Source organism: Protopterus annectens, chromosome 2.part0 (genome assembly GCF_019279795.1).
Source record: "Protopterus annectens isolate FY-2018-M chromosome 2.part0, PAN1.0, whole genome shotgun sequence".
In the NCBI taxonomy this organism is placed as follows: Eukaryota; Metazoa; Chordata; order Ceratodontiformes; family Protopteridae; genus Protopterus; species Protopterus annectens.
The window spans coordinates 294,937,161-295,081,339 of record NC_056728.1 but is presented as its reverse complement, the minus strand read 5'-3'; positions in this window follow the sequence as shown (position 1 = coordinate 295,081,339).

Sequence of the window (144,179 nt, the reverse complement as noted above, 5' to 3'; positions counted from 1 at the left end):
ACACATATATATTATCTTTGGTCTTGATAGATTATTGGTGTAGCAACCAAGCAACAAGCAAAAAGCACTGTGGAAGGACCAGGCTCGACTCCAGATGTATCAACATGAAAATGAACTAAGAATAAGTGATCTAAAAACCATTTCATTGGGACTAAACCTGCAAACAAAGATGAATACATTAATTATTGAATAAGGTATACACACCTGTTTGAGGATGAAGGAAATATTTTTAGCTGGATTCCATTAACAAAATATTACAGTATGCAGGGAGCCTGATGAGTTTATGAGACCTTCAAGAAAAGTATCAAAAAAGATTCAGGGTAGAGGGGTGGGGTATGAATCATGGCAACACCAGTAGGGACTGGAGCATAAATCATGGCAACACCAGTAAGCGGTGGGGCATGAATCATGGCAACACCAGTAAGGAGTGGGTCATAATTCATGACAACACTGGTAAAATCAGGGAAGAAACATGGTTGGAAGTTTAGAAAGGAAGGAAGGATATGAAAGATGTATAATGACTTAGAAGAACTGGAAGTGAAAGTATTTTATGAAAAAGATGCGGAACAGCTGAGCTAAGAATGATAAAACTTGGAAAGATGGAAAGATGGTAGTCCACGGAACACAGAAGGTGTTATAAGAGATCTGGGAACACAGGTTGACAGCAACCTCTCTTTTGACCACCACACTGTCACTGTAGTCAGAAAGTCCTTCTATGTGGCACATCTCATTATTAAGGGTTTTGCATCCAGGAAGGAAGAGGTCATTGTCTCCCTGTGCTCTTCCCTCATTAGGCCAGTCATTGAGTACAATGCCCCATTTGGCATGTACCTCACAAGACACCTGTAACAACTGGAGAGGTCGCAGAAGTACCTCAAAAAGAGGATCCTAGGCCTTAAACACTTGGCCAATATGGACAGACTCAAAAAACTCCAACTATTCTCTATCTCATATCGCCTACTTAGAGGTGATCTTTGCTTGACTTACAAAGCCATGTCTGACCCAGCTCTGTTAGAAATGCTACAGCTAAAGAAATCCCAATCCCTCTGCACCACATGCAGCACATGCTCCAGAGACCTCAACCTCATTACCACAATCAACACAATGTGCTGGAGGGACAGGTTCATAACCCAGAGACTGCCCATGCTATGGAATAGACTTCCCATATATGTCAAACAGAGCACCTCACTGGCCCTCTTCAAGAGAAATCTTGATGAGTGGATGGGAAATAGAAAATTCACCCCGGGAATCACTCCAGTGGCTCTACTCAACAGAGGCACTGGAAACTAAGGTCGGGTGGCATGATGCTAGGGTAATCCTATGGGCTAGGCTTGTAAAGGCTCCAGGACCATTAGCCTAGTACACACCTATGAACCTATAATTATGAGATGAGAAATGGGAGGTCTTTTAGACACTGAAAGCTATAGGGACTATAACTGAGTCATAGGTTCATAGGTTGATACTAGGCTATCTGCCCTAGGGCATTTATAAGCCTAGCCAGAGTGTGTTTGGCTTTCACCACCCTTTTAGATTAGTTGAGTGTGCCTCTGTATAGTAGGTCACAGAAGGTAGCCCTTTTAAGGTTAGTTTACTGTACCTCTGTCAAGCAGGGACACAGAAGAGATCCCAGGGGTAAACTTATGATCTCCCATCCACTCGTCAAGATTTCTCTTGAAAAGGGTCAGTGAGGGGCTCTGCCTAACATGGATTGGGATTTTGTTCCAGAGTGAGGGGAGCCTCTGGGATATGAATCTGTCCCTCCAGCATGTCCTATTTATTTCTGTGCTGAGGTTCAAGTCCCTGGAGCATGTAGCTCTAAGGGATTTGAATTTCCTGAGGTGAAGCATGTCCATTAATTCTGGGTTGGACATGGCTTTATACATCAGACACAGATCGCCTCTGAGTAGGCTGTATGCAACTGAGTAGAGCTGGAGTTTCTTTAGCCGAACTGCATAGGATATCTGTTTGAGCCCCTTGATCCTCTTGGTGAGGTACTTTTGGGGTCTTTCCAGTTGCTGCAGGTGTCGGGTAAGGTACATCCCAAATGGGGCATTGTATTCAATTATAGGCCTGATAAGTGATGAGTAGAGGGGCACAATGACCTCTCTTGATCTAGATATGAACCCTTTTGTGATAAGGTGGGCTATATAGAAGGTCTTTCTAACCACTTTGGCAATGTGATTGTCAAAGGAGAGATTGCTATCTACCTGGGTCCCCAAGTCCCTAATTACTTCTTCCGTACTTAATGGATTACCACCTATATGGTAATTTGTGGGCACTTTGTTTTTCACAAAGGAGATGACTATGCACTTTTTGGCATTTAGCTTTAGGCCATGGCTCTGGCACCAGTTATCCATCTCTGTGAGACCCTTTTGGAGGATGCTTGTGTCAGCCGGAGAGTCGATTATGGCACCCAGTTTGCAGTCATCTGCGAACTTGGTCAGCCATAGTCCACCCGTGTTAGCCTGTACCTCGGAGAAATATATCCCGAACAAGAGAGGTCCCAGGACTGAGTCTTGTGGGACGCCACTTGTAACTGGTTTAGAGTCTGACATGGCACCTGCTATTCTGACCATGTGGGTTCTATCCCTGAGCCAGTTTGCAGCCCATCTTGTGACATAGGGGTCGATATTTAAGCTGGTGAGCTTATTTATGATGCCCGAGTGGGGTATTGTTTCGAAGGCTTTTGCAAGGTCCATGTAGGCTGTGTGGACTGCCTTCCCTTCATCTATGGCTTTGGTAACTGTTTCAAAGAAGTCAACCAGGTTCAAGAGGCATGATCTGCCCTGATCAAAGCTGAATTGGGTAGGATCCAATGTCTGGAGGTTCCCAATGTCTTTGTTTATGATTTCCATGATGATACGCTCCATACCGTTGCAGACCAGGCTAGTCAGGCTTATAGGGCGGTAGTTTCTGGGGTCTGTTGTGGCACCACCTTTGTGGAGTGGGGCCACTGTTGCTGTGCGCCATTCCTTGGGTACATATCCTGTAGTAAGGCTGAGATTGAACAGTGACTTTATATGAGGGTTTAGTTCCTCTTGGAACTCATGTAAGATGCAGCCCGGGACACTGTCTGGTCCCATTGATGCTGTGTTTTTTGCTTTGGAGAGGGCAGCTCTCACCTGTACATCTGTGATCTCAGGAAGGCTACACTCTGTTGAGATAGACATTTTCTCTTTTGGGGGGAAGGGGGGGGTTTGCACTGAACCTTTCTGCCAGGATGTTGGCAATGTCTGTGGGTTCAGTGTATTTTTTGTCATTTTGCACTAACTCAGAGCATATCTGGGAGTTGACTCCCAGGTTTCTGACATAACTAAAGAAGGCCTTGTGATTATCTTTAGGGTCTTGTGCAATTTTTCTTTCGAAGTTGGCCTTAGATGATTTTATGAGGGATCATAGTTTCTTGCTAGTACTGATTAGAGATGCCTTCCCTTTTTGGGATTTTGCTCTATCATGTAGTAGCTTTCCCCTTCTGTTGTATAGCTTATTTATGGTCGGGGTCCACCAGACAGGTCTCCTGCCTTTGGAGGAGTGAGTCTTGGTTTTATTTGGGATAGCATGCTCCATGCATTCCTGTAGGTGTCCATAGAATGCTTTTGTAAAGGATTCTGCATTTTGGGCCATATTTTCCACTGGCCCGGGGGCTTTGAAGGATTCCACCTCAGTTTTGAGAAGTGTGAAGTTTGCTTTAGAGAAGTTCTTCACCATGGTTTCCTTGGCTGGGGGTGGGGATGGAATATGGATGTCCAGTGAGATTTGTTTATGGTCTGATTTTACCAATGAGGGGTATACCTCTGGTGTGGAACATAGAGACCCCATGTTGGTGATGACCAGATCCAATATGTTTTCCCCACTTGTGGGAGTGGTGACCAGTTGTTCCATAGCATTTGAGTTTATAAATTCTAGGAACCGTTGGGCGAGGGTGTTTGGGATTGAGTAGTTTTCCCAATCAATGTTTGGGTAGTTGAAGTCACCCAATATAATGGTGTTTGGAGAGACCTTCATATTCTCCAGTGTTCTCAGGAAAGCCGAGTGAGGTTCCTGTGTTTGGGAGGGTGGTCTGTAGCAGGCTACAAACTGAAAGGCAGTTTTGCCCACTGTTAGTTGCACATGGATGGTCTCCAATGCTTCGTGCAGTGCCACTAACCTGGAGGTGTGGGTACCTTTGATAAATATGGATACTCCCCCTCCTTTTGTGGTTCGGTCCGAGTTTTGGGGCCGAAAAGCATGGTATGAAGTATAACCTGTTAGTGCTGGGGTGCTCTCGGGAGCCTTGAACCAGGTTTTTGTTACTGCACAGATATCGATATTCTCCATACTGAGGAGAGTCTCGAGTGCGTGCATCTTGAGGTTTAAACTTCTGGCGTTGATCAGCATTACCCTTAGTTTTTTTTTCTTTGTGTTGTCTATGGAGGTGGGTTTGTCTTTTGAGCCTTGTCTAAAAAAGGCACTATGGGGGAGGCAAGAGCCTTTGCCAGTATTCGAAAACCCAGGGGTGACAGGTGCAAGCCGTCCCTAGCGAAGCAACGTGGCTTGTCGAGCATGTTATCCCAGGCTGACAGACACTGGATCCCCTTTGAATGACACCAATACTTTAGCCAATTGTTAAAATTGATCATTTTGTCTTTATACTGTGGCATCATTCTTGGTGAAGGTAAGATGCTACTCAAGGTCAGGGTCATACCGGCCTGGGCTACATGATACTGCATAGGAGATACTGCATAGCTAATGCTGTATGTATTCAGTTAAGAGTTGAGAGGGAGTTGGAAGATCTGATTTGGATGCTTGCTGTAGCTGTTGGTAGTGCAAAGTTGATTACCAGCACATAAGGTGGGAATGTGCAAGGTAAAGTAAATATGGAATGAGCTAAGGGAGAAGTGGGAGTGGACATAGAAAAAGTTGAGAAAAAGTGGTGTTTTTTTTGTTTGTGGTCATGCATTAGGGAAAAAATAACCAAAGAAAGACAGACTGAAATGATTAAAACATGTGAGATAAACTGTGAATAATGAAGAATGGAGTGGTAGAATGAGGTCAAAATGAGTGGAATAGGTAGATAAAGAATATGGTTAGAATGGAAGGAAATGCGGATTGTGGCACATGTCCATTGGAGAGTTGAAGGTTCTGGGGAAGTGATTATGTGTTCAATGGGCAAATGCTGGATATGCGATAGGTGGATGGGGGATCGTAGGTTTGTCCCAGGGATTACTCCCGTGTCACTATTAGACAGAGGCACAGTAAACTATACCTTAAAAAGGGCACAGTATACTCAAATCAAGGGGTGGCGTAAGCCATACAGAATCAGGCTAGGCTTATAATTGCCCCAGGGCAGATAGCCTAGTATGAACCTATAAGAGAGGGAGAAGAAATTATGTGAAGGGGCAGAGAAGAAGGTGAGAAGAGGAATAAGCTTTTGAAAATACAGTAAAGGTGTCTGTACAACCAAATGAAGGCAGTGAAATGTTCAAAAGCTAAACTATGATGCCAATAGCTTGAACAATAGGAGCAACAATAACCAGATGAGATTCTCAGCAACAGGACACAGTACCAAGAATGGAAAAGTAAACAGCTATGGACAGTGTTGGGGTAAAATGGAGGGATTAACTATAAATGGATGGGATAAAATTATGTAAAAAGCAGCAGAAAATAGCTGATTGAGTAACAGAAAATATCCTTCATTTAAGAAAAGCTTACTGTTAGTGAATATTGGCTGCAGATCCATCCTGTAAAACTGGTTGGAGACTTATACGTATTGCAATGTTTCATGAAAAAAGGAGTTGTAAACTGTGACGGTGAAGGTACTTTCAGGGTTATACACAATAGCTTGCCAATATTTGTGAAGTACTGGTAGAAAATAAGGATGTAAAAATACTTGGTGTTTAGAAGTTGTCTGAAAAATATGTGAGAAATTTAGTCTACTATATCATGCTTTAGATATAGATGCCAAGTTGATGATTTTTAATGCATTTGTAAAAAAGATAATTAATTAGATTGTTCCATGAGACAAAACATTGCCAGTCATAATGTTGCGTGGTGTGATAAAGAAGGAAAAATGAGGTCAAAGATAAAATAAAACAGTATAAAGAATATACTTGAAGCAGCTATATTTTAGATTGTAAGACTTTCAGAAAAATTAAATGTGTTAAGGAAAATCTGTTAGGAAAAGAAATGGCTAGCCACTCGGTGGTCTAAGCATTGACTCTAAGTGATTTGGTCACTGTTGATGTGACTCCACGAATCCTTGTAGAAATGGGAAAAAGGTTGGGGTTAATTCCACTGCCGAATACTTGAAAAAAATAATCAAAAAGGAATGGTGCAAAACTGTGGAATGCAATAAATGTTACAGTGGATAAAATGTTTATTCTGGTATAAAACATACTAAAACTGATAATGGCAGGTTACTAACTGATTAATCCTAGAATGCAAGAGTTTAATACAGTTTTAATTAGATGGAGGTGAAGAGTTTGATTCTAATTCTTAAACTTGTTTAGGTGTAAGGTATAATTTTCATTATTGCATGAGACAGAAATGTATCAAGCTGTGAAGAGCCTCTTTGATACTAAGGATGGAGTGAACAATAAAATGTTTCAATTTGGCGCTAATTTCTTATTGGCCCATCACTCATTTATTTAGTTCGAGTATTTTACAAAAAACAAAAGTTCTTAGCTTGCACTGAAGGAATCTTTCTTCATTCCTAATAATAAAAATGGGATAGACACAATATAAGCTCATTTAATCCTATGGCAATATTGCTCAGTCTTCTGAATGTGCTCGAAAAGGTTTGGCTTATCAGATGTCTTTCTTAGAGGAAAATAAGTTGATTGCAGATTTTGAACATGGCTCTTAATGAAAAAAACAGTTACTCTCTTCTATTTGCATTGTAAATATAGTATTTCTTGCTCTTGGGGTAGCACAGTGACACACTAAGCAACACTGTCATCTCACAGCAAGAAGATCTCCAGTTTGACACTTGTTTCGGATGCCTAGTGGGTGGAATGTACATGTCCTCAGTCTGTTCACACAGGCTGTCTTGAGGTACTCCAGTTTATTCCTACCAACAAAAGACTTGCAGTTAGGAAATTTGTCAACTGAAAATTGTTTCTAGCTGCGTGTGTGTGTGTGTGTGTGTGTGTGTGTGTGTGTGTGTGTGTGTGTGTGTGTGTGTGTGTGTGTGTGTGTGTGTGTGTGTGTGTGTGTGTGTGTGTGTGTGTGTGTGTGTGTGTGTGTGTGCGCCAGACTGTGCCTGATGCACAATGCGGCCAGCCCACGCATGGTACAGTATAATGAGGTATTATTATTGCATGGATTATTTACCTTTGTTATGTCTAATTTAATCAGCTTGCCCATAGTTGTGAAATGAAAGTTATGTGTTTACCATAACAATAGATCTGTGTTGTCCTGTTTTTTATGTGGTTCAGCCTATGGGAACTCAGCATCTAGAAACCTTTTGATCCATGGTTCTAACTCCTCCTTTATGCATGATTTCCTCACCACTATCACAGAGGCTCTAGAACTCTTTTTAGGGAGAAGTGTTTTTTTTCCACTTTTCACTCTTTTTGTGTTACTAAAAATTGTTTTTCTTCCATTTACTATTCATATGTTCATAGGTAGGTACTAGGCTATTGGCCCTAGGGCCTATATAAGCCTAGCCAAATGCTACCCTGGCTTTTGCCACCCAAGAAAATTATTTTCCTGTGCCCCTGTCAAGCAGAGCCACAGAAGTGATCCCTGGGGTGAATTTTCTACCTCCCATCCAATCATCAAAATTTTTCTTGAAGAGTGCTAATGAGGAGTAGTCTGTTCCAGAGTATGGGAAGTCTCTGGGATAGGAATCTATCCCACCAGCATATTCTGTTTATTGTGGTGATAAGGTTTAGGTCCCTAGAGCATGTAGCTCAGAGGGATTGCAATTTCTTTAAGTGGAGCATGTCCAACAGCCTTGGGTTTGACATAGCTTTGTATGTTAGGCAGAGATCGCCTTGGAGTAGGCGATATGTGACAGAGTAAAGCTGGAGTTTTTTGAGACGGTCTGCATAGGTCATCTGTTTGAGGCCGGCAATCCTCTTTGTGAGGTATTTCTGCAGCCTTTCCAGTTGTTGTAGATGTCTTGTGAGGTGCATACCAAAAGGGACGTTGTACTCTATAATGGGTCTAATGAGTGACGAGTAGACGGGAACAATGACCTCTTTTTTCCTGTATGAGAAACCTTTTGTGATGAGGTGTGCCACATAGAAGGATTTCCTGACTACTGTGGCGATGTGATTATCAAAGGAGAGACTAGTGTCCACCTGTGTCCCCAGGTCTCTTATCACACTTTCGGTGTTAAGTAGACTACCGCCTATGTGGTAGTTCATAGTGTGATGACCGTGGCCTGGCCCAGCAATCAAGGAGCCTCAATCCTCACCACTAACAACAGGGAGGTCATCTCCTAGAAGAGGAAAATATAACTAATACACACAGTAAAGTACAACTTCCCTTAAGTGTACACAGAGATCACAGTCAGTCTGGGGCTGGTTGCTCCCTTGCTCACCAGGTCCCCAATAAGACCCCCCCCCCCACTGGCACAGCTATAGGGTCCAGGTCTCAGCCTAACTGGGCAAGCTAAAACCTCCAGTACCCTCTCTGTCCAACCAGTGCTTCATTTCCCTGTCAAGTAGCTGACACAACACACACACACACACACACACACACACTTTGAAATAAGTATTTATACAACTTCACAGACACTCCTGGGAAAGGCTGATACAGATTCTCTAACTGTGCCGCTTTACCCAGACTATATGGTAGTAATTACTGCCACCACCCAGTTAATAATATCAGCTACTAAAAGGCCCTTAAAAGGGTGTCCAATTATTACTGTGCAATATTTATATCCAATGGTATTATAGCTAACAGTCAAGGCTTACTTTAGAGTGGCCTATTACAATAAGCTCTATAAATATGCAATGTACTCTAGAGCTTATCTCTACACAAATCAGCCACAGGTAGAAGGTTTTAAAAATATTTAATAATAATAAATAAAACACAAGACAAAACTACTACACTACAGAGATATCTAAGAGTTCAGAGATCACACAGAAACTTAAAATAATACAGTAGGACAGGTCTGATTTCAAAGAAAAATACCTAATTAATCTTTACTAGCTTTAATTATTCCTACAAGAAATCACAGTGCTAAAACTTACATGTGAGCACAAGGCAGAGTGCTGATAAGTTAGATATCCAAAGTCAAAATGCTTACAGTCTCTTGTGAGAAATAGTATTTAAACATTACTAACAAACATGTTTGCTGGGTCCCTCCCCAAATTACATTATTTTTGACACTTAGGTTTTCCCAGGCAAACAAACTGCATCATCTTAACACCTGGTCTAAGTTCTCAGGCCACAAACTGCATTATTTAGCAATCTAAGACCTACTCAGAAACTTACAACAATACAAGGCATTTCACATATACATTCTAGAAGAAACTAGAGCAATAAAGCACCTTCCACATCTAAATTCTGGTCATAAACTTTAGCCTTAAAACAATGGGCATGAAACTTTCATCCAGCTGCACTGGAGCTGAATTGTAAAACATTAAAGAGATTCATAAGATCTTTTCAACTTAAAAAGACACATTTGAAATACTTGGCTCGGTTTTTCTTACAGCAGATGGCAATGTTGCAACAATCTTGAAGTTCATATTTTACAGTGCGTTCTTACATTTAAAACACAAGCCTGCATTTTACATTTATTTACAAATGCCAGAATTATATATCAAATTCTATTTGACTAGGCTGTCAGCCTTCGCCCATCTCTCCCCAATCGTCACACATGGGTACAGAGTTTTTACCAAAAGGGATGACAATGCACTTTTTGGCATTGAGCTTGAGGCCATGGCTTTGACACCAGGCATCTGTCTCAGTGAGGCCCTTTTGTGGGATGTCCACATCGTTAGGAGTTTTGATTATGGCTCCTAGTTTGCAGTCATCTGCGAACTTTGTTAGCCAAAGACTTTCTGTGTTAGCCTATACTTCAGAGAAGTAGATACCAAACAGGAATGGACCTATGACTGAACCATGTGGTACTCCTCTTGTCACTGGTCTGAAGTTGGATTTGAAGTCTGCTACTTTCACAGTGTGGGTTCTATCAGTGAGCCAGTTTGCAACCCATCTTGTGACATAGGGATTTATACCTAATTTGGTGAGTTTATGTATAATTCAAAGTGGGGGATGGTGTTGAAAGCCTTGGCAAGATCTAGATAGGCTGTGTGAACCACCTTACCCTCATCTACAGCTTTGGTAACAGCTTCAAAGAAGTCTATAAGGTTTAGGAGACATGATCTGCCTTTTACAAACCCGTACTGGGTAGGGTCCAGAGTTTGGAGATTACCAATGTCATTGTTTATAAGTTCCACGATGATACATTCCATAGCCTTGCAGACCAGGCTCATCAGGCTAATGGGGCAAGAGTTCCCGGGGTCCATGGTGGCTCCCCCTTTGTGGAGTGGGATAACTGTTGCTGTGTGCCATTCAGTGGTCACAAAGCCTGAGGTGAGGCTATGATTAAACATGGTACTTAGGAGGGGTGCCAGTTCGTTCTGTAGTTCATGTAGAATACAGCCTGGGATGTTCTCAGGTCCCATGGATGCTGTGTTCTTGGCTTTGGAGAGTGTGTTTTTTACAGGAACTTTGCATTCTTCCAGCATAGAGATGGGCCCTTTAGGGGGTGAGAGAGGGGTAAAGTTAGCACTGAACCTATCTGCCAGGATGTTGGCAATATCAGTTGGTTCTGTATATTTAGTGCCATTGTGCTGTAACTCAGAGCAGATCTGAGTGTTGCCATTGAGATTCTTGACATAGCTATAGAATGCTTCATGGTTGTCTTTAGAATCAGTGGCGATTTTGTTTTCGTAACTACCTTTGGAGGATTTTATGAGGGATCTCAGCTTCTTACTGAGGCTGACCACGAAGTTCCTCCAATCACGGGATTTTACTCTTTTTTTGCAACAGCTTCTTTCTTCTGTTTTATTTATATTATTTTAATTATAATTAATTTTCCTCCCCTATTGTTAATATAAAAAAATCATCCTTTAAGCTGTTCTGTTTACTATTCCTCTACTATATCTACAGAGGCCTTGGTAGTTATTTGTAGATCTATCTTTAGTTAAAGTTAGAGTAGGTACTTTTCTGCAAAATAGTGTCTGTTATTAAAGTTTTTCAAGAGTATACATTGAAAATAAAAAAAACTGCAGGTGGAGTCAGATAAAAATGGACAACATCAGATCCAGAAGCTAGCTCTTAGCCAGTGTCATTGCATGGTCTTATTCTTCAGCCATCTGCTCTAAGGGCTCTTCAGCAGCTTCTCCTCTGATACTGACTCCAGCATTTCCTCTTTGTCAATATCAATACATTAATGTAATGGCATACAAACCTATAATAGTGCATGCACAACTGGTATTCTGCTGCTTGCTGCTTGATTGTACTGCAGGTTGCCAGCTGAGCATCTAAACAGCAGACATGGGCCTTCATTAGTCTGATCTCAGGTTCTGGTATCTAAAGGACTATTTTTTTTATGCAGACAGTGAGTCCAGGAATGTCAGATCCCTAATGGCTCAGAAGGCAAGGCAATGATCAAAAGATAGGGAATTGTCAACTCACATTAAAAGAAGTCTCTACCAGCATTCTCAAGTTTAGAGGGGAATATTATAGCAATAACCCACGCCTGGGTGTGGGTAATGCGGGATTTAACAACGGTTGGCGTGGTTTGGTACCGAGGGCGAAGCCCGAAGGACCAAACAAAGACAACCATGGTTAAATCCCGCATTACCCACACCCAGAAGTGGGTTATTGCTATTATACTATGACATTATTTAAGAAAAGAAACAATTACTTTTCTTAAATAATGGCATTGTATAATGCCTCTTTGCTGCCCTTCCGCAGCTGTCTGGCATCCGCGGCAGTTCTGATGTACTGCGCATGCCTACACAGTATATCAGAGCTGTGGCCAAAAGCAACGGAGAAAGCAAGATCTCCGTTGCTTTTTTACTGTTTCGCTATGTTAAATGGGTTTAACATAGTGAGACAGCTTTAAAATAAGCAACGGAGATGTCCGTTGCTTATTTTAAAGCTGTCTCGCTATGTTAAACCCATTTAACATAGCGAAACAGTAAAAAGCAATGGAGATCTTGCTTTCTCCGTTGCTTTTTTTTTAAACATGCCTCGCTATGTTAAATTGGTTTAACATAGTGAGACAGCTTTAAAATAAGCAACAGAGATCTCCGTTGCTTATTTTAAAGCTGTCTCGCTATGTTAAACCTATTTAACATAGCGAGACAGGTTTAAAAAAAGCAACAGAGAAAGCAAGATCTTCGTTGCTTTTTAAACACTGTGTCGCTATGTTAAAGGAGTTTAACATAGCGAGACAGCTTTAAAAAAAGCAACGGAGATCTCCGTTGTTTTTTTAAACCGGTGTCGCTATGTTAAACTCTTTTAACATAGCGAGACAGTGTTTTAAAAAAAGACTTATACTAATGGAAAAAGTCCGGGCGACCGGACCTTTTTCCATTAGTATAAGTCGATTTACAACGTGCACGCTGGCCAATCAGCGTGCACGTTTTGGAATATTAATAGGGGGTCATGGTATAATGTGTATGTTGCATCTTGTGGGGTGTAGTAGTTTCATTGACTGACACTACTTTTTTTTGATCTGCTATATCTGGTTTTCTTGCATCTATTTTTTGAACTGTTGGTGTTAGGTGATTCCATGTGATATGAATTTCACCATATCTTCTCAATAATGCTCATTGGTTCACGGTTCCAGGGTTTCTCACCTTAGTATAAGCCATATTATGTGTCAGATGGTACAACAGTTTCTAATATGCTTCAGATGCCTTGCGAGAAACTCATAAATGAAAGAATGTGGTATTTCATGCAAAATGACTGATATAAAAACAGAGATCAACATGGGTAAATTACATTTTCTTTATCTGTGTTTTGGTCAGGGATTAAACTGAAAAAATATTCCACTGGTGAGGAAAACTTACTAAATTCCTACAGCCCTCCTTTTAATTTGTCAATTTTCTCCTCATCTTTCACAAAGAAATGTTTACTTCAGGAATGTGACAATGTGCTTTTGTGACTGCAAAATTTCACTGAACTTTATCTATGCTGGTTTGATGTGGGTATTTGAAAGACAAAGAGACAAACTGCATATGTGTGTTTGTGTGTGTGTGTGTGCGTGTGTGCGTGTGTGCGTGTGTGCGTGTGTGTGTGTGTGTGTGTGTGTGTGCAAGCCATTGCGTGTGTGTTTTTACTTCCCCTTTCAGCAAGAGATTAAAAAACAAACAAGGTCAAGATTTAAAAATTTTGTTCTGCTGGTATGTTTCCCAAAAGGCAGATAGCTACCTTGCAGGTTTATTTTTAACTAAAAAAGATGTTATACGGACAGATATATGTATAAAGTTTATTAAAAATGAAACTATAACTTCACTATAAATTTGCAGTCCAAACGGTCTTCACTTTTATGGAGAATAAAGTTGACTGAATGCAGGCAAGTTATAAAAGAATTCTGTCAACTAGAATACAGTGTTCCCTCTTACCTTCTAGTTATGCAAAACAGGTGAAACTAAATAGACATGTAGCTTAAAGAGAAGCTCAACACATGAATCACATAAAGCTTAGACACTCCTCACCACAGGAATCTTAAAACTCACAGTGCTTGTTTGTGCTCCAGTATAAGGAAATTCCTCTGAACTAACCTAGCATGTTCAAATATTGTACTTACCCAATATTTAGACATTTTTACCTTTTACTTGGGTGGAGCCTTTTAATAACTAGCCTGTTTCTAAACAGTTGTCATTTCATAACAGCATGACAAAGAATGCTTAAACTAAAATAGTGGGTGGAATTCTCAACTGAAGAAAATATATGAATGAGGCTTTGAATGTCAGGAAACACATCTAATTATTTCAGCTATTAAAATCTTAGTTCCCATTTATTATAATACTTTGACTGGTGAGAACCTAGAGATGTGCACTATTGTTATTCACCATTTTGAGTTGCCCAAATATGTAGAAACAGTATACGACTTCTGTTATGTGTGTGTGTGTGTGTGTGTGTGTGTGTGTGTGTGTGTGTGTGTGTGTGTGCGCGTTTGCTATGTCCCTTGAACATAACATGTAGACTTCAGCTGAACAAGAATCTGACCAAGTTTGCTAATTATTTTAAATGTTTATTTATTGGAAAACCTTATTTTTTTATATATTGTGTCTGCCCTTTTCACAATAAGGCTGTTTTATGTTCCCATGCCTGCTTTTTTTCTGTAATTTTTTGCAGTTAAAAGATCTTTCCCCACTCATGCTGGGACTGCAGTATTCTAACTCAAAGCTGCCTTACAAAGGGTAGGCTTTGATCACTAATTTGTATACTAAAGAGCAGATGTTAACTGGTTTTATTAGTTGGAGGGTCAAAGAGCAACAGGCCTAAGCTGCCATTAATTATATGATGTGACTAGAATCACACTGGTAGGATTTGAAACATGGCAAACTGTTAAGATATCATGGAACAGAAATCACCCAACCAGAAAGGCTGTACAATTGAAAGTTATAATTCCCTGAACAATACATAAAATAACAGTGCTCATAAATTACAAGAAAGAAAAGGGAAGCAGTCACCACAAGGCTCACATATCACACCACCAGACAAAAGTATCTTGTTTTGTCTGTAATGGATAAGACATCTTGGCATTACTTTCAACCGTATCATTCAGTTCCTCATTTTCAGCCTTAGAAATTTCCTGTTTCACATTCATATCGTTTCCAAGCATTCATTATTAAATATATTAATATATATTCCTGGTAAATAATATTGAATCATATTAGTAGATTTACAGAGCTAAGTATAAAGTAACACATTGTAAACATTCTTTAGATTTCCTGTTAAAGTAACTGGAAGTGTTTCACACTTTACATATTTATTCCACTTAGTCAGTGTTCCGTTTTTTGAAAGATTGAAGGTTGTCGATATAGTACGTGTTTTTACATAGTGCTCATTTGTTCCTTACAGTCAAGGTTCCTTTTTTGGGTTGATTGAAGGTTGAGAGCTATGCATCTTAAAATGTAGGTCTTTCATACTTTTGAGAAGATGACATCTCCTTGCTAGCCACTTTTCTAAATGTTTTCTGACCTATACTCTTATACAGTGGCGGATTTAGGAATCTGCAAAGGGGGGGGCACAGTCTGGTTAATTGACTACCGCGGTGGGAGTGGGAAAGTGGGACACTGGGTTTGGTCGATATGGAAAGATCACCTTAAGATGTTCTGACATTATGTGTGAAAAGACAGCAATACACATTCAGTTGCTATGATTGTGTTGTGGATGTGGTAGTAGAAATAGTTTTTTCCTGTACAGCACACAGCACATTTACAAATAGCACAAGTTTTTTCAACGCATCCTGAGAGATTGGTTGCCCATGCTAAATCACAGTCTCCTTCTATGGTATAGTTGGCATATGCACTGGTATAACCTATAAAAACGTCCCACTGAAGGTAATATTAGCCACAGTGAGTACCATAGTAAATTTAAGTCATTTTTTTGTAAGTAAAAAATGATATATGTGGAAACAGTGAAGTTCAGTTAAGTAAAAGTAACACAGCAAATCAAGAAAATAGATGTTAAGAAAACATCTCAGAAAGCAAATACTCAGTTTAGTAATTGTAGTAATCTTATGGATGAAGTTAGTAAAACAGATATTTTCATATAAATATCTTCTGACTAAATACTTCCTGAGCTTTTACTAGCAATACTGTTTTAGTTTCATCTTGGATTTGTCTCGCTGTTAAACCTAAAAACCTCAGTGTCTTCCTTTTCATCTTTTCAAGGTATTCAGGTTTACAAGTCAAGTAACAATTAATCCTGCCACTACCTGAATAATAGCATGTTCTATTTTGATTACAATTCCAGAGGTAATAAAAATGTTTAGCAACATATGTTTTAAATACACTGGACATTTTGTTAAAATAAACTATTTCACAGATCCTGTTGGCAAAGGAGAAAACCTACATGTAACAATCTGCTTAATTCTGAGGCAGTCATTTGGGACTTGGCACTCTGTATTGATAACAGACTCTTCATTGACCCCCCTTGCCTCTGTGGTGGTTAGAAATCCTTTAACCTTGAACAACATATCCTTTGTATTATTCCACCATGGTCTAATGATGTGGTAGTACCCACTTTATCCTTCCCATATTAGGGCAATCATTGAATATAATGGCCAATTCAGCATGTACCTCATTAAACACTTAACATGCTTAATATGCAGCAGTTTCCTCACTAGGCAGACTAAAATCTAAGTCCATATATTTTGTTCCACATAGACTCCGCAGGGGTGATGCTTGGTTGTAAACAGTCCAGTATTCTAGGACCTCTTTCACCCAACATCTTTCATTCTGATCAGATGTATATATACACAGCATTCTTCCTTATGTCAACCCTCAAAAGCAAGCACCCTGTATATGTCTGATGTTTAACTGTGAGAAAAGTGAAAAAAATGTACTCCAGTTTCTTTTTTCCTTCTGAACAGTATGCAACCACTAGACAAGCAATAGTCAACTTTTACAAATCTCTAATGCATAATTGTGAAGAAAGTTAAAGAAATAATGACCACACTCACCCCAGGTCTCATGTAACCTATAACAACTTAATGTGAACACCTTTGAAAAGGGTTGATTTTAGACTAGACATAGCCCAGTGAAGATGTTGAAGATGGAGACCTCTACTAGGTATGTGTGAAAAAAAAACTTTTTACAGCTGGTGGGTTGGGAGTTGAAGGGCCAAAGAAGCTCTGATGGTCTAGATGCTGTGTGTTAATTGTGTTTCTACTGCTTTCCAGAAGATTTAACCCTCAATAGTGTGTATGTCTTTAGATAAAATCAGTGATATAATTTTACACACATACTGACACTGCCCCTGGCAAGCCACATTTATCACAAGACAGTTAAACACACACACATGCACACACACACACACACGCACACATGCACACACGCACACACGCACACACACACAAGCCTCACTCTTACCTACATGGCATATTTTTATGGAGTTTGTAGAAAATGAGAGCACCTGGCTAAAACCCACAAAAAGACAGGGTGAATATGCAGGTTCCACACAGAAGTCGCAGTGAAGACCCTCACCAGAGAACCATGTGCTGTGAGATGGAAATGAGACATGCTGTGTCACTGTGCAAGTGATCAACTGCTTTCTCATACATCCTGCCTAGACTACCCAAAATACTCATTTATTGCCACAGTACTGTTTTAATGGACAAATAAATGTAAATAACTAAAAAAACAGAGATAGACACCACTCATCAGTGCAGCATTTTCCAGCACTGTGTAAACTTTCGTTTCATACCATAGAAGTACCAGAACATGTTTATATGCTAAAGTTTTTAATATATTTATTAGTAAATAACATATATTCATAATATTTCTGGAAAATAACTCCCCATTTACAATAAACACTGTTCAAACATCTCATTGTGCATACTATTTTAATTTTTACTTCTACAATGATTACATATATTTGGATTTAATATAAAACTTTTATTTTAAATTTTATAGCACAAACACTGATAGACATTTGCTAAACAAAACAATACAGTCTCACAGTGAAAACAGACATAACATTAACAGTAAACTTCTCTGGCATTAAAACTCACATTCGTTGAAACACCATTGAAAGCCACATTCAAAGAAAATATATTTGACCAGTGGCAGAAAAAGTTTACCTTTGGGCTGTTTTCAAACTATAGGTCCCTTGCACACATTTTTAGGACCATCCATACATGCATGTGCTCTTCGATTCACCTTACTGATTGTATTAAACTATATCCCCTTGTATAATGCAGCACCACTTGTTAGACTGTATTTTAAATGTGTAATTTTGAACATTTTTCCAGTAAGCAATGAAACAAAATGTAATACCCAATGATGACAAAACTGCCCATTTTAGAACCTTTCAACCCAAACTTCTGTCATTACAATCCACCAATATCATGTGCACAATCTGTGCAGAGGTAAAGGTCATCTGAATAAATTCCACATTAAAGAAATCTGTAAATAATGAAGAGGGTGCTGCTAGCAAACAACTTTATATTTCAGTGTTTCATCTACAAATTCAGTGCTTAATGCCCTTGAAAAATAAATTTCCTATGTTGCAAAAAAAAAAAAAAATTGGTAAGCTGATAATATTGCAATAGGGAATGGATGGCAAACTGACAACAGGTTCATAGTTATTAGGCAACATATCCAAAGGAAAACACACTCAGGACTGCAGCACCCCTGCCCCAGGAAAATGCATCAGCAATCCATCTACATGCTGTGGGAGTAGAACATATACCTTCCTTTATCAAAAGCAAGTATGCTGTTGTGGAACTAACATAGCTTTTACATTTTAAGCACAACAGTGATGACCATTTGCTAATCAAAGTAGTTGCACATTGAAAACAGACTTGGCAAGAGCAGCAATAAACTTCTATACCCTTGAAGCTCACAATCCCTTGAAAATGCACTGAACAAAATAAGCCTCAACATCACCACTTCCTCCATTTGTAAAATAATTACACTCCCTGTTACAACTTAAAATGAGTAACTAAAAATAACTAACATCACCACAGACATCAAGGCTTATGAAACAGCTACATTGTGCAGGTGACAGAGCCAGAGCATGGTCAAATGATGCCCAAGGCAGGGTAATGGACCCCCCCAGCCATTCTTTGCCCCATTACTTCTCCCAGTTACCATAAACATTTTTCAAACCTCTCCATGTGCATACTGCTTTCTGCTTTACTTCTACGATGCTTAGAGATATTTGGGTTTAATTTAAAACTTTTATTTCAAATTTTATAGCACAAATACTGATAGACATTTGCTAAACAAAGCAATACAGTTAACAATGAAAACAGACTTGGCATTAAAACATATCTGCCCTTGAAACTCACATTCATTTAAATGGAATTGAAACCCACAGTCAAAGAAAATGCATCTAGCCAATGGTGGAAAAAGTTTACTTTTGGCTGTTTGCAAATCATAGGCCCCTTGTACACATTTGGGTGTTCTTCGATTCACCTTTCTGACTGTATTAAATTATATTCCTTGTATAATACAGCATCACATGGTAGAACATGTTGAAAGCAATTAAACAAAATGTATGAACCAATAATGACAAAACTGCACAATTCAGAACATTTCAACCATAAAAGGCCACTGAAACTTCTATCATTACAATCCACAAGAATTAGTCAATATGCACAATTTCTGCAGAAGTAAAAGTCATCTGAATAATTCCACATTAAATATATTCTGTAACTAATGAAGAGGTTGCTGCTAGCAAACAACTTTATATTTCGTTGTTTCATCTACAAATTCAGTGCCCACTGCTCTTGAAGAATAAATTGACTACATTACATTAATAAATGGTAAGATGGTAATATTGCAATAGGAAATGGACGGAAAACTGATAACAGGTTCATAACTAGGTATCTCATCCAAAGGAGGACGTAATGAGGACTACAGCACCCACCCTCTTGATGTCCAACACAGTATCAGTAATCCATCTACATGCTTTGGGAGTAGAATCCACAGCCTTCTGCATCAAAAGCAAGGATGCTACATGTTGTTCTACTCCCAATAATTTTTAACTCTACAACACAAGAGTAATAGCATTTGCTAAGCAAAACAGTTACATATTGTAAACAGACTTAGCATGAGCGGCAATAAACTACTTTTTCCTTGAAGCTCACAATTAATTGAAAAATGCACCTGAAACACATTTCCTTGAGAAGTGCGCCTGAAACTCAGTTCCTTGAGAACTGCACCTGGCAGCTTGGTGGTTGGGGTAAAGGATTCAGGCTTTTATTTCCTGTAACTAACATGTAACTAAGGTACAGGGTATGTGTGTAAACAAATCAACCACCTGCTATCCCTAATTGGGGCATTTTACACATGTACACACACACACAAACACATACACACATAATCTCTTAGCACAATACACTAGGAAAAAGCCTGAACAATAGGGACACATTTGAAATATTGCTGTCATAAAACTTCAAAAGTTGCTAGAATAAAAGGTCTTGTGTTACCATACATTTTCTGAAGAGTATGAAGTCTGAAACTCAAATGTCTGTCATTATTTAGTGAATTCAGTCTCCACTGATTTGGCACAAAAATCCAGAAAATCACAAATTTTATGAGGAACAGACCAAAAATATAAGTTTGAAATCTGGGCCATACCTCTCAACCACTTGGCACAAAAATCTGGACAAAGCCTAACATAATGGGGGGGGGGGCAGATTTTAAATATTATTCTTATATACTTAGAAAGTTGCTAGAAAAACAGGATTTGTCTTACTATGCATTTTTCTGAAGGATATGAAGGCTGAAACTCAAATGTATGTCATTATTTAATGACTTCAATCTTCAGATTGATTTGCCATAGAATCAGAAATTTTATGAGGAATAGACAAAAAATATGAAACAAAAATCTGGACAGTTGAGAGTCCTCTCTCTCTCTTTCACACACACACACACACACACACACACACACACACACACACACACACACACACACACACACACACTCCTTACATGTCCATCTGTGTTGTCTGCAGCAGGACACACTAGTTTTGTTCTGCTATATGTGCAGCATTCAGTCATTTCCATTCATCATCATAGCTGTCTGTTGTTCTTGTGTTTTATTTTCCTCAATCCCACCCCCCCATCCCTTATGTGAGTAATGGCAAACATTGTAGTTTTCTTCTTCAGAAAAAATATGTTGATGCAAAACACGTTCTTCCATAGACTTTATAAGTGAATCTGATTAGTTTTGGAATCCATCCAACTTTGACCCTTATGTTTATTTCTGTATTTGTCTCTAATTTTGAGCAAGGATTTCAGAACTTTATTCACCAAGAAAGCAGTTTTAATTAGGTGCCATTACCGCAACTGCAATCACAAACCGTGAGTATTAGGCGATCATGTTAATTAACTTCTGACTTCTCTTCCTAGCATTAACAGAAGAATAAATCTTATTTTAATTTTCCCCTTTTAAAGTCTTAAAATTAAACAAAGCATGATTGGCACAAGGAAACTATACAGCTCTTTACATCTAAACAAGGAAACTAGGAGACTAAATGACATGAATGTACTAAGTTCGAGACCACCTTTACTCAGAATGTTTCCTTTTTCTGATGTACGGTAATCTCAGAGCTGTTATTTATAAGTTCAGTGGTGTGGGGAACTTGACAAAGATAAGTTTAACTCATTACACCCGAGTAACGTCTCCAGGCATTTCTGCAGTTACCTCCGACTGCTCTTCTAGGCGTCAGATATTACTTGTTCATACTTGCATTAATAATTCCAAAACTATGAAACATACAAGGTATCAGAATATTATATCTTGAAGCATACATGATGGCAAACACAATTGTACTGATATTTGACCTCTGTCAATGAGTATTGGTTAGAATTTAAGGTGACAACTTCATTTTTAAACGCTCAGGCCACACCTACTAGGAGTTAAAGGTGCACTCCCAAAAGACTTGTACTGGAGGGAATGAGTTAAGGAAGAAGAGCGATATCTGCTCTTCTATATTTTCGATGATTACGGAACATTTCAGTATGAAGCCAAGGCATGTTTTTCCATTATTTTTTTAAGAATTTTTGGCTCAGTGAAGTACTTACAGTTGAGTGAAAAGCTAGCTGAAAACTTTAAGAAGTGGCTGGAGGAATGTGCCTTATCAGTCCATGGATGAAGCACACACATTTACTGAAGTAGCTTGAGGAACGTCCCAGCTGTCATTGCCCTTAACTTCTTAGTAGGATTACTCTGACTTTTGGAATATGATTGGACTGTGGGAATCAGCTGACAAGGAACTAATGTTTACAGTTCAATTGCATTTCAGGAAACACCCTTACAAGGCATAAACAAAAATATTAAATGGCAAACGGCAAGGCTGAAGAGCAAAATGTATCTCCAAAAGCTGTACATTTGAGAGATTAATGGTCATAATAGGGCACGGGCAGCCACTGTGGTGCAGCAGTTAACACTGTCACCTCACAGCAAGAGGTTCTCTGGTTCGATCCTCAGCTGGGGTGCCTTCTGTGCGGAGTCTGCATGTCCTCGCTGTGGTTGTGTGGGTTTCCTCCGGGTGCTCCGGTTTCCTATCACATCCCAAAGACATGCTGTTGGTAGATTGGACACTCTAAATTGGCCCTAGGTGTGAGTGTGTGCACCTTCTGTGGAAGATTGGGCCCCGGGCTGGCAACTCGACACTGTAAAACTCCACTGCCAATCATGAGTGGACAGTTGATCTGCTGTGGTGACCCCTAACTGGGAAAAAGCCGAAAGAAGAAGAATGGTCATAATAGGGCACATTAGCACAGCTGGTAAATCTGCCATCGGTTGAAACAGAAAAATGTACACTCTTGGCTGTACATTTTCCGATTTCAACAAATAATCAGTGCGTTTCTTTTTTTTTCATGCCATGGATGTACACTACTTTAAAAAGGGGGCGGCACATGGCCCTGCACCCAGGCCTAAATCCGCCACTGCTCTAAATAATACATTTGCTTATAGGAAGCATTGCAGCTACCTGACTTACAAATATTACAGAGTGAATATTTATTGTGCGAGTGCATGCGCACACACATGCGGACATGCAAGCATGTGCGTCTATGTGTGTGTGTGTGTGTGTGTGTGTGTGTGTGTGTGTGTGTGTGTGTGTGTGTGTGTGTGTGTGTGTGTGTGTGTACTCATTTAAGTTAAAGAGACAAAGGGCATCTGAGAATTCTTACATTACTTACCCTATTAATGTCAGTTTAGAGCAAACAAAAATAAGGCAAGTTATTATAGAATATTTAGCAGAAAAAATGTACTATTTGTTTGTCACTACCTTGCTACAAAATGCACACTAAAATGAATATAATGTAAAGACTAAATTAGTTCATGCAAAATCTATTGAACAAGTTAAATGTCAGATCCAGATGCTAGCTCTTAACAGGTGTCTTTGCACGGTCCTTTTCTGCAGCCATTTCATCTAAGAGCTCTTCAACAAGCTCCTCCTCTGATACTGACTCCAGCATTTCATAGGTTCATAGGTTGGTACCAGGCTATCGGCCCTAGGGCCTATACCTAGCCAAACAATTTCCCAGACATTTCTTCCCACAATATTTACTTCCCTGGACCCCTGTCTTGCAGGGCAACTGACATGATCTCCGGGGTGAATTTCCTATCTCCCATCCAGTCGTCAAGGTTCCTTTTGAAGAGGGCCAAGGAGGCGCTCTGCTTGACATGTATGGGCAGTCTATTCCAGAGTAATAGTTCCTCTTTCTCAATATAAGTACATTAATGTATTTGCATACAAACATGTATAATGTTGCATGCACAACAGATATTGTGCTGCTTGCTTCATGACTGTACTGCAGGGTGCCACCTGTAAATATTGCAGTACTACTATATAAACAGTGTCAGAAACCCAAGGTGTGATTCATAAACTGTTACTCACTTCATAATACTGAAACAGCAAAACAGTTCAGAACTGCTGGAATATCATGCCCTGAACAGGTTTCCATTGCACTGGCTGTATGCATATGGTCAACTTGGCATGAAAAGTGAAGCCAATGCAATAGAAAAACAGTCAGAATTGCCACCAGAACTCTTGCTAGAGACTGTACTAACCACAAGCTTCTAAATGGCCAAGAACCACTGCCTGGTGTCTGTAGACCATAAAATTAATGTTGTCTTACTGCAGTGGCAACAATTCATGCACATTATCATCCACATAACACTCCAGGCACATAGATAGACATTTCCCACCACAGATATGAACGTGACTATTAAAACCATAGACAGATTTGTATAACATCAGTGACTGGTCATGCATATCCACAGTCAGTGAATGACAAAAAACTCATGCAGCTTACCACTGCCATGATCCACAGCAGTTATACACCTGCACAAGACATGAGCGGGTCTATATTATAACATCAAAGTCTTTAAACATCGAATGTTATAATATCGAACCCATAATGTCGAACACTGAAAACAGCAGAGGTGCAGGACACCAAATTTTTTCCCAGGGAAAGAATTCGGCGGGCCGTTGCTGTGGCATCGCTGTTTTCAACATTCAATATGTTGGAACGTTACGGGTCGGGTTCAGGTAAGTGTGCGATTGTATGTAGGTTAGGGTTAAGGGGCAGGTTAGGTGAGTTAGGGTTAGGGCGCGAGTCAGGTAAGTGTGCGGTTGTGTGGACGTTAGGGTTAGGGGGCGGGTTAGGTGAGTTAGGGTTAGGGCATGTGTCAGGTAAGTGTGCGATTATGTGGATGTTCGGGATAGGGGGGCGGGTTAGGTGAGTTAGGGTTAGGGTGTGGGTCAGGTAAATGTGCGATTGTGTGTAGGTTAGGGGGCAGGTTAGGTGAGTTAGGGTTAGGGTTAGGGCGCGGGTGAGGTGAGTGTGTGATAGTGATGGACCTTAGGGTTAGGGTTGGGTTAAGGTAAGTGGATAGCTAGTAGTGTATATAAAGTTTAGTTTAGGTTTAGGTGTAGGATTTTAAGTGTATGTGTGTTGATTGCTGTTTTTTTGTGTGTGTTTGTGTTGTGTGTATGTTTCTCGGAATAGCAAATTTTTTTCCTTGGGAAAAAATTCGCTATTCTGACTGTTCAATGTTTTCAGATTTTGGTGTTTTGGATTCGATATTATAACATTCAATGTTTAAAAACTTTGATGTTATAATATAGACCCACATGAGCCATGCTTAGTACAACATGCAAGTCAGAATAGTCAGGGCACAGTTCATTGCAGGATGGTGACATTACCAACAAAGTATTTATTTATTTAACATTTGTTGACTGGGAAAGTCTGACTAGGACAGAGCCTATTTTCAGTGGAGGCCAGTGGAAAAATGTTCCAGATGCACGTCTTTGGAATGTGGGAGGAAACTGGAGTACCTGGAGGAAACCCACGCGAATTAGGGGAGGATATGCAGAATCTGCAGAAGGCACCCTAGCCAAGAATCGAACTGAAGAACCTCTTGCTGTAAGAAAACAATGTTAACCGCTGCACCACTGCACCCCCCACTAAGTATAAAAATTAAATGATATTATAAAGCTCACCTTCACATTAGACTCAGTAATAAGGTGAATATAGTGAAGTTTTTTTATTTTCCCTGAACTGTACTCTTCACCACTACAAGTTATCCTGGGTTTCAGTATGCACCAAAATAAGTTGGAAATACTAAAGTCAGACTTCTACATGTATTCACATGTATACACATGCACACACACACACACACACACACACACACACACACACACACACACACACACACACACACACACACACACACTTGCACATTTAAACCTGAGTACATGCTGCTGGAGGTAAATGTGCATCATCTGATAGGAAGAGGGTGTACTCAACAGCTTGTGTGTGTGTGTGTGTGTGTGTGTGTGTGTGTGTGTGTGTGTGTGTGTGTGTGTGTGTGTGTGTGTGTATATGTGTGTCTTTGTGTATTTGTCTTTGAGTGTCTGAGTACATGCATATACTCACTGCCACTGTAGATCCAGTCCCCCCAAAAACTGCCATGTTACATGAGTGGTCTCTATTGGTCTACAGTTCCATTATGAAGCATACATAGTGTGATAGTGGTCATCTCCCAGGTGTTCTAGAGCTACTTCTATGGCAAAATCATGACGTATCATTCAGCATTTTATTGTCAAATGAGTGCTTATGCCACTCCAGTACTCAAATGTAAATTAGTCATATTGTTTTTTTTTTATTATTTTCTTATTCTCAGATTTGTGTTGAGGGGTCAAGATGCCAAAATATGGAAATGTAGCTTCTCGTTTTGAAGGTTGCAGAGTAGGAAAAGTCCACTGCCATACTGTATTTTTCAGTTTCTATTTATTTACTTTTTATGTATTTGTTTGTACTTTTGTTTTAGTTTCTGAATCTATCATTAGTAAATTTGATGACATCAGTTTTCAGTTTCTAGTTTGATTAAAAATGTCATAAATTTGCTAGAGATCCTTTTGTGCTTACCTGCTCTTTTAGCATGTATGTTTTACCCTTTCTGTCCTAGCATAAATCATTTAGGTGGACACATAGCCCACCAATATTATGGACTCTATACCTATGCCGAAGTATTACCTGGCATGGGTTTCATTTCCATCCTGTGGTCACATATCCACCCCTTGCCGTATGTGAGAGGCTATTTCTGTTGTGTGTTAGGGTGTTGGTGCTCTGTAAATATCTGTGAGAAATGTCTGCATATCATGTACATACTGCAGCTCCTGATTAGATGCTGGGGCCCTGCCTTACCTTGGGGCACATTCATCACACATATAATGTACTATTGAGTGTTGTCATCCCCATGCATAAATGTTCATGTCCTATACCGAAAGCACACAGCATCCACATGTTGTGCACTACAAGTTTTCTCCTCCCCAAGTGACCATGCCCTGTAGTAATTGACAGTACACAGCCTGTATATGCGGTGCACCCCCTAGTTATCCCCACGTCTTGGTTTTACCTCCCTAGACAACTGAGAGCACATATCCTACAGTAGCTGTGCACTATAGAGAGCTGCTGTCCTGTATCCAGTTGCTAATGCCCTAAATAACTGAGGGCACATATCCCATAGCAGCTGTGCACTCAAGACTGTTGCTCTCCTGTACCCAGGAACTAATGCCCTAGGTAACTTAGGGAACATGTTCTATAGCAACTGTGTACTACAGAGTCTTGCTATTCTGTACCCTTGTTCTAATGCCCTAGGTAACTCAGGGCACATGTCTTAAACAATCTATGCACTACAGAGAGTTGCTATCCCTTACCTAGGTATTGATGCCCTGGATAACTGAGGGTACATAACCTGTGCAAGCTATAAAAAAAAAAAAAAAAAAAAAAAGCAGTGGTGACATTCACCAATGTAAAAACATTGCAACAAGATACCCAGATTTGTTTGACTGACCCTTGCAGTGTTGTTTCTGATCAGGTATTATAGGAGATATCTATGTATCTTGTCAGATGAATAACTCTGATTTAGGGAACACACATTGTTCATATTAAAATCATCCGTCAAAAAAATATTCATACAGGATTTCCAACCTGCTTACATGCTGATGACACATCTCAAATGCACCTTCTTCTAAGATGCTGCTTGTTTTCTTCTTCATATAGACTTTCTGCTGGCCATGGAAAACAAATCAATAAATTTGCCTTTCTCTGTCTAGTGACAGAAAGTAGCATTGTCTGTCCACCACCAAGGCTAATTGCATGCCTGTTATAGCATGACCAAGCCATTCTCCCCCTCTTTTCAAGAAGCTCACCATGAAATCTCAGTCTGGAGTACTTTGAATAACTTGGGGTTATTGATTTGTGCTAACCTGCCTTTAGTCTAACTTTGGGAGAAAATACATTTTCAAAAATTGCTCAACCACCGAAGAATGGTCTTTTGCAAGAACTAGGTATTGTTGAGGACAATGTCATGTACAAGGAAAAAATATATACTGAAGTACCTGAAATAAGGTTGCAAAATAAAATCTTATGATATTAGTAAATTCTGCCAGCTTAAGCTTGCTTCTTTCTAGCATAGTATGCCTTTATGGCAGTTCCAAACTGCTTAGAGAGCTGTAACACTTCTCAACTCTTGGGACCACATTATGGCTGAAAGAGGTCCTTTGCAATAATTCACTTATTGAGTTAATAAAGTCAAAATTTTAAAGAAGTAACAAAACTGCAATTAAGTCAAATGCTGTCAGTGTATGTGCTTGGTGTGTGTGTGTGTGTGTGTGTGTGTGTGTGTGTGTGTGTGTGTGTGTGTGTGTGTGTGTGTGTGTGTGTGTGCACGTGAGCACATATTCCTGTGCTGTTATATCATGACCCTGTGTTACTGAACAACATTGTGGAAGAGTATATCGCTAGTTATAATATCTTGTGGCTGAAGGGGGTTACCTGGTCTCTCTGAGATGGGACGCACTGCCGGTTGTTTGTTGTTTAATCTGCACTTTAGAGCTGCTTTTGCTGTGCTATTACATTCACAGATTCCAGGGGCAGAAATCCTGTGGCAAAAGGTGTTTACCTGGTCTCTCTGAATTAGGAAGCTCTACAGGAAGCTCAACATGTGGTTATTTATTGGTCAATGTGCATAGGAGTCAGTTTTCAAGCTTTTTTTCTATATAGAGCTGCCATCGGGCCACAGTGGTTAGCAGTGCCCTGTATAGTAGCAAATGCCTAGACACTAAAATTTACCTATAAAAATGATCTATAAAATTAGGATTATATCCAAAACCTGTTAACAATGTGGTATTTGCAGAAGTAAGCTTAGAACAGCAAGATTGTGCATTGAATAGCATTACTATATCCTAGCCCTTAACCTCAGAAACTACTGTAGGAGATACCTGTTAAAACCCAGTCCTTAATCCTAACAGCCAACCCTATTACAGGACCAGCCAACATGGATATGCAATTTCCAAAGGTCCCTGTGGCCAGTTTGGTAGATTTGGGCATTCTAAAGCAATATAGCAATTTTCCAATACTCTCAGACAACCAGTTAAGCATTAAAGAAAATAACATGGTATGCAAGAGATGTAAATACACAACTTCCTTGGAGGCAAAAAATGAGGTTGTCAGGCATACCCACACTACATCCTTCACACATACCATTCACCACATGCAGGTATTGTTTTATGCTTCCCAAATCTCAAAGACCTCCAAAGCCAGCTATTGGCAGCAGTGCTCCTCAGAAATCACTAAAACATACACCAAATGCAACACCAAATATCTCAGCCTACACCTAATAGTCTGCCAAGTGCAAAGCCCATAAGGCAAGCATGCACTTCACCTAATACTCTTATATTTGGGGAATTCATTGTGTGACACATAGATGCCTCACTCACCAGGTTGGACAAGGAGAGGAAAAAGGTTAGTTGCCTCCCTGGAGACAGGATCCACAATATCACACATGAACTCAGATTTCTGCACCCCACATACCAATATGATTCTATCATAGTCCATGTAGGTGTAAATGACCTGAGACATACCTAACTGGAGTGTATGAAAAGAGACATAATACCTCTCTCTCTCTCTGAATATGTGACACAGATAAGTATGAGCCTTGCATTGCAGCAGTCTACCTTCACCAAGGATGATTTCATAGCATGAACATAAAAGGACTGATTTTACTAATTGGCTTATTTTATGGTATAACTCCAGGTGATCCAGTATGTGACTGCATGGAAGAACATGGTCAAAATGCCACATTGCTTTGCCAAGGATGCGTTGCATATGCACCCCCCCACCACCAGGCGTTTGGATATTGGCTAAAACTTTATCCATACTCAGAGCATTTTTAGACTATGGCAAAAAGAAAAAACTACCAACACAGTGAAAATGTCTCTATGCAAACTTAAGGTACTGCTGCTCAATGCTCAGAGCCTAAACAAAAAACACTTCACCCTTCAAGCCCTCCTCACTCTGGAGAATGTATGCATATGTGCCATGACCAAGACTTGGTTTAAAGCAGCCACAGAAAGTACTCTAGAAGTAAAAGGCTACAGTACCTTCTACACATTTAGATCAACAACAGCACAGACTTGAGCCAAAGATGGAGGTGTTTCAATCTGTTAGCAGCAAACATACCTCCATGTTGGTTAAACAGGTTTATACCATGGAGCTCATCAATGTGCAAGTCACCATAGGTAAGGTCCCCTACTATATCATGGCTAGATGGAGGTCACCATCTATGCACCTAGGGTCTTACGACTCTTACCTAAACCTACTAGAGGCACTCACCATCCAACCAAACACCTATCCATGGATGACCTCAACTACCCCTCTATAGACTGAGAAATGTACACTGCTTCAAACTCACAGGCACAACACTTCCTCAACTTTATTAACACAAACACCTTCAAACAGAGGATCAAATATACTACATCTGGTATTCACCAACATGGGACACTGCTGCACCCCCAACCCCCCCCCCCCCCATGTCACATCCTCAATAGTGAAGTCGGATCAGAAAGCTATCTCATTTGAAGTAAAAATCAACCTGGAAAATCCAGCTAAACCAGTAACAGTTAACTATTCAAAGGCAAACCATATCCTAATAAGTGACAATTTGTCAAAATTCAAGGCTCCCCCAAACCTTGGGACAACATCTACCTATGCAGAATTATTCACAGAGTAACTGCGCAAACATGTGAATGGCTGCACAGAGGCTGCTGTACTTACCAGAAATAAACCAAAACCAAACAATGAAAACAAATCCCACCAGTGGGGGGGGGGGGGGTCTGAGGGGTGCAACTAAGCAAGAAAGTACAAAGTCTAATTAAGTCCAACAAGGTCAACTGTGAGCTCAGGATAGCCTTGCAGGCTAAGGACAATAAGATGGCTTCTGGAGCTACATCTAGAACCTTGGAGGTAACATGCAACAGTGTGCTGAACTGGTGGTGAATTGTACCACCTTCTCTGATCAGAGTGACTTAGCTAATCGACTGTCTAATAAATTTAGCTCAAACTTCACTTCACCCCCACTCCCCTCCAGTTCCACCAGTTTAAATCATCCCCTCCAACATACTTGCCCCAGTTATCAGAAGGGACCAACACTCACTAAAGCCAAGAACACTGACCCATAGATCCCAAAAACATCTCAGGTTGTCTCCTGAACAGTCTAAAACATGAACTATCAGGTCCACTTGAGGGACTCTTCAACTACAGCCTTGAAATGGGCTAAATTCCAAGTAAATGGAGACCACAACAGTCATTCCCTTCCACAAGGATGGACCATCAACTTACCCAGGGAACTACAGACTCATCAGTCTAACAACCCTAATATGCAAATCCATGGAATGAATTACCATGGAAATGATAGAAAGGACACTGGCAACCAACAGACACTGGACCATCCCTATTTGGCTTTCTTAAGGGAAGGTCATGCCTTCTTAACCTGGTAGACTTTTTTGAGAGGGTGAGTAAAGCAATGCATACTATGTATGTTGACCTGACTACACCATTTGATGCACTACCCCACTCGGGCATCTCTGAGCTAGGTGTAAACACTTATATAACTCACTGGATTACTGGCTGGCTCACAGACAGGACCCAAGAAGTCTGGATCAGTGAGTCTACCTCCACCAAGAGGCTGATCACTAGTGGAGTACCCCAGAGCTCCATTGCTGGTATTGTTCCTGTTTGGCATGTAGTTTGTGAAAGTCAAAGCTAATGTTAAAGGCATCTGGCTCATTAAGTTTGCAGATGACTGTAAACTGGGAGCTATTATTGATTGTCCCTCAAGAAACAAACATCTTGCAAGTGGGTTTAACACTGCTAAATGACTGGTGCCAAAACTATGGCCTAAAACTCAGTGTGAAAAAATACATTACAATGCCCTTCGGGAAACTGTCATTGCAAGTTAATTACACCTTTGACAAAATGCCTCTAAGAGTCGACCTAGTAGTAAGAGATGTGGCAGCATACGTGGACAGCAATCTGGCCTTTGACCAACATGTAGCTAAGATAATAAGAAAACCATTTTATGTTGCCAAATGTATTTTATTTTATTTAACATTTGTTGACCAGGAAAGTCCGACTAGGTTTCACAGAGCCTGTTTTCAGCAGAGGCCCAGGGAGAAATGCTCCAGATGCATGTCTTTGGAATGTGGGAGGAAACCAGAGTACCCGAAGGAAACCCACTCTAACACAGGGAGAACATGCAAAGTCCACACAGAAGGCACCCCAGCTCTTGCTGTGAGGCAAGTACGTTAACCGTTGCACCACTGTGCCTCCCATTATATTTAAGGGCAATGCATCCAGGTCCAAGGAAGGTATAGTACCTCTGTATTCAACCCTTATCAGACCTATCATTGAATACAATGTCCCCTTTGGTATATATCTAACCAGACACTGTCAACATTGGAATACCCACAAAAGTTTCTCACTAGGAGAATTCAGGGCATGAATACCCTATCCAACACTGATCACCTAAAACTTTTCCCTCTGCATTCAGTCTCCTAGAGTATACTGAGAGGGCATCTTTGCCTGGCTTATAGAACTTTCTCAGACCCATCCCTGCTGGATCTATTCCACATGCACAAAACAAACAGCAACAGAAATACTAGATCCAGCAATCTGAACTTTGCTCGTGACATGAACAGAATGCACTGGAGAGACAGAACATGTACCAAAAGATTCCCATACTAAGGAATAGGTTCCCCATCCATGTAAAGCAGAGTTTATCCCTGACCCTATTCAATACAGTGATAACTGGATAGGAAATCATAAATTTACCCCCAGTCAAGCCCCCATGTTCCTCATGGATAGAGGTTATCAACAACACAAGTATTATCCTAACACCTTCCCCACAAATCCTTAGCTAACTGCCTACTGACATGTCCCCCACTCGAATGATACTTGGGAACCAAATGCTTTGGAGAGCATGGTAGGTTCATAGTTTGTTATCCTAGTAGCAACCTATGAGCCTATGAATTGTACATTTATTTATTTTTAACATCCTTGAGGTACTGAATTTTGCTAATCTGTGTCCTGCTCATAACTTCTCTTAATGCTGTTAACTCAAAGTAGGGCAAGACAAGGAATGCAGCATTCATATCCCCTTGCAGGGTGTTGTGGGGTATATGCCCAATATTTCTTTTATATAATTGTCAGTATATTCAGCATTTTGTGCAGTCTATTATCTAGTTGTTGAAAAAGTATTTAAAAAAGAAATGATAATTTGTATCATTACTCCAAAGAACAGAAACAGAAAAGGATATCTAACAAACTCCTCTCATTTTCCTCCAGTAAATGGCATGGTATACCACTCACTTTCCCAAAGTGAGCAGAGTACTACAGGGCGTTATGTTGTGTAACCAAGCAGGCAGCTCAGAATGTTTAAATCCCTATCACACTGACCTCTTATATAGTAAATCAGTAAAGACTACAGTAGTTAAATATGGCTTTCATTGCCACCAGATCAAGAAAAATATTTTTGACTTTGAGGAAGGAAGCAACAAGCCTAGTGGCAGTAGCTGATAAATACTACTTTTAATGCATAATCTATGTGTTTGGCAACTTACTTTACTAACACTGTGGTGCCCTCATTAATATTAATACCTTCTCTTGCCAAGTAAGTGTATATGTTTAATATTTTCATTATAATTTACATCTGTTCAAGGCTGTTTGCTTGCTCCTTTGCCATTAGATAATGATCTGTTCAAGGCTGTTTGCTTGCTCCTTTGCCATTAGATAAAGTATCATCTCTTCAAGCTACTATGTATCAGCTGTTTGAAGCAAATAAGAGCTGTTTGGCACTTAAAATGTGCCCTCTTTACTGCCGTTAATATAGGGGTATCCACCCTTTTTGGCAAGGAGACCACATAGCAGATTAGGCAAAGTTTAGAGGCCTTATCACAGCTGTTTAAAGTATGCTTTCTTTTTACCTACCTCATCACTTACATAAGAATATTACCTCATGGTCAAGGAGCAAGGGAGAACTTAAACTAGTGTGATGATATAAAGGGATAAAGTTTTAACTACAGCACAGGCATCTGGGGTTCGTATAGTGGCTCTGTCTGAGCTGAGGCACTTGCAGAGAGGTATAAGTGTGCCTATCCCTGGTGGGAGGTGTAGTCCATGAAAGGGAGCAGCCCTTTCATGCAAACAAGTGAACTCAAGGGGGAGGAGGACCAAGGAGTAGATCATATTTAAAAAAAAAAAATCTCGTAATAGATGCAGTCAATAAGCCCAAGATGCCTTTAGTTTCCACACTGTTCCCAGTCTTAGAATAAGTAGCCAGGGCCCTTTACAGAGAATAGTAATCCCAGTGAAGGATGGGGGCATTGGTGTATACTGGAAATGATAAAGCTGAAGGAGGAATAAATAAGGAGCATGGGAACAGGCCTGAATGGTTTCACTCCATATTACCAAATTTTGGCAGTATAAAGCCGAAACCATCACAACATCAACATTTCACAATCACGAAATCAAAACATCGAACATATGCAATACAGCACACAACACACAAACCATAACACCCACACCACAAAACAATTAAATACAACAAAACATCACACAGACAAACACCTACACTGCACAAATGCAGGGGGTAAGCTCCCTTGCACCCCCCACGTGGGGAGGCTGCACCCCCTCAGACCCCCCCTACTTATATATACTAACTCCGAGATCATACAAACATTAAAGAAAAAAATAATCGCACACAGCCAACACACACAGTCATACCTCCACCTCCCTACCCTAACCCACTCATACAAGTTAGAAAAACACTCATGCACACTCACTCACCTTAAACTGCAGACACCATCCCAGCCAAACACTTCAGCAACATAACGTACATGCATAAGTGCGAATTTGACATAGTCCTATTCGCGCTTATGCACTTTTGTCATTTTGAAGTTTCGACTTCATGGATATGAATTTCTGAAATTCGATATTTCAGCAATTCGTGTTTATGAAGTGAAACCGTCTAAACATATTCCATGAGTTTTGGGCTAAATTTCACAGTAACTAGCAATACCAGTTAATGAGAGGTTTAAATTATCTGGGAAATCTTATTTTCACAGTATTCCTGCCAATCCAGCTGAAAGTATTTGTGCAGGTGGTATAAAATTATTACAGACCTAATTAAAATTCATGAAAAAGGGGGTGGGCTAAAGTATGTGCATGATATGGCAGCTCTAATTTCTAGCTTTCTCCTCACTGGCCAATGTTTGACATGTTAGAGTAACCATTATCCCATTTCAACAGTCCAGTAACTTAATATATTAAATTGTACTTTAGTAAGATTGATTTTTTTGTAGGTAAAAAGTGGCTGTGTAAATTAAATGTTTAATATTAGAGTCAAGCTGACATGAGTACTATGTTAGCCATTTTAAACACACTGATCAGAAATACCTAAGAAACTCTCTCAGTATTAATGCATTTCACCTCCGCATATGTGCAGATAATAAAGATCATAACAGTAAAACATGAAAATCTGATGAATCAGATTCAACAGATCCTCACACAGCAGCAAAGAGTGTTGGCCGATTAACATATCATTTAAGTTCCATACATCAATAACATATGCAATATACAAAGTCATGAAATGATATGGAGAACTGACCACAAAGCAACAATTTTAAGAGTATTTTGGGATTGTGAAAGAAAGGAAGGATTTAACCAATTAAATCTCATCAGAAAGGAACTCTGCAAACCATAAAAGGGTCTATATTATATTCTCGAATGTCGACAATGTCGAATCTGACATTGTCGACACGAGAATATCGAACACTCAGAATCTCGAGCATGTAAATGGAAATCTCCAAAGGGGAGATTTCCATTTACTGCAATGTAGTGCGGTCTCGGAGTTGGTATATTTAAGTAGTGGGGGGTGTAGGGGGGCTTGCCCCCCTGCTTAAACCCGTTAGGGTACTTGTTTCTTTTCATTTTTTGTTTAAACACTCGAGATTCTGAGCATTGCATATTCTCTTGTCGACAATGTCAGATTCGACATTGTCGACATTCGAGAATATAATATAGACCCTTATAAAAGGCACCTATAATCAAGAGGATACACCATGTTATCACCAGGCACCAAAATAACCACTCTCCCAGGCACTTTATATTCAGTTGTTTGAATTATAAAGATAGAGAATAAATCAAGAAAAGTTAAAGAACAGTCCAGAAACCTAAAGCTGACATGACATTCAGATAAGACAACACCAGACTGTAACTGTTCATTTTTTAATGTAAAATAATGCCCCCGTTCTTACACTGGGTTCAGGAGCAAGTCTTGGTGTGTCACCTCAATATGTAGGTATTTTGCAACTAGTTAAAGGTATGCAGACCTTTTCTTTTTTTTACTGTCCCAGTCAAAGTATAGTGTTTCTTTTAAGGCTGAGAAGCTGTTTATAGGCACTCTTATGCAGTCATGGTCAAAAGTAATACCTCTAAATTAGAAGATAATAAATAAATCGCATGCCATACTACAACCTGGTTCACCATCCAAATCACCAACCATTCTAAAGTTGAAAGTGTTAGCACTACAAGATTCAATCAAAACCTGCAAACCAAGTGGGTGAGGCAACAAGTATTTTCATCAACAAATAGTAATAATAAGAATAGGTTTAATGTTTTGACCAAAGTTATTACTTCTAGGAATGGTGAAGAAAATGAGCTGCAGGCTTCTAGATGAGATAATATTGGAACATGGTAAGCCGAATACTGTGCTCTGGAACTGGCAGGCTGACTGAACTTGAAATTACATAATCACATAGTACTGGATTTGGAGTGATCGGTAGTGTTCTTTTATTATTATTATTTCAGGTTTATTGCCTCAGGGATTGCTGACAATCTTCCTCTTTAATTTTATCTTTGAGGCATCTGATATGTTATTGATATAGTTAGGCAGAGTATGTCAAGCCATAGAGTCATGTTGTATAGTGAATGCAATTACGAATCACTATTGTTTAATACAGTTACACTAAATGATAGGGGTAATTTGAAAGATAACCATATGTAATTCTGAGAATCAGTCATGCAAATCCCTGAACAGCAAGACTGAATTGCAGAAATTAAGGGTTTATATTAGAACACTGAAGTTTCAAAAATTTGAATGTTCGAATATCGACCCCTATTCAGTGAAAGCTGAAAAGATTGGACATACAGAACAGCAAATTTTTTCCTAGGGAAAAATGTGCTATTCCAAAACACATACACACAACACAAGCACACCAAACAAACAGCAATCCATAGACATACACCTAAAATCTTACACCTAACCCTACACTAAACTATACACACACCACTAACTATCCACTTACCTTAACCCAAACCTAACCCTAAGGTCCGTCACTATCGCACACTCACCTCACCCGCACCCTAACCCTAACTCACCTACCCCACCCTAACCCTCACATCCACACAATCACACACTTACCTGACCCATGCCCTAACCCTTACTCACCTAACCCGCCCTAACCCTCATGTCCACACAATCGCACACATACCTAACTTGCACCCTAACCCTAACTAACCTAACTCACACTCAGTCGCACACTTACCTAAACCCGACCCGTAACTTTCCACCACAGCGCTGAAAATACTGAAGCAACAGAAATGAACAACCAAATTCTTTTCCTAGGAAAAAAATTAGTTTTCTGTTGCTTCGGTATTTTCAGCTTTCGCTGAATAGGGGTCGATATTTGAACATTCGAAGTTATGAAACTCCGATGTTCTAATATAGACCCAAAATTAAGACTTGTGTATCTACTAAGTCCATGATCATTGTGTCTTGGAGTATCTCCCTCTTCCCTGACTTAGGGTTATCTCAAAGTTAGTATAAAGGATTATCATCCCTACAGTATTTATCCTACCATTAAATCCCTATATCTCCCTCCCATTTGATTAGGCTTTCCCCCGTTTCAGTTCTGTTTCTGCCTTAGGCTGCTGGCCCTGCTTGCGGTTAGTCTACAGTGTATAACCTAACCTAAGCCTCCCACCATTCCTGATTTTCCTGGCTTCCAGACAGAAAAAGAAGCTCTATGCAGGAATCCTCCACTGTTCTCTCAACTTCCTTTGCTTGTCCAATGATATCGACCTAAAGTGTATGTATCCCAGGGCAAGTCATTGTAACCAGTCTATTTTGTATTTACCCCTGCATTCCACTGCTAACAGCCTTCTGCGGACTTCTTTTTACCCCATTATTAGGCCCTTACAGTACTTATTACCTTTCCCTACTCTGCTCAAAGTGCTCTTGTCTTCTACTGTTTCTCCACTAGGTGGCAGCACATACCTATCTTGCCTAAGTATCCACCTATCCCCTAAGTTACCATATATTGAATCCTCTCCTAACGACCGATTAATTCCCTGTCACTAGCCTCCTATCTCTCTGACCCTCTCTGTTCTTACCTTACTAACAGTTACACCAAACAAGTGCTACATCCTCCTTACTTTCCTTATCTCTGATCTCACTTACCTAATCACTGATTGTTTCTTCTCAGTCTTGCCTTCTTCTTTTCTCCTTGGGTCCCTTTTTTGACTTGGTGTCCCCATTGTCTATACCCCTCCCCCCTCCTGCTTGCAGACCACTCCTCTACTTCCTTTCTATCCACCTACGTCTATCTACCTTCCTCACTTCCTGCTTTACTCCTCCCACTCTCTCCTACCTGCCTCACCTTCCACTAAATCTATTTAGGGAAACCAGTGTTTGTAGCGCCATCTTTAAATAGGCTTTCCCCCCTTTCAATCCTGTTTCTGCCTTAGGCTGCTGGCCCTGCTTGTGGGTAAGTGCTATTTTTGCATCCTTGCTAGTCAAAATAAGACATATGTACCTACGCTAGCCTTTTGCATATATATTAATTAATCCTTTTTGTGTAGCTGTACATACTATGAACAACTAATAGTGTGTCTTGCCTGGGTAATCTGTTTTACTGCATACTAAATCTGCACTGCTGCTTACGAGGTTGTATGTGCTCAACTAGTAACAATTCTTCTGCTTTAGTAGTGCTGAGTGAACTGCCTGGTAACATAAGCTTTGTGTCCGCTCTTTGAGTGGTTTGTGCCTTTGATTTTAATCTGTATAGCTTATAAAACTGTCTGTGTCTGCTCTACGAGTGGCCGTGCTCAACAAGTAACTATTCTTTTGTTTTAGTAAAGCTGAGTGAACTGCCCAGTAACACAAGCTCTGTGTCCGCTCTTTGAGCGGTTTGTGCCTTTACTTTTATTCTGAATAGCTGGTAAATCTGTGTCTGTTCTACAAGCAACCGTGCTTTTGCTGTACTTAAATTGGTCAAGTCCTAACAGGTCTTGCCTGGGTTATGGCTACAATATTCTTTAATTTCTTGCTCTGCTATTTAAAGGGTTTGTGTGAGATTAACGTGTAATTCTACATTGAAAGTGCTGTGCTTTGTGAACTGCTCGGCCATTTTACACTGTTGGAGTCCGCTCTACGAGCCGTTGAGCCTTGTCTTAAATTTGTTTTTGAGGCTTAACTGACTGCGTCCGCTCTACGAGTGGTTGTGCCTTGGCTGGTTAACTGCCCAGCCATTTCAACGCACATGGTTTTGGCACCCAGTCCGTGCACATTATCCGTGCTAAATAGCAGCTAAATGCAATCCTGCTCAAAGTACATGGTGGGAATTGGCCACTACTGAGTGCCCGCTCATGAGTTGTGGTGTTTCTCAGGCCCCAAGCCCTCCCAATACTAAAGTTTTTTATTACAATTGAGACAATTGAAACATGTGATACATTCTATCAATATTACCTTGCTAACTTAGCCAAACCTTTGAAACGCTCGTTACAAAGCTCATTCCTTACAAGGAGATTTTGCTAATGCACATGCATCTCAGATACAGTGAGTATCAGACTATTTTTTCTGTTTCGCAATTAATTTGATTGCTAACAGGCAATATTTGCCCACACATACTGCCGGATCTTAGCTACTGATTCAGTATAAGTGTCATTTAAAGGAGGCACCCTAGCTTAAACAGGAGTAATAGTAATTGCCGCCAAGTCCAACAAACTGTCTGCATATGTTAAGGGTACAACAATAGGGAAAGTACTGTTACAATGCTTACACTAATGCACAGTCTATCCTACTAAAACTGAATACTGTCTAGTCTAAGCCCAACTGCCAAGAAGTATATTAAATGTACTGGTGTTGAGTACTACCTAGCTTTTTTTTATACTAATGTGTATAATTTATTAGACTGTACATGCAATACTTTTATGTTAATATATGCCTGCAGCTCATATAGCATAATAGACTAAGATATTTTTTTCTTATTTTACTACTTTGAAAATGTCTGCTGCTAATTATTTTTCCTGCTCTGTGAATTTAACTTGTTGATTGTTTCACTCCTGTGTATCTGTTGCATAAATTATATAGTATCCTAAGCCTCCCTAGCATTCCTATGTTAGTACTCTCACTCACCCTCATCTCATTTACACATCCTAGTATCTCCCACTTACCCTCAACTCACACTGTCCTCTAGGTCAGTCCACTACCTTTTTTTAATATGGTTTCCTGAATCATTTAACATGCTACCCCCTTACAGTTATCCTGCTAACACTTTATTTTTGTCCCTTTTTCTTACAGTTAGTCTACAGTGCATAACCTAACCTAAGCTTCCCACCATTCCTGATTTTCCTGGCTTCCAGACAGAAAAAGAAGGTCTATGCAGGAATCCTCCACTGTTCTCTCAACTTCCTTTGCTTGTCCAATGATATCGACCTAAAGTGCATGTATCCCAGGGCAAGTCATTGTAACCAGTCTATGTTGTATTTACCCCTGTGTTCCACTGCTATCAGCCTTCTGCGGACTTTTTTTATCCATTATTAGGCCCTTACAGTACTTATTACCTTTGCCTACTCTGCTCTAAGTGCTCTTGTCTTCTACTGTTTCTCCACTAGGTGGCAGCACATACCTATCTTGCTTACGTATCCACCTATCCCCTAAGTTACCATATATTGAATCCTCTCCTAAGGACCCATTAATTCCTTGCCACTAGCCTCCTATCTCTCTGACCCTCTCTGTTCTTACCTTACTAACAGTTACACCAAACAAGTGCTACATCCTCCTTACTTTCCTTATCTCTGATCTCACTTACCTAATCACTGATTGTTTCTTATCAGTCTTGCCTTCTTCCTTTCTCTTTGTTTCTACCTGCTCCATTCGCTCTGCGGGCTCACTCCGCTCCTCTCCCTACCCCCAATTCCCACCCACCCCCAGGGGTCATACTCTTATACTTTCTAACCACACCCCTTCCTCTTATCATTAACCTCTACACATTTCTAATTAGCCAATTTTTCTCTTATCTTCCCATCTCTTTACCACTCCACTCCATACTCACCACACCCTCATATCTCTACACACTCTCGGCTTAAACACTTCCATCTCTAAATATATTTCTAACAAATAGCCAATCCTTCCCAATGGCTAATCCTACCATCCCCTCTCTGATTCCTCTCTGCTTTTCTCTTATATCACTACCACTTTTAACCTTTTCCTATTTACTTTCCTCATATAAACACCCTATATATCCATACACTGACTACCCCAACCAACATACTAACTCTCAACCCTTACCGTACCTACATAACCATGCAAACATAACATGCTCACCCATCTACCTACTTGTTAAATATCATAGAACACTACATATTAAATATAATTCACTACATCTCAAGAGACTGTTATTTCCATACAGCAAGCTCCCTAACCTTAGCTATCTAGGACAACTCCTCTCATTAAAGGACGGTGATATTTATCCTAACCCAGGCCCTACAGCAACCTCTACCTCTCTCCAAAAACAAAATCAATCAACTAATTACCCCCTCACTAAACCACCAAACTCCCTCCTACTAGCTCATCTAAATATACGTAGTATTAACAACAAAGTAACTCAACTCCATGCTCTCCTATAAGTATACTCCTTTGACATTATCTGCCTAACAGAAACATGGCTAAAACCTAGTATCAAGGATAATGAAATTATCCCACCTGGATATAATATGTTAAGAATTGATAGAGTAGCTAAGAAAGGTGGAGGGGGTGCTATTTTATTCAAATCTGGATTACAATTAACCACATACAACTGTAATCTACCTCTAGATTCCCATACTGAAATTCTCATCTCTAAACTTGAACTTAACAATGCCAAATCAATCTACATTATCTGTATCTATCTGCCCCCTGGAAATAACATAGCCACCATGAAAAATATCCTTTCCTGGCTATCCCAACACCTGCCTCAAGAAACCATAATCCTAGGCGATATAAACTTGGATTGGAATTCCTATTGTACTAGCCTTCCTACCTCCCACATTAACCTACATGTTTTTTCTCAAACCATTACCTCACCCACCAGAATAAATAAAGCTAACAAGAAAGCTAGCATACTAGACTGTATTCTTATAAACAATCATACTCACTACTATAATTCTGGAACCCTCCCTGATGATATAAGTGGCCACTCACTTACCTACTTCATCAGGCATAAAACCAGCACTCCTATTCTAACCTCTATCAGAAGTATTAGATCCAAAAAGAAATTTAACCATGATTTATTTTGAATGGAACTAAGAGCATGCAATTGGGTTTCCTTAAAACACCTTCATTTCGATGAAGCCGTTATTTTCTTTAATATTACCTTCCTTTCCATTCTCAGTCATCACACTCCAACCAGATCTATTAGAATTAAGGCCAACTCTGCCCCATGGCTATCCAATGAAACCAAACATAAAATTCAACTCAGAAATAAATATTGGGCCAAATGGAGAATGACCAAAAACCCTGTTGATCAACAAACCTTTAGACAACATAGAAATGACACTAAGAAGGCCATACTTAATGATAAAAAAAAAATATTACTTACAATTTCAACAACCTAATCACAACAAACCACAAAAATTCTGGGCTAGCATTAAACAGTTACTCCACCCAGGTCAATCCACTACACCTAACCCCCAAAATACAGACCAGATAAACCCTATCCATACAGCTAATACCTTCAACACCTTCTTTACAGATGTTATCCAAACATTAGCTAGTCAAGTATCACCTAATACCCTCACACTACCTTCTTACACTTCAACCCCACCCCCTCCTTTTCAGTTTCAACCAGTCCCAAGCAAACTTATTCAAAACCTTTTGAATAAACTGAAACCATGCTCTCCTTCAGCAGACGAACTGCCTTCTGAATTTCTACAGTTATCCTCCAATGCTATTGCCTACCCTATTTCCATATTGATAACTAGAATTATAAGCGAAGGTCACATCCCCACCTTATGGAAAGTCTCCCATGCTATCCCCCTGCATAAAGGAAGACATCCATTGAGCTATCAAACTATCGCCCTATTGCCCTACTCTCTCCATTAGCTAAGATTATGGAGAAATGTATCCACAGGCAATTACTCCACCACTTAATTGAAAACAATTTACTGTCCAACTGTCAACATGGTTTCAGACCCTCACACAGCACTACCACTACCCTCCTTTCCTTTACTGATTACATCAACAAACAACAAAGCCTAAATAATCTTTCTTCTGCTCTATTTATCGACCTGTCTAAAACATTTGACATGGTAAACCACCAGATTCTCATAAACATACTAAAATCTCTGTCGTTAGACCCACTTTCCATAAAATGGTTCCAATCCTACCTTGACAAATGGCAGCAAGCAGTACTATGGCATAACACTCTATCCACCCATCTATCCATTACCATAGGCATCCCCCAGGGGTCCATACTAGGACCTCTTCTCTTCTCCATATTTATAAATGACCTTCATCTAGCTATTCCCCAAGCCACTTGCATACAATATGCTGACGACTCCACACTACTATGCTCAGCTACATCCTCCCAAGACCTTCACTCTCTCACCCAGAAGGTATTCAACATAGTAGAGCAATGGTTCACTCAGCGTTGCCTTCTTCTGAACCCAAAGAAAACCAAACTCCTCCTGTTCACTCCTACTCAAAAGTCCTCTCCTCTTCACTTCTCTGTGACATCCACCAATGGTACCATAATATCTCCAGACTTTACCACTAAACTTCTAGGTGTCACCATCAACAATAATCTGAACCTCAACATCCATATCAACAATACTATAAAGACTGTCAACAAAAAAATCAGCACTCTCTATAGGATTAAATCCTTCCTTTCTCCTACTGCCAAAATTACTATAGCTTACACTCATTTGATCTCTACACTCCTTTACGCTTCTCCTATTCTTACTAATCTATCCAAGACTGTCTTCAGCAAATTGGAATCATCCTATAATAACATTGCAAGATTTGCAGCAGGAAACCCATTTAGAACACACCATTGTATAAATCTAAATCAGCTAGGATGGTTAGAACTACAACACCTGATTAAATTTCACCAACTAACCATTGCCCACAACATTCTTTACAAACCTTCTAATACTCCTAGTTTATTTAGCCTCATTACCCCCTATAAAAATCTGAAGTCTCTACGCTCCTCACACAAACTTCTTGTACACACCTCCAAATCTAATAACAGGGCCGGGGATTCTCTCTTCTCTCATATTGTAGGTAAATCCTGGAATCTTCTCCCTAATTATCTCTCCTCACTTACTTCCTTAACACTCTTCAAAAATAGACTTAAACTTTACCTCAAATCATACTGGCTATGCCCCTGTACCAAACCAGACTAGCCATCTATCTCTTTATACTTGACCTTGCTTATCTTGTGCTTACTACCCACTGTTACATCTTCCTTCTTACTATACTTCGCTCATAACTCCCTATTAGGCATCATTTCACTTCTCCTTATATACCTTTTTTTCTAATAAATGCTTGTAAAATCACTTCACAACTAACTTCCTTTCTCCACTATTGTCTTTACCTGTAATTAGTCCCTGTACCTTCTTTTTGCACTGTTTATGACTCTTGTCCTCTTTACAAACCCAGTGCTAACCTTTATGCCTTACTGCATATATTACAATTGCTTGGTTATTTTTATTATATTTTTTTTACTATTTTTGCTATTTTATTTCTTACAATTTTTTTTTTTTTTTGCTTCTTGTAGTTTGTAATTTGTTATTTGTATTTTATTCATGTCTTGGAGCTTATCTCCCTGGGCATCTACTGAAAATGGACATATATCCAGTTAGACTAGCCTGGTCAACAAATGTAAAATAAATAAATAAAATTTGTTTGTGAGATCATGTAGAACCCTTAAGAAGCTGCAGTAATTCTGTTGGACTGCCTCCTTCCAAGTCACATAGTCACTGAGACCCATTAACTTCACCACTTTTTCCTGGATATTGTATCCTCTCATACACCTACCTCACCACTTTTACTCTTAAATGCAGCATCTTCTTTCTGTTGTATTCAGGCTAGATTACTTTCTAAACTCCTCAACCCAACCCCCACACACACATTTCATGAAAAGCCATATCTAATTCTAATTGATTGCAGGTTAAAATTAAGTTATATGTGCATTGCTGAAAGTGAAACCACCTCTTCTCTTTCCCACCATCCAATATCTTTTCCATGTAACTATGTCAGCTGCAGTCAGGAAGAGGCCATATTGGGGGTGTATACCTGTCTCACTTCACCCTTTAATTTCATCTCCACTGAAGTCAGCACACTCGCTAGAACCTGAACTTGTTGTTCATGATTCAAGGCTTTTACATAGCTTCTAATTCCAAGCTCCTTACCATTTTCTCTAATATCTGAAATAGAAAGTTGCAGTCTGACTCAGAAGCACTCTTGTTATCAAAGAAGGTCACACATTCTTTTTAACTGGTTCCTACCCTAATTTTCCTCTATGAAACTGTCTAAAAGTTGTCAATTTTCCTCCACTGCTTTCTCTTAATATATCTCCGTTGTACACTGCCAACACGCCGTGGATCACTACATGCAGTTACTTAGCCAAGAATAATTGCAGGAGCTTGGCATCCATATTTTGCAAAGATATGTATATTTAATTTCCATAATCTTATTTTCTTATTTACCCTTTCGGAGGACTGTCACTGTTGTTCTACTAAAGGAAACAAGGAGTTTATCTTCCTGTTTAGAACAGTGTAAATGTTTCTGCTGGATCTCCCTATTTTCAGCCATCCCATTTTCAAAACTGTGCAAGGAGAGCATTTTTCACAGCATCTTTCACTGACTTTATATTCTTTATGGCTTTATTACAATCAGTGAGACCTTTGCACCTACAGTGTTTTTCTCAAATTCAAAGAGTGTATTTCTTTGACATATGTCCTACCTGTCATTCCACTTTCCTTCATCCGCCTGTCTGGATTTATAGAGATTGCAGCAGAAGCCCTCTATAACATCCATCAATTCCTTCTTGTTGAAAACCAGTCTTTCTTCAGTGTCTTTTAACATAATGTGAGTTGTTTTGGGTATGATCTAATTCCAAGTATGATGTCAGATATTCATCCTGAAAAAGTCTGTTGCTTACAAATCTTTTGAAGGCATTGACCATTTCTAGAGGATATTCATAGAGATTGTTATTATATGTCAAATGTACCAATTAATATGAGGGTTTCAAATGTTTATTTATATAATGAGAAAAATGTCTGTTAATACCCCATTTACATGATTAGGAATAATCATAGGGCTGCATATAATCTTTAATATGCTGCTTTAGTTTCCTATAAATCATTTTTTTAATGTTTACTTTATATGATAGAAATGTTTTCAGCACTGTACATTAGTGTTATTTTTTCTTTAATAAATACGTACGTTAGTTGGTCTACAAGGGATCTTCCTTCATATTTCTTTCGGGTTGCTAATTTAGTCTTTGTACTCATTAACTCAATTGAATTTCAGTCAATTTCAGTGCTGATAACCATCATACATTCTATTTGCTGTTTTCCGGTCAGTAATGAGTAAGTATTCCCCTATTTTATGAAAGTCTGCATTCCTGTACAAATGTAGTTTGGTTGTAGAAGGGAACACCTTCCAGACAATAACCAGTGCAATTGCACAGTGGTCTAATCTGAAGAATGGTTCAAGTGCACTGACATTACCTACAAGTTGCTGAAATTATCAAACACCAAATTAGAGAAGTGAGGCCTCTTCTTTCAGAAATTAAATTGAAAATTGTGCTAAATTACTCCACAAAATAATATCTAAGAATGCAGAAGAATATAATTAATTATTAATTTTAAATGCAAAATTAGTCCATATTTAAGTAAAGTAACCCAATAATATTGGTTGTAAATTTTAGTGTAGTAGATAAATTAGAAAAGAAGTGTGTACGTCCTTTTACATTTACCTGAGAGCTCTGTAACAAATTTTAAACCTGAAAGGTTCTGTATATTGTTCAGCTGTACAGCCAGACTTTCTTACTCATTATTATTAAATAGGTGGAACACTATCCCAGTAAACCAAGAGCCGGGTTTTCCTACCTCTATTATCTAAATTACAACAAGTGTATTTTGCATTCTTTGGGGTTTGCATACAATTGCTATTTCATACTTCTACCATTGCCATGATATTAAAGCTGTCATACATTATTAGAATATGCAGTCTGTCTGATTTCCACCTCACCTCTGATCAGTCTGCCTGCAGTAGAGTCGTAAACTGAAGGTGGACTGATTCAACAGACATATCTCTCTCCCATGCAACAATTTTCCACCTCCACTGGGAGAAGGCCTATCTGGACAACTCCTCTACTTGTTCTACTGGGTTGAAAAAAAAACACGAGTGCATAGACTTTCCACGCCTCACAGAAATAAATTCTCATCTACCCTTACTTGTTTCTGTGCCAGCACCTTCCAGGTTCTAGTATGTGATTTATTTCTCTCATACTTTATATTCACTCTGGTGGAATCATTATATTAAAAATTTCCTCCTGTATCTTCCCTCTCCACAAGCAGTGTCTCATCTTGCAACACTGAAGTGAAAATCCCTAAAAATGTTCCCACTTACATAGTTTGGGCTGTAGATATTACCTGTCTTGAATTAATACTGTATATAATTTCACATCTTCAAAGCAACACCTTCTGGCTTCTTTCCTTTTTTTCTAATAAGCCTTGAATTCAATTTTAATTATATTACCAGCTTTCTAATCCTTTCCATACTACCTCCAAAAACTTGTCATTATTTCCAGGTCAGTTTTTTTTATTTACAGTTCAGTTTTCTTACCTTTCTCCTTCAACTTAACACCATGAAGTTCCATATCAATATTCCCATTTCCCAGCTTCCTAATGACTCTCCCCTTTAGTTGTGTGGGAAACTTCACAGAATGCCACATGTCTCAGTGACCTGTATTTACTCCTACAAACTTCATTTGCTCTCTATCTCCTCCCAAGATGAGCAGATGAGTTGCCCTCTAATTTGAATATCTGTGCTCAGAACAGGGTCCTGTGTGGATTCCTCCTTGACTTCTCAGCTGAATCCCTCCCATGGTCACTAATGCTGTGTTGTTTTGTCTCTTAAACTAAAATGAAACTACCTTTTCAGCGAATTCCTACCAAACAGTCTGTGCATCTTACTATTGACTTGCTAGTAACCTATTTCCAATTAAACAGAACTAAATGTACCCTAAACCACACTTTGTCTCTGCCTGTTGCTAGCTATCTAATAACTTCATTGCCACAGAGACTACCACTGTATTTTGACTATCATAAAATCATCTTGTTAATGTGAAGACTCCAGCAGCCCCTTACAAATGTTCCTCTTCCAATGTTGCTTCAACATTTGCAGCTTCTGTAAGCTGTGTACATGTCCGTCTCCTACTGATTGATACATTTAAGCAGGGATGTCTATACACCCATTCTTTCTTTTCCTCATTGGTCCTCCCTCTTTTTTGCTTACATAATGTTCTCCCCTTGCTGTTCCCCTAGAATTACATGTGTCATTAATCCTACTGTTACCTACCACAACATTTTCACAGCTGATCATTTTCGATTACCTTCTTAGTGTCATTTCTATTCCTTTGACGAACAAGTGAGGAGGCATGGAAGAAGAATATAATCCCTTGCCCCTAAATCAACACTGCAGCTTCTTCCTTGGGAAGATTATTCCACAACACAATGGTCATCCTGCATGTTTGTTTCCTAGATATGGTTATCTTGCATATGGTCAATAAGTAATTTTGTCACTCACTGGCTGTCAGGTCAAGCTTCTCTAAAGTGACATTTTCCTGACTTTAGTTTCTGTTAAATGAACTGACTGTAAGATCACATTTTGTGTGTCTGTTGTTTTTAGTCTTGCAGGCTGTTCATTTTTTCCCATGTTTGTGTGAGTATATAGTTTGCATATTTAAGAAAGCAGGGTATGGAGGGCAAAGTACCCCACTTAGTAGGTGCAGAAAGGTTAGTTCCAGTCCAGAGAAAGTTGCCACATGTGTTTTTCTGTGTTGTTTCAGTAAGTTTTTTCCTTGATTTTGTTGGATCAGAGTTTAATTTATTAGGTTTTGAGTGAACTTTTTATAGTGGATCCATTTGACACACACATTATAATGCCACTACTAATACAGGCGGTCACTACTCTGGCCTTTCCCATTATGAGATCTATAAATATATGGATGCACTTTTGTTAGAAAAATAAAATGATTCCAAAACTGAACTTTCTGATATAGTACCCAGCCTTGGCAGGAAAGTAATCTAACTCCCTGGATTTTCTGTTGCTGAACCCCTGATACTGATATATAGAGAAAATGTGCATGCCCTATAGACATCCATGAGTATTGTGAAACTTGTAGTGGAACTTTTGAAGAGAGTGAATGGTAATGTATTTGTGCTACAACTGTCTGCCTCAAATAAAGTCTCTTACTGCCAGCATTCCTTCTTTTGGTCTGTTTCACTAAGGTCCTTTGTCCTTACTTACTGTGCCTCAAACAGCTTCAAGTAAGTCACCAAAGCACTCCACTAAAGTGAATCTTGATGGATATTTTTGTACACAAGCTGAAACTAATCTATGTAAACTAGACTGGTCACACAAACTCTTCTATATCCTCATAGTAGTACCGAATACAATTAAAGTATTACTGCAGTATAACCAGGGCCACATCTGGCTTTACAACCGCATTAAATAAAATAAAAACAAATGAGCCTAACCTTTCAAGAGATACCTATTTACTCCTCATATTCAAATCCCTTTTTTGTAGTCTTGAAAATATACGCTGTGTAGAAATATGGACTAAGAGGGAGGGAGCTTCAGTTCAACATTTTGTGTGGGGGGGGGGGGGTGGCATTGCATTCTGAAAGCTTGTGTACAATTCCAAAAATGTTGGCTATGCTTCTCTTGAGCAGTCATATTTATCAAAAACTAAAAAGAACAAATACTCCCAATGTACACAGGACTTGGCTTTAATAAAGTAAAAAAAGGAGTAAGCACTTTCGCAGACATACACTGTCTCTTCATCAGACTAAAACTTTAAAATGCATCAAATGTTTAAATAGGAATAGGTAAATCCAATTTGTTCCAATTAATTAATCAAATAATATAATTGATGGATACATTCAAATGAAACACAAATAATTTAAAATATGCACAAATTACAGGAATATAAAGCACATATTACATATACAAATATATAAATAAATACTTTTGTCTAAAAACTAATGTTTAAGCATTTTAAGTTTCAAAAAAGGTTTCACAGAAAAGGCACCATTTAGCCTTGGAGATTTTTCAGCATCCAACAACAGTATCCATTTCTGTTCAATTGCTTCAACTCTTGTTTCTATATCACCCCCTCGTAGACCAGCATTCAATAATTGAATAACAAAAAATTTAAAAATATGGGCTGGATTCACGAAGGCTTGCATGGAGTCTAAGAGTAGAGTAAGACTCCATGCAGCCAACATGTCCACCGAGTGATCCAGGAACAGCCGGCAGGGGTGTGCAACAGAGCTCCTAAAACGACTCTTACACGGACAGGGCTAGGTTATGCAAATTACCTCATTTGCTGGTGAAAGCCATGCAAATGAGGTAAATTTGCGATCCAGGAAACCCTAACCTGTACGAGTAAGAGTAGTGTTATTTGCAGAAATGTACTCCGTTGACAGCTGAGTACCGTTCTGCAAATAGCAAAACTGAGCCGTGACAGCTCCAAATAAAGGCTGCATCCAGTTGAGGAAGCATGCCAATGGCCAAATATACAGCCGTTGGCAATGTTCCCCGATGCAAAATTAAAAAAATATATTTTTTTTTTTTACCTTGATCTCCGAAGTTTAAGCATAGTGCAGTGCCAAGCAAACGCGCTGCACTCTGAAAACCAAAAAAACTGAAATTAAAAGCCACAAATAGGGATTTTATAGCAAATCATAAGTTTCAATGCAAGTGATTGGCAGGCTGAAGACAACATGGCAACCGAGTAAAGGTTGCTAAGGGGGGAAGCTCAGTCTAAGAAATGTAACCAAGCATTACTAGGCAATCCCATGCAAATGAGGGTAAGGATAGTGAATCTCAAGTTTACATAGCAAATGAGCACAGTCAGTGGAGTGTATGAGTAGGATTAGGGGAATAACAGAGTAGAAGATAGGTGACATCACGAGGGGGGTATGTATGAAAGAATGTAAGCTCATTGGAGCAGAGTGGCATATGTTTGCTGTCAGTTACTCATCACTGGAAGAGGTGTGTCAACAGGTATCCTAGCTAAAGGCAAGAAATAGAAGGTGTATGCCGTGGATAACACTAAAATTTCTTGTTGAAATGCCTGCAATGTGTTTGCGCGTGGGTGTTTGCCTGTATATCTGAGTAAGACTGTGTGTGCGCGTGTGCGCCTGTGTACGCACGTTTAAGCAGGAGGAAGTATGTGTAAGGTTGTTTAAAGTTGTGTAAGCGTGTTTGTGCCTGTGCGCACGCGTTTAAGCAGGAATTAGCAAGTGTTGGCCGTGTAGGCATGTGTGCGCGCGTGTGAGCTGGTGTGCGCTTGTTTATGCTTGCGTGCGCGGCACTGCCCCCCTGTGGAAACAGAAAGGAAAAAGGAAGCACAACAAATAGTAGGAAGTTAACCAGGGAGAACTAGCAGAGCTAGCCGGTGAAAACAATCAGAATCAGGCAATTACACAGGCAGTACACTAGCCCAGCTCAGCCCAGCACTTAAAACTCTGCAAACAACTTTCCACCATGTTTTCCTCAGAGACACTGCAACACTGCAGTAAACTAAGAGAAGTGAAAACTTAAAAAGCTTTACTGAGACAAAGAAATGTTAGGGGCTGCCATTCCTGTTATAAGGTGACATATGCAACATGCTGAGGGTGGTGACAATGTGAATGCTGCTGAGCAACCCCCAGTGAGGAGACGGAGAAGAGTGTACAGGCCCAGGGTAACCTACCAGGGGCTACATGAGCTGGAGATAGTGGAGAGCTATAGAGTGGACAGAGACCTCATGCAGCAAATTGTTGAGCTGTGCAGGCCATGCCTCACACACAGAACCAACAGAGGGGAACCCATCCCAGTGGAAACCAAGGTATGTGTCGGTCTAAGAATACTAGCAATAGGTACCTTCCATAGACCAACTGGTGATATGATGGGGATATCACAGGGATCAGCATCCAGGATACTGCACCATTTCCTGAATGCCATGTCAGCACATGTCAGTGATCATGTATATTTCCCCAATTCCCATGAGGTATTGGCCAGCAGTATGCGTCTTTTCCAGCAAATAGCGGAATACCATGAAGTAGTGGGTGCAATAGACTGCACGCACATATGCATCAAAGCACCAGCCAGTGAGCGGGGTAGGATCTACATTAACCACAAGGGCTTCCCCTCCATCAACTGCCAGGTCATGTGTGATGCCCAGGGCATAATACTGAATGTGTGTGCTGGCTGCCCTGGAAGCTACCATGATTCCCATATCTGGCATCTGACACAGCTGTACCAGACATTTGCCAATGGGGACATCCCTCATGGTCACCTAGTGGGGGTTGCTGGATATGCACTGGAGCCGTGGCTGATGACACCCATCAGAAATGCACACACACCTGAACAGGAATGCCATAATGAGGCACACGCACAAACACAAAATGTAATCGAGCGTGTGTTTGGGCTGCTCAAGTCACGGTTCTAGTGCCTGGACACATCTGGTGGAGCCTTGCAGTACTCACCAACTACATGTACCCAAATTGTCATGGTATGTGCTATGCTACATAATATGATCCTGCGAAAACAGCTGCAGCAGGAGCAGCATAGGCCTGGGCCAAACAGCCCCCCACCATTGCCAAGGCCATCAAAGGCAGAGCATGACTCGGAAGAGGAATAAACTGAATCTGCCCCAGTAGGCAGAAGGAGGTGTACCCAATATGCTTTGGCCTTGGCAAAGAGGCAATGCATAGCACATACACTGGCTCAGTAGGAACCCTGGAAATGATACCTCTGTCTGACTCGCACATATAGTAAAAGGGATGCCTAACTTGACACTGCCTGTTTTCAAACATGTATAGGGAGTGTACTATGTGCATCCGACATAGGCAGCCCTGCAGCACCACCTGAGGCATGATTGCCATGTTTTAAGCAATATAAAGCAGTGCTAAACAGCTTTTACCACTATTTAGTATATGCAAACAAAATTGCACACACTAACTAGCACAGCTTTGGGCAATGTTGAGCAATATTGGGCAATGTTCAGCAATGTTGGTTAATGTTGAGCAATGTTGGGCAAGTTTGGTCAAAGTTGGGCATAGTTGAGCAAAAGCAGGTAAACATGCTCATATCTGCTTTACTGGTCCTTAAGAAGTCTGGTCTGCCTAGTATGAAAATATAAAGCAGTGACAGGCCTCGAACCCAGGATACTGTGCACTACAGTCACAGTACAGAACCACCAAACCATGACAGTATTTCACTGGTCAGCCTGTATGAAAAAATGTTGATAAGTCTATGCAAAGAGTCTCATGGAAACCCTGCAGGCACAGCATAATCCCTGTCAAATTATAACACAAAGGTGAGCCCTGCAGTAAAAACATAACTTGATTTTCAACACACATGTAGTATAAATTTTAATATTGGGCATGTTCACACACGTTAGCAAATGTAGTGGACTTCAGACAGCAACATACTGAAAGGTTACACTGGGCATGCTCACACACTTGAATAAATGAGACAAATGTCAGGAAACAAAACACTGAAAGGCCAAACTGGGCATGCTCACACACACAGCCCATGTCTGAGTACAGCAGTGGGACACACATATCTGGCAGTTGCATGTGTTAACCCAGGAACCTGTCACTATTCACCAATCCTGCCTTGTGCACACAGTTATATGACAACAGACGCATATATAATATATTGGAACCCTGTCATAATCAAATATGTACTACAGATACCTAGGTTGTTCATAGAAAGTGAGAAAGCAAAAAAGATAAAAACCTGCAATCAGTATCATCAATAAACAATGTGCACTCCAAACATTATCATAGGTTCATAGGTTGATACTAGGCTATCTGCCCTAGGGCATTTATAAGCCTAGCCAGAGTGTGTTTGACTTTCGCCACCCTTTTAGATTAGTAGACTGTGCCTCTGAATAGTAGGTCACACAAGATAGCCCTTTTATGGTTAGTTTATTGTGCCTCTGTCTAGCAGGGACCCAGAAGAGATCCCAGGGGTAAACGTATGATCTCCCATCCACTTGTCAAGATTTCTCTTGAAGAGGGTCAGTGAGGGGCTGTGCCTAACTTGGACTGGGATTTCGTTCCAGAGTGAGGGGAGCCTCTGGGATATGAATCTGTCCCTCCAGCATGTCCTATTGACTTCTGTGCTGAGTTTTGAGTCCCTGGAGTGTGTAGCTCTAAGGGATTTGGATATCCTGAGGTTGAGCATGACCATTAATTCTTGGTTGGACATGGCTTTATACGTCAGGCACAGATCGCATCTGTGTAGGTGGTAAGCAACTGAGTAGAGCTGGAGTTTCTTTAGCCGAACTGCGTAGGACATCTGAGTCCCTTGTTCCACTTGGTGAGGTATTTTTGGGGTCATTACAGTTGCTGCAGGTGTCGGGTATGGTACATCCCAAATAGGGCATTGTATTCAAGTATGGGCCTGATGAGTAGAGGGGCACAATGACCTCTCTTGATCTAGATGTGAAACCTTTCGTGATAAGGTGGGCTATATAGGAGGTCTTTCTAACCACTTTGGCAATGTGATTGTCAAAGGAGTGAATACAATCTACTTGGGTCCCCAAATCCCTAATTACTTCTTCCGTATGTAATGGATTACCACCTATGTGGCAATTTGTGGGCACTTTGTTTTTCCCAAAGGGGATGACTATGCTTTTTATGGCATTTAGCTTTAGGCCATGGCTGTGGCACCAGTTAACCATCTCTGTGAGACCCTTTTGGAGGATGCTTGTGTCAGCCAGAGAGTCGATTATGGCACCCAGTTTGGAGTCAACTGCGAACTTGGTCAGCCATAGTCCTCCCATGTTAGCCTGTACCTCAGAGAAATATATACTGAACAAGAGAGGTCCCAGGACTGAGCCTTGTAGGGAGCCACTTGTAACTGGTGTAGAGTCTGACATGTCACTTGCAATTCCGACCATGTGGGTGCTATCCCTGATCCAGTTTTCAATCCATCTTGTGACATATGTGTTGATATCTAAGGTGGTGAGCTTATTTATGATGCTCGAGTGGGGTATTGTGTTGAAGGCTTTTGCGAGGTCCAGGTAGGTTGTGTGGACTACCTTCCCTATGTCTATGGCCCTGGTAACTGTTTCAAAGACGTCGAACAGGTTCAAGAGGAAAAATCTGCCATTAACAAAGCCGAATTGGGTAGGATCCAGTGTCTGGAGGTTCCTGATGCCTTTGTTTATGAGTTCCATGATGATAGGCTCCATAGCTTTGCAGACCAGGCTAGTCAGGCTTATAGGGCGATAGTGTCCAGGGTCCATTGTGGCACCACCTTTGTGGAGCAGGACCACTGTTGCTGTACGCCATTCCTTGGGTACATATCCTGTAGTAAGTCTGATATTGAACAGTGACTTTATGTGAGGGTTAAGTTCTTCATGAAGCTCATGTAAGATGCAGCCCGGGACACCGTCCAGTCCCATTGATGCTGTTTTATTGCTTTGGAGAGGGCAGCTGTCACCTGTTCATCTGTGATGTCAGGGAGGCTACACTCTTTTGGGATGGACATTTGATCTTTTGGGGGGGATGGGGGGGATTTGCACTGAACCTGTCTGCCAGGATGTTGGCAATGTCTGTGGGTTCAGTGTATTTTTTGTTATTATGCACTAACTAAGAGCATATCTGGGAGTTGCCACCCAGGTTCCTGACATAACTAAAGAAGGCCTTGTGAATGTCTTTAGTGTCTTGTGCAATTTTTCTTTTGAAGCTGGCCTTAGATGATTTTATGAGTGATCATAGTTTCTTGCTAGTACTGATCAGAGATGCCTTCCCTTCTTGGGATTTTGCTCTATCATGTAGTAGCCTCCTCCTTGTCATTGTGTAGCTTATTTATGGCTGGTGTCCACCAGACAGGTCCCCTGCCTTTGGAGGAGTGAGTCTTGGTTTCATTTGGGATGCACGATCCATGCATTCCTGTAGGTGTCCATAGAATGCATTTGTAAAGGATTCTGTGGTTTGAGCCGTATTTTCCACTGGCACAGGGGCTTTAAAGGATACCACCTCCGTTTTGAGAAGTGTGACGTTTGCTTTTGAGAAGTTCTTCACTGAGAATACCTTGGCTGGGGGTGGGGACGGGATATGGATGTTCAGTGAGATAAATGTATGGTCTGACCTTACCAATGAGGGGTATACCTCTGGTGTGGAACATAGAGTCCCCATGTTGGTGATGGCCAGGTCCAATATGTTTTCCCCTCTTGTGGGGGTGGTGACCAGTTGTTCCATAGCATTTGAGTTTATAAATTCTAGGAACTGTTGGCCAACGGTGTTGGGGCTTGAGTAGTATTCCCAGTCAATGTTTGGGCAGTTGAAGTCACCCAATATAATGGTGTTTGGAGAGACCTTCATAATCTCCAGTGCTCTCAGGAAAGCTGAGTGGGGTCCCTCAGTTTGTGAGGGTGGTCTGTAGCAAGCTACAAACTGAAAGGCAGTTTTACCCACTGTTAGTTGCACATGGATGGTCTCCGATGCTTTGTGCAGTGCTACTAATCTGGAGGTGTGTGTTTCTTTGATGTATATGGATACTCCCCCTCCTTTTGTGGTTTGGTCTGGGTTTTGTGGCTGAAAAGCATGGTATGAAGTATAACCTGGTAGTGCTGGGGTGCTTTCAGGAGCCTTGAACCAGGTTTCTGTTACTCCACAGATATCGATATTCTCCATACTGAAGAGAGCCTTGAGTGTGTGCATTTTAAGGTGTAGACTTCTGGCATTGAGCAGCATTACCCTTAATTTCTTTTACCTTGTATCGTCTATGGAGGTGGGTTTGTCTTTTGAGCCTTGCCTAAAAAAGGCACTATGGGGGTGGCAAGAGTCATAGCCAGTATTCGAAAGCCCAGGGGTGACAGGTGAAAGCCGTCCCTAGTGAAGCAATGTGGCTTGCCGAGCATGTCATCCCAGGCTGACAGACACTGGATCCCCTTTGAATGACACCAATACGTTAGCCAACTGTTAAAATTGATAATTTTGTCTTTATACTGTGGCATCATTCTTGGTGATGGTAAGATGCTACACAAGTTCATGGTCATACCGGCCTGGGCTACATGATCAGAGAGCTCCTCTATGTCTCTTCTCATGTAGTCCAGGGTGGAACGTCTCGGGTCATTCACACCAGCATGGACAATGACAGAGTCATATTTGTACTTACTTTGGAGTGACCGGAGTGCATGTGTTATGTGGCGGATCCTGGCACCCGACAGACAGCTTACAGTGACCTTCTCCTTGTTCAGCCTGGTGAGTGGGACGTCAGTGTGTCTGACAATCGAGTCACCTATTACAAGTGTATTAGGTGTGTTGTTTAGCCTTAAGGGCAGTGACTGTGCGGCACACTGACTTTGTGAACTATGTGATATGTATGTATTGTTGTGGGGTAGCAGTTGTTTGGGTGTCTGCTTCAGAGGTCTCTGCTGCTTAGGCAGATTTTTATTTAGAGCCTCCAAGTATGTTTTTGTGTGTTTATGTGTTTGGTTTGCTGTTGTTATAGGTCTATGTGAGACTGGATTTGTGGTGTGTGTGGTTACCTTCTCCTGATAGACTGTGCCAGTCATGGGTAGAGAGAGCTCAGCCTCCAGTTTGTACATATAGTTGCATCTCTCACATATATCTGAGTTTGTTGGGAGGAGGAGAGGGTTGTCTGTGTACATAAGGCAGTTGTAACATTGCCTGAAAACTCCCATATTTACCAGCTGCACTGGAGAGTACACACGAAACTGACCTTTGGACATGTCAGGATATTATGACGAAATACTCTTTTTACTGATCAAAAATGATCAGTAGGGTGTTCTGTGTGTAAAAGAGTATAACAGTGTTTAGTGCTTAAGTTTGTTGGTGTTTTGGAAAGATTATCTGTGGAGGATTCCAAACAGAACCATGACACTTCCTACAGCTATGTCATAAATAGCAATGTAAACTCATATATGTTCTGAGTAAGGGCCAACTGTAAATGACTGACAATGCCAACATCCTGTCAGACAGGCCCATACATACATACCCACCTCCCACTGACAAACGGCCCTATCATCATACCAGGAGATATCACATGTAGAATGGGTAAACAGCTCCTTCCAAAGCAGAAAACATGGCATCAATTGGAGTACATCGTTTCCCTATATGTGTCATAAGTGAACTGCAGAACAAACAGACCCTGCACCTGAACAGTCTGTTGACCCTCACCCTCTCTACAGGATATGAAACTGTTGAATGGGTTACAGCAACATATGGCACACTCCACAAGTGTTGGTGCACAACAGACCATGGGAAGTATAGTCTTATAAGCCTATGAAGTCTGATCTGCAATGCCATGGAGTCCATCATGTTTGAAGTCATAAACAGAGCTATTGGAAGCTGAAAAACAGACAATCCTACCAACTTTGGTTTGGTCATGGGCAGATCATGGTTCCCAAGCCTGCTAGACTGTTTGCAAGGCAGCCACCCAAAACATACATCACTGAAATGAGCTACACACATCCCACATAGACTTTGAATAGCTTTTTTCCAACATCCCAGACACATGTCGTATCCACAAAATCAACAAACTGTGCATAAATATGTATTGTCGTATGATGGATTGGCAACTGGTCCACAGATAGATCACACAAGCTAAGAATTGTGGAGTCCTGTTCAAGCTGTTAACACCTGCTGTCCCCCACGGTGCAGTCCTGGGATTGCATACAACAAAGTGTACACACATTACCATGTACAGTCTGATGATGTCAGCATCCTACAAATATAGCAGGAGAAATGAAAACAGCCAGTAAAGCATATAGCGTGTCATGTTAATGTATATCTCTCTAGTATCATAACATAGTTAGGTAGGGGTTTGAATCCTGAAATTGCTGTGTGTGTGTGTGTGTGTGTGTGTGTGTGTGTGTGTGTGTGTGTGTGTGTGTGTGTGTGTGTGTGTGTGGTGGGTGGGGGGTATATGTTTGTGTGTGACTTCCTTTGAGAGGAGTGCCCTTTTTGGAGACTAGGAAAACACATTAAAAGAGGTAGCAAGTTTGATGATGTCAGCATCCCACAAATACAGCAGTGGAAATGAAAACTCCCAGTAAAGCACATAGCACATCATGTTAATGCGTATCTCTCCAGTATCATAACATAGTTAGGTAGGGGTTTGAATCCTGCAATTGCTGAGTGTGTGTGTGTGTGACACTGTTGGTCAATGTGTTGTGGGGTTTGCTTTTACTACTGTATGACATATCAGTGAAACAACAGTATGTGCATTGCACACTTCAGGTATCTGTGTGGCAAATACATATATGTACATGTGACCTCAATTAGTTCATAGGTGTGAAGCCTGCTTTCTACATGAATACACCTGTTACCTTTGACAGATTGTGCTGCTGCTTCTCAGACCTTAGGTCACGTATGTATGTTTGTGACAAGGCCAGCCACTGTAGTGATCTGTGGTGTAGGTCATCTGTGTCTCACACACACCCATGACAGTTTCTTTAGAATAGTGTGAGTGAGGGTACATGCCTGCGGTATATTTCAGACATGTTCAAACACAACAAAGTCTGTCAATAATGGACATTCATTACAGGTGTGCAACAACTACGTGGATATGCATACAGACCCCTTATTGCTTATGTGATACACCGAGGGACTTCAGATTACCTTTGGAAATGTGAATACCAAAGAACAGATGACATAACATGTGGCTGTATGTACACATCGGTACCCCTTCTACATGTCGTGGGCTACTACCTATGTGGTACTGTCAGGATACTATGTTTAGTAAATGTGGATGACTATGATATAGTTGGCTTATAGCTTTACAGCATGGGTTGGTCAACAGGTATCTGTCTGTATGATACCCTTGTGGAGGATAAGTGTCTCATCCGGAGAATGCATTGTAGACCACTGTATGCATTACCAGATGTGGACGGACATATCTCTACTGTATTTGCTTGTACCTTAGAGGGCTACATGCCAAACAGGAGTGGTCCCAGGAATGGGTGGAGGTCAATACCACTGGTTACTGGTATAGTATTGTACCGGAAGGATCCAAATGCTACTGCGTTTCCTACATGTGTGTGTCAGTTGTCAAGACATCAACTAACGATTGGTTATAGTCAGACTGTTGAGGTTGTGTATACTACCAGACTGCAAACCAATGACCAATATTAACAGCATCACCCACAGCATAGTGTCAAACCATGTCGTATACACATGTGTACCCAAGTTAAAACATGTGTAGTAAAATGCATACTGACCAGCAATAGAAACTATGAAGTGTTAACACTGTGTAATACAGGGAATGTCACCCTTCCCATGTATCCACTATGCACATACATGCAGACAGTGCACCTCCACCATGTTCACAAATGTACACCTGCAAATCTGTACAGCACACATCACACACGTACTGTCCACTCACCAACACATGCTGCCAGAACTACACACATCAGCCAAGTGGCACATGGGTGGATAATCCATTTTTGGAATTAACACTGGTGTAAACAATACTACATTGATAATCATAGCTTTAATGCATCATGCCTGTTCAGACATACCTACAAGGATATCATTACACTTTACTGTTGACAACATGCTAACATTGCTACACTGCTATTAAGTCACCCTGTGCATCAGCACCATGTTAGCTTGTTCCTGCATCAGTGTTACAGATGACAGAAGGTGGCACAGTTTCATCATATGCACAGGGTGTGTTGTTGGTTTGCCAGATCCAAACATTGACCCATCTAATCGACATGTATGTGTGTGTGTGTGTCTGTGTGTGTGTGTGTGTGTGTGTGTGTGTGTGTGTGTGTGTGTGTGTGTGTGTGTGTGTGTGTGTGTGTGAGGGACAACAGTACAGCATGGGTCAATGCTGATGTAATGTGTGTTTGTATGTGTTAGCCCTAGGTGTTTGGTTTATGTGTGTGTGTCTGCATGCACACAGTTCCACCATGTGGCTGCCAAATACGGGAGGTTGTGGGACAGCCACAGACTGTACCTGCCAGGCTGTACAGATCACCATCTCTGGCCACAGATACAGTATCTGTGCCTGGCAGGGGTGTCACGGACAGTATCGGGTACTAAGCCAGACTGGTTACTATCATCAGAGGCAGAGGGATGTCAACTGGACCTATGTCCCTGCTGGGACTGGCCAGAGCCACGTGCATGTGGTCTTCTAGGATGGTCTAATGACAGCCCAGCCCCAACCTTGCTGGGGCTGGTACTGCCACTACGGGAGTGGCTGTGACTTGTGTGTCGTCCGCGATGACTGCCAGCTGATGATGTTGCTGGCATACGTCCACATCGACGTCTCAGCCGTCCTCCACTGTCCTGGCACATGGACATGACATTGTGGAGGACATCTAGTGTCTCCCCCAATATCTATCAATGACCTCGGTGTAATTACGGATGGCACCGGCAAGGTCACGGATACTGTCATTGATAGTGGTGTTATGGGCCGTCTGCGCCCTTACTCCCTGTCTGGTGTACCATTCCATACGTGCCTGTGCCTGCATTACAGCCTGGAATGTACCTGAGGTTGTAAGACCTGTGGGGGCACATCTGCCAAGGGCATTACGACCAGCAGTGCTCCCACAAGAACCCCTGGACATCTGCCTATGTGGTACCATTCCAGGAGTCTGGGTATGGCTGCTGTGAGGGGATGCATGTGCCATAGATACCACACTATCCTGGTCAATGCCTACTGTATGCTGTCCCTCAGCTAAGACCATTGGTGATGAGGGATGTATTGGCAGTATGAATGTGCGCATAGATGGGGTGGAAAGCTGTGTACTGTCGATTGACGGACCAACGACAGACCCTGTCAAACCTGCCTGTGCCACAACACATGTATCATCATTTCCACTATTTGTGGCAGTGACTTCAGGTTCCCTGCTGCACTCAACCAACACAACCTCAGCACCTGTGAAAGGAAGACAGGAAACACACTTTACAATCTGTACATGATGTTAGCACACATGAACACATGCACACATGCACACATGCACACATGAACACATGAACACATGCACACATGAACACATGAACACATGCACACATGCACACATGAACACATGATCACATGCACACATGCACACATACACACATGAACACGAACACATGAACACATGCACACATGCACACAAATACACTACTCAGTAAAGTTGACACACACACACACACACACACACACACACACACACACACACACACACACACACACACACACATCAACAGCAATCCAGAACATGCTTATTAGTGGTTGATGGTGGAATACAGTATCACAAGCCAAAGAATCCTATCACACGTGTCAGCATGCAGGATGTGTGCTGCTCAACAGCATGCAGTGCGAGTGTAGAGAGTCCTTGTTAATAACAGTATACATGTATTTGATGCATGTGTGTTGTTCAATGATTGGCCTCACCCTGGAACACAATGTGTACATGGACACAACATTGCTGTGCAAGTATTAAATGCTTTCCAATGTCCTGTGCATCATCACTCATAGGTATACATACCATGTCCAGATGCACACAACTGTCAGGTGTATAGCAATGAATGCTATGTGTAGTACTATAGTTACTGTAACTGGATGTAGTGTAGTACCATGAGCCATCATCAGGCAGCATCATGTCATCACTCAAGGCCACTAATGTGTGCCACGCTGGCAACTATCTTGCTGTACCTAAACTGCAGCACTTTGTCTACATTAACCATTTCATAGGCAGTTGTTACATGGGTATGTAAGGTGTTCAATAGGGAGCATTGCCTAACATGAATGTGTTGTGTGTTGAAGAGTGTCGCACTGCCCCATGATAGGCCTCTACCCCTTGGGTATAGTATGTGTGCTGTGTGGATGACATTTGGGATACTGGAGTCTGACCTTACAGCTGGTGTCTAAATAGGCCATGTGTATCATTTTAACGCTGACTGCGTATGATAATGTGGTGTATGTTGTATGCATGTGTATTGACTCTGCCTATACAATGTCCACTACAGTGTACCACATTTGGTTGGGATGCCCTGTGTATTGCATGTGTTTGAGGCAGCTGCTCATGATACTGGAATGTGCAGAGTCCCACAGAAAACATGCAGAGCATGCATTATGTGTAGGTGTTTTAGATGTGTATATGGCCTACAACTCACCTATGACATGCACATGTTATTTGCTATATTAAATGTAGAACACTCACCAGCATGGGTCTGCTGTCTTGCTGTCACACCAGAGGGACCTACAAGGATATGAGACAGTTTGTCAGTGTCAACAACTATGGCATTGCTGCTGTGAGTTTGCAACATTACAGTAGTACAACATATGGCAGTCACAGGCATACAGATTATGTTCCAAATTATCAGTATTGCACAACACCAGGCACCACATCTTCTAAATACAGAGTACACATCTGACATATACATGTTCTAACAATTGAGCTAACAGTAGTCTACAAATATGCCATGTTACCTGCACACTCTGAGTCGACTTGCTGGGTGACTCCGGCCTCCATGATGACACATGTCTGTTGTAGTGGTTGGCCAGGAGCCACCACACTGAGGAGCAGCTCTTCCACTCTGGTGAGGGGCAGGTGTGATGCTGCACCACCACCTGTGGCAAGCTGTTGTCTGCAGACATCGGAGGCATGCTGCCGGATATGTCTAATTAAATCACTGCAGTGATGGCGTACCTGCTCATAAGTACAGTTATGCATGCCTACATCATTCACCTGACGGACAACATCTTGCCACAGTGCAGTGCGCCCATGCTGGTCCTGGTGGTTCTGGAGAACAGCAGGGTGTGATGTCTAGGAGTGTTTCCTCCTCTTCAGGGGAATATGCAGGTTTGCAATTGTGAGACATGTCCCTGGAAGACAATAAAACAATAATTGTGAGCAAGTCATGTGTCACACTTAACATTCTAAAGTACAGACATCAATGAAATGCCATATATAGCAAGCTGTTGGCTGTCAGCAGATACACACTTTTAATACCACATATCAGTGCTCAGCCCACAACTGCCTGACAGTGCCTGGCACATTCTATATATTAAACCATGTTCTGCACAGCAACAAAGTGAAACCAGTATGTAAGACTATACAACAGTACATGGCACACTGTATGTGACACAATGCACCACCTAGCCACAGGAGGTATATATCAAGATAATGGATGAAGAAAAATGTCATCCATTGTAATGAATGTAAAGTACAGTAACAGTATTACCAGTATACCACAGTAGTCTTTGATGCCAAACCCCTGCCTAACATATGTGCACAGTTATTGATATATGTGGCATACTGCTGTACTAGACTATACATGTTGCTAGATACACATGTATACCCTGTAATACAGACATGATTGAGGGCATGGTACAGGCATAATTACACACACATCAGACATACATACAACACACAAATGTTTGCCAACACAGATGAACTTTACCTGTGTACCATACAGTACTGTGTGTCACTACTTACAAAACCTTATGCCTGAGGTATGTAATCTGTGAGGACTACAGGGAAGACACAAAACAGTGTTTCCAAGCAATGTGAACATACACCATACTGTACTGTTTAGGCCTACAGCTTCAGGTAGTACTACAGTTCATATGGGAGTTGGATTCCCCAGCAGTACCACTCACTAAGCATACATGTATTGCTTTAGCCTACAATGGGACACCACAGTCGACAACAAGGGACTACATCACACCGTATGCCATATTATTTTTTTCTGCCTAGCAATAGTATACACATCTTTTACTGGGATCACAGCTAGGACACAGACTACCATGACAGAAATAAATTCACACTAAGCTATCACACCTTTACAGAGCTTGCACACATTCACCAACACATTCACCATCACACTCAGTCAACCTCACATAGCAATTATTGCACTAAGTACATGTGTGTGTGCTTCGTGTCATGGGTAGGTAATATGCTATTGTCCCTAGGGCCTACAGCAGCCTAGCCATACACTACCTTGGCCTTTGATACACATGTAATTTAATTTCACTTGCCCCTGTCAACCAGAGCCACAGAGGTGATTCCCGGGGTGTATTTCCTATCTCCCAAACAATCATCAGGAGTATTTATGACAACTGCTAATGAGGAGCTTTGCTTGCTATTGATAGGTGGTTTGTTCTAGAGTATGGCATGTCTCTGAGTTAGGAGTCTATCCCTCCAGCATGTGCTGTTTAGTGAGCTGACAAGGTGGAGGGCCCTAGAGTGTGTATCTGGGAGGGATTGTAATATGTTTACGTGGAGGATGTCCAACAGCTATGGGTGTGACATAGCTCAGTATGTTAGGCAGTGGTCACCTCTGGGTAGGTGCTATGCAACACAGTGTAGCTGTGGTTTTGTGAGTCGGTCTAAATAGGGCATCTGTTTGAGGTCGGTATTACTCTTTGTGAGGTATGTATGTGGCCTTTCCAGTTGCTGTAGTTGGCATTGTACTCTCCAATGAGTTTTAAGTGTGATAAGTAGAGGGGAACACTGACCTATATTTCCCTAGATGACACACCTTTTGTGATGACATGTACCACGTAGACAGAGTACATGACCAGTGTGGCACGGTGATTATCAAAGGGGAGGCTACTGTCCACCTGTGTCCCATGTTCCCTTATCACACCTTCAGTGTTAGGTAGACTACTACCTATGTGGTAGTTAATGGGTACAGTGTTCTGGCAAGAAGGGATGGCACTGCAGTGTCAACACTGAGCTTCAGTCCATACCTTGGTCGCCAGGCACCTGTCGCAGTAACTATGCCCCATGTCTCTCTCCCTCTATCTATATATATATCTACATATCTATATATATATATATATATATATGTATATATATATATATATATATATATATATATGTCTATATATATCTATATATATATCTATATGCATATATATATATATATATATATATATATATATATATATATATATATATATATATATACACACACACACATACATACACACATACATATAAACATCCATTGCTGTACATATAGATGTACATATAGGCACATATACAGTCCACTATTCATGGTGGGAATATCACTTACGCGACAGTTGTGAGATATACAGTGATGTAATAATATTGCACAGTATTGTGCAGACTGCATTGAAGGTGTCCTCAGCCCATGTAGCTTTAGCAGGCCTCACTGGCTACAACACTGCAAAATTGACAGAGCATACCCACAGCGTTTAACCACCACATGTCATATACCAGCACTGCATGCTATTTTCTTTTCCACACAGTACAACCTACATAGAAATATGCACATAACAACCTTGAACAACGTATATATGTGCACCCTTCACAAACAGTTGCAGTATGTCCCTTGCCCTATGCACATGTACAGATACATAGATATACATACTGCTGCCACAAGTGGATGATTCACAGTATGTAGAGTACTCTTCATAAACATCTACTACATGCCAGCATATACATATGTGTTACATACCTTTCATTTGTATTGCTGTGTTCCGTTTGTTTTTAAAGGAAATGTATTTTTTATTTTTTTTTTTTCGTATCTCTGTTGCTCCTTCTTTTTCTGTGTTTCTCTGTCTGTCTGTGTCTGTGTCTCTGCCTCTGTCTCTATCTCTCTCTCTCTCGCTCTCTCTCTCTTGCTGCAATGAGATTATTGCATGTGTAGACAGCAAGTACAGCCTGCTTTTCTAGGTATCTGCACATGTGCATGTGATGGCCTCTGCACCAATTGGTGCCCACCATTTACTAATTGCATGCAGCCTGCTGTGTGGAAATTGCACTACTCATTGCCATAGCAGCCCACTGCTATAAAATGCTAGGTTAGGTAGGCGTAGCCCTTTCAGCTTTCCAAAGTGGAGCCCATGCTTGTTTGCTGCGGACACCGTTGTGTCAGTCAGAAGGTTGGTCTACTTCTTATCTCTGAAGCTAGGGTTGTAGCCAGTGATTTGCATGTTATACTCAAACCTGAATGTTGCTGCTTCTAGTACACACTTGTCAGTGTAGAACTTTACTCACCCATCCACATGCTTACACAAGATACATGGGAGTATGTACTTTCTTTTCTGATTAGACAATTAACTGATACTGTGTGGGGTTTGTAAAGTGCTACTGTAACATTATTTCCAGCTAGAATGGCTGGTTCTCATTTCACAGTCATGTCATGCAATTCCACAACAACTGCTGGTAAAGATCCACAGAACAAGAATTGTGTTATGACATTCCTATTTTCCCTTTACATTCACTCATTGTAATGCATGATATATTTATTACAGCATCAACATGTTGTAAATCTACTGTGGCCTAGTGGTATTTCATGCAGTCTAGTGTGTCCAAGGTCAGGGGTTCAAGACTGACAGAGGTGTTTTATTTTGCTGCTGAGCAGAACAAGGGCCCTGCCATGCAGAGTGACTAAGGCACTTTTAAGCAGTTGTAAGCGGGTTTGCGCAGGTGTGCATGACGCTTAGCAATGCTTAGCTAAGCGCACACATGCGCACACTCACTCAAACCTGCTAACTACTGCTTAAAAGTGCTTACTCTCACTAACCTCCACGCTAATTTCTTTGAAAGAAAAGAAAATGGGGAGATAGGAAAGTGGTGAAAAAAGGGGCACAAAGAGGGAAAGACATTAGGGAAACAAGATCGGGATGTGCAGGATGATTGTAGGGAAGGTCCATAGCTGCCCATTTCTTTACCAGCAACAGCTGTGCATATGCAATAAATTTGGAGTGAAATTTGAAACTTTCCAACCTTAAGAGAGGGGTGAGGACAACAAAGTCTGTTGCACTGCCAATTATAATTATCAGTTAACATGTCCAGCGGACATGTGTGCGAAATGGGCAGCTATGTATCGGGTATATTTTTTTTGTGGGAACAGATTGCCCTTTTTTTAATTTTATTTTAGGTGAGAGTGGAAAGTGAGATAGAGGAAGTAGGTATATTTGGGGAGGTAGGTTGGGGAGGTAAACAGACAAGACAAACAAGACGCATACATGGGCGGGGTATGACACATGGGGTGGGTGAACACAATTGACAGGGATGGATGTTTGGAAATCGCAAGCCCATGAGCCCACAGATGGTAACAGTGGAACTGAGATCCCCACCCATAGGCAGTCACCACTGCACCTTCACAGCCCCGAGGGTAGCTGTGCTGGGGGCTGCGTAGGAGGGGCAGGCTCACCCGTGGGTCCTGCCATTCTTGCCTTGAGCTGGCATACGGGATCAGCGACTGAACGCTGGCTCTCCCTACACACCACAGCCCGGACCCTTCAGAGGGTGACAGGTGGCCCTTCTCTGCCCACGCTTGCATGGGGGGTGAGCCCCATCCCCTGCAGTGCTTCCACCCAAAGGTGGCACAGGACCAATGTAGGAGGGGAGCCCGGGCTGGGCACCGAACCTTCTGGTGCCAGGTTCAATCGTCAGCTGAAGAGGGACAGGTGGGTCCGCTGGGACTGGCCTTCCCATACGTTCTGTGATTAGGTGTTTTTAATTACAACATAAACAACAACATTCCAAATTAGTTGCAACAGCATGCAGTAATATTCCCATTAACCCAACACACCAAGGTTCCAACAGTTGAACAGCAAGCATAACACATGCATATATTGAACGACAGTGGACATTCCAACAGCATGCAGGGATGATTGGTGGCAACAGGCCACCAAGATTATGGTGTTTGAACAGGGCACATGCATCAAAGTAAATGCAGATATTTATAGAACAATAGGACATATGTCCCAACACATGTTTTGAGATTAGACATACCCACTGAGGTGTGGAATTGCATTGTTTATGCACATACAGTAGGGTGTAGAAACAAACCTAAATTAACATCTTATAAGTACTTTTAGTCTACACTACATTCCTATTGACTGTAGGTGTATATCCCCTACATGTATTATTACACTTGGCACGGGAAAAGCCGAAAGACACAAACAAACATGCATTAGGTTGTGTAATGGGTTTGGCTAGTTCATTATATACCTGACCTATATCTGACATATTAACTGTCCAGGATGCAGATGGTACTGCTACATAGTTATTTATTTTATTTATATTTCTATATCTACATATCTGGATGTTTTCACGTGACATTTTCAGTTAAATTTCTACAGAACCCTACATTTCGTGTAGCACACTCACATTTCTGGGGAACACATTAACAAGCTACCCGTGTGCCAGATTTACTTATGCATGCCAGCCATTAACTGACTGTTGAGGACTGTATACATGCTTCACAGCTACTGGCACTTCCATCATCCACTTTATATGGGACTGCCCAACTGTGGGTTGACAGCACTTATTACAACAGTACTGTTTGTATAATGCAAGGGTACAACAACATTTCAAAGTAAGTGACACAGACAGACTCCAAGTATTATACCTTTATTAATTACATTACACACTTTTCTACAGGCTCTCTCCTTTATTTGATATTACAGTGCATACAGAAGACATATTCAAGACATATCATACCTTTATTAATAGGTCACAACACTCTTTTTCAGGCTCTCTGACTTATTTTATATAACAGTACATGCAGAGGAATTATTCAGGGCATTTTATGGCTGTATTGTTGGGCTACAACACTTTCTTTCAGGCTCTCTCACCTATTTTATATAACAATACATGCACAATAATTACTAACCTGCCTGGTGGTGCAGCCTCAGCAGCCTATCTGCATAGGCTTGCTGATTCGCAGCACAGACACCTGCAGCTGTGAAGTAAATTAAGGGATATTGAGACATACCTATCCATTATATAGACTAAATTAGCATGTCTTACATATTGCATTCCATGGCTACCTACTCAGTAGTGGGGCATCTTGCATCCCACGGGCCTCCTGTATCCATCGGTTCAGTAGGTCCTGCTTCTGTCTCTTCAGGTCTGCATGGTGGTGACGGACCTGCTCACCAGTCCGAGGAATGCCTGTGGCACTGGTGAGATCATGAGCTAACCGGTTCCAAGCCTCTGCCTTGTACTCCATCCCTTGGAACTGGCCCTGCAGTGGTCTTGTCTCATGACGGTGGACAAGGAGCCAAACCATGTATTTTGACTCCTCGATGCCCCAGCATTGCGCTCGAAAGCGTGTACCCTCTCCAGCAACAGCCATTCTAACTTCAGATGGGAGCTACAATCAGTTATGGTGAGTATTCCCACCTATGGGGCTTAAATATGCCACATCTCCCGCACTTTTTTGTGATTGGCCGTTTTTGAAAATTTTCGGCTGACTGCAGACCTGCTTAGCAATGGTTAATCTACCATTTATATATATGTATATGTATGTTAACAGTGGCTGTTTATCCTAAGCTGTCATGGCTTAGTGGTTCAATACTTTGATTATGGTGCATAGTGTCCCGGGTTCAAACCTTGTTATTGCTTTTTATTTTACTACTGTCCAGACAGGCTAGGGGGTGTGGCTGTGTTTAGGCAACTTTGCTCTACGTTGCTCCACATTGCCCGACGGTGCGCTGGTTGGCGTGGCGTGCACCTCCGCGCAAATCGATTGTGCTGGGTAAAGCGCTATTTAGCTATGGGAAACTATATTGCGCTGGGTAAAGAGCTGCTTAACTACGGGCACCTATATTGCGCTGGGTAAAGCGCTATTTAGCTATTGGCAAATATATGCACTGGGTAAAGCGCTATTTAGCTATGGGCAACTAGATTGCGCTGTGTAAAGCACTGCTTAACTACTGGCAATTATATGTCAGGATCCTTTATAAATATACATTTTGTTCACTGATACATAGGCCATTTCAATGCTTTTTAGTAAAATGTTATTCATATATGTCAGGAATTATTTCATATACTAATTTAAAACATAAAATAGAAAGGGGAGTGGTGGGACTCGAACCATGAACGCCTCCTCTTTGTGTGAAGGCTCTACAACTATGCTATTGTTATTTGGCTTAATTTGCATATACATTCCTTATTATGCAGCTAAGCAATGGGCACACCCGCACAAACACCCACAAATATGGGCAGCTATATTGGGAATTAGAAAATAAAATTAAAAGTTTTACTTTTTATAACTGTGTTGGGGGTTTACAATGTGAGGGAGTGTAGTGTCGGGTATGTAGACATTTGAGCGGACTCACTGATGTGTGTTGACATTTCACAATTCAGACACTTGCAGGGGCGTGGACCTTTGGACTGCTCGGCAGTCAGACACGCCCCCTGCCTTCCTGCACGGTCCGTGTTAGACTTGGAGTGGAGTCAGCATGCCCTCATGAATATGCATGGCACACTGACGTCATACCATTCAACTGCAGTTTTCGAGTAAGACTTATTTAGTCTTACACGGAGGATTCGTGAATCCTGGGGTATGTGTTTTATTAGTGGCCATAACATGATTTGCTAAAGCATTATTCAGCTTTTGATTACGGATGTCTCTATTATGTTCTAATATTCTATCTTTCAAAATTTGATTTGTTTTGCCTACATAAAAAACATGACATACCTGACAAAAGGCAAAATAAACTATATTAGATGTACGGCAGTCTGCATAATGTTTAACATTAATAGTAAATTTCCTAGTGGGGTGTATATATACATAGTTAGAATAGATATAGCGACAAGTCGAACAACTTCTACAAGGGAAGGTTCCCGTTTGAGTAGACTCATATATTCTCTTTGCATTGTTGCTATCTTTATTACACAGATGCTGTTTAAGTGACATATTGTTTCTAAAAGAGAATAAAGGCACATTATCAATTTTATTTCTCAACTCAGGGTTAGTATGTAAAATATGTCAGTTTCTTTTAATGACATCGCAATATTCATTGATGTCACTAGAAAACTGAAAAATAACTCTGAAGTGATTATTTATATGTACATCTGCCCTTTGAATGATACGTTCATCTATAACTGTATCTTTAAAGTATGGTCTGCATCTATCATTCCTAAGTCTCCATGCTTCAGTTATAGTGGTGTCTATTTCTTTTTCAGAGTAACCCCTCTGCAGAAAATCTTGTTTAAGCTTGAACAAGGCATTATGTGCCTCTGAATTGTAATTATGCAGTCTAAGTACCCTATAGACCTGTCCTTTAAGCACATTACGAGCTATATGCCTAGGATGCATACTATTTCTATGTAGTAAATCATTCTTTCTTGTTGTTTTTTTTATATATGCTACTATGGACCTGATTCAAATCAGATTTAATGAGGAGAACATCTAAAAAATCTATTTAATTTGTAGAACACTTATAGCTAAATTTAAGAAAATTGGTACTCCTATTCATGAAAGTAATCAATTCCTCAAGTTCCATAATATTACCTTTCCAAAGCATAAAGACATCGTCCACAAAATAGACATACCATGCAATATGATCACTTAAATGGTTGCTTGGAACTAAGATGGTTGTCTGTTCCCATTGGGTCAGAGTTAAGTTGGCATAGCTATTGGCATAAGCTGTGCCCATAGCCACGCCAACCTTCTGTAGAAAATAGTCTCCTTCAAAAAGGAAGATGTTGTTTTCAAGAATGACCTCCAATAAACTACATATAAGTTTTACATCATCATTCATAAGGCATCTCCGCCCATTGAGAAAATCTCTGACCATCTCAATGCCCCAGTCATTAGGGATAGAGGTGAAAAGGGACTCTATATCCAGAGTCACAAACATATAATCACTGTCCATTGTCTGAATCCTGTTGTAGAGTCATTCCAAAAAACTTTTAGTGTCTCTTAAAATAGTATAACATTCATCTAAAAAAGGGTGTAATCTATTTTCAACATAAATCGATAAAGCTTCAGTGCACCAACCACCACCAGAGACAATGGGTCTCAAGGGTAGGGGAACCCTATTCTTGTGTATTTTAGGTAGCCCATATATTTTAGGAATGACAGGATGTGGTCTATTAAAATATTTAAATAAGTTCTCATTTATTAAACCTGTCATTAAAAAATCAAACACAAGAAAGGAAACTTTCTCCATAATCCCATTAACAGTGCGTTTAGATATACAACTATATGTACTACTATCCTGCAACAATAGCTTCATTTGATTAATATAAACCTCTCTATCCAGAATAACAATCCCATTGCCTTTGTCTGCAGGTTTGATATCAATAGAATGTAGTTCTTTTAACGCATTTAAGGCATTAAGGTCACTTTGTGACATATTACAAAAACCAGGCCTAGTGCCCTTATAAAACAAAGACCTAAATTCATTTTCACATACATCAATGAATGTTTGTACAGTTGGATTAATAATGGGCACAAATGTACTAGGTCTTTTAAAGGAAGAAGCATTGTCAATATTGTCATTATTGTCAAAAATACATTTTAGAGACAGATTTCTTCCCAACAAATGCAAATCTTTTAATAGTTCTGCATGTTCAGCCCTCCTAGCTGGAATAAAGGACAAGCTTTTGTTTAAGAGCGAATTTGTTCACTAGTTAAAATAAAGGAAGATAGGTTAAAAACCAAACCTTCATTTAAAAGCGGCGTCTCTTCACTGTGGGTGTATTCTTTTCCATACTGTTCATTCTCTCGGATCTGTCCTTCCTCGTGATGCTCCTCGACCTATTTTTGATAGACAGTGGATTCATGAGCACAAAGTCTACTCTTCCTGTTCTCTCTAAAAAAGGCTCATTAGTAGAGAGAGTTAATGTATTGTTGTTCTGAGCAAGTGTCATTGTTGCAGGGATACAAGAAGTACTAGGATTTGATTCTACAGGTGTAGAATGTTCTGCACTATTCAGTGCCGATAACTCGGTGGACGAATTATTTTTGCTTGTCGTCTTTCTGTATTTCTATTTAACAAGAGGGACACATGACTGAAACAATGGATTTTGCTGTGAACTTGCCTTCTGAAGAAACTGGTAATGAACGTCTACTTCTGGTACTTGATCTATGTGAAAATCCTCTGTTGGATTTACAGTGCATTTCTGGGGTTCATATATATATATATATATATATATATATATATATATATATATATATATATATATGTGTGTGTGTGTGTGTGTGTGTGTGAAGATTATATAAGTTATAGAATGTAGTAAGAGAAGAAAAGAATAAGCTAGGAAGGTGGGAAACATAGTAAAGCCGCACAAACAAACATATAACATAATCATGACTGCAAAGATAGGTGGTGACACAATTAGGGATGTGGAAGACAACAGATAAGGTGGTATGAAACACACAGATATAGATGTCAACTAGCAGGAGATTTTTTATTTTTTTATTTTACATTTGTTGACTGGGAGAGTCCGACTGGATACATGTCCATTTTTAGCGGAGGCCCAGGGAGAAAAGCTCCAAAGACGTTATACAGGCAAAAATTGACATAGCACACACTAATGAACAGTTACAAGCAATTTAAAATCAGAGTGTAGGTTATTTAATCTGACATGCATTTCATCTGGTTAACTAAATTACAATTCAGTAGATACACTTTAACAATATACTACTAGTACCCCAGTGTTACCAAATATTTAGTCAGGCTTAGCGCAAGGGCATAGCCATTGATTCTTGAAGTACTGTTTGAGGGCTTTCTTGAACTGAGCTAGAGTAGTGTATATTGTAATGTCAGCAGGTAGCAAGTTCCAAGTTTTGCCTACAGAGCTGGCAAACCTGGAGTCCCAGCAGAATTGTTGGATTTGGTAGTATGTACTACAAGTCTATTGGATGAACAAAGTGGTCTGAGGTTGGTGTGGGGACAGATGATGATTTTCAGAGCAGGTGTATTTTCAGGTTGGTTAAGTACTTTGTGAGCCACAATAAATTGGTTATACTGAATCTGCCTACTTAGCTCTAGCCAATCTAGATTTTTTTAAGTTTATGCAGTGGTGTGTTCTATAGGGCAGACCATTGGCAAATCCAGCTATGTTATTGTAGCAGGCAGATAGTCTGTTGAGTTCAGTTTTATTTAGGTTGGCGAGTATAAGGGAAGCATAGAAGAGGGTGGAGAGCAAATGGGAGCGGGCGATGGCAGTCCTAGCAGGTGGGGTTAGGAATAGTTTTATTCTATATAGTGAGCCCAGTTTTTTATTGATGGTTTTTATCATTTTATTAATGTGAGCATCAAATTTGAGGTTGTTGTCAACAATTACCCCAAGGAGTTTTGTATGCTCATCTGGGGAGATTGTGGTGCCATCGCTAGACTTAATGGAGAAAGATATCACCGGGGATTTTTGGGTGGGGGAGAAAAGTAGTAGCTTTGTTTTGTTGGGATTTAGAATAAGACATAGGTCAGCAAGCCAATTTTCAACTAAGATGAAGGTACACTGAGTACTTAACTGCAGCTCAGCCTGGGTGGTACCAGTGCAGATCAACATAGAGTCGTCTGCATACTGAATGCAGTTAACATTTGGGATGATAGTGTGGAGATCATTAATAAATATAGAAAACAGCAGTAGTCCTAGAATAGACCCCTGGGGTACACCTAGGGTGTTGGGTAAGAGGTTGGCTAGAGTATTCTGCCATAGCACGGCTTGTTGTCTATTGTGGAGATAAGATTGGAACCACTGAATGGAGTGATGACCTAGAGACATTTTTGTCAGGATGTGGATAAGTAGATGGTGGTTAACCATATTGAAAGCTTTAGAGAGATCTAAAAAAATGGTTGAGGATAGCTTGTTATTGTTTCTGTTATGGTTTATATCATTAGTGAAGGAGAGGAGGGCTATGATGGTACTGTGATGAGGTCTAAAGCCATGCTGAGATTTGGCCAGTAGATTGTTCTGGGTTAGGAAGTACAGAAGTTGCTTGTGGATGCACTTTTCCATGATTTTCACCAGTGATGACAAAATGGCTATGGGTCTATAGTTAGATAGCTCAGTAGAGCTCCCACCTTTATGGAGAAGTATGACATGAGATATTTTCCAGATGGAGGGGACCTTGGCTTCAGATATGGATCGATTAATTAGAATGGAGATGGGGAATGCTATAGAATCTGCTGCTTTTTGTAAATATTCAGCGGAGAGAATGCCAGCGGCTAGGTGGTAGGTTTTAGTTTTTTTATCAGATTACGCATGAAAGATGTAGAGACAGGTCGGAAGATGAAGGACGACTGGGTACTGAGACTGGTATCCTGAGTGTTAGTGGAGTTTAAGGGTAGCTGGTTAGCTAGGGCTTGGATAGTTTCTGTAAAGAAACTATTAAAGGTGTTAGCAACATCCTCTGGTAGTTTATCAGTAGAGGCTGAGGGAGGTGGAGTAGTGGTTTGTCCTGGGTGTAGCAGTCTGTTTATGCCTGCCCAGATGTTTTGAGAAGTATTTTGGTTGCCTTGTTGGAGATTAAAGTAATAGTTTTTTTGTCCAGTAAGATGGATCTTTTAGTCTTGTTTCTTAATTGCAGAAATTTAATTTGATCTATATGAGTTTTTGTGGCATGCCAGGTAGCCGATGCTTTATTCCTGATTATAATTTTTGATTTGGTTTCTTTAGATAGCCATGGGGCAACTTTAGTGTTAATCCTAGTGGAGCGAGCATGTGCATAAGAGTCAAGGATGGAGAGGAATTTATTGGTAAGTAGGCAATCACTTCGGCTAGTGGCAGTTGTTTCAGGACAGATCAGTTACATGATTTAAGTTCATCCTGAAATTTTTTGAGGTTAAAGTTTCTCTTATTTCTTACGGTTCTGTAGGTGGGCTGTGGGCATTATAAGATCTGTGTTTACAGATAAAGGTGAGAAAGTGATCACTGAGATCATCAGGGATTGTTCCTGATGTGTACATTTGTGGGTGGCTGTTGACTAATATCCAGTCAAGGGTACTTTCCTTTTGATTACGTTTACCTAATCTGGTGGGGGTGGATATGACCTGTGTGAACCCATACAGGTTTAAATGGGTGGTAGGAGATTGTGAGGAGCAGGTGTTCCAGTCAATATTAACATCTCCGAGTACTATGGTTTCCTGCGGATAATTATCGGATAACCAATGGAGGGTATCCTCTAGTGAGTTAGTATTGTTCCCTGGGGGAATGTACAAACATACAATATTTATGCATTTGTTTTTGTTGATTTGGAACTTGGTGGAAAGTATTTCAGCTTTATTGATCTGGGGTGGTTGAATGAAGTCTAAGGTAACATTTAGCAGGGATTTGAATACTACAGCTACACCCCCTCCCTTCCTAGTTTTATTGTCATGTCTAAGTATGTTGTACCCAGGTGGTAAGATTTTGTTTCCAATGTTGCTGGTTTTAGACAGGTTTCAGTTAGGCACTGGATGTCAGGGGATTGAACTTGTAGGAGGGCATGTAGGTTATGTACCTTATTATTTAAGCTCCTAATGTTTAGATGGCAAACCAGGAGGGAGTTGGGGGACCTTATTGCGAATGTTTTTTTGGTAGGGTTGTTTACATTAGAGGTTATGCTATCTGAGGTAGAAAGGCCTGGGTTTGGATGAATATCTTCGTCCATGGTGAGGTTATTGTGAAGGTTTATGATTAGCTTTAGGAATTTGTATATAAGTTGTTGGTACTGTTTAGACTTTGAGCTGATGTATTTAGGCTGGATAGGTTGATGTATTGTTATAGATATAGAGTTGGGTGCAGGAGTTCCTATTGGGTGGGATGTCATATTTGGCATAACTGGGGAGGTCTGACAATTTGGGTAGTGAAGACCAAGGTAAGGCTGATTTTCATACATGGAGAGGAGATATGGAATTAACATGAGGGGTACCAGAGAGAGTAGAAACATTGTTTTGTGTAGTGACATAGTTGGCGACTAGGTAATATATTAAGTATAGTGGCCTCAAAATTATAAGGATGGATTGGGACAGAGTGCTGGGGAGAGGGCTGATGGGTTGGGTTAGAATAAGCAGTACCTTACTGATTGGGACTGATGTGAAATGGGGATGAAATGATAGGCAGTGGAGGTGGGTGAAAGAGGTGGATGCCAAAGAGGGCTGAAATCCTGATAGGTTCAGATAGGAGGGGTGTGGTTTTATGGCTACAAAGCTAGCAGTAGTGGGGGTGGTTAGAATTGGAGGCAGGGAAGGGTGTGAAGTGAGCCCGAGCACAGCAAGGGAGAGCAGAGCAGGGCTTTACCAGACTCAAGGATCTTGGAACCTGCAGTAATATGCTTGGATAATAATTGTATAGGTAAGGCTTTTTTATAATGTAGACTCTTTATTTTTTATTTGTAAGATTAAACAGTTTCGGGTGAGGCTTTTCAAGTTAGGGACATGGAGTACACTTATATTTTAGCATCCAATTTTGTTAGAATGAAATTAATATTTGCTTATTTCCTTCCAATTTCAGGTAGTGGGGAGTACTTTAGTTTGTCCAAACAGATTTAGTTTAAAGGGTTGGTTAGGCAGTATGGGATATATGGGCTAGGCAAAATGGGAGTCAAAGGGCTTTCTAATTGTGCCATAGACCCCGGCAGGCAACTGTGGTAGTCACAGAGAGAATTAGAAGGTATTAACCTTGGCAGGACATTTAGTTCAAAGGGCAGCTCAAAACAGATATGCTGTTTGTAAGATTTAGTTTTGTAGCATCCTTCTGGTTTTCAGGAAAGCTGGTGGAGGGGATGGTTCCTGGTGGGTAAGAAATAATTGAATATGTATGAGAGACTACCTTAGTAATACCTATAAAATAGCCCCAGTGTTAAGATTAAGTCAATAAATCAAGCAGCATTAATTCCTAACCAGATAACCTTGTTAGACAATACTTCACAATGGATAGCTTGCATGCTTATTTGTTAAAACAGTTTAATTTCAACATGCTGTTAATCAAACAGCCTCAATAAAATGTTTAAACTGTTGGTCACTAGCTCTGTATAGCTCCACAGTTTGCTTAGACCAGCATGCTAGGTATTCAGAACTTTTGCCACTGCTGTAATGCTTTAGCGGCAATTTCTAAGACACAGCAACCATGTAAAACAGTAAGATGTGTGCTAATAGCCTCAGTATCTAGCTTAATCACCTTTTATAGCAGCAACAACAATAAAAAATTTAAAACAATACATAATGGGTTGGGTAGAGAAAAGTATCACTATATCAACCAAAAGCTAGTACTACGTCAGCAGAGTCTGACTCCTCCAGCTGTACCATAATGTAAATGTCAGGAGTCTAGCAACCTGCTGTAACAAGCATGTGCCTTTCTACAACCCCTCTTGGACAGGAGCAAACAACCCTTCTCATTTACAGTGTGAAAGGCACTTCTTTTATAGTCTAAGCTACAGAAGCAGTAAGACAAGCAGTATCAGGAAAGCATACTGCAGTTTCTGGTTACACACTTGTAGAATTAAAGAACATGAGAACCATCAATGTCCCATCGGGATACCACCTTTGTGGTATAATCTATCATTCACAGCCATAGTTGGTATTGTTATTCATTGCAAGGAAAACAGTCAAATCCTGACAACTAGATCCTAGTATGTATATATAGATATATAGTATGTCCAAACTGCTGTGCAATGACATCAGTTCACATGTGTAGCTGTTGCCAGAGCAATACATATTTACATTTGGAACATGGTAGTCCAACTCTTAGCTATAAAATGAGCAGTGCCAATTCTCATTTGTTGTACATGGGCAATGACTGTGCTCATTTCAACTTACCTTGTACAGTATAATCAAAAGGATAAGTGATTTGGAAGCCCTATATGGGCATGTTCATAGGTTCATAGGTGTGTACTAGGCTAATGGCCTGGGAGCCTTTACAAGCCTAGCCCATAGGATTACCTTGGTATCATGCCACACGACCTTAGTTCCCAGTGCCACTGTCAAGTAGAGCCACTAGAGTGATCCCTGGGGTGAAATTTCTATTTCCCATCCACTCATCAAGATTTCTTTTGAAGAGGGCCAGTGAGGTGCTCTGTTTGATATGTAAAAGAAGTCTATTCCATAGCATGTTCAGTCTCTGGGTTATGAACCTGTCCCTCCAGCTTGTTCTGTTGATTGTGGTATTGAGGTTGAGGTCTCTGGAGCATGCGGTGTGGCGGGATTGTGATTTCTTTAGATGTAGCATTTCTAACAGAGCTGGATCAGACATAGATTTGTAAGTCAAGCAGAGATTGCCTCTAAGTAGGCAATATGAGACAGAGAATAGTTAGAGATTTTTGAGTCTGTCCATATAGGACAAGTGTTTAAAGCCTAGGATCCTCTTTGTGAGGTACTTTTGCGGCCCCTCCAGTTGCTGCAGGTGTCTTGTGAGGTACACGCCAAATGCAGCATTGTACTCAATGACTGGCCTAATGAGGGAAGAGTAGAGAGAGACAATGACCTCTTTCTTCCTGGATGCAAAACCCTTAGTAATGAGATGTGCCACATAGAAGGACTTTCTGACCACAGTGGGAATGTGGTGGTCAAATGAGAGGTTGCTGTCAACCTATGTTCCCAGATCTCTTATAACTCTTTCTGTGTTCAGTGGACTACCATGGATGTGGTAATTTATGGGAACCAGTTTTTTCACAATGGGGATGACAGCACTTTTTATGGCATTGAGCTTAAGGCCATGGTTCTGACACCAGTCATTGGTCTCAGTGAGACCTTTCTGTAGGATATCAGCATCACTTGGGGAATTAATAATAGCTCCCAACTTGCAATCATCTGTGAAATTTGTCAGCCAGAGTCCCTTCATGTTGGCCTGGACTTCAGAGAAGTAGATACAAAACAGGAGAGGACCCAGGACTGAAACCTGTGGGACTCCACTCATGACAGGTCAGCAGTCTGACTTGGAGTCAGCTACTTTCACACTTTGGGTTCTATCTGTGAGCCAGTTTGCGACCCACCTAGTGATATAGGGGTTAATGCCTAGCTTAGTGAGTTTTTCTATGATTCCTGAGTGGGGAATGGTATCAAAGGCCTTGGCCAGATCAAGGTAGGCTGTATGAACTACCTTCCCTTCATCCACAGCTCTGGTGACTGATTCAAAGAAGTTGATCAGGTTGAGCAGGCATGATCTACACTTCACAAAACCAGACTGTATGGGGTCCAGAGTTTGGAGATTTCCTATATCCTTGTTTATTAGGTCCATAATGATGTGTTCCATAGCTTTGTATATCAGACTCATCAGGCTAATGGGGGTGATAGTTCCCAGGGTCTGCAGTCACTCCTCCTTTGTGGAGAGGGATGACTGTAGCAGTGCACCATTTGGTAGGAACAAAACATGAGGTGAGGCTGTGATTGAACAGGGCACACAGGTGGGGAGTTTGCATCTTTTCTGACCAAATTAAAGTTTGGAAATTAAAGTATAGGAAAGAACTGAAGATGCAAGCAGAGGGAAGTACCAAAGGTTACTAACTGAGGAATAAGCAGGATGCAGGTGGGAAAATTGGAGTAAATTTTTTGTGGGACAGGTGCCCCTTTTGCATGCACGAAGACAAGGAAGGTTAGTGAAGGAAGTAAGGGCTGTAAGAGGAAAGTAAGAGTTCTATGTTATGAAGCAGGGGAAGGCAGACATGGCTGATAGATTGTGTGGTTATGCTATGAGAGAAGGGGATCACAGTGGGGAAGGAGACATTAGAGAAAGGGAAGGCAATGTTGAGGTAAAGACTGATCTACAAAATGGTGAGCATGGACAAAAAGAGAGGGAAACACCAGTGGGAGGATAACATAGGGGGTGCTGATACAATATCTGTTAGGTACAACCCAGATGGAGATTACTTGCAACCTGGGTATAGTCACCACTGGACCCTGTTTCACATTGTAGAGAAAATGTTTGAAAAGGACATGACTGAACAAGATGCAGGAGGAGGATCTCCATCTGGCATGTTTGGGCATCTAGTTTCTGGTCAGTAGTCTACCCCACAATGTCTGCCAGCTGTCAGTGGATGACAATGGCGCCACCTACACTGGCACTGCTGCCAGTGAGTATGACTCTCCTAACATTCAGTGTAATGCTGCCTGTAGCAAGTGATGCAGGTGACCATGGCAGTGTGGGATCCAGATGTGCTGGGTAATTCTGATGGCCTTGGTAGTGGTGGCCCTTAAGCTGCCTCCTGTGGGGGGCTGGCAGGCCTTGCCAGATGGATAGGTGCTGATTGTGATGCTGCTACATATAATGGTAAAATAAATGGAGGCAAAAAAATAATAAAGAAAAAGATGCATGTAATAGAATGGGGCAACAATAATGAGGGTAGGGGAGAGAGAAGGATAAATACAATGAAAAACTGAAGCTGTTATACATTTTGATTGTAATACAGATAAACCTAATATACTGGAAGGACTAAAAACAGTTCTCAATTTAAAAACTCTGTTAACACACACAACTGGGGGGGGGTGTACCTGAACCAATAGCCTGCATTCTGACATATAGGGGATTAACGTAATAATAGAAAGGGTTTCTAGTCCAAGGTGCAATAATGATGTCTGAGACAAATGTGCACATATAAAGAAGCCATGCTGAGACATACATTTCACTCAGAGGTTATAAGCAAGGCAAACAACCATATTGACAAAGCTCACCCATGTCCCCTTGGGTTGGAAGTTGGCATCATGGCAAAGATTTTTACCTCATCTACACAAGATACAGGGTTTGATTCTTGCCTTTAAGAGAAGGTGGCTAAGCTTAAAATGACCCACAAGGGCAGCTAGCCTAGTACTTACCTAGGAACCTATTACAGAGATAGTCATTCACCTAGAAACATTGCTCACAATTATTTCTCCTATCTAATGCTGTAGTTAATATAATGAGACAGACTCAACAGCTGAAATTTGATAACACAAATGGGAGGAATCTGAGGCCACAGGCATCCTTAAAATGAGAGAAGCATAACCTAAGCATCCTAACCTATTTGTCTGCATATATGACAGGACATGTGCACAAACACAGTAATAACATTCAATAGTAATATTACTACCTTTGTTCTATGCTAGTTGTTAAAGAACTGGCAATGATGTTTAGGAATGAATCTCTACTACTGTTAATTCTAAAAGCCGGAACTGACAGTTTGCAACTATATTTACAAGAAAGACAGAGAATTATGTAAGATTTTAATGCATGGCATCTCATTACTGTTTCATAACTAGGGCATTACTGCATTTCAGACAAGTATCACTTGAATGGAGGCTGCTGGAGGCAGTGAGCAGAAGTCGATAATTGTAATGTTTGTTGCTGGGGAACAGCTACTTTGTTTTTGACCTTCAAGGGTGTACTTTTCTTCTCTAAAGTATACAAACACTCTCACATAATAGGCGTAGTCACAGATAAATCAGTGTAATGCCAGGATTAAATACACTGCTGCCACTTAAAAAGAACATTTACTGTCCTGGCTGCTTCCCAAATCTTGAAATGAACCCAAGGCCTTTTTTAAACTAGAAAGTAGAACTGTTTGGCTGACATACCATTTCATTTTTCCCCCTTAAATCTGAGTTTATAGTGCAGTTTAGATCAAGATTTTGAATTTTGCCACTGGAACATTTAAATCTTGTTTTGCAGGTAGTATGCAAATCATGTTAGATCGTGTATATATAGTGCCTTATTAGTAATATGGTATAATCATCAGTACCAAAGGCCTTGTAGAAATCTAGAAACAACACAGCAGTCAAATGATATTTATTCTTATTGTCCAGAGTCCACAAGCTTAAATAGGGAAGCCTGAGTGCTGTATCTTGGTCTAACCATGCTAATGTTAACAAGCTATGGTCAAGGTGCTAGTTTGCAAGTTCCATACATAATATATGTTCCAATCTTTTGTCAGGAGTCTAAGGAGAGTGATTTATTTCCATATATATCATCTAGTTATTGTCTTCTAAACTATGAACTTACCACTTTTGTAATAATTCTTTATCCTTTTTTGCATATGGTTGATTAATTTCACAACACCTTCCATTCTTTCTTCCTCTGTTCATAAAAGTTTTCTTTCTGTTCATAAAAGTTTTCTTTCTTTACCACCAAACTCAAAAGAAGTGTTATTTCTTTTCCCCATTACTAAAACTTGTTGTTTGACCATGCACTCTCTCATTGTATTCTCACTGCTTTTTTTTTAATTTCCTTTTCATTTTCAAAACCTTTGTTTCCAACTGTCTATAATCAATACTTAAAATGTTCACTAATTTGACATATAGACTACCTTCTCACACTCTCTTACATATCTTATGTTACCTACCACATGCTCCTGTTTTCATTAAAATATACAAATCCACAGGGCTGCTTAATATGACCTCCATATATTTTTTATTCAAAACATATCACCTTGTATTCTATACATAATCATCCTTTTCTTGTAATTGCTTCATTTATACCAAACACTTTTTGACACCTAATTGACAAGACTACCTTGTAATCTACATACTTTTATCAGCTTCTTTTAAATGTTCCCTGTGCAGTTTTAACCACTTCTTTTAAATGCTTACGATAACACATGGAATCAATTTCCATATTAATCTCACCCACTAAGTAAATCGTCCCGATTTACCCTGCAAAACATTCATTTTCTTTAGTACTTATTTTTGGTTTTACAGCCAGCCTCATCTTTCTCTGATATCTGACATAAAATCCACTACCCACAATATACCTGAATAAATTATAGAGCCAGGACATTATTCGTAAAGCATGGATTATTGCTGGTATGTTGCATAATAATGTATCAAAGCCCCATTGCAGTTTTCTGTTAGAAGGTGAGGAAGTTAGCAGATATGCTAGAGAACATTTAGTTGTGCATTACTCTTTTATACTACGTTGTCAGCATGTTCTGACTACATCAGACTCGTCAAAATATGTTAAAATACAGTGAAATATTAAACCAAATTAATGGGAAATACTAAAAAAATGACATTGGAGTATTCAGACCTGTCAGCATCACAGTACACACTCATTAGTAGATTTACCCTGAGCTTAGGAAAGCTGAAAACTACAATATGGTCACGTAGTCATCTTTCCTATGTCAGCAACACAGCTCTGATTGTATGACAGTGGCCATATTGGATAAAGTGTAGACTGCAGTGTTTGTCCACATTGATGTTATTGATGTTTGTTTAGATAAGTAGGGAATATGATGGACCCAAAGCCTGATGTTTGAATAACTTCATTCTGTACCAAGACAGATTAAGAGGCTGCCATATAGAACTGTACGCTTTTCATAATAAATGTACAATGAGCAAGTCTGAGCTCTTTTAGATTTGACAATATGTTCTAAATACGTGGAGCATCAGATAGTTAATTCATACCTAAGACCAGGATGTCTGTGGCTCTACTTTAATTCATATTTGTGAGAACATGGCTCCAGAAATTTACTTTTTTCAAAACTATGTTAGCTGTTGAGACCTTCAGTAAAGAAAGGCGAAACATAACTTGATTGTAAGTCACTTTTTCTAATATTAGACAAGTGGGAAAAGTATGAGATTTGAAAGGCATTTACGAGCTTATCTTCTGAGTCCTTGTAGCATAACAGTGTCATTCATTCATTGACTGACAGGGTAAAAAGCGATATAATGGGAGCATTCATGGCATCCAGCACATGGCAGACTGATTTTGGAAGAATCCTCTGTCTGTATATTACAAAAAAGCTTAGGTATTTTACTGGAAGAAATTGTATTGTGAAGATAGTGGATGGTCACTTCTTTAAAGATTAATATGAGGACCTGTGGAATCAGCCATGGAGGGAACTGCGCTGATCCATCTGTTGCAAAGAATATCTATATTTGTTGTTTCCTTGGAGAGAGAGATAGTACTATTTCATTCCCTGATAGGTCAAGAGATGTCATAAGAGCATTTGTTAACGTTTAAGTGAAAGGAAGGTTTTGCTTTAGTGTGTTGAGAAGCCTAGACGCATAGTGTTATCTGTTGCTTAATAGATCCTGTACCTCCTTCTTTAGGACCAATAAGTCAATGCATTCACAATAAATAATATATGCAAACATATAAATGTATGTATGTATTTATTTATTTATATTTGCTTACTGGACTAGTGCAGTGATCAATGCTGACCAATTTCAGGCTCAGCCCAGGTGAAATACAAAACATTTCAGAAACAAAAATACAGAAATGTAAGCAATAACAAAATAGTTCAGACGAGTAACATAGAAATAAATGTATATACATTCTAGTGAACAAGTACAGTGCAATATACAATCAAGCAGAGCAGAGTATACTGTACAATACATACATTCATTTTTAAAGTTGGTCAACCTTCAGATTATCTTGAGAGAGGAGAAGAGACTCAGAAAGGAATTATGTTAGGTGAAATGTTTTGTGATGAAGCAGGAGCATTTGGCTTGGATGAAGAAGTGCTTTTTAAATTACATTCTGAATTTGGAATGCATGTTGATTTCCTTACTGTCAATAGGGAGAGCTTGCCAAAGAGTATGTACCTATAAGAAGAAAGCATGTGCGATGCTGTGCAATTTGGTTCTAGGGTTAATGAGAGTTGTTGTGAATTTTGAGTGGTGCCTAAGCTTGTACGAGGACATTTCTTCATGAAGCCTCACTGTAAGGGGAGTAAATATGTGGAGTTGGAGTACTTTGTAGAGTCTGGATCCTAAAAGTAGGTTATATCTTTGTTTTATGGCTAGCCATTTGGCTTTTTCTAGGATGATACAGTGATGCTCACAGAGAGGTGAGTTTGTAATGAATCAGCAGATGCTGTTAGAGATAGTCTGGAGTGTGGCAATGTTTTTCTTGGAGGCAGAAGCAAAAATTGGGACCCCATATTCAAGATGAGAAAGGACAACTCCTTTGGCAGTGGCTGTTCTGGCTGGCTGGGATAGAAAGGAGGAAATCTTTTTGGCTCAGAAGAGGTAGGAGTTTATTTTGGCTGTTACTTTGTCTATGCGGAAAAACTAGTTTAGTGACTGATCAATCCATAGTCCTAGGTATTTGAAGGTAGAGGTTATCACTATGGATTGGCTGTGAAAGTCAAGATAGTTGAAAGAGTCAGGTGATTGGTGAATTTTAAGTAGAGTTTGAAAAAATGTTGTCTTGATTTTGGTGAGGTTGAGAAGTAGTTTATGGTTTATGAGCGATTGGTGGAGCTTATGTAAGTCTGAGTGGAGTTGGCACTGAATGTTCGTGAGAGAGTGACCTAATTAGTAAATGACCATGACATCAGCATAGAGGATAAGTGGGAGATGAGGGAGGTCACAAGGAAGTTTGTTAATGAATATGAAGAAGAGGAGAGGGAATAATGTATCCTAGTTGTACACCTTTGTTAAAAGGTTTAGATTCTGATTGGGTGGATCCCATTTTATTTCTAAAGTGTCTGTCAGTGATGAAGTTTTTAAACCAAGGAGTGATATCTGGACTTATACCAATTTAACTTAGTTTGTTTTGTAGACGATAGTGGTCAATGAGGTCAAATGTCTTTGTCAGGTCTATAAATAGGGCACCTGTAAGAATGCCACTACCAGAGTTTTGCAGAATGTCCTCAGTTAGGGAATAAAGTGCTGCCATAGTGCTTTGTCCAGGCTAGGATCCATGTTTTTTGCAGGAGAGCAGGTGGTACTGTTGTATATGGAGGAAGAGTTCGGTGTAGACTATCTTTTTAAGAAGTTTGCCTAGAATTGGAAAGATGAATATTGGACAGAAGTGAGAGGCATCTTTCAGGTTGGTTTGCTTTGGGAGGGGTTTAATTAGAGCAGTTTTCCAAATCTGTGGCATTATGTTTTCTGTGAGACATGGATTATATATGTGAGTAAGAAGAAGATGTAGATGGTCTCTGCAGTGATATATGAACCAGGGGTTTATGTTCTCAGATCCAGGAGGGATGTCAGTGAACTATTTTCAATTAGCATACCGACTTGTTTGCGATGTATGCATTTGAAGTGAAAGAAGGGGATGACTAGTGGCAAGATGGGCAATGCATGATCTGTGAGAGGCATGGAGTTTATTGATGAGACATTATTAAATTATTTAAGGAAATCTTCTGGAGAAAGTTTGCTGTACCACTTTGAATGGTGTTTGTAGACAGGGTATCAGAAGGAGGCTTTCTTTCTGTAAATAGACTAACCCCTTTCCAAAAGTGGGAAAATATAAGTGGGCAATTTGTTTCTTTGTTTGGAGATTTCCTTTGTGCCTTCTGATGGACTTCTTGGTTAGGTTATGCAAGACTGTAAAGGAGATGGGATTGTCAGGTGTGGGGGGGGGGGGCTCTGTTCCCATTTTTGGTATGCTTCATCCCATACAGTTAAAAGATGTTTGAGTTCAGAGGATAGCCAATTAGTTTTGGTGGGTTTATAAAGCATGTGGATACGTGGGAAGAATTTGTCTTGCAGCTGGAGTAGAAAGTTGGCTAGGCTAACAACTGCCCTATTAGGATTATGTAAGGAGAGTATATGGTTCCAACTGTGGGCTGTGATGAAGGTTTTGAGTTTGTCTGTGTTTGTGCTACTCTGGTTTCTGAAGGCCTTTAGTAGTTTTGGTTGTTTTATAGGATGATTGATAATTGTAAAAGTGATTGAGCAGTGGTTGCTAAGTGATGGTGGCAGAATGTTTGCATTGACAATGGAGTTTGGCATGCTTGTAATAATCAGGTCGAGTGTGGGGTATTTGGAGGACCTGAAGTTAGATCTTGTTGGTTCTTTTATCAGTTGAAGGAGACCCATGTCTGATAGGAAAATACCCATGTTAGATAAAAGAGGGCCAAGATAATTAAGATTGAAGTCACCTAGAATAGTTATGTTATTATTTTTGGGACAGTTATTAAGGATGTTAATGATGAGTGTGTGATTTAAATTTATTTAGGGAACTAGGGGGTGGTAGATAGGTTGTAGAGATCAGTAGTGGTTTGCTTTTGTGAGCTGGAAATTTTAGGAGAATTGAATTAGGACAAGAGTCTGATGAGGAGTTTCCTCAGGCAATAACTTTTGGGTTTAGGTTATTTCTGTACAAAATTAGAGAGCCTCCACCTGATTGTTTGCCTGGCCTGGCATCACTGACATACTTCTTGGAGGTTAGAATGTTTTGGAAGTTGGGAGACTCATTTTGAACCATGATTCTGTGACTGCTGGAATGTCTGGATTGTGCTGGGAAACAAAGGCATTTATGTGGTCTAGCTTGTTTATGTTGTGATATGTATTGATGAGGGCACAGGCCAATGTATGAAGAGAGTAGTTTGGATGTTAAGGAGAGGTTGTTGCCTGGCCTGAGTTGTGTTTAAAGTTACTCTTAAGAAGGAGAAAAAAGATTATGCAAGATAGTCTGAAGGAGGTCTTCAGTGTTTTTCATCAGAGAGGAAAATGTTTCTGAGTCTTAGTAATCATATAGAAGAGTGATCCTGACAGTGGTGAGCTAGGGAATAGGTTTGGTCTGATTACTGGGGGGGGGGGGGGTTGCTGGTGAGCAAGTTATGGAAGTAGGGATTGTGACAAAGGGAGATACTGTCAGCACAGCTATCTGGAATTTTGTAAATAATGATATGGCAATTGTGAATATCAACATGATTCATATAAGATGCTTGTGACACAACTGTATTACAACTAAATGTCATGTGTATATCAAACTAGGTTTGTACAGACGTGTGTTGAAAAGATATTTTGTAAAGTACTGAGCTTAAAGATGTATCCACAGTGTGCCCTGCTGGAAAAGAACAGAAATGTCCATGCACTATTGCAACTGTTTTTAAATGTATATATTTTCACAGTAGAAACTGGAACACAGGAGGTTAACTTCAGTCTAGCAAACTTCAGAGAAAAATAGCTGAAATTAAATTAATGTATGGCAGCTAGAGACAGAATGTCTGTACAAGGGAACTTTTTGTACTGTCTTGGAAGTGTTTTATTGTTTTATGATTTCCAGCATCTGCCAAAGATTTGAGGAAAAGCCCTTGTCTATGTATTTTTACAGGGAGATGCTAAATGCTACCAGCTGCCATCAATTGTTCTTTTGGGCCTGGGAACTAGGAGTCAGATGACAAGAAACAATGTTATTCTGAAAGCTATCCTATCAGTAATATTTGAGATATTAATTTTAGACGTCTCTGAGAGAGAGAGATGAACACAGCATTCTGTATTCTGTTTTGGACCTGACAACAACTAGAAGATCCATTCACCACATCTGCCTTGCTCTTAAGTAAATTAACTAGGGTATAGTAATTTTCCTAGATTCAGTCAGGAATATAATGAAGTACAGTTTTGATGTTTTTCTTTCTTTATTTATTTAGACTATCCTGCAATGCTGTTTTAAATATTTCCTCTGATTTTTAACTCTGATGTCACTGTGAATATATACTGAGTATTTTCTTGTTCTTTTATTATTTATTATTAAATATAGTTAAACCTTTCCTTGTGGCTGATCTTGGTGAGACATATTTAAGTTTTGAGAGTACTTGCATATTTATTTGGTGACACTATGGGTCACTCCTAATTGTCGTGCTCTTGGTCAAACTACCATTTGTATTAATATTAATATTGCACAGTAAGATTGGACACCCTTTGTTAAGGGCCTTAAAGTAGCTGATAAGAAGTTGGCTGGTGGCAGTGATACCCACCTTATAATCTGGGCAAAAGGGGGCATAGCTAGTAAACCTGTACCAGCCTTCCCCATGTGTGTGTATGTGTATAAATCAAACCTCAAAGGGTGTGTGTGTCAGCTACTTGGGCAGGGACATGAAGCACTGGTTGGACAGAGGGGGTGTTGGAGGTCTTGCCTTGGCCACTCAGCTGAGATCTCAACTCTATAGCTGTGCCAGTGGGTAGTCTTATTTGGGATCTTGAGAAAGAGGGAAAAAACAGTCCTGGACTGACTGTGGTCTCTGTGTGTTCTTAAGGGAAATTGCACATGATGCAGAGAACTGCATCTGGAAATACTGTGTGTGTAATTTGCCATTCTCTCAGTGTATGTACCGCACAGTTGTGAGTAGTGAGGACTGAGGCTCCTTGATTACTGGTCCAGTGGTGGACCATCACAGAGATAATAAATAGTGATATGATGATTGGTTCTATAAGTGCTTTATAAAGATGTTTTTTATTGGTTGTAGGGGATGAAGGAGGTAAAGAGGAAAGAAGAAGGAGGTAGAACAGGCTAAGCTATGGAAAGAGGAACATTTTACTGATAGGATGTGTGTTATGTTTGTACAGGAAGTTGTAAGTGGAAGTTAAGACTTCCAGTAATAGTGTACTACTGACTATGAGGGCAGTGATGTTAGAGAGTTATATAATTTTATGGTGGTGTCTTTCTAAGAGATGTGTCTTGAGGGTGTGACAGCGGGCAGACAACAGAGCACATATAATTGGGAGTGGGGGGGAGTGAAGTGGGACACAACTCCCACTATCTTGGGAGTTAATCAGTCAAGGCTTGTGTCTAGGAGAGAGCTCAAAAATGGTAGGTACAAATGCATAGTTGTTGGAAAATCAGAGCTTGGAGAAAAGAGGCAATGTTAATAACAGGATGACAGTAAAGCAGTGTATGTTTTTCCACAACTTTAATAAATACAGCTCACATAAAAAGGGACATACATGTTTTACTCTCAAGTTAATTTTCTTTGCTGCTTTGATTAAGACTCTAGTGCTTCGCGCTTGCAGAGAATGCATTGAATGGCAGATATCAATATTATTCTTTCTAAAGCACACTGAAGAAATTAAACTATAGTTAAGAATGCAGATTTTATATAGGTCTTTTATTGAATTTTATTGAAATTAAAAAAAAATATGCGTTATGCATCGCCACTTAGCTAGGGTTAAACTATTCATGGTGTCATAAAGTCTGCTCTTCAAATTTTCCCTTAGAACTAGCCGGTTTTTTAGTTTTAGCACTTAAATCTGTTTCTTTGAGCTCAGCACTTGTTCAGAACTCATTGTATACACAAAATAAGCTACAAATTATTACATCACTCAACTTTCTTCACTTGTCTAGAGGAAAACAGTTTTTAGTACTCAATAAATGAGCACCTATCAAGGCATGTCTAAGGGTCAGCTCCCGGTGTTTTTTCCTGTCTTCCTGATGAATCTGGGCATCTTGGGGCAATGCAGCAATTGCCTCATGTACACAGACAACTCTCTCCTCCTACTAGCCAACACTACAGCCTGTGAGGGATGCACTTATATAGCCAAACTGAAAGCAAAGCTCTCTTCACCCAAGACTGGACTAGACAGTCAAGAGGAGAAGGTAAACACTTGCACCACACCACACTCATCACATAGTCCCTCAAAACCTACGCCACCAAAACACACACACAGTAACACAAAACACACACCTACATTTGCGAAGGTTCTCTGTAAAGATCTGCTCAAGCAACAGAGACTACCAAAGAAGAAACGCATGCAACCTCCACCCCCCCCCAACACAACCCAAATAACACATAGCCCACAAACTCAGTGTGCCACTCAACCACAGCCCATAAGGCATAACAACGCACCCAACACTCTAGTCATAGATGACTCGATAGTCAGGCACACTGATGTTCCACTCACCAGACTAAACAAGGAGAAAGCTACTGTCAGGTGCCAGGATCTGCCACATAATGCAAGCACTCAGGTCACTCCACAACAAGTACAAAAATGACTCTGTCATTGTCCATGTTGGTGTGAATGACCTGAGATGTACCTCCCTGGACTACATGAAAAGAGACAAGGAGGAGCTCTCCAATCTTGTAACCCAGGCAGGTATGACCCTAGCCCTGAGTAGGTTCCTGCCATCACCCAGAATTACACCACAGTACAAGGGCAAAATGATTGACATCAACAATTAGCTAAGCTTCTGGTGTCATTCTAAAAGGATCCAGTATCTGTCTGCCTGGGATGACATGATCGACAGACCACGATACATTGCCAGAGAAGGCCTGCAACTGTCACCCTTGGGATTCCTGATACTGGCTAAGGCTTTTGCCAACCCTATAGTGCCTTTTTTAGGCAAGGTTCAAATGACAAATTCACCACTGTAACAGGTACAAGCAAGCAAAATCTGAGGGCAATGCTACTCAATGCTAGAAGTCTAAACCTTAAAATGCATTCACTCGAGGCACTCCTTAAAATGGAGAACATCGACATCTGTGCAGTGACAGAGATCTGGTTCAAGGCTCCAGAGAGCACCCCTGCATTACCAGGCTATAATTCATACCACACCTTTCGGCCACCTAACCTGGACCGAAACACTAAAGGTGGAGGAGTGTCCATATTCATTAAGGATATCTACATCTCCAGGCTAGTTGCTCAGCATAATGCATCAGAGATTATCCAAGTGCAACTAACTCTGGGCAAGACCGCAATCCAAATTGTAACTTGTTACAGATCCCCCACCATGCCCCAGGATTCCCACTCCTCATTTCTTGATACACTGGAAAATATTAGGGTACGACACATCACCCTAATAATGGGTGATTTCAACTACCCCACCATTAACTGGGAAAACTACTCATGTACCAACTCTTTTGCTCAATGTTTTCTGGAATTCATAAATTCCAACGCGTTGGATCAACTTATCCACACCCCCACCAGGGGCAGCAATATCCTATACCTGGTCATTACCAACATGGGAGACCGGTGTTCCAAACCAGAGGTCAACTCCTCATTGGTCAGATCTGACCACAAGCTAATCAACCTAGATATCCACATCCCATCCCCACCCCCCGTTAGGGAAACCACTGTAAAACATTTCTCCAAAGCCAACTTCATGCTTCTTAAGACAGAAGTGGCAAACTTCACTACACCCATGCAGACAGACAATAGAGGTACAACTGCTGAATCCCACACAAATGCACTTTATAAGCACTTGCATGAGTGCATGGATTGTGCTATGCCTAACAGAACCAAGATGCTATCCTCCAAAAAAAGGAAGGCAATCTGGTGGTCCCCTGCCATAAACAAACTCTACAACAGAAGAAATAAACTGTTGCAAAAAAGAGTAAAATCCCATGACTGAAAGAATGCCCTGGTCAGCCTCAGTAAGAAGCTGAGATCCCTCATAAAATCCTCCAAAGCTAGCTATGAAAACAAAATCGCCACTGATTCCAAAGACAACCACAAAGCATTCTATAGCTATGTCAAGAATCTCAATGGCAACACTCAGATCTGCTCTGAGTTACAGCGCAATGGCACTAAATATACAGAACCAACTGATATTACCAACATCCTGGCAGATAGGTTCAGTGCTAACTTTATCCCCACCACCTCCTAAAGGGCCCGTCTCTATACCAGAAGAATGCAAAGTTCCTGTAATCATGGCTGCCCTGGTAAAAACCACACTCTCCAAAGACAAGAACACAGCATCCATGGGGCCTGACAACATACCAGGCTGCATTCTACATGAACTACAGAATGAACTGGCACCCCACCTAAGCACCATGTTCAATCACAGCCTCACCTTAGGCTTTGTGCCCACCGAATGGTGCACAGCAATGGTTATCCCACTCCACAAAGGGGGAGCCACCATGGACCCTGGGAACTACCGCCCCTTTAGCCTAATGAGCCTGGTCTGCAAGGCCATGGAACGTATCATCATGGAACTTATAATCAAAGACATTGGTAATCTCCAAACTCTGGACCCCACCCAGTTCGGTTTGTAAAAGGCAGATCATGTCTCCTAAACCTGATTGACTTCTTTGAAGCAGTCACCAAAGCCGTAGATGAGGGTAAGGTGGTTCACACAGCCTATCTAGAACTCGCCAAGGCTTTTGACACCATTCCCAACTCCAGAATTAGAGATAAACTCACTAAACTAGGTATAAATCCCTATGTCACAAGATGGGTTGCCAACTGGCTCACTGACAGAACCCACACTGTGAAAGTAGCAGTCTCCAAATCCGACTTCAGACCAGTGACAAGTGGAATACCACAGGGTTCAGTCCTGGGTCCTCTCCTGTTTGCTACCAACTTTTCTGAAGTACAGGCTAACACAGAAGGTCTTTGGCTAATGAAGTTCACAGATGACTGCAAACTAGGAGCCATAATTGAAACTTCTAACGATGTGAACATCCTACAAAAGGGCCTCACTGAAACAGATGCCTGGTGTCAAAGCCATGGCATCAAGCTCAATGCCAAAAAGTGCATTGTCATCCCCTTTGGTAAAAACTCTGTACCCATGAGCTACCGCATAGGTGGTAGTCTACATAATACTGAAGGTGTGATAAGAGACCTTGGGACACAGGTGGATAGTAGTCTCTCCTCTGATAATCACATCGCCACAGTAGTCAGGAAATCCTTCTACATGGCACACATCATCAGAAATGGTTTCTCATCCAGGAAAAAAGAAGTCATTGTTCCCCTCTTCTCGCCACTCATTAGACCCATTATAGAGTACAACGTCCCTTTTGGTATGTACCTCGCAAGACATCTACAACAACTAGAAAGGCCACAGAAATACCTCACAAAGAGGATTACCAGCCTCAAACAGATGCCCTACACAGATCATCTCAAAAAACTCCAGCTTTACTCCATCGCATATCGCCTACTCAGAGTCGGTCTCTGCCTAACATACAAAGCTATGTCAAACCTAGAGCTGTTGAACATGCTCCACTTAAAGAAATCCCAATCCCTCCGAGCTACACGCTCTAGGGACCTAAACCTTGTCACCACAATAAACAGAACATGCTGGAGAGATAGATTCCTGTCCCAGAGACTTCCCATACTCTGGAACAAACTACCTATCTATATCAAACAAAGCTCCTCATTAGCATTCTTCAAGAAAAATCTTGATGATTGGATAGGAAATAGGAAATGCTCCACAGGGATCATCTCTGTGGCTCTGCTTGACAGGGGCACAGGAAAATAATTTTCTTGGGTGGGGAAATCCAGGGTACTTTTTGTCTAGGCTTGTATAGGCCCTAGGCTGATAGCCTAGTATCTACCTATGAACCTATGAAATCAGAATACTAGGCACCACTAAAGCAAGTATTTTGGTAAAACATTATATGCATTACATTTACCCAGGCTCACTTCAAGGAAATGAAGGTGTCAGATGAAAACATACAAAACTATCTTATCATCTTAGTACTGTGATCCTTTTCTACAATGTTATTTATAGAACATTATAAGTCAGAAGCATGTCACTTGAGTTAGGACATGACATAACAAGGCAAAAATGTTAGTGTCCAGTCTGTGTGTAATTATAGGAAATTCTATATATTATGTCCACTGAAATAGATTCAACAGTGTCATAAAAAAAACTCTCAGTTACATTGCTTTTATTATGCTGCATATCTAGTGCAATACTATCTCCAGGTTGTAAACATATATATATATATATATATATATATATATATATATATATATATATATATATATATATATATATATATATATATATATATATATATATATATATATATATATATATATACACATATATATATATATATATATATATATATATATATATATATATATATATATAGATATGGGTCCCCTTCAGATGATTGAACTTTTAAAAGCTCGACTTTCCTGTAACCGAGACCATCCCAGGGATTCAGTAAGGTTCCATGCAGGAATAGCATATTCCTGCACGGAAATAACCATTTAAGAGCAGCACAGCAGCACGCCATGCATAGTTATGAAGGTACGCTGCCTCTGCACCTAAATGGACATGGAGCATGGACAAGTGCAGGGAGTGTGTCTGAGAGCAGAGCTCTCACAATATACATGCCCCTGCACTCAAGAATTGCCATTCGGCAATTACAAAGAGCGAGAATGCTCATAGGAGGTTGCATACCTCTCAGCTGTACAGATCTTTGCAGAATGACCACATTTTCCACTCGTACTTTTGACCTGTACCTCATTTGTCCTGGCAAATCACTGGAATGATCTCAGGATTGAAGTCATTACATAATGGCATATATTTGAGTTTCAGACTCCAAATCCTTCAGAAAAGCTATTTTAAAACAAATCCTGTTACTCTAGCAACTTACTCAAGTTTATAAGAGCATTATTTAAGATATGTCCCTAATTGTACCTCATTTTGTCAAGCTTTGTCCAGATATTTTGTATGAAGAGGTTGAGAGGTATGGGGGTTGCTAGGATGTCTGCCAAATGTGCAGATGCATGCAGAAATCCACAGCAATAAGTGATACGTGTCCCTTCCTAGTGAAAATAACACTAGAAAATGTTTCTTTTATCAAACAGATTATAAATTTAATAAACATAAAAAACAACCGATGTAAGAACACCGCAGACTCTATTTATTAAGCACTTTTCATCCAGCACAATTGCTGGACTTCATCAGATGAAAGAATCAACTTCATAGACACTCTTAAATATTTCAACAATCCAGTCATGGTCAGGTCATCATCCAGTCAGGATGAAGGTTTTTTATTTAGGGGGAGAATGCATTATATTGTTCTTTAGTCAGGGCTTTTAACTCTGTATTTTTAACTATGGTAGAACTTTTATCAAGTGATGTGTTAATTGAACATCGTTAAGAGGTTTAAGTGAGACATTGGTCACATGACTGGATTGTTGAAATATTTAAGAGTGTCTATTAAGTAGATTCTTTTATCTGATGAAGTCCAGACACTGTGCTGGATGAAAAGTGCTTAATAAATAGAGTTTGTGGTGTTCTTACATTGGTTGCTTTTTTATGTTTATTCAGTTTGTGAAGTATTTTTTCATTTCCAAGTTGTTGTTGTTGCTGACACGGCATCCATTGTGCTTGATAGCCAAGAAACTCAACTTACACAATGTTCCCAAGTTGATGCAGGGAACTGAACTATTCTACTGGGAATTATGACTAAACGCCTTGATGACTTGGCAAACAGAGTGGAGTCACTATCTCAATGTTCTGTACTTTCCTCACAGAACAGTCCGATGTTAAAGAATGAGAGGTCTGTAAGAGATTCCCCCCAGGTGCTTCTACCAACTGCACCACTAGTTTGGGACAAAACCTTTCTACTAATGATCAAGGTAAACATAGTTATATGTGTGCTACAAATACTTTCCAGACTGGAGGGAATACGGCAGCACCTCGATACCTTCTATGAGCCAGCAAACAACTGTACAACTCAACAACCCTCCAGAGCTTATTGGAGCACCAGACTTGACAGTGTGGTTAAAGGTCTTTCCAAAACTAACCACACAGAACTCAGAAGTTAATTTGGTGCAACCAGCTGGGAGAGGTGAGCAAAGTTTAGTTACTAACTTGAAAACTTTAGACTACAAATTATTGAAGCACAAAACGCTCCAGCTAGAAATAGCGTATTTCATAGAAAATGTTAAGATGAATATAGTTCCAAAAGGTCTGAGGTCCTGGCAGCATCCGACAAGACTGGTGTCAGGATCGCAATTCCACAAAGACCTACTGCACTTGTTTGACAAGCAGGGGAAAGAACTAATGGAGCTTATTTGTAAATATTATCAAGTTCAAGTAGACGAACTATCTAAGGAAGTGGAACAGCTAAGCAGGGATGTACTAAGCCATCATGATTTTGCACTCTATAACTATGATTACCAACGTATTTTCAACAGTATCAATCAACAGATTGAAAAACTTAAATTAAACAAAATTAAAAAACTGGAAAGGGATCGTGTAGATTATAGCAATGGTACAGCCTACCCTTGCACCCCCCCATCACAGCTGTGGTATGCAACTGACCAACACAATCAGGCATGCACTAACAACAATTTAAATGACGGGTGGAACCAGGAAACAATGTTATCTAACTCAACAGTTCAGCCAGAAGTAAGGGAAGTCAGTAATGAGAAAAATGCTCCAAATAGAAACAAACAAACACAAAATGACATTAACTTTACCCAAGGGAATCTCTCATATTCAGAAGTGGTGCAAACAAACCGGCAAAATTTTCATCAGGCCAAGAACAGACTACAGAAAAAAACATTAGTGAACCAACAGAATCCTTACAACACCAAGGGGAAGGCGAAAATAAAAAGGTAAACAAGCCTACTTTTACTAACAAATGTGACATTGTAGTAAATACAAGTGGAGACTTTAAAATCTATAAGTTCTCTGATGTCAACATTGACAACAGAACAGCTGAACTCTTTTCTAAAGGTCTTACTTATGTGCCTTCTTGTCGATCTGACTTAGCCAAAACACTACTTGATTTTAAAGTTTATATAAAGAAACTTAATTTGGCAATTTTATTTAACAGTGGTAACTGTAACTACAGGGAACTACATGTTTCAAGTACGTACAATCCATCTATGCACCCAACCATACGTGTATTTGACCAAGTATGTGAACTTGACATTAGAGCATTATTAGGTACTAGAATGAAAATACAAAGCAACTTTAGTAAAACAGAATGGGAATTGCTGAATGACTTGAGGAGAGAACCCATTAGAATGATGAAGCCAGACAAGGGAGGAGGACTGGTCCTTATGAATAATGAAGACTACAAGGCTAGGATGAATAAAGTGTGCAATACTAGCACATATAAACAAGTCCGTAAGAATGAATTATACACTGCCTACCGCAGGATAAACACTTACTTAAATGACTTGTTTTTGGAAGCGCGCATAGATATGAGTACTTTAAACTATTTAACAATGGTATACCCTAAGATACCTAAAATGTTTGGTGTGCCAAAAATACATAAGGACATACAAGATCCCCCTATGTGACTTTTGGTAGATGCACGTCAGTCTATAACTTATGCTAGCGCAAAACTTGTTGACTCCATCCTTAAAACATATGTGAAACAAGAACCACAAATTAGCTGTGATTCTTGGTCCTTTCTAGAAGAGATTAATAAAATCAAGTTCACTCAAGAGGACAACTTCTTAACAGTAGACGTTTGTGATCTTTACAGTTCAATCCCATATGAGGAGGGGATATAATTTGTTTTGGTTAGGATGCGTAGATTTGCAGCACCAGATAATGAACTTAAAATAGTTAAAGAACTGTTGGGTATTATTTTATCCAACAACTACATCGTGTTTAATGACACGATTTATTTACAACTAGTAGAGGTAGCAATGGGCTCACAATGTGGTGCGAGTTTCACCAACATGGTGATGACCCATTGGGAACACACTTATTTATTCAACGACCCCAGTATAATGAACTTGATAGAACATTATACATGCTTCTTGGATGATATTTTATAGTGCTAAGAGGTGATGAAGCTTCAGCTACTATAATCTTACAATCAATAAACAACAGTACCAATTTCTTAAAATTTACATCAAATTTTAGTAAGGAAACTATAGCATATTTAGACGTACTGTAGAAAAAAGATGTTGCACTAAATGCCTATACAGCATCTATATATGAAGGTGGTCAATACAATAGTAGTTTCACTGTAACTTTTAGTACTGACACGGTTGAAATTAAGAAAATTATCAGCAAAAACTGGAACCTGTCAAAAAATGAGATTGAATTAATTAATAAGATAGGCCACAGACCTATTGTTACTTACAGGAAGGGTAAAAACTTGAAAAACTTAATAGAAACCCCTATAGTGAAGGTTGCAAGGACCCCAGGGATGTTCAAATGTGAAAACTGTAACTACTGTGGATCGATTGCAACTGAACAACATTTAACCACAAGTATTTCATCACAGGTAGGTACAACTGTAACACTAAAATGGTGGTATACCTAACTCAGTGCGTTCTCTGTCCTGTTTTCTATATAGGGAAAACAGATAGAAAGTTAAAAGAAAGAATCTATGAACACCTGTACGCTACTAGGAGGGGGAAAACAGAGAATGCACTAGCTAGGCACATAAAAAATTCACCTAACCATAAATTCAAGTTTAAGGTTATAGACCAGATTAGTGAAAATGTACATGAAGGACCAGCGTCACTACTTTTAGAACAACTTGAGTTGTCATGGCAACTTTGATTAAATGCTAATCAGTTCCCAGGAATAAATGAAACATGCACTACTCTCCCATACTTAAAATTAAAAAGTATGTGGAGATAATTTACTTAAATTAAGTGATGAGTTTAAGAGTTAGTCCCACACCTAAAGCATTTATTTATTTACAATGGTTATATATTAACCATGGTTATTTTAACATGCTTTATATTTTTTATTTTTAATACACCAGATATAAATAAATTTACTGTTGATTGAGCAGTGAAGGATGAAGGTTTTTTATTTAGGGGGAGAATGTATTATATTGTTCTTTAGTCAGGGCTTTTAACTCTGTATTTTTAACTATGGTAGAACTTTTATCAAGTGATGTGTTAATTGAACATTGTTAACAGGTTTAATTGAGACATTGGTCACATGACTGGATTGTTGAATTATTTAAGAGTGTCTATGAAGTTGATTCTTTTATTTGATGAAGTCCAGCCACTGTGCTGGATGAAAAGCGCTTAATAAATAGAGTTTGTGGTGTTCTTACATAGGTTGCTTTTTTATGTTTATTCAATTTGTGAAGTATTTTTTCATTTCCAGATTATAAATTTAACCGTAGCTGTGCTGATTTGCCCATTGCTTAGCTATGCATACTGTAGCTTAAATAGCACCAGAAGATAAATACCAAGATACATTCAGTTGAAGCACTACTGCAATAGCGTAGTGGTCAGAGCTTTTGCTTTGCGAGCAGTCATTCTTGGTTTTTTCCTCACTGTAGTAAATTCCATCTTCCATGTAAAAGCAATTTAAGAACATTTTTTTCTGTGTAGCCTACTAAATAACATATATTTGTGAAGTAGAATACTGCATTAAGGGCAGATGTGAGGTGTCATTGTAATAATGTGGTAAAATCCACAGATAAACACAAGTGCCCCATAGAGCATATGCACACATGAATCAGGGATACTAAACAAAGTTAGAACGTGTAATGAATGATAAATCCATGCCATACAGCAAATAGTGTAAAATATGTATAAAGTGTCAAAGTCTACCACTTTCCCAAGACCCAGGTTTCATTTCTTTCTAAATTAGTGCTGGGGTAAGCGGGAATAAGCACTTTTAAGCAGTAGTAAGCAGGTTTAATCCTGTTTGCATGGGGGTAAGCAATGTGCACACAGGTTAAGCAATCTTGAAGCTAACTGTCTGTAAGCATATTTAACCAGAAGTTAGCATTGCTTACCGTCATGCAAACCTGCGTAAACCTGCTTACAACTACGTAAAAGTGCCTTAATCACCCTGTGTCCAACAGCCCCTGTTCTGCCCAGCAACAAAATAAACAGCCCTTGGAGGTCTTGAACCCAGGACCCTGTACACTATAGTCACACCAGTAAGCCATCACAGCTGTACATATAATTGAGGTATACCCAAACAGATCCACAGTATAGCAAAATCACAATTTACATGTGAAAGGAATCTATAAACAGCTTTATGTTGTATAACCTACTACATAACATATATATGTGAACTGGAGTACTGTATTAAGTCCAGATGTGAGGTGTCATTGTAATAAAGTGGTGAAATCCCCCAATAAATACAAGAACCCCATACAGTGTAAGTACACATGAATCACGGATACTAAACAAATATATAACATGTAATGAATGATAAATCAATGCCACACAGCAAATAGTGTGAAAATTTAAAAATAAGCAACACTAAGCATTGCACACCTCTGCTTACTAGGTGTAGGCAATGTGTAGCCCAGTTAAATTGATTTGCCCATTGGTATACCCCTTTAAGCAATGCCAATCTTAGGTAAGCAGGTTTGCCCATAGCTTAGCATTTTCAAAGATGTCCAATCACGGCAAAGTGTGGGAAATTGAACCTATTTAAACCCCACAGGTGGGAATACATCTCATAACTGGTTGCAGCTTCCTCCTTTAGGCACAATGGCTGGTGTAGGAGAAGGATTGGGCTTCCAAGCACAGTGCTGTGGCATCTAGGAGTTCAAGGTCATGGCAGGACTTCTGGTAAAAGACCATGAAGAGATACTGCTGCAGGGCCAGTACCAGGGTTTCCAATATAAAGCAGAAGCCTGGGACCATCTCGCCCACGACCTCACCAGTGCCACTGGCATCCCTTGAACTGGTGAGCAGGTCAGGCACCTCTATGCCAACCTGAAATGGAGGAAGAGGGAGATCTTGGATCAGTGGATCCAAGAAACTAGGCAGGGTGATGCCCCAGCAGTGTGTAAGCACTCATCTTACTACCTGTTTAATAATTGCCAGCTCATGTATATTATGGATAGGTATGGCTAAATATTCCTCTTATATCTTTGACAGTGGCAGCGGAGCAGGCTGTGAATCAGGAAGCCCATGCATGTAGGCTGCAGAGGCTGCTTCGTGAGGCAGGTTAGTAATACTCTTGCTTGTATTGTCATAAGAAATAAATCTAAAAGTAGTAGAAACTTAATTGCTAGTATAAAACCTGTATTGTGTATGGGATGTACTGAATAAACCAGACAATATGGCAGGAAGAGTCTCATATAGGTTGTATGTATATAAAAGGGTAACAGGCTAGCAATAAAGGTCTAACTCCTGGACTGCTTGTGTTTACTCTGGTATCATATGGTAATGTAGTGTTGCATTCTCTTAATAGTACTCTTGTATTAAGCACTGTAACCCACACTGTGCTACATAAATAAAATGTGTAGGAATGTCTGTATATAACTGTTATATTCACAAGGTCATATTGTATAACTGACGGAGACTTAGACAGAAAACAGTGAAAAGATACACAACAAAATCCAAAGAGCACACTCAACTTAGACGTAAACTGTTGTATTTTTAGCACACACAGCCATGGTTCAAATCCTGGGAGTTGTAGTAAGCTATATACAGAATCATATCCCTCAACTGTACAGATTTTGTCAGAAAGTTCAGATAATTGGCTTACATTTCCTGCCTGTCACCCTGTCCCCCTGGCAAATCAGTGGGATGATCCCAGAAGTTTAGACAGCAAATAATGACATACAACTGATTGTCAGACATCATAACCGTCAGAAATATATCTATAAGAACAAACCTGTCACTCTAGCAACTCACCAACATGTTATGAGAGTGATATGAAAAGTATGTCCCATCGCTACCCCCATGTTGTGAAGCTAATACCAGAGTGCGTGCAGTAATAAAGTGAGACGTATGTGCATAATAATAACGTGGAATCTGGTAATATGTGTGGCAACATTCAGGTAGTGTTAACAAACATTCCCTCCACAGGTCTGTCAGATAAGAAAACCATGCCTGGAAATAAAAGATTGAAATCCTGGACTGGTACTGTTTAGTCTGGTATTGTATGGCATTGCTACTGTTGCAGTTTTTCTGAATAATAATGTATTACTCATCACTGTCATCCACACTGTGCTACATAATAAAACTCTCTAGGAATCCCTTTATAAGAGTGTTGTAATTACAATGTCAGACTGTAAAAAGACTTATAGACAGAAATCAGTGAAGAGATACACAGCAATATCTAAATAGCACACTCAACTGTGATGTACACTGTTTTATTTTTAGCAGACACAGCCATGGTTCGAAACCTGGGAGTGGTAGTAAGCTGTAAGTAGAATCATACCCCTCAACTGTACAGATTTGTTCAGAATGTCCAGATAATCGGCCCATATCCGTTTCCTGTTACCCTGTCCCCCTGGCAAATCAGTGTGATGATCTCTAACATTTAGGCAGCATTTAATGACATATAACTGACTGTCAGACCTGTAAATATTCAGAAAATGTATATGAAAGCAAACCTGTCATTGTAGCAACTCACCAGAGATTTATGAGGGTAATTGTCAAAATATGTCCCAGTTTTACCTGCATGTTGTCAAGCCTTGCCCAGAGTGTGTGCAATAAGAGCTTGAAAGGTATGTGCATAACATCAACCTAGAATTTGGGAATATGCGTAGAAACAGTCAGGTAGCATTAACAAAGAATACCTCTACAGGTATACTAGGTAAGAGGTGTATACTGCAGGTAAAACACAGGTTACGTATATAGTTGTCTACAAACATATCACTGTCCAAACTAAGGCCATAGGGTCATGAAATAATACCTGTAAGGTACAGATTACATCACTGACTAAAAAGGTATTGAGAACTACAGGGATATACACGTTGTTAATTGACATCTCTGTCTCCCCCCACCATATCTGCAACAATAATCTAAATACACAACTCAATGGGTATGTGTAAAATTAAATTTACTGTTGGGACATATGTTCTATTGTTTGATAAATATTGAAATGTATTTCTATGCATGTGCCATGTTGAAATACTCCCACATTGCTGCCATCAATGTACCTGCATGCTGTTGTAATGGCCACTGTGGTTCCTTATATGCACGTGTTCTGTTTGCTATGCAACTGTTCCATATCTGGTGTTTGGGGTTAATGGGAATATCTATGCATGCTGTCATACCTAAACCTGGAATGTGTTGACTATTACTAACCCACATATGTTTTAAAATTGTAACACCATAGCACGTTTGGGAAGTCTGGTCCCAGCAGACCCACTTATCCCACCTCATCTGGCCATGGCACCAGGCACCAGCATGTCTGAAGCCCACTGCAGGACCTCCTTATCTGCTAGTCCTGCACCACCTTCAGGTGGAACCACCTCAGGGGATGAGGCTCACCCTCCACCTGTCACCCATCGTCAGGTCCAGGGTCTGGTGCGTAGCGAGCTCTGCAGGGAGTTTAGAGATCAGCTACGCCAGCTTGAGGGTTGTGTGGTGCATCTAGAGGGTCAGCCTATCCCTTCTACCCAGCCCCCAGCACAGCCACCTTTGGGCCTGTGAAGGTGCAGTGGTGAATGCCCATGGGTGGGGACCTCAGTCCCACTGTTTCCATTTGGGGGCTTAGGGGCTTCCAACTTCCAAACACCCATCCCCATCCAAGGTGTTTATCCCCACATGTGTCATATACCACCCCTGTATGCTATCTTGTCTGTCTTGTCTGTCATCCTGCCCAACCTACCTCCCCAAATATACCTACTATCCTTCCCCAACATCTCACTCTCACCTTAAAAAAGGGCAATCTGTTCACAAAAAAAAATCTCGCCCTATACATAGCTATCCATTTCGCACAAGTGTCCACTGGACACATGTAATCTGGTCTAATTGGCTTCACAACATATTATTGTTGTCATCACCCCTCTCTCAGGGGTTTGAGTGTCCAAATCTACCTCCAAATCAATGTATATGCACAGCTGTTGCAATAGAAGAAATGGGCAGCTATAGACCTTCTCTACACCTGTCCTGCACATCCTTAGCTATTTTCCCTACTGTCTTTACCTCTTTGTGCCCCTTTTTCACCACTTTCCTATCAACCATTTTTCTATTCTTTTAAAGAAATTAGTTCAGGGATAAGTGGGATTAAGGACTTTTAAGCAGCAGTAAGCGGGTTTAATCCTGTTTGCATGGGGGTAAGCAATGCACACACAGGTTAAGCAATTTTGAAGCAAGCTCTCTGTAAGCATATTTAACTGAAAGTTAGCATTGCTTACCATCACGCAAACCTGAGCAAACCCACTTACCACTGCTTAAAAGTGTCTTTCCCTCTTTGTGCCCCTTTTTCACCACTTAAATATCAACCCTTTTTCTTTTCTTTTAAAGAAATTAGCACAGGGTAAGCAGGAGTAAGGACTTTTAAGCAGCAGTAAGTGGGTTTAATCCAGTTTGCACAGGGGTAAGCAATGCACACCCAGGTTAAGCAATTTTGAAGCTAACTCTCTGTAAGCATATTTAACCGCAAGTAGGCATTGCTTACCGTCACGCAAACCTGCTTACAACTGCTTAAAAGTACCTTAATCACCCTATATCCAACAACCCTTGTTCTGCCCAGCAACAAAATAAACAGCCTTTGCAAGTCTCGAACCCAGGACCCTGCACACCATAGCCAAAGTGACTTACCACTAAACCAGGTTAGATATACATAACTATGATATTTTCTCAAACATATCATCCAGCACAGTCATTCAACAGTAGAGGAAATGTATTTATATATATAGATGTATGTATGTATGTATATATATATATATATATATATATATATATATATATATATATATATATATATATACGAGAACAGAACAAATACATATATGACCAAAGGCACCATTAATGGGAGTGAGGAGGCCCAATTTAAGTACCTATTGTAATTATTGATATCATCCCCTCCTCCACAGCCAAACTGATCTGCCTTGCAACACAATACCAACACTTGCAAGTCTCATACCCAGGACACTACACAACATAGCCACAAGAAGTTAACAGTAATCCATCCCACCTGTACGATGTCAGGATGGTATCAATAAGATATCATGCAGAGCAGTCTGTCTACCATAGGGAATGTACAATGTGGAAGCAGTAAACATTCCAATGACACATATACACACACATATATATGCAGATATATATATATATATATATATATATATATATATATATATACAGATATATATGTATATACACATACACACACATATACACATATTACTACGTATAGATATGTATAGGAAGATAAATATTTAGAGGGTGCACAGCATATTGAACAGCCAATATTCCTACAGTTGCCACCTTTTAAAATGGACAGTGTTTGATTCTCTCATACAAAAGACAATTATTGCATGATACATATACCCACAGAGAAGTCAAAGGATATGACACTGCACACAGGTTTGCATACATAAGAACTGTTTATTTGTGTACTATTACAGTTGTATATGCCATGTCATATAGCTGTTAGGTGTTTGAAATACATACTGAGTAATGCAACTCTCAAGCAAAACATTTTATACAGTAATCCAAAAGCATAGCATATGTTGCTATCCAGACCAAAGCCTTCAAGTAGTACAACAGTAAAGAAACACTGGCCCAGAAGATAAGAATCAATCAACAGTAAGTAATGCAGATGTAGTTCAGCAGTCTCCAATTACTCTCTGTACTCAACCCCTAGGAGGAAAAGAATTAAGTTGTCACAATGAAGATGTATCTGTTACATAAAAAGCTTAACTTAAAACATCACTATCACACTGACAAACAGAACAGTCTGTAAGACAGTAAGCACTAGCTCACCAATGTTCGTAAGGTGAAATGTATGAAAATGTACAGCCATATACCTTAAGGTGTCTTGCGACTACTGATATCCCTCACATGTAACAGCCTAGGTGATATATGATGCATACCCCTCCCTCATAGAATGACTTACAGGGGCATATAACAGTGCTGCATACACTGGCCTCTGGACTGTACAAGGGGGCACACATTTTGTCCAGCTGTAGCCCACATATATATGGAGCCTACCCCATAATATGTGCGGGGACCACAAAATCACTGGAATGATGGCAGGAATGGCAGCATGGCATAATCATAGGCCACTACTTAACAACTTCTTACTGCATGACTTATGGACAAAGCCTGGTATATAGGTAGCGTAATAGAGGCTGGAACACAGGGCCATATTTGCAATATTGTTGTTATACACTGAGAAAGGTGCTGGTGTTACAGGATTGTTTGCAACATACCCGTATTCAGGAATATGAAGTGAGAAACACAAATGGATGTACCCACGTACTGATAGCACTCAACAGACGGAATGCCAGTGATATATCTGAGACAAGACCTGTGTGGTAGATTGACAAAACATAACAGCCAATCCTCTGGCCATCATGTGGATAGGCCCACAGTTGAGAGATATGCAGACAAACTGCATTCCATGCTAAACTAGTATGTACACACAAACCATGTAACACTAGCAGTATACAATGCATATAACAACACTACTCGCACTCTCTCTAGGTCTGGAACCTTATACAAATATGTAGTTGGCGTGTGTCTACAAGTCCTCTTGTAAGAGGTATTGCTACCTACTGTCTGTAACACTGCTGCCCACACACAGGAAGGATGTCCTCAACACAGGAAAGGTAAAGGGACCACACCCACATGATTTAATAATGTATATTAGTTGGTTGCCATGACAGTGGTAATTGTAAGTACTACACAGCAGGGTGCATGCAGGTAGCAAGTGGTGGACACTGATTGGTGCAGAGGCCATCACCTGATCATGTGCATCACCTACAAAATCTATGCTGCAATCTATTCAAAGCAGCTCAATTCATGTAGTGGAGAGAGACAGAGAGAGAGAGAAACAAACAAACAAACAAACATCAAGTAAATATAAAGCTGTTCAACAACTGAACCTACAGACATCCTAAGTTAACTAAGTGGACACAGCAAACTGTAGCCAGAAGAGACGACAATCCCACAACAGGTATGTGAAGCATATATGCATGCAAGTGACTGTAGTACTTGGTCTATAATAATGGGATAGATTATGTGGAATGATTTATATGTGCCATCAGGGGTTGTTGTTGTTGTAATGATGTCCTGCTAAACAACTGCTATGGACAATAGTGTCTGTCCCTGTGGGCAGTGGGCCATACCTGTTAACTGTACACATCAGCACTGAATGACAAGATGTAAGCCATCATAGTGTGTGTTGTGTACTGCAAGACATGTATATTAGTGTGGCCAATAGCTGGTGGTAGAAGTAATACCGTTATGATGGACACGTGTTTCAGAGCCCACCACTTGCAGGACAGTCATGTTAACGTGTAATGTAGTATGCACAAATGCCATATGTGTGTAAATGACATGCCTGCAATCTGTCCCTATATATATACCCCCCCTAATGTTAGGCTGTGTCCACATATGACACTTATCTGTGTTGTAGCAAGGCAGAACAGTGCCGCTGTGCAGGAGTTAAAGAGTGTGGACCTGATGCTTGAATGCACCCCATATATATATATATATATATATATATATATATATATATATATATATATATATATGTGTGTGTGTGTGTGTGTGTGTGTGAATGTATGTATATATATATATATATATATATATATATATATATATATATGTATGTCTACAGATATACAGACAAACACACAAACACACAACACACACACACACACACACACACACACACACACAGATATGTACATAACTATATATCTATATATATATATATATATATATATATATATATATATATATATATATATATATATATATATATATATATATATATATATATATATATATATATACACACACATACATATATACACATATATGTGTGTATATATATATATATATATATATATATATATATATATATATGTGTGTGTGTGTGTGTGTGTGTGTGTATGTCTACATATATACAAACACACACACATATTTATATAAATATGTATTCTCTACTGTTGAATGACAGTGCTACACGATATGTGTGAGAGAACATCATGCATATCAATAGCCACATGTATATACAGCAGTAAATGGGTGCAAAATGGACAGTTATGTCTGGTGTGAACTTCATGTTGGGAACACATTGCCCTTGTTTGTGAGGTGGGATTGGTATTTTGGGGAAGGATAGTAGGTATATTTAGGGAGGTAGGTTGGGTTGGAAGACAGAGAAGACAGCATACAGGGGCAGTATATGACACATGTGGTAGGTAAACACCCTGGATGGGGAGTGATGTGAAGAACGCGGAACCCCATGAGCCCCCATATAGAAACAATGGGACCATGGTCCCCACCCATGGGCAGTCACAATAGTATCTTCATGGCCCTGAAGGTGCCTGGGCTGGGAGCTGTGCAGGAGGAGCGTGCAGACCCTGTGATTGTGTACTGAGTGCCTCAAGGTGCTGTAGCACATCCCCCAAGTCTCTGTGGAGCTCCTTATGCACCAGACCCTGGACCTGACTTTGGGTGACAGGATCCTGTCTGTGTGTTATCCCGGGTGGGAGGTAAACACCATCCCTTGAGGTGGCTCTACCTGAAGGTAGTGCAGGATCAGTAGATGATGAGGTTCCAGGGTGGGTCCCAGATGTGATGTGGCCTGGGAACATGGCCAGATGAGGTGGCAGAGGTGGTTCTGCTGACAACTGTTTTCCCAAACATACTATTGTGTCACTGTTATAGAACATATATGGGTAGAAATAGTTCACACATTCCAGGATTATGTCTAACAGTATGCATAGATATCCCCATTAACATAAAACAACAGATGTGCAGCAGTCACATTGCAAACAGAACACATGCATATATGGAACCATAGTGGCCCTTACAATGGCATGCAGGTGACATTGTTCGTGACAGGTCACCAATGAGTGTTTCAACATGGAACACGACTACAAACACATTGCACAAATTGTTGTACAATACGATATATGTCCCAAGGGTAGGTCTTCTGTAGACATACCCATTGAGTTGCGTGATCATATTGTTGTTGCAGATATGGTGGGGGTAATGAGAAGTGTATTAACAACTATTATATCCTTGCAGTATGATTTCCTCAGACCTGTTTCCCTCTTTATGCCTTTCAGGAAAAATGTCCAAAGAGAGACTTCCGATGTACACAGCACAGGAGAATGATGTTATCATAACATACCTGGTGCAGCACTACCACACCCTATTCGGGCGTACAGCCCATGATCTGCAGCAGAGGACCTCCCTGTGGGACTATCTTGTCCACAGGGTAAACGATATTGGCCTGCATAACTGCAGTTATGAACAAGTCTGACATCGATGCACTGATCTACTCTGCCATGCCCATTGGCATGCTGCTGCAGTTACTGGGGACCAGCTTGCAACAGGGAGGGTCATGCCATCCAGATACCCTGACACATGTTGAAGAGCTCCTCATCATCCTCGAGGCACCTGCCCGCCCGCAAACACAAGACCCAGAGGAGAACATAGTGCTGATGGGTGCTACCTACACAATGGCTGAGGAGTGTGCAGGTAAGGCCAAAGGACACATCAGTAGACCACTGTTGCATATCCATCTACATCTGTAGAGTTTAATCATGCATCTGTGAGGTGAAATATATATAGTCGGTTGCTGCGTTGTAGTAATAAACAGATGTGAATAATCTGTAGTATTGTGGGTTTGTACAGTTGATGTACTGTAATGCTGCTTCCACCCTGTACCAATGCCACAAATGTGGCTATTGATATCACATCTCTCACACAATTTTGTAGGTCCCTCTGGTATACCTCAAGGGCAACAGCCTGTAGCTGGTAAGTATGGTGTTTGTTCAGGTTTGCCAATACACCAGTCATGTTATGGCCATGGTATATTCCATGCACACATTTAACACACCTACCCATAATGCATGCTGTACATGTTCATGTATTGTTGCTGTTAACTGCACTGCATCACAGTGGTCACCCTGGTGGCGTATCTGAAGGGTATGTAAGAGTCCTGCAATATAACTAACAACCAGTCATTGCAAGATGTGTGCACAGAGATGAATATAATGGTGGGACAAAAGGCCTACAGTAGGGACATGTCTGAAACATCCCCCTTATATAGTGCTACAACAGTGTATATACCACTATTACAATGACAACTGTTACAGATCTACAACACGGCATATCACAATACTGTATTCCACAACCATTACAACCTGCAACGTGGTCCTAATGTGAGCAATGAATGTGTAATATGGAATCATATGTTAGGAAGCAAATATGGGGAATACATACCTTCACAAACACAGGAAGCATATGTGTGCATACACTCCAGATAACATATTGTAGAAACAACTTTTGAGATACTGACAGCATGCATTCTTCATGAGTATGGACCTTCCAGCAAGTACAGGTCCTCAATGTCACACCAAAAAATGGTCTGCTGTCCAAGACATTTGGCCATCAAATGTGCCCTCTTACTTGCAACAGAGGCAGCAATGGCTTGCACACATCGTACAAGCCATGGAATGGATCCCATACCCAACAGGTAGCACCCAGGAGTTGGACATGTAGCCTTACCTCACCATTGCATATACCATGGCAAACAGTGCAGACACTCATGTATGTGGTGAGGATGTATGAGACAGGATTAATGTAGAAAATAAACAGATGGCCATCCAAGACAGATGATGGCACATGTTGCAAACTGGTCATGCAGGCTGCCTAGTAACATGCCACGACACTGAGGGAGTTGCAGGAATGTCTAGTAAGTACTGGCTGTGCAGTGCCTGTGTCGGCAATTGCCTGGACTCTGCAAAAGTGTGGCCCATGGGTTAGGGTAATCAGATGGGACAGTTGTACCACAGGAAACATCAGCCAGGCCTCCCTACAGGTAGCGTATGCATAACAGCAAAAGTACTCCAAAGGCATGCATTGCAATGTGTACTGGTGTCCCAAGAGCACGTTGGAAACCTACAGACAGTATCAATTAAGATACATGTGCTGCACAACCAACACCTCACCCCACCTCAGGCCTACCATCCCCATCTGTACCTTGCTGGTGCCAGTGTACACCTGTATGTTTGCCATTTATAAGCAGGGCATAGGCTGGTAAACTTGGTGATCAGAGTTTGGGACACTGCAAAATGACACACGTGTAGGACATAGTTGTCAAGCATCTGCAAAAAGGCTGATGATGGGAAGGGTGTGTCATCCTGAAACACAACAGTGCACTGAAGCAGAGATCCAAAGCTTGCTAAGAATGGCTGTATCTGCACACAGTCAAGGTCATGAATTGTGGCAGACATAACCCTGACTCCACAGCAATAGTGACGGCACTGTGTGATCTCCAAGGGCTCTGCACATGAGTTGAGGGGACATTTGTAGGGCAGAGTGACCAAATACTGGCAAATGCAGATGGCCCATGCTAGTATACCCCTTCCAGGAATAGTGACTGCTGTAGTACACATAACAGTAGGTGCAACAAACCATCATGATAAGGGTGTGCACACATATGCACCCACAAATTGTATGCATCTCAATCAGCATCTGCACAGCTAACACATTTGTTTGATAATGCATTTGATTGCACAAGTTATATGTCACATATCAGGTTCATGTAATGTTAACATATGCAGTAATGTGGCCCCACGGCATATCAGGGAGGGTCTATATCATGAAATCGAACTTCCAAAATGTCGAACACCATAAGTTCGAATTTAGAAGATCGATTTCGGATAACATCGACACTTCAAAACAGCAATTTTTTTCCAAAAAACACACACATAACACAATCACAACAAACACCTTCAAAACCTACACTAAATCTAACATACACCACTATCTATGCACTATCCTTAACCCAGCCCTAACCCTAAAGTCCGTCACTACCACACACTTACCTGACCCGCACCCTAACCCTAAAGTCCATCACTACCGCATACTTACCTGACCCGCGCCCTAACCCTAAAATCTGTCACAATCGCACACTTACCTGACCCGCATCCTAACCCTAAAGTCCGTCACTACCCATTCATACACTTACTTTGACCCAGTCCAAAAATGCCGAAGCCGCAGAAACAGCCAACTGAATTCTTTCCTTGGAAAAGAATTTGGGTTTCCACGGCTTTGACATTCTCGACTTTCGAACTACCAAGTTCAGCCTTCCGGTATTCGGCGTTCACAACATTCGATTTCATGATATAGACCATATCAGGGAAGAGGGTGCCATATCAATAAGGGTGTGTACACTCCCCATAGCCATGGTAAGGTTTAAAGCTTGTCAGTGTAATTGTATTTTATTGGCCATACATGCACCACTGATGATGAGATCTGTAAATCAGACGTCAGGCATTCACAAATTACATCTGTCCACATATCATCCCAGGTATGTGTCAGACAAACATATAGGGGCTGTGAGCAGCAGAGGAAACATAACTGACACACATATACACATTCAGCAATAGTGTGCACACCTGTGAGGTATGGTGCACAGTACATGCCAGGGTGCCAAACAGGTGCACAGCAATACTGTGTACATGGGTGCAGTGTGTTTCAGAGGAAGGAGCATCACCTACTAACACAACCCATGCATCACAGAGATGCATAATGTTGTTAGCAGGGACTGACTATAGCTGCATTGCATGCTGTTGAGTGCCATATGGCATGCATGTTGACAGATGGGTAATGAGAGGTCTGTGTATAATATCTTTGTGCAACCTCACCTGTAAGTGTATATGTGTGTGTGTGGGGGGGTTTAATTTGTCTGTAAGTGCTATCAGGTGGAGTGGAGGGGGGATTGATGTATGTAGAATGTGTGTGTGTGTGTGTGTATGTGTGTATGTGTTTTTGTCTGTTTATGCACATGTGTGAGTGTGGGGTTGTTCATATCTCTCAACTTCCCGTAGAAATCGTGCAGTACATGGACATGGACAGACACATTAGATACCAGGAATACTTTTCTGACATGTAATCTCAGGACAGCTGATAGTATAATAAAGTCTGCAGCATAAAAGATGTATTGGGAGGGAAAACTAGACAACAGGGATACTGTTTAAAGTGCAATCTACAAAAAGGTGAAAGAATCCCCATGTATGCAACACTAAAGATGCATTGGGGAATTACTAGACAACACCAGAGAGTGTTTCCAAATATTACTGTAGTCCACATAAAAAGTTAATAGAGCAATAGATCTTGAATCTACTGAACAATAGTTAGGTATGACACTCCAATGAGTGACATTATTGAGTGACTGTAGTAGCCCATAACATATGGGGGCCATGCTCAAGACCTCTGGACAAAACTAGGGTGAAGACTGGATGACATCAGGGAGTCTTTGAAAAAATGACTCCAATCAAGTTAAAGAGTTAATAGAGTAACAGGTCATGTTTTGAGATCACTTTTCTGAGCAATTAGAAGAATGATACATTAATTATTGGTATTTTTGACTGTAATTATTCAAGACTGCTGCAGGATGGGGAAATTAAGAGAAAAAACTAAGGGGCATACTGTAAACTCAGGGACAGGTAAGTAGCATAGTGGAATGTCAGGGTGTGTGTGTGTGTGTGTGCGTGTGTGAGTGCCTGCGTGTGTGTGTGTGTGTGTGTGTGTGTGTGCGCGTGTGCGCGTGTGCGTGTGTGCGTGTGTGTGTGTGTGTGTGTGTGTGTGTACTGTTAAGCAATGATGTACAGGTCTTACAGTGCATTTCTTGTTTTCCCCTCACAGGTGGCAAGGTGGATCAGGGTCCCTTCTGTAGGCAATCTGATGTTGGTGTCCATACACACACTGAAAATGATGATAGGTGTGTTGAGGCACAGGTGAGGTTATCAGGGGCTGAAGCTGCACCATCGTTTGACTTCACACTGTTATCCACCCCATCCCCGCACACAGTCACAATGCCTATATGTACCCCATCACCAGTGGCCATAGCTGAGAGACAGTTGCCGGTCAGTGGCATGGGACAGAACAGTATGGTATCTATGGCACGTCTGTCTGGACACAACAGCCATAGCTGGATGTCCAGTGGGGTACGGCATAGGCAGATGTACAGGGGTGCTCATTGGAGGGCTGCTGGTCATCGTGCCCCTGGCAGAAGTGCTACATTTGGTATCACCAGACTCATGTTTCAGGCCATCATGGAGGTACAGGCACTTATGGAATGGTACACCAGACAGGCTCTGAGGCTGCAGAGGGCCACTCATTCAGCTATTACTGACAACATCTGTGATATTGCAGGTGCCCTCTTTATTTTTCAGAGGTCATGGATAGATGGTTGGATGAGATGGTGGGAATCCTCGACCGTGGAATGTCCATGCTCAAGCATATGGTGGGAGTGGTGCGACGGTCAAATGGATGTAGGCCAGCAAAACCAACAGCTGGTGGTCGATGTGGACATGCCAGAACACAGTGCCACTCCTGTACTGGCAGTACCAGCCCCAGCACTGTAGAGAGGCACTGTCCACACCACAGCAGGCCATATGCATGTGGCTCTGGCTAGTCCCAAGAGGGAACTGGATCCAGTGGACATATTTCATCACCGGGGAGAGTAAAATATCATGGCTTGTACCTGGTGGTGCCCGTGGAACCCCTGACAGGCACAGTTCTTGTGTCCATGGCCAGAGACGGTGAACTGCACACCCTGCCAGGTATGGTCTACAGCTGTTCAACAAACCCCTGTATAGGGCAGCCATATGGCAGAACTGTGTGCATGCATACACACACACAATACCAACACAGCTAGGTAACCCCATACCTACACACACCACATCACCACAGCCAAATTAATAATTAACCCCCCTCACTCACACACATGGTGTCAAATGTATGGCTCAGCCTAGGTCTCTGGCAAACCAGCAACACACCCTGTGCATATGATGATACCAGTGCCACATCCCTGTCATCCATGACATCGATGCAGGGGCAGGCTATTATGGTTCTGATGCACAGGGTGACTGTACTATGGTGTACCAATGTAATGCTGGGTAACATGTTGTCAGCAGTAAAATTTAATGCTTACATGTCAGGACATGTAGCTGTCCAGCCATGATGCATTATAGTTGCTATTAACACTGGGTGATTGTGGTCTCCATAATGTATTCTATTTGTCTTGTAGGTGTCCATGTGTCAGTAGAATGATGGTCTGCTGTTGTATCCTACAAGGGGTATGGCACTGTGGTGACACCGTGGCTGTGTCATATCCTGGGTACAGGTGAACACGTCACAGGTCTGTATAACAGTTATTGCATGTGCCACATGGCCGATATTTCTGAGGGTGGTGTATACAGGTGAGTACATGGTGGCTGATGCCAGCAGCCCTTCTACAGTGGACAATGGTAAGTGTACTGGGTGGTACACACCACATGTTTTTGTATAACACACACAGAAGCTTTGGTGTTGATGCAATACACAGAGAATACTGTACACATGGATGTATGTACCTGTGCAAGGAATCCATTTTAGCCTATGTAATTCCACCAAGTCAGAATAGGCACAACAACACATTGGGAAATAAGCAGTCTGCTAGTTTAATGTCATTGACAATGGTACTGGCAGGGTATATGTCCCCTTCTCCAATGAAGTGCAATCCTCAACTCGGTAAACATAGGTGTGTTGGTGTAGGTGGCACAGCCCTACCCTTTGAAGGGTGAGAGGTGCTGTAGAACCGCAGATAGTGTGATAGACAACTACTTAACCTATTAACATGAACCGTACAGTATTACAGTCAGCTAAGCAGGGGGATACACTCAACAGTAACTGCAATAATGGTGGCTGTGTCTACAAGAGCCACAACAAGCTATATATACCAACCCCAGTATTGTTGTACACCTATACAGTGGGGAAGAGGGCATTTACACATCTACGACTAGTTGTGATAGAATATGTTTCCACAGGATGATACCTGTGAAATGTTAGCATATGCCAGGCAGTTCTCAGACAGATGACCTCCTGGGACATATATATTCTCCAAACAGAAGTATATTCCTTCACATACCCACACAGTCTTACTTGGCAACACTGGGAATAGAACCCCTACCTATATATGTAGTGCTACTGATGTGTGTGGCCTTAATAGCATACACCACATAGCTGTTAGGATGAGGTGTGCTCCAGGTTACATGTTCTGTGAAGAACATCCCCAGGCCTGCACAGCATGGTAATGGGGGATGTACTGGTTGTTTATAGACAATACATAGTGTGACATACTGTCATATACACACTGACAAACACATAACAGTCATACACACATCTGTGAGACCTGGGCTTATCAGTGCTAACTACCTTGTCAGTGTGTCCATTCTGTTACAGATAAGTTGCACACAGCACATGCATAACTGGGCTGGATAGTGTGATCAGTTACCTGTATGATTGATGGTGACAGTGGTCCACATACAGTTGAACATGAGACATGTAATGGGGGTACCATGGTGTAAAGACAGTATATCCAGCACCCACATCCCACAGTGGATATTGTATGCACTTAAACCCATGATACCACTCTGACATACCTACCATCACACATTGACCAGGACTGCAATACGATCCCTTGTCTATCCCAAGAGTGCTACTACAGGGATATGCATCTAATGCACATACCACAGGGATAGTAGGGTGATGCATGTCATGGCTCTCCTATGGTCAGCAATATCACTATCCCTAATACTGTGTGGCAAGACATATTGTATTAGGAGAATGTGGCCCAGAATGCTGTATGCTACAAATATACACATATGAAAATATACACACACTTGCCAGAAATCAGAGGGTATCCCATGCCTATCAACCCATTTGTACAACAGTGTTGTACTAGTACTGCAAGCCCTTGGTAGCCCTTAGGGAGAACAGTGCAACAAGGTACATGTAATGCCTGGTACAGCAGCAGCCACATCTAACTATGGCAATGGGGGGTGTGGTGGGTGTGAAAGGCCTCAGGGTATTCTCAACTACAGATCTACAAACACACAGACACTGTTATTCTCAGTAATGCATACATACACATTTCTCAGTACTGGTGGCCATTGGTGCAGGTGTTCATAGGTGTGTACCAGGCTATTGTCCATGGAGAGATGGGAAATGGAAGGAATGTGTGTACAGTGGTATCATGTCACCTGCCATGTGCCAGGTGGCCATCTATCAACAGATACCACAGGGGTGATCCTCAGGGTGAGAGTTACATGCAACAGCCAATCATCTGGTTGCTTTTTGCAGAGGGCCAGTGAGGTGCTCCAGTTGACATGTATGCAACATGTATTACATAACATGGTCAGTGTCTGTCTTGGAGCCCTGTACCCAAGCATGGTCCGTTGACTGTGGTAGTGTAGTTGAAGTATCCATGGGATGTGGTGCATACAGGGTGTGGATTCCTAGCTGTGGCATTCATAACACAGCTGGGCAGACATGTCAGTGTCAGTTAAGCATAGATTGCCTGTAAGTAGCCAAGATGGATACCTGACATCTGCACATCTGTACAGAGGACAGACAGACATCAGCTAGCCAACTGGCTATGCATTAGGATGAATGTGTTGACAGCTAGATGTCTGACACCAATAGGTATGCCATTACTACATGACAGCAGCCCTCACTGACATGTAATACACACACAGTAGTCTACAGTTAATATCCACGTCAGATCAATATTCAGTAGGAATTATTTAATGAGACACAGCTCACACACCAAGAATATGACAGTGAGGACTCAGAGTCCATCTTTGCATGCAGGGGTGTTTGATTCCAGAACTACAATCTCCAATCTACTCTTACTTGGGAAAGCACTGTCAACAGTGGTAACCTTAATGATACATTGCATGCCAATGTAACTGCATATAACCTGAAATACTATCCATTTATGTAACACATTCAAATGGAAAAGAGTGTTGTACAAGCCATATATATTCAGGGGTCCCAGACAGTAGAATCACAACCCTTGCTACTGTAATGACAGCACATAGACGCATGTTCTGTACATGGAATTAAATACACTTATTAAAGATGTCATTACCCTGCTATTTTATCAGACCGGAATGTGAGCACAGGTTACCAGGGCTGAACGATGCTTAGCAGGTTTCAGCATTGCTGCATTATAAATGCTAAGCACATTTGCACACTGGTAAGCGAAGGCTACACGGTGTAAGCACCTGTACGTTTAACCATACATTAGCAGCGCTTACCGTCATGCAAACCTGCACAAACCCACTTAAAGCTGTTCAAAACTGCCTTAACCATTCTATATCCAACAGCCCTTGTTCTGCCCAGCAACAAAATAAACAGCCCTTGCAAGTCATGAACCCAGGACCCTGTGCACTATAGTCACAGCAGTTAACAACTAAGCCATCACAGCTGTGAAAACAGTTGTAGTCTTTCCAATATATCTGTCAGTACAAATACTGAATAGTATTGAACAACTGCTATGAATTCTACAATTGTGTAGTATGTGCTAGTGATATTACTACTGAATCATGTATGTTGTTAGATCTAAATATACACATATCAGATAAGTACGATGTGATACATCTGGGAAGGTATATACAACAGCCATGTTTACAAATAACAAGGATATGTTGTTGTTGTGTCTTTCGACTTTTCCTGGTTAGGGGTCGCCACAGCAGAACTCCAGTCCGCTAATGATTGGCAGTAGATTTTTACGTGCCGAGTTGCCGGCCCTGATGCACAAGCTTCAACGAAGGCACACCCATTCATGCATGTCTCCACACAGAAGACGCTCAAGCGGAGAATCGAACGGGACAACGTCTTACTGTGAGGCGACAATGCTACCGCAGCAGCACCACCACCGCAGTAACAAGGATATACATATATATATATATATATATATATATATATATATATATATATATATATATATAAATATACACACACACATATGTAGATATATGTGTACATGTATACACACACATATATATTCATATATATGTATTTATATACATCTGTATATTGTGTTATATATATGGTCATATATAGATCTATCTGTAAAACAAAAAAATAGCACCATTGTTGCGAGTCCACTTACTCCTTTATTGTCACCAAATAGTATAAAAAGTTAAGCGCTTTCGTCAATGAAACCTTGAATTCATCAGATGAAGTCAAGGTTTCATTGACGAAAGCGCTTAACTTTTTATACTATTTGGTGACAATAAAGGAGTAAACTAAACATTGGTGCTATTTTTTTGTTTTACTGTTATTGGAGCACTTATTTACCACCATTCATTTTGGTGTACATAGATCTATCTGTGTATATATATATATATATATATATATATATATATATATATATATATATATATATATATATATATATATATATATATATATATATATATATATATATGAGTGTGTGTGTGTATGTATATCATATATGTATATATGTCTATATATGTAGATATCTATAAATATATGTATATATATATATATATATGTGTATATGTATATATATATATATATATATATATATATATATATATGTGTGTGTGAGTGTGTATGTGTGTATGTATATATATATATATATATATATATATATATATATATATATATATACATGTATATGGATCTAGGACTGTTGAACGAAAGTTCAACAGTCCAAATCCACTATCACCGAACATACTTTAGCGAAAGCACTTTTCATTACCAAAAAAAGTGCTTTCGCTAAAGTGTGTTAAAAAAAAAGACAAAAACAGTAAATTAAAATTTTTGAAGGGGGGCAAGCCCCCTTGCACCCCCCCCCCAATGTGGGGGACTGTGCCCCCCACACCCCCATACCTTAATATTCTCACTCAGAGATTGCACTACAGTGAGGAGAAGGGAAGTTTTCCCTTTTCCGCACCATAGTAAGGTCACCACAACAGTCATTCACCCACAACACCCTCTAGCTGTAGGCATACTTCCCTGAAGGTGCTTCTTCAGTGAAAAACACTTTTGCGTAAGTATGCCCTGCCATTTTTGTTTCGGTTAAAAAATCCTTCGGGGATCAGTACGTATCCCATATATATAACAACCCCTGTAGCATGTTAATCCTGCTGTTCCCTCCCTCAAAAAAAAAAAAAATATATATATATATATATATATATATATTATTCAGCTGCTCTTACTGCAACTGTCTTAGTTGCTCTTCTGTGTGCTGCTATCTGTTCAGTCGCTCTTACCCAACACTTATTACTGCTTTTTAGTAGCCTTCTAATTTATTGCCTTCTGCACTTGTTTTTTAGTCATTTGTTAATTTAATTGCATTTATTTGAATGGTATTTGCCGTAGTGTTGCTATGCACTCAGGTATGCTGGCCTGCATTACAATTTGAATTGTATTCACTGCTGTTTTAGCTGCTTTTCTATAACAAAAAAAAAATTCTAAGCTTGTTTCCTGCCTTTCCTGTAACTAGTCAAGTCCAGATACAGACTTGCTGTATCCAATACTGTTGGTAAGCTTCTGAGCCTCCCAAGCCTTTCTGTGTTGGATGGAAGCCTTCTAGCTTATCAGTGGGAGTGGTAAGCTCTAGGTAGCCTATCTACCATGGGAAGAGTGGGTTTTGGCCCTGAAATTGTAGTTCATTAGGCATTTGGGCAGTTTTTCCATCTCCTTCTACTTTCTGGTTAAAAGCCCGTTTTGCGTTTGGTCCCTGCCTTTCCTATAACTAGTGTAGTCCAGGTACAGATTTGCTGTATCCAGGACTGTTGGTAAGCTTCTGAGCCCCCCCCAAGCCATTCTGTGTTGGAGAGAAGCCTTCTAGCTTATCAGTGGGAGTGGTAAGCACTAGGTAACCTATCTACCACAGGAGGAGTGGTTTCTGGCCCAGAAATTATAGTTTATTGGCCGTTTGGGAAGCTTTTCCATCTCTTTCAACCTTCTGATTTAAAAGTCTGTGTTTGCGCTTGTTTCCTGCCTTTCCTGTTACTAGTTTAGTCCAGATAGAGATTTGCTGTATCCAGGACTGTTTGTAAGCTTCTGAGCCTTTCCAAGCCTTTCCATGTTGGAGGGAAGCCTTCTAGCTTATCAGTGGGAGTGGTAAGCATCAGGCAGCCTATCTACCACAAGAGGAGTGGTCCCTGGCCCAAATATTGTAGCTATTAGCTGTTTGAGCCATTTTTTTCCATCTTTTTCAACTATCTGGTTTGAAAGCTGCACTTGTGCCTGTTTCCCACCTTTCCTATAACTAGCCTAGTCCGGTTACAGAGTTGCTGGATCCACGATTGTTAGTAAGCTTCTGAGCCCCCCCCCCCAAGCTTTTCTGTGTTGGAGGGAAGCCTTCTAGCTTATCAGTGGGAGTGGTAAGCACTAGGTAGTCTATCCTCCATGGGAAGAGTGAGTTTTGGCCCAGAAATTGTAGTTTATTTGGCCATTTGGGCAGTTTTCCATCTCTTTCAACTTGCTGGCTTAAAAGCCTACGTTAGTACTTGTTCCCCGCCTTTCCTGAAACTAGTCTCGTCCAGGTACATATTTGCTGTATCCAGGACTCTTTGTAAGCTTCTGAGCCTCCAAGCCTTTCTGTGTTGGAGGGAAGCCTTCTAGTTTATCAGTGGGAGTGGTAAGCATTAGGTAGCCTATCTACCACAAGAGGAGTGGTTCCTGGCCCAGAAAGTGTAGCTATTGGCCGTTTGAGAAGTTTTTTTTTTCCATCTCTTTCAATGTTCTGGTTTAAAAGCCGCACTTGTGCTTGTTTCCCACCTTTCTGTAACTAGTGTAGTCCAGATACAGAGTTGCTGTATCCAGGACTGTTGGTAAGCTTCTGAGCCCTGCAGGTCTTTCTGTGTTGGAAGAAAGCCTTCTAGCTTATCAGTGGGAGTGTTAAGCACTAGGTAGCCTGTCTACCACGAGAGGAAAGGTTCTTGGCCCAGAAATTATAGTTTATTGACCATTTGGACAGTTTGTCCATCTCTTTCAACTTTCTGGTTTAAAAGACCACATCTGCGCTTACTTCCCATCTTTCCTGTAACTAGCCTACTGGGTAGCGCTAGAAAGCCTTAAACTAATACAAGCCTTCTAGCTTAGAAGAGAGACTTTGGAGTGATTAAGTATCAGTTTTCTCTACTTTCTTGCTGGACTTAACTGTTTTCCACCTAAACGCAGATTTTCCATCATTTATTGTGATTTAAAAGCTTGTTTTTTTTCACATCTTGTACTTATTTGACTGCCTGCACTTTTAAAAAGTTGCTTTTTGTTTAAATAATTTGTTTAACTGTTGTAGGCTACTCACTAAAGTGGGATAGCCTTTTCTGATATTTTGCAGTTGTTTAAAGCTGTTTTAAGTGTATTTTTTTACTGTTTTTGCCTTATCTTTTAAAAAAAAAACAAAAAAAACCCCCAAAAAAATCCTTGTTTCCCGCCTTTCTAAGCTAGTATAGTCCAGTTTTCAGGCTAGTGCTCAATTCAGGGTTGTGATACCAGTTTCTGAGTTGCCCATACCTTACTTGGAGGAGTGGTTCCAGCCCAGAAGTTAGTAGTTTATTGGCCATTTTGGGCTAATTTCTATCTCTTTCATTTACCTACTATAAAAACTGCGTTTGCACGGTTTTGCACACCGGGCAGTGCCAGTTAGCTACAGTTAAATTATTCCTGGCTCCACTAAGTCTCCTCTTCAGTTTTTCCCTTGAAACTAGTTTAACGCTCAACCTAATCAGTCAAAAAGCATCTTACAGCCCAGCACCTGCTCAGACCTAATAGCAAGAACTAATATACCCTGACACTAATTGCCCAGCAGGGCAAAGCTCTTTATTCACCCCTCACCAACCAAACGACTAAGCAGCTCACCCTACTATTCAGGCATGACCAAAGGGCAACTTCAGGTGCACTCTCCAGTCCAGCTGGTGAATCTGGGTATCCTAAGGTATTGTTACAACTGCCTCATGTACACAGACAACCCTCTCCTCCTACCATAAAACACTAACATATGCAAGAGATGCAATTATACAGCCAAACTGGAAGCTAAGCTGTCTCCAACCAAGACTGGAACAGACAGTCAAGAGGAGAAGATTAACACTTGCACCACACTTGCAGCCACACACAGACCTACTAAAACAGCACTGGCAAAATATACACATAAATACACAAATTCTTACTCAAAAGCTCTAAATAAAAACCTGCAAAAGCAACAGAGATCTTCAAAGCAGACACCCAAACAACCTGCACTTCCCATCACAAACCAGACAACACATAAAACACAAAATCAGTGTGCCACACAATCACAGCCCTTAAGGCGAAATAACATACCTAACCCACTATTAATAGGTGACTCTATAGTCAGGCACACTGATGTCCCACTCACTAGGCTGGACAAGCAGAAGGTTACTGTTAGTTGCCTGTCAGGAGCCAGAATCCACCACATAACACAAGCACTCAGGTCACGGCAGAGCAAGTACAAATATGACTCTGTCATTGTTCATGTTGGTGTGAATGACCTGAGATGTACCTCACTGGACTACATGAAAAGAGACATGGAAGAGATCTCTGATCATGCAGCCCAGGCTGGTATGACCCTGACCCTTAGTAGCATCCTGCCCTCACCAAAAATTATACCTCAGTATAAAGAAAAAATGATCAATTTCAACAATTGGCTAAGCTTCTCGTGTCATTCAAAGGGGATCCAGTGTCTGTCAGCCTGGAACGACATGCTCAACAAGCCATGTTGCTTCGCAAGAGACGGCTTGCACCTGTCACCCCTAGGCTTTTGAATACTGGCCAAGGCTCTTGCTGTCCCCATAATGCCTTTTTTAGGCAAGGCTCAAAAGTCAAACCCACCTCCGTAAACAGCACAATTAACAAAAAACTGAGGGTTATGCTACTCAACGCCAGGAGTTTAAATCTCAAAATGCACGTGCTCGAAGCACTCCTCAGTATGGAGAACATCGACATCTGTGCAGTAACTGAAACCTGGTTTAAGGCTTCAGAGAGCACCCCAGCACTACCGGGCTACAACTCATACCACACGTTTCGGCCACAGAACACAGACCGAAACACAAAAGGAGGGGGTGTATCCATATTCATCAAGGATACCTACACCTCCAGGTTAGTGGCACAGCAAGATACCACTGAGATCATCCATGTGCAAATAAAATCAGGCAAATCTGCAATGCAAATTCCGGCCTGCTACAGATCACCCTCCATGACCCAGGACCACCACTCCACCTTTCTGGAGACACTGGAAAACATGAAGGTCCTACCGAACACCCTGATATTGGGTGATTTTAATTACCCTACCATTCACTGGGAAAACTACTCGAGTACAAATTCCCAAGCCCAGCGCTTCCTGTAATTCATCAACTCAAATGTCCTGGATCAGCTGGTAAACTCCCCTACCAGAGGTGAAAACATATTGAACCTGGTCATCACAAACATGGGCGACAGGTGTTCCACACCGGAGGTCAACCCGTCACTGGTTAGATCAGACTATAAACTAATCACTCTGGATGTCCACACCCCACCACCACTGACAACTAAGGAAACCACAGTAAAAAACTTTTCTAAAGCAAACTTCACCTTACTTAAGACAGAGGTGGTAAGTTTCACAGCCCCCACGCTAAAGGATAACACTGCCCAAGATGTGGAAACCTTTACAAATGCACTCTATGAGCACCTACAAGGATGCATGGGTCATGCCATCCCTAGCAAAACCAAGACTCACTCCTCTAAGAGAAGGAAACCAGTTTGGTGGAACCCTGCAATAAACAGGCTATACAATAGAAGGAGGGAACTAGTTCAGAAAAAAAGCAAATCCCAAGAAGGAAAGACATCCCTGATCAGTATCAGTAAGAAACTAAGGTCCCTCATGAAATCATCCAAGGCTAACTTCAAAAGAAAAATAGCCAAGTATTCAAAAGATAACCACAATGTCTTCTTTAGCTATGTTAAGAATCTAAGTGACAACTCGCAGATATGCACTGAGCTAGTGCAAAATAGCACAAAATATACTGAACCTACTGATATTGCCAACATCCTGGCAGATAGATTCAGTGCAAACTTCACCCCCTGTCTCACCTACAAAAGGGCCCACAATAATACCGGAAAAGTGTAGTGTCCCAAAAATTCCAGACGCACAGGTGAAAACAGCCCTTTCAAAAGCCAAAAACACAACGTCAATGGGACCGGATGGTGTCCCAGGCTGTGTCTTGCACAAACTACAGAATGAACTAACCCCCCACCTAAACACGCTGTTCAACCTCAGCCTCTCCACAGGCTACATGCCCATAGAATGGCGCACAACAATGGTTATTCCTCTCCACAAAGGAGGGGCCACAACTGACCCTAGTAACTATCACCCCATAAGCCTGACTAGCCTGGTCTACAAGGCTATGGAGCGCATCATCATGGAACTCATTAACAAAGACATTGGGAACCTCCAAACACTTCACCCAACCCAGTTCAGCTTTAAGGGCAGATCATGCCTACTAAATCTGGTTGACTTCTTTGAGACAGTCATTAAGGCCATAGACGAGGGAAAGGTGGTTCACACAGCCTACCTTGACCTCGCCAAGGCTTTCCACACCATTCCCCACTCGGGTATTACAGAAAAACTCACCAGCCTGAACATAAACCCCTATGTCACGAGATGGATTACCAACTGGCTTACAGACAGAACTCACACGGTAAGAATAGCGGGCTCTGGGTCCGACTCTAAACCAGTCACAAGTGGTGTCCCACAAGGCTTGGTCCTGGTACCCCTACTGTTCGGCATATACTTTTCAGAAGTACAAGCAAACACAGGAGGACTATGGCTAACCAAGTTCGCCAATGACTGCAAACTGGGAGCCATAATTGACTCTCCGGCTGACATGAACTTCCTCCAAAAGGGCCTTACTGAGATAGACACCTGGTGTCAAAGTCATGTCCTCAAGCTAAATGCCAAAAAATGCATAGACATCCCATTTGGGAAAAACAAAACACCCATGAATTACCACATAGGTGGCAGACCCCTTAATACAGAAGAGGTAATTAGAGATTTGGGGACCCAGGTAGATAGTAATCTCTCCTTTGACAATCATATTGACAAAGTAGTTAGGAAATCATTCTATGTGGCCCATCTAATTACTAAAGGGTTCGCATTTAGAAATAAAGATGTTATAGTGCCCCTCTACTCGTCACTCATTAGACCCATCATAGAGTACAATGCCCCATTTGGGATGTACTTCACAAGACACTTCCAACAACTGGAAAGACCACAAACGTACCTCACCAAGAGGATTACTGGCCTCAAACATATGTCCTATGCAGCCCGACTGAAAAAACTCTGGCTGTACTCAGTGGCATATCGCTTACTCAGAGGTGATCTCTGCCTGACTTACAAAGCCATGTCCAACTCAGAATTGATGGACATGCTCCACCTAAAGAAATTCAAGTCACTGTGAGCCATGCGCTCTAGTAAGCTAAACCTTGCCACAACAATAAATAGAACATTCTGGAGGGAAAGATTCCTGTCACAGAGACTCCCCATGCTTTGGAACAAAATTTAAAATTACATCAGGCAGAGCCCCTCACTAACACTCTTCAAGAGAAACCTTGACGAGTGGATGGGTAACAGAAAATACACCCCTGGGATCACTTCATTGGCTTTGCTTGACAGAGGATCAGTTAATTAATCAATGGGGTGTCGAAAACCGACACACTCTGGCTAGGCTTATAAATGCCCTCGGGCAGCTAGCGTAGTACCTACCTATAAACCTATATATGTGCATATATATATATATATATATATATATATATATATATATATATATATATATATATATATATATATATATATATATATATATATATATATATATATATATATATACATGTATGTTTAACATATGTCCAGAACATGTAGTGAAGTCATACCTCAGCACCAATAGTCGCAACCTCTTAGTGCAAGGGGATATCATGTAAGTATTGCAGGTATAAATGTAGACTGTTGCTACTGTAGCAGGGGTTGTCTTAACAGAAATGTTGTGTGTGGGAAGTCACATCTGATATTGACATGTACGCCATTGGTTACTGACAGACATCCTAAGATCATCATTGTACAGTACCACAGATATCACAGTAATGGTTCTGTGAAATACAGCAGAGATATAACCAATAAATGTAGACAATCTGACACACTCTGGTCAGTTCAGAGGTATACACAGAACCCCTTAGTGCAAGACACGTGGACCAAGCCTGACAAACTGGATGTTAACAGCCATGTAAATGGGCATATCACATAAATACTGTAATAGATATGCTCACACAGTTTATGCATTCACACACTCCTGTCTATCCTGACACATAATAACTGGAGGAGCAGAGGTTACAAGCTCACATACTACTCACTAGTTAGTGACATACATCTGTACAGCATCCCACTGCATTGTCAGAAATACACAACAGTTATGGTGGCCCGGCAGCAATACATCTGACAAATATCATGACATAACATCACACTGGGTAAGTACACTGAGCTGCTAGGCATGTCACAAAGCACTGTGAAAATGACAGTCAGACTGCCACAACACTGGCCTACATTTCTTATGGGGGAATACACATGTACCTGCAAATATAGCAGGTTCTACAGACATGTAACAGCATGGAGGAGCAGACACCTGTGTGAAAGCACCTACCCACAACCAGACTGAACACAGCCACAGCCACATATGATAAGCTTGCTTAATATTACAGTATATGGACTGTCTGATCAACACCATCCTCATATGTGCCACTCACACACTAACCCTACATATATTGAGCCAATACACAGTGTATTCCAATGCCTGACTGTGGTATGGGAGATGTGCAGGTTTGGCCCTACAAACATGTACGCCGATAGGGTGCCATACACTGGAGCAGCATGCAGCATCAGATAGAACAAGACCAAGAACAATGACATCTACCACAGTCTGTAGACAGGCCAAGGTACATATTCGCAATACACACTCTGTCAACAATCACCATAAGTACACAGACCTCACTACTGTACTCACTACAATAGAATGTCTAGGTTTTGTCCTCAAATATAAGCCCTACTATACATAACATGTCTAGCAATCTGATATCTCACTGGCTTGTTATCGGGTATGATGTCAGTAAATAATGGCGTACTGAACATATGCACCTCTTACTGCATGACATATGTACAAAGGTTGACAGAGTTGTGGCTGGAGGCACAAACACAGGGCCAATACTGACATGCTGCTGTGATAAACTCATACATTTACTGGTGCAACAGGGTTTGTTGTGACATATGTCTTCTGAGGGATATGAAGTCAGTAACTCTCATGGCTGCCACCATGTACTGACTGCAATTCTCAGACTGTGCTACCGCATTTCTAAAGCTAGGTCATCCATGAGTAACACAACACATGTAAAACTCCAGACACTGGCCACTCTGCAGATAGCCCTACAGGTGAGAATTTCCTCAACCACATAACACTGCCATGACAGATATTAAATCATGTAGACCAGCCATATCCACACAAATCCTGTTAAACCAACATTACTTCAAATGTAGAAGAGCAAGACTTACATTCTGTCCTCATGTCTGGAACATCCCCCTCCTGTTTGTTGGCCTGTCTCCACAGTGTATGTTGTAAGAGGTATATCCCACTACCCTCTATGATGCTGTTTGCCAAAAACTGACATGAAATCCTGCTCACAGTGAATGAAAAGGGCCAACACCCACATGATGTAAGTAGTTATAGGAGTGTGTTTCCATGTAATTGGCTATGGGAATGTTATCACAGCTGTTCCACATTCAATCAGCTAGTGGGGGACTGCAATTCATGCACAGGCCATCAGCTGATTATGAGCATCACTTACAAAACACAAGCTGCAGCCTAAGCAAAGCAGGTGTACTTTTTCACATCCACCAGACAGGGAGCGAGAAAGACAGATGGAGACAAAGTAAGAAAGGAAGGGGGTAGGAGAGTAAGAGCTAAGCATGTTTGTGTCACACACTTACAAGTATGGGGTTTCAAACCCCTGCTTGACTATGTATTGCTATTACATTTTTTGCACTTATTGCATGTGCCACAGAGTTTACATGTTGGAGAGCTGTCCAAAGGTATATCTGAAGGTGAGTGACATCAACTACAATGATAAAGGATGGATAAGGTAGGTGTAGTACATGTGAAAACAGAAAAACCAAGGGATAACGTATCCAGCAAAGATGCGATGCCACTGCAATTCACTCGCTAACAAAATACGATGTTAAATTAATTTGAAGCAACAATGGTTCAGATTTGTAGCGTTAGAACTTTTATTATAAACAAGCACTTTCGGAGAGAATCGTATCTCTCCTTCCTCAGACAAAAATGAAATTAAAACTTAAAAGGTTTTAATTTCATTTTTGTCTGAGGAAAGTGCTTGTTTATAATAAAAGTTCTAACGCTACAAATCTGAACCATTGTTGCTTCAAATTAATTTAACATCGTATTTTGTTAGCGAGTGAATTGCAGTGGCATCGCATCTTTGCTGGATACGTTATCCCTTGGTTTTTCTGTTTTCATTAGTTGGTGTGGTTTTTTGGATTAGGTGTAGTACATGTGCCTTTCCAGAAAAGCAGGTGTCAAGGATGACACAACCACACTCTCTCAGGAACTCACACACATTATCACAGTTGGCAGGGTCAGGATTAGAATTTCTAACTAGTTTGCTACACTACAGTATTACGCGGGTATCACATGCACCACAGACATTATCAGGCTGACATATGGACAAAGAGTATGTCAAGGTGACTGACATCAGAAGGCATGCTTCAGTAGGGCAATGGAAGGTGCAGTCAGTGTGAATGGCTTCCAAATCATTAATCTCCATACACACACAGACACAGATTTGCCAGTACTGACATGCATGGGTTCATTGCTTCACAGATGTGTAGTGGTTGACTGTGCCAGAAGGCTGTACAAGGCTAGGCAAAGGGTATACCTTGGCATCAGGCCACATGACAGTGGTCTGCAGTGGGGCTCAGGGGTGTAGTCCCTGGATTGGCTCACACAGGTGGGTATTGTATTCACCATCCACTCATCTGGGTTACTGTTGTGAGTGGCCAGTGCTGTGCAATGCTTGCCATGTATGTGTTCTATATTCCATAACATGCACGGTGTCTAGGATGTACACATGCCCCACATGCATGTTCTGTGACATGTGGAAGTGTACCTGGAGTGTCTGGAGTATGTTGTGTGAACACATTGTTATCATCTGATGTGGCATTCCTGACCTCATGTGGTGAGAACTGGCTATGAAACTTAGGTTGATCCTGCACCTACATTGACAGCATGATACAGGTATTCACTGGTGTTAGTGGCATCTGTCCATACAGGGCATGTCTATAGGGCATGGTATTTCCTTTTTGGGTTACATTTGCTGACTCTATAGTTGTTGCAGGCGTCCAGTGGGGAACATAGCAAAGGAGCACTGCAAGCAATTATTTTCCTTTTGTAGGGATGGAACAGGGTGCCATGTCCTCTGTAGTCCACTGCAATCACACCATGGTTACTATCTGTGGGCAATATGCAGGGAACTACCAACACAGTGGTCGTTGCCTAGCCAAGTGTGTTTGTGTATGAGACATGAGTGGAGAGTATTCTCTGGGTAATACAAGGTTTGCCTATATTGTTCCCCAATCCATAATGTCACATGTAGGGGTATGGACTGTCTATACCAGCCTGTCTGCTGTTTGACATCTGTTGTCCTTGTAAGGTGGACATTGTGACATATAATATGTCCTCCATATAAGAAATTTGCAAAACCCACCCCACAATGAGTCCTGTGATTACACAATCACAGCTACCTCCACCAAGGATACTGATGACAAACATACACACACACACTGGAGAATGCTGAGATTCAAACCCCTACCTAGCTATGTATTGCTACAATAGTGTACTGCATTTATTGCAAGCGCCACAAAGCTTAGAGGGCTACTCCTTCCCCAAAGGTGTATTTCAAGGTGAATGACATCAGCAGGCTTGCTAATGTAGGGCAATAGTAAGTGTAGTGGCTGTGAATGGACTCAAAAGCATTGATTCCTCCACAAGCAAACAAACACACACACACACACACACACACACACACACACACACACACACACACACACACACACAGTTTCACAGTTGCCATGTTTGGGATTAGAACTTCTACCTAACTAGTATATCACACTACAGCATTATGTAGTTATAGCACGAGCCACAGATCTTATAGGGCTACTCTTTCCCCAAAGGTGTATTTCAAGGTGATTGACATCAGCAGTCTTGCCAAAGTAGAACAATGGAAAGTGTAGTGACTGTGAATAGCCTCACAAGCATTGATCCCTACACAGACAAACAAACACACACAGAGTTTCACAGTTGCCATATCTGGGATTAGAACTCCTACCTAACTAGTACATCATACTACAGCATTAGGCAGTTATAGCATGAGCCATGGAGCTTATATGACTACGTCTTCCCCAAAAGTGGGTGAATGATATCAGCAGGCTTGCCAATGTAGGGCAATGGAAAGTGTAGTGACTGTGAATGGCCTCAGAAGCATTGATTCCTAAATACACACACACACACACACACACACACACACACACACACACACACACACACACACACACACACACACACACACACACACACACACACACATGAGAGTTTCACAGTTGCAACGTCTGGGATTAGAACTCCTACCTAACTAGTACATCACACAATACCATTACGCAGTTATAACCATGCGCCATGGAGGTTATAGGGCTACTCCTTCCCAAAAGGTGTATTTCAATGTGAATGACATCATCAGGCTTGCCAAAGTAGGGCAATGGAAAGTTTAGTGACTGGTTATGGCCTCAAAAGCATTGATCCCTACACAGACATAGAGTCTCACAGTTGCCATGTCTGGGATTAGAACTAATACCTAACTAGTACATCACATTATAGAATTATGCAGTTATAGCACACACCACTAAGCTTTTAGGGCTCCGCATTCCCCAAAGGTGTATTTCAAGGTGAATGACATCAGCAGGCTTGCCAAAGTAGGGTAATGGAAAGTGTAGTGACTGTGAATGGCCTCAAAATCATTGATCCCTACACACACACACACACACACACACACACACACACACAGACTTTCACAGTTGCCATGTCTGGGATTAGAACTCCTACTTAACTAGTACATCACACTATAGCATAACGCAGTTATAGGACGTGCCACAGAGCTTATAGGGCTACTTTTTCCCCAAAGGTGTATTCCAAGGTGAATGACATCAGCAGGCTTGCCAAATTAGGGCAATGGGGAGTGCAGTGTGTGTGAATTGTCCATAAACCATTCATCTGGAACCACACACACAACACTCAGTCACACACAGGTTTACATTTAACAGGAACATGTACACAACTGCTAGATGAATAATGACTTGTACAGTCATATTACACAGTTATCACAAGCACCACATACACTATAGTGCTGAGGGATACCAGAATCAAATGTCTACAGTGATTGACATTTGCACATCATGTGGTTTTGGCCAATTGGATGTGTGCTGGGTGGGACAGGCCTCAGGATGAAAAGTTCTTTGTCACTGTCTGTCACTCTCTTCCACACATCTATGTATGTGTAAGTCTGGCCTATTATAGTGTGTTGTCTTTTGATATATGTTTGTATTCCTATCCGATGTGTGTGCAAAGCATGACTGATGTGCAATGCGGAGTGTGTGCACAAACATCAGTGATACGTATAGTCCACTGTTTTTGCCAGACATGGGCTTCATTAAGTGTGGGAGCATGCCCAGTATGATCTTTCAGTATTTTGTTTTCAGACATGGGCTTTGTTTCTCTAAGTGTGGTAGCATGCCCAGTATGACCTTCTGTATTAAATGTGTGAATCCATTCCAGGTAGTTTGCACTCCAGTGCAGGCTTTTGTGTTCTACACCTACAGCTAGCAACCTGTTTCTGCAGGATATCTGTAGATCGATTGACAATATGAGGTCACAATGGGCAAAGGATAGTAGGATACTGTAACAAGTTGTGTCTGTGCTGCTTCTGCTACATGGTTTTGGTGTTAGCAGAGATATTCACACATATGTACTGTTTTACACTGTAATGTTTTATGCCATCAACTAGTGACAGGTATACATATTTGGTTGCAGTAATTTCCTGGGGAACACAAGATGAATGAAGCTGTGTCCAGTATTGTGGTCTGCAGCTTACATATTCTTGCACAATCATGCCATTCTGGAGGGGGAGCTGCAGACACTTGCTGATGGGTCTGTGTAAATGATTCAGCACCTTGGTACTGTGGTGGCTGAGGATCCCATGTTTGTACATCCATCAACGTGACAATATGGCCATATCCTGCTGTGGTCATACCTCACAGCTGTACAGATTCATACAGGTTACCCAGAGGTACGGTTCATATTTCTGGTCATTACCCCTTCACATTGTGGTTTACGATCAGGTTTGTAGCCACCCATTCCTGTGTTTGCAGGCAGGGATAATATGTGCACACATCTGAGTTTCAGACTTCACACACTCCATGGCGTCCATGCTTCTAGCCCCCCCCTTCTGTTATTCTAGTCTCTTCTGAACATTATGCAAACATTATCTGATAAGTATCCCTATAGTTATCACTTCATTCCAGCAGTATTTAGGGGGTTGGTCCACCGTTCATGCAGTGTGACATGGTGGACATGCTATTGGGATTTGTCAACATGGCCTTGCATTTGTGTTCTGTGGACTGTGTTATGTTGTTATTTGGGAGTCCATGAGATAACATACATTGGCAATATGGGTGAGACACAGGCCTTTGACAGAGGACTGTAGGACATTTGTAAGTGATGCAAGCCATCTGTAGCAGGCCGGTGCATTATGTCACTCCTACAGTCCCAGGCTGCAAGCCATAGACCCAACTGATATTGCCAATATCCTGGCAGATAGGTACAGTGCTAACTTTACCCCCCTCTCACCCCCTAAAGAGCCCATCTCTATAAGGAAGAATGCAAAGTTCCTGTAATCACGGCTGCACAGGTAAAAGCCACACTCTCCAAAGCCAAGAACACAACATCCATGGGAACAGACAACATCCCAGGCTGCGTTCTACATGAACTACAGAACGAACTGGCACCCCACCTAAGTACCATGTTCAATTATAGCCTCACCTCAGGCTTTGTGCCTGCGGAATGGCGCACAGCAATGGTTATCCCACTCCACAAGGGGGGGAGCCACCACGGACCCTGGGAACTACCGCCCCATTAGCCTGATGAGCCTGGTCTGCAAGGCCATGGAAAGTATCATCATGGAACTTATAAACAAAGACATTGGTAATCTCCAAACTCTGGACCCCACCCAGTTCGGGTTTGTAAAAGGCAGATCATGTCTCCTAAACCTGATAGACTTCTTTGAAGCAGTCACCAAAGCCATAGACAAGGGTAAGGTGGTTCACACAGCCTATCTAGATCTTGCCAAGGCTTTCCACACCATCCCCCACTCTGGAATTATAGATAAACTCACTGAACTAGGTATAAATCCCTATGTCACAAGATGGGTTGCCAACTGGCTCACTGACAGAACCCACACTGTGAAAGTAGCAGACTCCAAATCCAACTTCAGACCAGTGACAAGTGGAGTACCACAGGGTTCAGTCCTGGGTCCTCTCCTGTTTGGTATCTACTTCTCTGAAGTACAGGCTAACACAAAAGTTCTTTGGCTAACGAAGTTCGCAGATGACTGCAAAGTAGGAGCCATAATCAAAACTCCTAACAATGAGGACATCCTACAAAAGGGCCTTAATGAGACAAATGTCTGGTGTCAAAGCCATGGCCTCAAGCTCATTGCCAAAAAGTGCATTGTCATCCCCCTTGGTAAAAACTCTGTACCCATGAACTACAACATAGGCGGTAGTATACTTAACACCAAAAGTGTGATAAGAGACCTTGGGACACAGGTCGACAGTAGTCTCTCCTTTGATAATCACATCGCCACAGTAGTCAGGAAATCCTTCTATGTGGCACACCTCATCACAAAATGTTTCTCATCCAGAAAAAAAGAGGTCATTGTTCCCCTCTACTCATCACTCATTAGACCCATTATAGAGTACAACGCCCCTTTTGGTATATACCTCACAAGACATCTACAACAACTGGAAAGGCTGAAGAAATAACTCACAAAGGGGATTACCAGCCTCAAACAGATGCCCTACGCAGACCGTCTCAAAAAACTCCAGCTTTTCTCCATCGCATATCGCTTACTCAGAGGTGATCTCTGCCTAACATACAAAGCTATATCAAACCCAGAGCTGTTGGACATGCTCCACTTAAAGAAATCCCAATCCCTCCAAGCTACATGCTCTAGAGACCTAGACCTTGTCACCACAGTAAACAGAACATGCCGGAGGGATAGATTCTTGTTCCAGAGACTTCCCATACTCTGGAATAAACTACCTATCTATATCAAACAAAGCTCCTCATTAGCACTCTTCAAGAAAAATCTTGATGATTGGATGGGAAATAGGAAATTCATCCCGGGGATCACCTCTGTGGCTCTGCTCAACGGTGGCACAGGAAAATAATTTTCTTGGGTGGCAAAAGCCAGGGTACCTTTTTGGCTGGGCTTGTATAGGCCCCAGGGTCAGTAGCCTAGTACCTGCCTATGAACTATATTCCCCTGGGGTGACAGAGTAGGTGTGCAAGGTGTTAATGTCAATAGTTTCTGTCCTTATTGATCCATTGGTGTGGATGCTGGCAGGGTGCTGCTTACAGCTAGGGACACACCTGTATGGGACACCTCTTCAGCATGCTGCATTCTGTGGCTATTCCCATACAGAGGTGGGGGTCATATTGTACTCATTCCCAACAGCAGAAATAAGACCTGTGAGGTACCTCTGGCTGATGGTGGGGTGAGCTGGGTGCATGTGTGCTATCGAAGCTAGTTGCAGCTGATTCGCAGATATACATGGAGCATTCCACTTATGCTGGCTTGTACAAGGACATCAGCAGTCTCTCAGTACTTCATACTTGTGCCTTTTGTGGTCTGCCAGTGTTTGGTCAGACGACATCAGTATTCCATATTACACAGCCAACTAATGTGCTGCTGACCAGTATGTGAAAATTCCAAAGGTGTGTCCATTTAACAGTAACATTTTATACACTCTCTGTCTAGGGTACTTCCACTTGTGTACTATTTGTATGTCTGGGCCCACATTCATGACATGTCCATCGTTCAGATTGTGACAGATATTACATCTGAACAATTAGTATAAATTACTGCTGGATTGTGTCTTGCTGGGATGCATTGTGTTTGGCACTGCAGTTGTGAGAACTTGGCCCTGTCGTCAACAGTACTGGCCATTGGCCACCGGGAAACAACCCTCCATGCCTACATGCTGATCATTTTCACACAATATACAACGCAGAACAACCTAACACACAGATCCCTGCATATTTTACATGTGCTACAATTTATCCTGCTACTTTGGCCAGCTCAGGTGATCTGTGCTCCACTGTTATTATACCTACACATACATATTACTACATTTCTACATAGGATTGTGGGGGGGGCACACTTGACAACTGTAAACTTTTGCTGTTACTGTACTGGTATTTCAGGTACTCCATTTCATTCTATATTCTGACCTATCATGCAGTCTAGAGTCACATCAGTGTACTACAGTTCTTAGGCTTTATTGACCTACATTTCATTTTCAGACTTCTTACCCTTCAGAACTAACATCCCACTGCCTGACCTGTTGTAGTCTGTCTGTGTAGGTCTGGAGGGGGGCTGTTCTCCACAGTCTTCAATCAGAGGCCTTAGCACAGTCTTTCTTTGTGTTTGTCTACACCTGTCCTGCTGGCTGAGACTGTTGTTGGGTATGTGAGCCTCACTGACATGCATGTGTGTGTCCTATAGACACACATTTGGCCCACCACATGTCCTGCAGTGGGTTATGTCACCTTCTTTAATACTGTCTACTATGTTGACACCAGTATTTGTTAAGGATTTCATGTTGCCGATATAGGTTTATACAATCTGCTGACATCCCATTCAGCCACCCGATTCCCTAACATGCTCACATCCATACCATGGATACAGATAGCAGAACATACTACTACATTCAGCAATTGATAGTGAGTGTGACTTACCTTGTGGCTTGTGCCAGTATTGAGGATGGTGCTGGAGGGCTGACTATGTCGGTTACACATAGTACACTCCCTATACATGGTTAAGCACAGATTGTGTCATGTTTGGCATCCCTTTTACTGTATGTGCATGTCAGAGTGAGGTGTCATTCCCTGGGTTCCTACCATGTCAGTGTGTGTGCTATGTATTGCCTCTTTGCCAAGGCCTGGGCATACTGGGCACACCTCCTTCTGCCTACTGGGGCAGGCTCAGCTTGTTCCTCCTCTGAGTCACTCTGTGCCTGTGCCGGCCTTGGCAATGGTGGGGGGATGTGTGGCCCTACCCCATGCTGTTCCTGCTGCAGCTGTTTCCACAGGATCATATTGTGTAGCATGGCACATACAGTGACAATCTGGGTACAGGTAGCAGGTGAGTACTGCAAGGCTCCACCGGATATGTCCAGGCACCGGAACCATGACTTGAGAATCCCAATCACATGCTCTATTATGATTCTGGTCTGTTTGTGTTCTTCATTATGGAGTTCTTGTTTGGCTCTGTGTTCATTTCTGATGGGTATCATCAGCCATGGCTCCAGTGCATAACCAGCATCCCCCACTAGCTGGCCATATGGGATGTCCCCATTGGCAAATCTCTGGTACAGCTGCATCATATGCCAGATGTGGGAGTCGTGATAGCTTCCAGAGGTGCCAGCACACACATTCATTATAATGCCCTCGCCATCGCACATGACCTGGCAGTTGATGGAGGAGAAGCCCTTACAATTTATGTAGACCCTACCCCGATCTCCGGATGGTGCTTTGATGTGTATATGCATGCAGTCTATAGCACCCACTACTACAGGGTATTCTGCTATTTGGTGAAAGAGATGCATATTGCTGGTCAAAGCCTCACAGATGTTGAGGAAATATATGTGCTCACCAGCATGTGCTGACATGGCATCCAGGAACTGGTGGAGTACCCTGGATGCTGATGCCTGTGAGATCCCCATAATATCCCCAGTTGGCCTTTGGAAGGTAGCTGTGGCTAGTATTTGTAAGCCTACACATACCTTGGTATCCACAGGGATGGGTTCCCCCTGTGTTGGTTCTGTGTGTGAGGCATGGCCAGCATAGCTCAGCAATTTGCTATAGGAGGTCCTTGTCTACCCTATAGCGCTCCACTATCTCCAGCTCTTGTAGCCCCTGGTAGGTTACCCTGGGTCTGTACACTCTTCTCCTTCTCCTCACTGTGGGTTGGTCGTCAGCATTCTCATCCTCACCACCCTTAGCCTCTTCCACATATTGATTTATGAGAATGAATACAGCCCCTATCATTTTGTTGCTTTTGCTAGGTAAAATTTCCCTGTTTGTGTACACCAGTGGTGCAGAGTTTGTGGGAAAAACCAGAGGGAAAGGTGTTTGCATAGTTTATAGTAGTGTGATGGGCTGGGCTGGGCTGCTGCCTGTGTAATTGGCTGATTCTGATACATTTCACCTGCCAGCTATGCTAGTTCTCCTTGATTACCTTCCTACTGCTGTTTCCCCTTCCCATTGCCTTTCTGTTTAAGCCCCAAGGTGTGCCACACAAACCCAGTGCTCAGATTTGAATGGAGCCGCTATTTCCTGGTTTAATTATTTATTTATTTTTTTGTTTAAAATCCGGTGCCCGGCGCGCACACATATTTAGGCAATGTAAAGAGTGCCAGGCAGCTTCAGACACACCCCCTTCCTTAGCTCTGCTAAGCTATGGGCAAACCCAAGCGACAGAGCTCCAATAAGCTTACAGTATGCCTGAAACACCCCTTTATGATGTCAGCTAACTCTTAGGGTTGCATCACGGTTTTCCTGCACCTACACGGTTAGGTACAGGATAGCTATGGGGGGAAATCTGTGATTTAGTATCGTTCCCTTCATTTGCATAGAATTGCCTGCTAATGCCTAGTTACAAGTCTGACACTGAGCCTTCCCCCTTAGCAACCACTGGCCTTGTTGTCTTTTGCTTGTCTTTGACTATATTGGTAAAATTGTTATTTTGGATAAAAAAGTTTTTTCAAGGTTTTAATTTTATTTTCAGTCTGTTCCCATTTGCGCGTCACTGCCCTAAGCTTAAACATCTGAAATTAGCCAAAAGAAAATAAAAGTTATATTTTGTTATTTTGAAACTGTTTTCCATGCCAATGGCTATATATTTGGCCATTGGCATGCCTTCCACATTATATTCACCCTTTATATGGAGCTGTCATAGCTCCGTTTTGTAGTTTGCAGAAATGTACTCGGTTACTAACCGATTATATTTCTGCAGGTTACACTAATCCTGCACAGATGGCTGCCAGCTTCCTGGATTGCTAATTCACCTCATTTGCATGGTTTTCACCTGCAAATGGGGTAATTAGCATACAGAAGCTGTGTCCATGTAGGAATAGTGCAGAAGCACTCGTGCACGTCCCGTGAGCTTGTTCCTGCATCTCTCAGTGGCAATATTGCCTCCAGCAGCTCTTGCACTATTCCTGCATGCTGTGCAGAGCTTGCTGAATCCCAGGGCATATAATTGAACTTTTAAAAATTTGAACGGTCTGAATGGAGATCTCCATACAGCTCGGAACGGGAAGATTTCCCTTTTCCGCTATACAGTGCGATCTCGGATTTGATATATTTAAATAGCATGGGGTGCAGGGGGGCTTGCCCCCCTGCTAGAAACATTTATTTTATTTTTTTGTTTGTTTTATTTTTTTTTATTGCATGTTCGAACTTTTAAATGTTTGATCATATGGTCTCAGCCATATGAAAGTCAAACATTTGAAAGTTTGATCATGCAAAGTAGACCCATATATATACATATAGATAGATAAATAGATAGATAGATAGATAGATAGATAGATAGATAGATAGATAGATAGATAGATAGATAGATATCCCAGTAAAATAAAAAGATATGCACGTGAACCAGTATGCATATAACACCAGTGGTATTTCTAAGCTTAGAAAACACGTCTGTAGTTTAACAGTGAGTAGGACTCATTATTCAGTGCATAGTGAAGATAGGATTATGGTTGAGACCATGTCCATTCTGCTCAGAATCCATGCTTGCTCTGACTAGAGCCTTCATTTATATAACACGTTATTATGTTTCTCTTTTTTCCTGGCTGCTAATCCACATGTGTGAAGTCTGTTTAAGAAACACCAATTAATGGAAATTTCATTCAATAATGATATTTTAATTACTTTTTAAAATTATATGCTTGAACAATTGATCAAAGTTGTTTGACTATCTATAGGTATTGTCAAACTTAAAAAATGTAGTGTTAAAAATAATGTAATAATATATAATTTCAGTGGTCTATACAGGATGTGGAATGCACAAATTGCTATAGAAATGTTTTCTTATAGCTTGTCCTTTTCTTATGAAAAAAAGAATGTTTATAACTTGCAGTATGAGAGGTTAAGGTGTAAGAAGTGTATAAATACTGTAATGTTTAAATGGGTGTGTTACGAGTTTAGCTATTTTGTATTTTGTTCTTGTGTCCATTCAAACATCTTTTATTTTTTTAATACAGAAACTTCTGCAATTTGGATTTGTAAACACCTTTTGCTCAGCTCATTCATTTCAGTACCAGCATCAAGGCATTAATATGATCTCAGGATCCTCAGTTCTTTATGCCATTTTAAACAGAGTGTAACCCAGAAGGAACATATTATGCTGCCCTAAGTATAGCTGAAGCATCCTGACCTGAGTAGGGGAGACAAAGGGTGGAATAATGCATTCAGTGCAAATACCTTTTGCTTTGAAAGTCAAGTAACAGGGATAAGAACCCTTGAGCAAAATATTAATGGAGTCTGAGAAACACAAACTAAGAATAATTAGCCATAGAATGTATGAACCTCTACTAACTTGCTTTCATGCATTCCTTTACACAGCACACTGTTCAGTACTGTAAAAGCACACGCTGATACTGCTCAGACTATAGCATACTAACTAATAACAGCTTTATATGTATTCATGCATGACCATACTCCGTGATACTCTAACTATGTGTGATATTCTAGAGATACCTACAAAGTCCAGATTTCTGCACTTACACTCACTCTGGTGGTTAAGTCCCGCATCCAATGCATATTCTTCTGCAAGACTTTTAGTTTTATTTTGAAACTCCATTGAGGTTATAGGGGCTGAACTGACTTTTGCAGGCATGTGTTTCCTCTAAACCTTCCTCTACCTGTAACTCAGATGACTTAGCTGTTTGTATTGGGATCACCAGTTGGGTGCAAGCTGAGAGTGAGCCTAAGAGCTGTCACTAATGCTCATATCAGATGGCTTGAAACAGGGCTAGGCTAGGAGGCCCTACCTCTGTACACTGACATTATTCAAAAGGCAACTGTGAGTTATTATGTATGACTTTTCTTTAGATGTGCCCCTGCCCCTTTCCAAAGATCTCAATAACCCCCTCATGGCCTGTCCTTTCAACTAGTCAAGATGTCATTCAAGGTACTCGTCTTGACCAAAGCACCTGGCTACACGAACTACCTGCTTCATTTTAGGGTATTACCATTATCCCTCCCATAAAATAGGGGTGGGTGTGGATAGCCACATAATTCATTTCCCCAGTCAGGTCCTATAGGTGTCTGGACTACATAAATTAATTTAGATCTGGGTCATTGTCAGGGTTTCATCCTTTTACATCAATGCAGCTGTCTTGATCTACAACTCTTACAGACATTGGAGTATACATTTGGATAAGCAAGTGTTTGTGAATAACAGTAGTGGGTGTTGTCACTCTCTGCAAGGTAAACATTTTCCAGGGAATAACATTCTGAAAAATTGCATGCTAATGAGGCCCAGTAATGATGCATTATATTGAAGAGCTAAATATGATGCTAGTATGTCATATAAGTGTGCAGTATTCTGAGAAAAACATATATTTGATATTATTACCTTTGCTTAAAGAGATAGTGTAGTTTACTGATACCAGTGTCTCTCCACTTATCTATTATATCACATCAGCTGGGCTGTGTCATATTTTAGGTCTGCATTGAATTTATATAGATATATATATATATATATATATATATATATATATATATATATATATATATATATATAGATGTGTGTACACACACACACATATATATAAAATATATATATATATATATATATACACACACACACATATAGTACATTTTCTTACGATACAACAAACATTTAGTTAGGAAGATTGTTTTGGTGAACTGCCGGTTCAATGCAGGCATTTGTTTTTCTTTATTGCTACACAGACGGGAGGGAGA